Below are 141863 nucleotides of genomic sequence, written 5' to 3' on the forward strand. Positions count from 1 at the left end.
ACGTATTTACGTGACAGTTTGCGATTGGCTGAAGAGTGAAACTACCACCTGGACACATCATTATCCTTAAATAACATTAACTACCCATTGTACTTGTTTTCCAAGAAAGCAAACCCAAAAGAAACCAGAAACAAAAACAGCAAAGGCCTTGTCCTTTTTCCTGTCGATTTGTTGCTCTATTTGCCGCTGTTTTGAGATCTTATAATAGCAAGCACAACCTGTTGCCTGTTGGCCCACCCTCGCCAACCTCCGCCAAGCTGTTATTATTCCAGTACCACAGTTGAAATATTTCTTCGGGAAGATCTGGTCCCCCTTTCCCTCCTGTCTCTCTCTCTCTCTCTCTCCTCTTTCACTCTTTGTTCACAGAGGACGCGTGTTCATCATCAAGTCCTCTGGATGTTTTCTTCCTATCGGAAGAGAGAGTTCTTTAATCAGTCGAGATCCTGGAACTCCTTGCAGAGGTATTAGAATGTTTTGTACTGTTTCCGCGTTTGGTTATGGTATATAAATTTGTCTATTTTTGTACTCATTTACGTGGGTTCTGTGCGTGTATCTCTGTAAGTGGGCTCGTCTGAAAATGATCATAAATTGGATAATTTGATCGGGGTTTTGTTGTTTTCTGTGGAAATCTTTTGCCACTCTGGCTTTTGGATCTTGCACCATTTGTTGGGTTGGAGTATTTAATTGGCGGAAAGTTTACGTTTTTATTCGTTTGACTGGATGGTTCTTAATGTTAACTATTTTTTTTTTTTTTTTTACTTTTCCTCTCCCTCTCAATAATGGCTTTCCATTGGCGTTGGTCAGATCTGCGTCTTGTAGTTTTAACATCCTTTAAAGTCTTCACTTTCCTGAAGGCTTTATCTCCTAGGTTTTGGTTGTTTCTTTGTACAAGTTGATGAATCAATTTTCTTTGTTTTTATTTTTATTTTTTATGGAAGTATAAATTCATGTACGTGTCATATATTGGTTCGTTTGAATTGCAGTGGGTTTGAGAAACTTGGTTCATTTGAACTCCCGAGGGACTAAAACTTTATACTTTGCTTTGCTTTCCCTAAGGTGAATGAGCAGAGAGAATGGAGAAGAAAGGGAGCTGGTTTTATGCGGTGAAGGCAGCTCTCTGTTCTCATCCCAAAGACAAGAAAGAGAAGGTTTGAATGGTTTTTTATCCATGTTTATTGCGATTAGATTTGTTTTCAATTATTTTAACAAAGAGTAGATTGCAATTAAACTACTTTCTATCTGTTTTGCAGAAAACCCATAAACCAAAGAAAAGTTGTTTTGGGAAGCTCAAGAAACGGGCTCCAGTTTCTTCATCCGAAGAAACTGCATTGACTATTCCCGCTCCTCCTCTTGCCATTCCTACTTCTCCTCCCGTTGAAGATGTGAAGTTAACAGAAACTGAGCATGAACAGAATAAGCATGCATATTCGGTGGCGATTGCCACTGCTGTGGCTGCAGAGGCAGCTGTTGCAGCTGCTCAGGCTGCTGCAGAGGTTGTACGTCTCACTAGTGTTACCTGTTCCTCTGGAAGATTGGAGGAAGTTGCAGCTATCAAGATTCAGACTGCATTTCGTGGATACTTGGTATGGGTTCTTCTCACATAGACCACAAGGGTTGGTACATATCATTTCGCATTTTAGTAACGATGCTTATATTACTATTCATCTGAAATTAGAGGTTTTATTTCCCACATGTATGAGTGACTTCTTTATTAGTTTTGGCAAATGCGGAGCAATTGTGACCGCTTATGTGCATAATTTATGGTTACTTAAGTTGTTTTCCCCTGTCACTGTTCCATGGTCATTTATTTGGCACGAGTGCTTGGGAATACGTTAAGTGTTGTATGTTTCATTAATTTGAGCAGATTTTAACATATTGCATTTAATGGCAATGGCAATGGCAATGGCAATGGTCTTGGTACTGAATTGATTTCCTTTTCTGGGAAAAGATTTATAGTTTGTGGTGTCGACCCAACATTTGTGTCAATATTCTCATCAAATGTTCCTAGCATTTTGAAAAGGCATTCTTTTATGTTTTAGGGAGCTATAGTATGTAGTGATTTGCAACCATAAGCTCCAAAATATTGCATATGTAAAAAAAATCTGCATATATAAATTGGTTTTTACTACTGGGTCTCTCAGGCAAGGAGAGCATTGCAGGCTTTAAGGGGGTTGGTGAGACTGAAATCATTGATACAAGGGCAATCTGTCAAACACCAAGCAGCTACCACATTAAAATACATGCAGACACTTGCTCATGTACAGTTTCAGATTCGCACAAGGAGAACGAGAATATCAGAGGAGAACCAGGCTCTCCAACGGCAGCTACAACAGAAAAGTGAGAAAGAGCTTGAGAAGTTGAGAAACTCTGTAAGTGCTCCCACTCTTACCACTTTTTTTTTCTTTTTTTTTAATGGAACTGTAGTGCAGAATCATGGGTTTACTGAATACGTAACTCAACTGTTGTTTTCCCACATAGGCTTTGCCTTAAGGTTTGTGGTTTACTTGCCTTTTTATGAGCGAGTGTTGTTGTCCTTTCTTTTTTGGCTTGTGTTTGGATTGATCAAATGGCATGTGATTTTGGTCAAAATTTGGAGTACGATTATGCTTTTTACATTTTTTCACCTGACTTCCCAACTTCAAGGCTTTCGTCTTCTCAATCTTTGGCTGTTTTAGGTGTTTTTTCACTCTATCCAAGACACGATATTTATACAGTGGATTCTTTTCGTTAGGCAATATCTGTTAATTCATTTTTATACAATAGAAGCCTTTTCTTTTGATCTTTAAAGGAACCTCTCCATTCTTGCCTTTTATTGTGATTTTTATTGTACGGCTTGAAGTGTAACACTTCTGAAACAGATGGTAGAAGACTGGGATGATAGCACACAATCTAAGGAGCAAGTAGAAGCGAAACTACAGAGCAGGCAAGAAGCTGCTATACGAAGAGAAAGGTCGTTGGCTTATGCATTCTCACATCAGGTAGGGACTCTTCTTCTTATCATGTCAACTCTGGAAATCTAATTTCAACTTTGATGAATCAAATTCTTATTAACTGTGACCAGTAAAGACTTATAAAAAAAAAAAAAAACCTGTGACCAGTAAAGGGCACAGGTGATCTAAATGTATTTTAGGCTACCAATGACAGGTAAATTCCAAAGAATTTGTAATGTCTTGTACTTCCTGCCTTTATTGTTCTCTTTCTTATTCCTTTGCCTTCTACTTGTTAATCCTTTAAAAGATTTATACATATATAAAAATATATATATATATATATATATATGTAAAAACCCTCTAAAAGAAGTTGAGCTTACAAGTTATAGGTTTTGCAGTTGTTTTGGTTGTCCTTGATGGTTAAAATTGATTTAGGAAATAATGTCAGATTTCCAAGTCTCTCATGCTTGTGGCAAAAGTTTAATGATGAGTTGTTGGGTCCACACGTGCATGTATAAAGGGTTTTGTAAGTCCCATGTAACCTCAAGATGTATTGCTTTTTTGGCTTGGTAATTTGTGTCACCACCCAAGATGCATCAATTTATTCTTCTTAGGATCTACTTTTGTTGCTTCCTTAAAAATGGTTCCCTTGGGATCTTATCGTTCATCTTATTTCTATAGACTGACAAAGATTTTGATCATGATGATGATAACTCAATGTTAAACAAGTAATTTGTCTCTTACATATGGTTAATTAACTCGAGTGCTTCTCCCATGGGAGATTTAAATTCTTCTACCAACTCCAATGGTGAGTAAACTAAATGGGAAGTTGCCTTTTAAACTATAGACCTATTGTGCACTCTTTATAGAAATCTTATACAATTTTGTATCTGAGTTCAAAATGCAACACCAGCACGAGAGTGATGTTCGTTTTCTATTAACTTCCTGAAGGACTAGAACTGCAACTGTTGACGAGGTTCAAGTGTGCTGGTGATCTTGATATTACCAGGCTTTGTAGTAAAATAGAGCTTTTCACTGATCCATGGCCACAATGATTACATGTTTTCTGCAGTGTATTTTACCGGTGAATGTTGAAGTGTAAATGCTCTTGTTATCATCTTCTATCGAATACCATTTGGAAAAGTTAAAAAATCATTTCAAGTCAGTTGTTGTTGGAGCAACTGACTTTAGAATTGGGCGTGTTGTGGAGATGACTAAAATTGTGCCTCTCATTCCTCTCATTGTATGTTTTTAAAATAATAAACATAGATGCTTGTCTGAAGTGCTATATATACTTGCATTCCACACTCACAAAAGTATTAATTTTCCAATCTGATTTCAAACTATAATATGGGAGCTAAACTGCATGTTAATTTTTCCAAACAGCGAATCTTGGCGAATTCCTCTAAATCTGCAAACTCAACATTTATGGATCTGAACAATCCTCATTGGGGTTGGGGTTGGTTAGAGCGTTGGATGGCGGCCCGTCCGTGGGAGAGCCAAAGTACAATGGATCACAGTGACCTTGTATCTGTAAAAAGTGCTGCAAGCCGTGTCATTTCTGTTGGAGAAATCACCAAAGCTTATTCTCGTCGCTATCTTAGCCAAGATAATAAGCCTTCCCCTACTGGCCAAAAATCAAGCCGACCACACAGTCGACAATCCACTTCAACTCCCCCTTCTATGGCACCATCTTTGTCATCTGTAACTGGGAGGAGAAAGCTACAAAGCCCCAAGGGTAGTGGCTGGAGCGGGGACGATGATATGAGAAGTATGCTTAGTGTCCAATCAGATCGCTGCCGGAGGCACAGCATTGGAGGTTCATCATTGAGGGATGATGAGAGCCTTACGAGCTCACCTGCAGTTCCAAGTTACATGGCACCAACACAATCGGCGAAGGCCAGGTCCCGGCTGCCAAGTCCATTAGGATCAGAGAAAAATGGGACACCAGAGAAGGGATCAGCAAGTTCTGTAAAGAAGCGGCTCTCATTCTCAGCCTCCCCAGGTGGACCAAGAATGCATTCTAGTCCTCCTGGTAAGGTGCATTCTACTCCCGTTAAGGACATTGGAGCAGCTTCAGGAGATAACGTTAACAATGATGGGAGCAGGTAGTACGGGGGGACAATAAAATTGTGAGTTTAGGCCGAGTGCAAATGAAGAAGATTGAATAAAACACGAGTTGCAACTTTTGATCTTTCATCATCCCATTCTCCAGCGACTGCTTTCTGTTATTGGTGCGAAGGAAGAATGAATAAAAAAAGAGCGTTACTCTTCTTGTTCTCACTCAAAATATTTTTCTTCTGCTGAAAATTTGCTCTTGTTAGATGTCATGTATCATTATGGGATTGGTTTGGGAATGATTATAGTCTATGGCAACAAATTCTCGTATCTGTTGTCGTTGTCCTCTGAGAATTAATTTCTTTCATTTTCTTGCTTCTGTTTCATTCACATTACGTTTCTTGAGATTGTGACACAAAACTGTTTCACCATGTTCGTGTCATGGACATGCTTTATGGTTTCCAGCATCCCTACTAAAATGATGGAATAAAGCATAACTTGGACGATTTTTTATTTTTCTAATTGTTCGAGCATAAATATTTTACATATTTTAAGGAAGAAAGACAAGTTTTTTTTTTTTTTTTTTAAGGAAGAGTGTTACACCCACAAAGCCATTATACAAAAGTAATTTTATAAATTGACGTAATACTATGTGAGTCGTCACATCTGCATTACAATAAAAGTTTTATAATTTGATAAATTATAGCAAGATATATCAGTTTATGAAATTACTTTTATATCGGTCATCGGACGGAGCCAAATGGAAATTATTTCACCTGACAAAAAAGAATAGGCTTAGTTTATTTTTGTAGAAGAGATGAGATTAAAGTTAAAAATAAAATAAAATATTGTTAGAATATATTTTTTTAATATTATTTTTGTTTTGAAATTTGAAAAAGTTAAATTATTTATTTTATTTTGTATGAAAATTTGATAAAATTGTAATGATTAAATAAGATGAGATAAATTGATAGGAATTATGAAAATAAACGAAGCTACGAGTAGCGCATACGTCGCTCAGACAAAAATAAAAGAATAAAGCTGTTTTGCCGCCTAAGGGTTACGGCCATTCTTGACTGCTTGAGAAAAAAATTTATTTTTTATTTTTACTTAATGATTAAGGAAGTGATTTTAAATGTAGTGGTGTATTTTTTTTATTTTTTAAAAATATTTAAATATAATAAAAAAATGTGAATGAAAAAATGAAAAAAAAAATACAAATCACCTGTCGGTAACAATGAGCGGTGCTACTCAGGCGGTAGAGTAGCACCGCTCAAAATAAAAAGAAAAAGAAAAAAAATTAACGAAGCACGACGTTCAACTTTCCTTCCATAGACCCCCCTCCCCAAAAAAAAAATAATCCTGAAATGAGACGTTGGAACTCTGCTTCATATTCCGATATCACACAAAATGGTAAGCAACAGACTCTCATTTCTCGTTTCAATATTTTCACAATTTGTTCTGTAATGAACCCAATTAAGTTGGGCCGGGCTTGATGGGCCTCCAAATTAGTTTACTTTTTATTGTATTTGAGTTGCAATTTGTTTAGTGGCCCATGGGTTTAGTTGGTTATGGTCTATTAGAGGTGTGACTCGAGTATATGTAGTGGGGAGTCCTTGTGGGAGAATTATCTTGAATCTGGAATTTGTTGAGGAATATTTGTAAGGAGGTTTGAGAGCCATTGAAGTACTCCCGTAGCAATACAATTCTCTTAAGCAATTTATCAAACAGCTTGTGTGCCCTCTGTTTCATAACAATTCATCTCCTCCACATTCCTTATTACAACAACAAACATCATTCCATTACACAGCAACAGCTATCCCATTTCCTCATCTCCTTCCTTACAACAACATATATGAGGACTCTAACAAGTGGTATCTAGAGTCGACGATCCATGGAGGATGAATTATTTTCGAGCAGCAACAAGAGGCTTTACAGCGGCGGGTAGACGCTAATGAAAAGAGTCTTCAGGGGTTTAATAACAACTTTAACAACTTGATAGATATGATGCTTCATTGGGTGGTAAGACAGAACAATATTACTAATTGGTACAATGTTATGGAAAAATTAGTGAGATTAAAGGTTAGGAAACTGAGGTCAGTAGTTGTTGAATACCAGGTGGACGAAGAAGAATCTAAGTCTGTTGTTGAGTGTCCTGGAGGAAATGTCGTAGTTAGTGAAGACTTCGGCTCAAAAAAATTGGTGGAAGAGAAGGAAGTAGTTACGGCTTCAATCGACGATTCACAATCATTGTTTGTGCAGGAAGAAAATGGAATCGTAAAAAAAAAATGGTATAGATATGGCCGTAACTCCTGAGGGTGCCAATCCCATATTTGGAATATCTGATTCTAGTCATCTCAGTTGGATGGATGATGAAAATGGCGCGAAGGATGAAGAGCCCATCTTTGATTCGGGAGATTCTACGGATTTAATCAAAGAAATGCAAAAATCGGTAGTAAATGAAGAAAAAAATGTTGTCCGATTGAAGGGGGAGAATGTTCCGTTTCTCTTTGTTTTCAGTAGTTCTTTGAAGCCAAGAGAGGATTCCGCCGCTATCAACCTAGGCGAGAAATTGCAGAATCAGAACCAATTTCGGACTTCATGGGAGAGTCTTCAAGATCAACCCTCAAGAAACATCACCGACAAAATAGACCATTGTGGTCTTCCACATATCTGTCTTTGCAAAGGATCCCAGACTCAATTTAGAAGCGGGACCTGGGATGGTGTTTGTTTCGATGATGATGCTCTTCTCCAAGAAAAATTGGTCTTCAAACACACATTCGTTCAGTCGCAAGATCGAGCTAGTGAGAGGCAGAAGAGAGCGAGATATTGTGAGTGTTTGTTTTCTGGGTGCGCATTGGCATGCATGAGAGAGAGGGAGAAAATATTGAGTTCGTCTTCTAGAGAAAGGGCATTTTGGGATGCCATTCAAGCTACCTCGAGTTTCATGCAAGGAAACAACTGTTTGTACGCTTTCAAGATCAAATGCTTGCACATTTATGTTGGAAGTTCAAAGCAGACTTAAAGGAGCACCATCAACAAGAGACTCTTGATTTCCCTTTTAAATCCATTCACTCAAGCATTTCTCGTTATTTTTTCTACACTCTCGTGGATAAGGTATATTTGTGTGTACACTTTCAGGAATATGATGCAAGGTACACTTCTCTTGTAGAAATAGCTGAGTGTGGGAAGGTGGTTAGAGTAGAGAACCTGTTTGAAGAAATGCTTGAGAAAGGGGTAAGACCTGAGGCTGGTGAGAGGGAGCGCCGGAGACAGTGGCCGGAGAATGGGAAGGAAGGACCTCGGACCAGGGAGTAGATCGGCAGTGGACGTGTGAGGCTTCCTCACCGTTGATGTGATTGGGAAGCTTGGCATTATTAGGAGTGTAAATTTGAACCGGAAAACCGAACTGGACCGGACCAGATGTGTAATTACTAAGCTTGTAGTAGTTATATTTATAAGCTTGTAGTAGTTATATTTATGAGCTTTTTCCAGTTTTTGTACTAGTTATATTTATAAGCTTGTAGCATATTTTTTTAGTAAAACAGTTTTTTGGAAATCAGATTTTAATTAATCAGATTTTTTGCAGTAAAACAGATTTTTTTATTTAAGTAGTTTCTAGTAAAACAGGTTTTTTTAGTAAAAGTTAAAACAAATTTTTGTAATAAAAGTATAAAACATATTTTGTAAATCTGTTTTTTTTTTTTAAACAAACTTTTAATTACAAACTGTCAAACTTACATTTTAAAAAAACTGAAAAACCGGACCGGATTGGAAATTGATAAAACCGGAAGTACCGGTTTAGGAGGGTAACCGGTGCGTAATTGGTTTTGAAAAATGCAAAACCGGTATATACCGGTTCGGTCTTAGATTTTGTCCAAAACCGGACCGGTTACACCCCTAGGCATTATGTTTGATATATGATTCAGAATGATTTTGGTGCATGGATGAGGATTGGATTTTGATCTCAGAAGATTGCATAGAGCCTGCAATCTATACTCTTCTATACTATCCTATACCTTTCAATATTCTTATCATCTTTACCAATAAAAAAAAAAAAAAAATTATCTTAGAGTGTGGGTGACAATTACGCCATTTTTATTAACTTTGAGGATAAGGTTCCTTGGAGGGAGAGAAGACTCCATGGCAATGAAGACATAAGTAGCTGTTGGCAAGGGGTGGAGAAGAAGCAAGCTGAGTATGAAATGCTAAATTGGAACCAATACCATAAAGTTGCATCAATATTTCAATCTTGAACCTTGAGGACAAGATTCTTTAAAGGGGTGGATAATGTAATGAACCCAATTAAGTTGGGTTGGGTTTGATGGGTCTCCAAATTAGTTTTTTTATTGTATTTGAGTTGTTAATTTGTTTAGTGGCCCATGGGCTTAGTTGGTTATGGTCAATTAGAGGTGTGGCTCGTGTATATGTAGTGGGAAATCCTTTGGGAGAATTATCTTGAATCTTGAATTTGTTGAGGAATATTTGTAAGGAGGTTTGGGAGCCCTCAAGTACTCACGTAGCAGTACAATTCTCTTGAGCAATTTATCAAACAGCTTGTGTGCCCTCTGTTTCATTACTGCAATCGTAACAATTCATCTCCTCCACATTCCTTATTACAACAACAAACATCATTCCATTACACGGCAGCAGCCATCCCATTTCCTCATCTCCTTCCTTACAACAACATATATAAGAGGACTCTAACATGTTCTGACTTCGAGCTTTGTTTGTTGCTGTGCGCGCGCGTGTTTGTTTAGCTTTTCTGTGTCAGTTTGATGTATTACGGGTATGCAAGGGAAACGGATTTACACTCTGGCTCTGCCAATCAAACACTCCCTTGGACTGGGAATCTACATGTTTGATCCCAATCAGAAAATTGTTACCCCGAAATGGTGCTGTTTGAGGAGTTTTATCGAACTAGTAATAAACGGTATTGGGATGTTAAATTGAACTGTACAATTGTTTTCTATGTGTAATTGACCAGCCGTGGAGAATTGTGCTTTGGCTTATTATCTTGATTTGGGTATATTCGAGAAAAAAAAGGACACTGGTAGTGTTGTTTGATAAAGATTCGCATGTGCAAAGCTAGTTCTTTAATAAGATTCATACATTCGTAAGCTAAGAGTATTATCCATTCGGTTCACTACTCGAGAAATGAAAATCACAGAAAAATAATGAATGCTTTGAGTAGTGAGGCATGGGAAACCTTTGGTAATCGTTGGAAGGGATATTTTGTATGGTTCATATGGTGGTTCCGGGGTCTTTGGCTAGTGCAAATATAGTTTGAAGTTCCCGGTAATTACTCTGGTCAGAGCTTCCCTTATTTGTTAAGAGACCATTCTTTGCGTTTCACATATTGGGACATGATGGGGCTCCTAAAAAGCCTGTCTTTTTTCCATTCATACAGTGTATTATTTCTTTCAGTGAAATGGAAGAAACACTCCTTTGTCATGATCTGGAGCATGGCATTTGGATGAACTGGGGCGCTTCCAAGTTGGAAGGAGTTTGGACCTGAACTTGTTTAATTGTATTTGAGCTGCGTAAAACCTTTTCTATCAGTTGCAACTTAGGTCTTTGTATTGCTCAAGTTGAGAACTAATTTATTACTTGATGTCCTTGTATTGCTCAAGTTTAGAACTAATTTATTACTTGATCTTTATCAGGCTACACCGTTTCTAGCTGGGCTTGCAGTAGCTGCTGCTGCTCTTGCTGGTAGATATGGAATCCAGGCTTGGCAAACATTTAAGGCACGCCCACCAAAACCCAGAATGCGCAAATTCTATGAAGGTGGTTTCCAGCCAACAATGACGAAAAGGGAAGCAGCTCTTATTCTTGGTATTAGGTAATTATCACTTCTTTCTTGCAACTGGATATGTAAGGACAACCTTATTGCCCATCTATACTCAGAGCCATGTAACTACAACTGCCATGTTCTAGATCATTATGGCTGGTGTTTATTGCTGTTGTAATATTTAGGACTAAGCTGATCCATCAGCAGAAAAATGAAGAGAAAGTATTGATGTCATATTTTAAAACCAACATGCATGGCAGGATTTGTCTGAACAAAAATCCCTTAAGAGTTTTTTTAAGCCATGTTTTATGCTTTTTGTAGTCTGTGAAGAAATATTGTCGTTGTTAAGTCAAGGGGGAGCGTATTTCAGAGGTATTTCACTCGTGAAGTTTTTTCTTTTTATTTGTTGTTTTACTTATCATAGGTTTGCAAGAAGAATTATTCTGATGTCAATTTGTTTCTGTTAAAGGTAATACTTCTCTGCTCACTCCCCGCCCTGTTCCTTTGTAATTGTGTGTAAGCTAGCTTCAAAGATTGGCAACATATATACTTGAGACTTAGAGGAAAGAAAAAGGGTTGCATGAATCATGTTGAGTGCACTAAAGGGCGGATTCAAAAATCTTGTTAGTTTTTTTTATCAGTTAATAAGAATTTTATTAAAATAGGCAAAGCCAAGTATATGGGACATATACAAGAGCTACACCTATGCATGAGTGTCTAAAGATACAAAAAAATCATGTACGTTCATGCCATTAAAGTCTATTACAATCAATCAATGGAATAAAGTATGAAGAAATAAAGTTATAATCTTATCCATTGTCCATTCACGATTCTCAAAACTTCGCCATTCCTCTCCATCCATATGCACCACCATAGACAGATCAATATCATCTTCCACATAGCTACAATTTGAGTGTTACCTCAGATGCCTTGCTAGTTGGCCAAAAAATCCACAACCCTTCCTCTCCAAGAATTTTGTTAGTCGAGACAAATTTCTAAACTGTTACTTAACATGGATAAAGTAATTACTTGGATTAAGCGAATACATCAAAAGTGAGAACCTAGTTGTAGTAATCGGGTAAAGACGAACTTATGAAATTCATAATTTTGTAAACTTAACAAGGCTAGAATGTCATTTTTTTGGTTGCCTGTTAGAATGTTGTAGTTAGAAAAAGTCCTAAGATTTCTCAGAAGACTTGGAGAGCTAAGAACAAGTTTTGGCAGTATAAGGATCTGATTATATTAGTGGTTTTTATCTGTGGGCTATGGGTCATAAACATGCTGGAACTGACATGTTATGGGATTCAGTTCTGTAGTTCCATTTTATATTAAGGATTGTTCAAGATCCAAAAACGGGCTTCCCATTTTTTAATGTTACAAAAAGTTACTGTTGTGACTCAGTCAAACAATCTTAGTAACTAATGCTGCTGATCTCATGCTGTATATCGGTTTGTTTCACCTCTGGCACCTCCTTTTTTTATTGCCACTTCCTGTTTTGTTCACAGCCTAGTTTTATTTACCCATCCTATTACGAATTTGTTTTTCTACCTTTTGTATTGGATGAAAACCATTATTCTTTCATATGGTTTAACAGAGAGAATGCAACCCCGGATAAGGTCAAAGAAGCACATAGAAGAGTCATGGTCCTTATACTGATGCAGGTGGTAGCCATTACCTAGCTTCCAAAATTAATGAAGCTAAAGATGTGATGCTTGGAAAGACAAAGAGTAGTGGATCTGCGTTCTAATCCTATTGAAAGATTCTTTGATTTTGCAATCCAACGAACGAAAATTGTCCTTTCCTTTCATTCATAATCTTTAACTTTTAAAGGTCATGCTTGCCCATCAACCTTTGTGCCTATTTTGAGGTCCAGGAATGGAATTCCCAGACATTGCTTGTCGTCATTCTTCTGCCTTTTACGGAAGAGCTAGATTACTCCCTAATCTTTGTACCCTCATCGATTGTCAGCCATATATGCTTGTAAGATAATTCAGAGATTAATTTATCATGTTCCGCTGCATAATATGGAAGAAAACTAGACAATTCAAAATTTGGCGAGGATTGCATGTGTGCTGCCTTATAATTAGAGCTTAATTTTAATGGATGTCAACTATATTACCTATTTTTCATCGACGTCGTTTGTTTTCACAGATCAATTGAGATGAAATGAATTGAGATTAAAGTTAAAAGTTGAATAAAATATTATTAGAATATATATATTTTTATAATATTTTATTTTGAGATTTGAAAAAGTTGAATTTTTTATTTTATTTTGTATGAAAATTTAAAAAAATTGTAATGATTAGATGAGATGAGATGTGATGAATTAAGATGAATTGTGAAAAAACGAGGCAATGTCACACTTGTTCCTTTTATTTTTCTTTTTTTTTTTTGGGAAATGGAAAGCAATCTGAATTCTTTTGTGAGAAATGAGAATCTGGATTCTGATGTAAGATAATGCATTTTTTTTGTTCAGTTCTATTATAGCAATAAGCAAATAGTTCATAGCCATATCTTTTTTCTTTTATTATTTATGGAATGAAGCATCTTATTTTCCCAATCACAAAGCAAGCAACGACCATGTGAAAATGAAATAAGAATCTCAGGCAATGACTTGCATCCGACAAAATGCCTGTATATCGAATATAATAAATATTAAAATAGGCAAAAAAGAAAAAGAAAAAGGTATTTATATGTGTATGTATATACAAGATTGTGCTGTCACCTGAAAGAGAATAACTTATTCGTTTTAAAATAATTAAAAATAAAAAAACAGTGGGACTGAAAACAATGGGCACTCGTTTTTACTCGTGTAAGCAGCACAAGCCGCATGAATGCAACATGTCAGTCCATAATAGCCCCTCAAGGAGAACGAAAGGTAATCGATCGGATGCTATTATTTTTGAAAACATCAAGATAAGACCCAAATGAACTTACTTCTGCAAATAAATCCTGAAAACCGAATCATCTGTCCGTTACTACGACTGTCCGTATCACGAAAAATGTGTAATATCGTATAATTAAAGATAATAAAATTTAAAACGACATTATTATTTCAAATCCGTCCTTAAACCATTGGACTCCTTCCTAATGGCATGAGATTGAAGATTCCTTGCATTTCAGTTCTGTGACATTGCTAATGCCCTTTTGTAAACGGACGGGACGTTTATTTTTGAGCTCTCTTGGTTGTTTCCTTTCCTCATTCCGTTGACTAAAACACAAAAGAAAAATGTAGCATCGTGAATAGCATCCGCGCCACATTAATATAGTGTTTGGATAAACACTGCCATCTTTTTCCCTTTCTTTATTTATTTTTTATGAAAAAACAAAGGAAAGCAACTGGGAAGGAATTGCAGTATCCATAGACGAGAGTCGAAGGATCCGACAGTCCGAGTCCATTAGGCTTGCGGCGTCAGCTTTTATCCATTTAGGATTCAATATTCATTGTCCAAAGAAAATAATTTAATTTCTTATTCTTCTTATTGTCTGTTCAGACTGTTTGAAAAAATTAAAATTTTCAGGGAAAAAAAAAATGAATGGCCATTCAGTTGTGCAAGGCGCCGCTTCTTCTTCTTCCTCTTCTTCGTCAGCCAGTTGTCTGCCACCCGTAATCTCTAGGCCTGATACCGAAACAACCACGCGCGCGCACCCACTCACAGAGTCCAATTTAACACTCTCCAAAAGCTTCATCTAAATCCTAATCTATATAATCCTCTCTTTCTTCTTGTCTTTTCTTTCCAAACTCAGATTCCAAACTAAGCGAAACTTTCTACACGCTATTAAATAACTCTCTCCCTCTTTCTCTCTCACTTTCAAGCTCTTTTGGCACTCATAATTGAATGCTTTTTGCTCTTCAGCACGACGGATGTACAGTTTTCCTTCAATTCCCAGTCTACACGGCTAGGGCTTCGCGGTCCAAGATTCATTTTCATCTGATCTCACCCGCTCGCTAGCTCTTGAAAATGTTCTGGTTCAGTTCATTAATCGTGCTTACTCTTTGTCATTGAAAATTAATGTTTATTTTATTGATAATTCATGCTAAATTTTAAGCAAGAAATTGGCGATTTCTGTGTGGGGATGTTTTTCTTTTGAATTCGTAACCATTGTTTGCGTTATTTGATTATATAATATTATATTGGAGCGGAAAAGTGTTAAGGTTGATCAGGAATGGTGCCCGCCAATGACCCAATGGAATCCTTTTTCAATTCAGTTCAAGTTGTGAAAGAAGCGCTTTCACCCCTTGAATTGGGCATCCGGAAAGCGGCGAAAGATCTAGAACATTGCTGGGGTGGAGGCCTTAAGAACAAGGGAAACAGTGTTGAGTTGGTTAACCAAGTAAGTGTTGATGATAGGAATTGCAAGGTTCAGATCTCTGGTGTGAAAAAGAAGAATGGCCAATGTGTTGTTGGTGATGAGAAAAAGAAGGGCTTGTCGATTAAGGTTCCGATTAAGGCCTTCTTGGGAATATTTTCGCCAAATTTGGGAAACGGGCATCTGGTCGAGGTTCCCGATAGAGGGTTGAAAGGGAGGGATTTGGGTAAGGAGGATGCTGGTTCTTGTATGAATTGCTTACAATTTGCAGTCAACTGGTCTTTGTTGCTGAATAGTTTCGTACAGGCGTTTCCCAGCCCATTCAAAACGGGTAAGAAGCGGTTTAAAAAACCCGGGGATGATGAAAACTTGTGTGCGTGTATAAAACCTAAGGTTTCATGTGAACTGAAACAAAGGCACTCTAAGGGACCACGCTTTGGAGCATTTCAGAATCAAGAAAAACATGTATCGCCTGAGTGCTTTATTGGTTTTATTTTCGATCAGTTAATCCAGAACCTTCAGAAGTTTGATCAGGGTGCGCAAGAATATGATTATAAGAGTTGTGATACTTCCCTGTCTTCCTCTTCCTCCCATTCTGATCATTTCAGGGCACTCACTAGTATCTTGGAGGGCCGAAAAGAAGATGTAAATAGCTTTTTAGGAAACTTGAGGTTTGCTAGAGTGGGAGGTGTGCCGTCGAGTGTAGTCGGGGTGACTTCTTCGGTAAATGAAGAGGGTGATGATAGTGTTGCGGCAGGGAACGGTGAAGAAACCGGAGGCACCATACCGCAGAAGATGGCCAGTGGTATACTTAGTATTCCTCTATCAAATGTCGAGCGCTTGAGATCCACATTGTCCACTGTTTCATTGACAGAACTAATTGAGCTTGTACCTCAGTTGGGGCGTACTACTAAAGATTATCCCGATAAGAAGAAACTTTTCTCTGTCCAGGATTTCTTTAGATACACAGAAGCAGAAGGTATGGTATTTTGAGTATCCTAATAACAAAAAATGGAAGTTTCTTCAAATTTGGTTACACATTTGTTTCTGGGCGATATAAATTCATGACATAATTTTACTTACATGAAAAAAATTCATGACGTAAGTCTTTTCATCCTGGTAGATGGGTCATCTTGTCCTTGTTGTTGTAAAAACATAATGCTATATTGTTGAAGAGATTACATATAAAATGCTGACCGATACTGATGTGTCTAGCCATTCTCGTGGAAGGTGGCATCCTGAAAAAATAGAAAGGGCAGCAATTTTGGTTCTTTTTGGAATGATGAATAATTGTTATTTTAATAGCAAGAACATTTGCGTTTGGGTTGATTGAAATTAAGATCCTGTTGCGTAGAGTATTAAGTTCCTTGCATGTTTTATTTCTCACATCCCTTATGTATCTGCAGTGGGTCATTGATCACGACATTATGTTGTTAGATTTGTATTGATGAATATTGCAATTTTGAGGTTAACATACCTGCATTGTAATTTTGTCTAGCATACCATGGCGGTATAATCAGTGACATCATATCAATGCATTGTCAATTTTGGGCTATTCTGGTTAGAACTGGAAATGGGATCTAAAAGTTCTTTGAACTTCTTTCTATCAACACAATGTTAGAAACATCACATGATCATAAAATTTACACTTCTGAAATTTCAGCAAGCCATCACAGTCAATCTGTGGATCAGCTGACGTGATCCGATTTAATTGTCATTCTATTCAACATAGATAGATTTCTTATTACGTTTACGGTTTTCGCTACCTCCTTAGGTTCTTGTTCCCAAAATGGATCTCTGGCCTTGTTTAATTTATATAAAGGTGTGTGCATTGCTAAATTGTTGGTAATGTTGACTGGTGTTTTGTGGGGACAACGGTCGGTGAAATATAGGAGGTGCTTTATACAAAACCACATGGTATAAAGAATTATTTACAAAAACTTCTAAAAAGTTACTAATGGAAGTATAAATAGGATATACAAATTATCCATCACTGTGGGTGGAAGAAGAATCAACCATATTACTTTCTTAATACTATTTGAGAGTACAGTTTGCTTTTCTTTTCAGTGTTGGATGGGCATGTTGGTTATACACTCTTTTCGGCATTAGTTCATTTTTCTTAATACGATTTGAAGATACACCCCATTTATCTAAGTTTTTGGAGGATAAGATGCTTTGTGTAATGCAAGAAAGCAAATAAACCAAAATTGGTATGGTTTTTTCTTGGCAAATATTAAAGAATCATTCCTTCCTATTAAGAAGGGATATATTTTTTTTGTTTAGAAATTGATTAACATTTTTAGTCAAAGCGTATTGATTTTTATAAAGTTATTATTCTGCTAATGCAAGTCAGCCAGTAAGCAAGTCAGCAGAGAACTATGTTAAATTAAAGAATGTGATTGATGCAGTTCAATAGAAATAATAAGATATTGCGCTGGAAATAATCAAATAATCTGTATGGGAGAAATTAATATTACTACAGGCATTAAAAGTTGAACCAAAGCTACTTGTTTTTCCTTTATTATTTTTTTTATAGGTAATCAAGAAGTTTTATTCATAGAAGTAGGCAAAGAACTTCTCTCTGTTCTGCGCCATTCGAGAATAACCTAATTGGAGTTTACAATAGAAAGTAGAAAATCATGGACAATAGAAGTTTTTCCTTTATTATTATAGCACGAAATCAGAGATGACAATAATAGGGAAGACCCAGTGATGATATTGGATAATGTTGTTTTTTTGGTAGTTAAACATGTACTTCATGACTCGGAAAGTTCCTTTATTTTTTAGTCTAGTCCTATACCATAGGAAATCTTTTTTATTTTTTATTTTTTGTTAGGTGAATTTCCTAAATAGCACTTTTGAGTAGTGTCGGACAAATAAATGTTTGGCAGTAGTTTCTTAGTAGCACATTCTCTGGATTTGAGTGGTAGGACTATGATATCTGGTTTTGCATCTTGAGGACTTCCAGGAGGATTGATGTTATTTTCACCTAGGGGTGACTGTAAAGAGACTTTTGTTCTTGCATTGGTTAGCTGGCGAAGATTCATTTCCTTTGATAGCAGAACTAGCTGGTTTTAAATAGTAAGATGCTTGATGTCTGAGTCCTGTTAATATCTTAGAAAATAACTAACGCTTTTGAGTGAAGACAAAAAAAGGATGTTTCTATATAAATGAGTTAAACTACCTATTGAATAGAAAACTATTTATGCCCAAGTCACGACAATGAATAACTGTTGTTTCCTGCTACTTTAGTCAACATGACCCTTGATAGATGTGGTTTATTAGTAGCTTGTTTGTCCTGACCTTAAGGCTGTGTGTGGTTTTTAGGATTAGGCTCAGTAGGATTTACATCTTTTGGAAGGAGGCACACTTACTTCAAGGTTTGGCTACCCCAAGAAGACAGAAAATCAGGAGGGAGGGGGAGCAGGGGTTATTATCTTATAAGAAGATACAAAATCTGGAATAGATACAAGTGTTTTCTTTGGATATGAATCATTTCACTTAGGCTGTGCATTGGTTACTTTATCTGGGGGACTAAGTACGCATTGGGTTTAATTTTCAAAAATGTTCCCCGGTTGCATCTAGTCCTAAAATCAGATAAACCTCAAGTGAAAAATTGGATGCTTGGGAAAAAAGTAAAGACTTTATGCAAATTTGGTCTATTCACAGGGGTTGTTTCCAATAGTTCTTGAATGTAACATGGGTCAGGAACAGAAGTGGGCTGAGAGTTGTGAGCTGCTTATTGGATGCAGTACAATTAGGGTGTCTTCTTTACAATGCTTAACTAGATTGGGGGTTTTGTAAAGGTATTTTTTAATTGAATTGCTATGCATACTCTCTCGTTTTAAATTGTTAAGCTTCATATCCTGTATGATTTAGGTTGATATCGTGTTTTGAAAAAGGCCCAGAAAGGAATAGATACAGGGAAATCATTTAGGTGGCCAAAAGTGGTGACATGGAAGTTGACCGTACTCAAAGGATTCTGTGTTAAACGTATTTTGCCAAGCTCCTAATGAATTTTGGTAATACATGGATTTGATGATCCACCAAAACAGGCATTATATTAGTTATGAATTACTGTATTTAATAAGAGGCACTTTTATACCTATTTCCTTTCATAGCCCAACATGATTTACATCTCTAGTTCTGACTTTCGGGATTTCCTAACCTTATTTCCTTTCGACAGTTGTTGATTTTATGTATATTTCCTGCTGTATCATCCTCTTTAACCATTAATAATAATCTTATCTTATGCTTTTAAAAATATACACCTATCTTAAGCTGCACAATCTTACAGGAAGGAGGTTTTTTGAGGAGTTGGATAGGGATGGCGATGGCCAAGTAACTTTGGAAGACCTTGAAGTAGCATTTCGAAAGAGAAAATTGCCCCGAGGATATGCTCATGAGTTTATGCGCCGCACTAGAAGTCACTTATTTTCAAAGTCAGTTGGTTGGAAACAGTTTTTGTCCTTGATGGAACAGAAGGAACCAACCATTCTTCGTGCATACACTTCTCTCTGTCTGAGCAATTCTGGGACACTGCAAAAGAGTGAAATTTTGGCATCACTGAAAAATGCAGGCCTTCCGGCTAATGAAGACAATGCTGTTGCTATGATGCGATTTCTGAAAGCAGACACAGAAGGACCTATTTCTTATGGCCATTTCCGAAACTTTATGCTTCTTCTTCCTTCTGATCGGCTTCAAGATGATCCTCGGTAAGGTCAATTTGATTATCTCAAGAGAGTTTTCAGCACCTGAGTTAGTTTCAGCATGTGTTCATATGAATTTTTCTGTTGATTTGCCCTTGTTCAAGCAGAAGTATGAATTGGTTATCAAATCTATAGTTTGAACTCATAATAGTTGAATGACTGATGTTTTTTCATTTACACATAAAGTTTTGTTATATTTGCTCTTTTATATGTTTGGTGTCTTGAAACTGTTACAGTTTTATCATTTTCTTGCTATTCAATACATAGTTTATGGAGACTGAAACTATAGAATAAGATTAGAGAGGAGGCGGAAACAATTAAACATCCATAGGATATACAGTATAGCTATTTTATTCCTGATAGGACTACCATTTCAGATTTTTCTGAATAAGTAAAGGACTACTATGTCAGAAATATTTCAGAAATTACTAGGTTCTAACTGATTGTAATACGTACAGGAGTATCTGGTTTGAAGCTGCAACTGTTGTTGCTGTCGCACCCCCTGTAGAAATACCAGCTGGAAGTGTTTTAAGATCTGCATTGGCAGGAGGCCTTTCTTGCGCACTTTCTTGTGCTTTAATGCATCCTGTCGATACAATAAAGGCAAATTCTTTTGCTTAATGATTTGTGGAAGTTGGCACTTCTGGTCAAACTTCAGTCATGTACTGTATATTTAATTTTAAGGACTATTCCCGTGTACTTGCATTTATTAGTTTTCTACAACTGAGATGTTGTTGGTATAGGATCCTTTATTAAAATAATTGGACATTGGGGTTTTCAGACTCAGATACAAGCATCAACGCTGACGTTTCCTGAAATCATTTCAAAGCTTCCACAGATTGGAGCTCGGGGGCTATATAGGGGTTCAATCCCTGCAATCCTTGGACAATTTTCAAGGTTATCTTGACTTTTTCTTCTCCCTTTAAATTCTTGTTCTTTTGGCTGATGTGTTCACTTGACATTGCAGTCACGGTCTGCGAACTGGAATATTTGAAGCAAGTAAACTTGTTTTAATAAATGTTGCTCCAACAGTCCCAGACATTCAGGTAATGGTTATCTTTGTAACTTTGACTATTACAGAACTCTCTCTCTCTCTCTCTCTCTCTCTCCCCAATACAGTTTAAAAGAAAAAAGACTTCGAGAATTACTTTGTTGTTAATGCAAGGGACAAACAATATTAGTCCATTTTATAAATGATAGAGTGAGGTCTTCTTAAGCGTGATATGTCCATTCTGTCCCGTCATTCAGCTCCAAGTTAGTCATTTAAGAGTTACTGGAGGTTGACTTAACTCTTTTAGTGTACAATTGTCATCAATTTGTTGTTTCGTAGGTATTGAAACACCTTGAGATGGACTGTGATTTGACATAGTTCTACTTCTTACAGATCAAAAAGGTTGTTCTACTTCTTAATGGTCTTTAGAGTGTGTATTTGACTCAAAGAAAATGCGTAATTTGTGGTGTTCCCCATCTATGAGAGCATTCTTGTCCTAGTTTAAATCTCCTTCAGAAGATGATTGGTTTGACCCATAAAGCATATGTTCTAGAACTATCTTTATCCTATTAAACTGACTTTTGAAGCAATTGTATTGCTTGGGATTATTGATTATTCGAAGCACGTCTTTACACGCGTCTTCGACTTATGTGGATGTCATTTATGCCGTCAATATTATAGGCTTTTATAAAGTTTTTTTGATAGGTAATCTAGAAATTTTATTCATAGAAGTAGGCAAAACCCAAGTACACAAGGAGTATACATGAGATTATAGGCTTATATAAAGTTAAGGAGCTCTACTTTGAAGCATAATAATAAGATTGGATTAAAAATAAATCTTTTGTTGAACAAAGGTAGAAGAAGTAAAGTGCCACCATAAAAATTCCATCCAGTTAGTTTCCACGTCCTGAAAATGTTGATGCACGTTGTAAATGGTGACCATGCTGTCATCATGGTGCTTGAACTTCTATTTTGCAACTATTGGAAGCAGGCTCTCTTTCTGTGTGCATGCATGGCACTTAGAACATAATCAAGACTAGGATTACACATGCTATATTAGACTTTTCATGGCAAATATTCCTTCAGAGGAGGAATTCTGGCTTATGTGAGAGGTGATTGATGTACTTACAAAAAATTCTGCTGACTCGTTTATAATGATATTGTTTTAATTGATAAATAAAAAAATTACCATGTTCCCATGTTGTGTAGGTCCAATCTCTATCATCATTCTGTAGCACATTTTTGGGAACAGCAGTGAGGATCCCCTGCGAAGTATTAAAACAGCGGTTGCAGGCTGGCATTTTTGATAATGTGGGAGAGGCTCTTGTTGGGACTTGGCAACAAGATGGTCTTAAAGGTTTCTTTCGTGGGACTGGCGCCACTCTTTGTCGGGAGGTTCCATTCTATGTTGCTGGCATGGGGCTTTATGCTGAATCCAAAAAGGTGTGGAGTTTATCATAGCTGGTTTTTTTATTCACCTGCAAACTAATGCTCTGCAGGTGCAGAGATGCCAGGATTATCTTTTGTTTATAGGGTTTGTTCGTTGTAAACTTCTTACTATATCTGTGGCTGAAGGGATTCCACTGAACCCAGAAAATGACCAATTCTTATTTACATTGGTACTGTAGAATGATTGGAGGGTTATACAAGAAATGAAGCTACACGAAAACGTGACTGATGGAAACTCAAGAAGTAATATCCCCAAATGCGTTTATATAGATCCCAATTTATACTCCTCCAGGCTTTACCTTGACCTAAAAGTATGAAAATTAATTTGCTGTGGACACCAGATTTCAACCAAGATGATGAGAAGTCTCTAATGCTGTTCATAAATGGTTGTGCTGTTGATAATTGATGACGAAGCAGAAAAGCTCTAGAATGCTTTGAGATGATATTATGTCAAAGATATTTGGTGTGACCAGATTCTGTTTTATTTGTTGATTTGAATTTGGCATACTTCTGAGGGACCATACGAAAGTCAATTGGCTAGTTTAGGAATTTGTCAAATCCTGTTGGACGTATCCCATATATAACTGCTATCCTAAATCTAACCGCTATGCAGATGTTTTCATGTCGTGTGTTGTATCTCATTTTTGTAAAAGACAATTGCTGACTAGCATGCTTGAGTGAGATGTTGAATATTCAATGTATTGACTATTACGTTGGTCTTTGTATGCTGTTTTGAAGGTTGTGCAACAACTCCTGGGGCGAGATCTGGAACCCTGGGAAACAATTGCTGTTGGAGCTTTATCTGGTGGGCTAGCCGCTGTTGTCACTACACCCTTTGATGTGATGAAGACTAGAATGATGACTGCTCCACAAGGTCGATCTATATCAATGTCAATGGTAGCCTTCTCTATCCTCCGCCATGAGGGACCCCTGGGCTTATTTAAAGGAGCAGTACCCAGGTTCTTCTGGATTGCTCCTCTGGGGGCCATGAACTTTGCAGGTTACGAGCTTGCTAGGAAGGCTATGGACAAAAACGAGGAGCTAGCAGGCGAGCAGCTGTATCAGAAGAAGGTGGCGAGTTCTGAATAAAGTTTTGAAGCAAGAACAGTAGTATACAGCCTTTTCAATTTTTGCGTCATGGTAACAAGTTTCATGCTGCAGGGAAGTTTTGAGCTTTTTCCGAGCTTCCTGGTGGCATGTTCTTTTAAAATTATCATCTGCCGACATCTCTGCCCCCCTTTTGGGACTTTGTTTCTTTAGTTGTTTCAAACCTTTTGGCCTGCTTCTTGGTGGCGCAAACAGGATTTTATTCTATTCTGTATCTTGGTTACAGTTCCTGCAATTCTGTACATTTGTTGTGCAGTTAATCTATCCCTAACCCGTCTTTTTCAATTTCAGTTCTCTGTATAATTAAGTGTACATATCTATCATTTCTGGAGCTTTATGATATGACCATATATGTCACCATTAATGTACCTACCTGGCATTCGCGACGAACTAGAAATTTTTGGTGATGCATGGTGTTTGATCTTGAAAGCAGAGCAGGTTGACCACAAAACAGGACGAGTTTACAGACGAATATATGACTTCGATGAACCATCTTTTGAAGCCGTAATTAGTCCATTGATTAAATGCTACATGGCCGTACCACTCCATACTCGGCCATATACAAGTACTCCCAAGAGAGCCAACCGGGTTGGCCTCAAAATTGCTTTTTGGCATTTCTGATGGGTCAGATGAGATTGAAAGATGTGGATAATTTGCCCGGACTACATCTAAAACATTTTGTAATCACGGAGATGACTAGAAATCTTGATCCTTTAATCATCTTGCAGATTCAAATCCACCTTTTATACGAATAAAAACGAAGATCTCTGCACCGTACAAAGAAATATTTTTGACATGGTTTTGCCAAAGCTCAAATCCTCAAACCACAAGCAACCGGGTTACAGAGTATAAAAGATGGTTATGTTTATTACTCAACAAACATGAGATGAGAGAATTTTGAGAAATTGTGCAGAACTGAAACAAGTTGGTGGAAGAATCAATAACCCCAGTAATCATTACGGATTTCATCATCGAACTTTTTCTTCAGCTCAGGATGCTTCTCAAAGTATTCGTTTGCAGTCATGGTGCTAATCTTTTTCTGTCGACATAAATGGAAAGCAGTGAGAAATACATAAAATTTTGCGAGACTGAAGATGCTAAGAACAGTTCTTTTTCTATTACCTTCATCTCTTGTACTTCAACAACTTCCTTTTCCAAACGCTCAGACTCCTTCAAGGATTTCTGTTCCGCTTCTTTCAATTCCACCAACTGTACATAAAGTCAACATTCATACTTATAAGATGCTAATATTTGTAGAGAGGAAGAGGGTGTGAAGCAATTTGATCTTGTTTAAGTTCTCACCAGTGCATCGAATTTAGGCTTGTACTGAGGAGTTACTGTGTCTACATACTTGGGGATCTGTATGCCTGCAAATTTGAAACAGTTTTTGTCATGAGTAAATTTGAAACAATTGAAAATTGGAATATGGATTAATAAAAACTCAAGCAAAGTTAACCATTTTTATTAAAAGGTGATTTCAAATAGACATGAAGACAGTATCTAGTGGGACAAATCATTTGGTATCTGGTATTTGACACCAGAAAAAAAAAATAGATTTAGTTACAAATCAATTCCTGCTGCCTATATGTTCACAGCTAAACATACTCCAGATTCAGAAAATCTCTCAAGAAAGTCCTGTGTATTTAGGATTTGCCTATATCTCTCCTCAATAATATTCTTATTTATTGATCAAAAAGAAAATCTCTCAAGAAAAAACTTGCCTCATGGTAAACCTATAAGTCCCTTTGGAGTTTGATGCAGCTAATAGTTCACTCAACACAGTAAGTGCGGCAATCAACATTACTAATCAATCCCACTAATCAGAATTTTAATTGAGTTCAAGAAGGTTTCTCTGCTAATCTGGCAGTGATAGTCAGCATCGTAACAGACTTGCTTTGTGAATGAAAGAAAAAAGGGCCTCATACATATTCCCTAACATAGCCTATCGATTAATAAGCATAAGCTGTTTACAGCCAATTTGAGCTCCAGTTACAAGAATCCTCATTTACTTTCCTTCTTTTTTGCAGAGGCGTATGCAAATAGTTAAGCTAAAAGCAAAAATCAATATGCGGTACACCTTCATTGTATAAGAACTCTAAGGATGATGCAATTCTAATAACAGAAAGTAGCCCCATAAAACTGGCATACATGGTGGGTGCATTCACCGGTGAGTTAGAAAACATACTGTCATAAGCCTCTTTGTACATATCCACCAAGCGAGACCCAATTCCTTTTCTATAGTACTCCCAATCTATGGGTTCAGGTTCCTGCATGAACCGAGGATCAATAATTCATAATCAATAGTTTTTTTTTATAAGTAATAATTCAGAATCAATAGTTAGTAACATAAAAAATACAAGCCAATAAATTACCATTTCTCATTGACAATGATCAATCTGAATGAAGCCACTTTTTTATATATATATATAAATTTAAAGTCACACATAAAACACTCCTATGAGCTCCTACATGTCATACTTTTCAAGCATGCTCCTTCTTTGAAACATGGAACATTAGACGTAGCACTGCAGTCTACTATTATTTAATTGTAGCTCCCAGTCATTAGGCATTGTCAAGCCAGCATTTTGTTTTCTTTGACACCAAAAGTGGCAATATTTGCGTTCCATAAACTTTCCAACGTTTTATTTAACTACACTTCTAACCAATCAAACAGAACGCAACAAAAGTCACTAAGAATAAAAATAAATGAACCCACATTTTTCGTGAACCCACATTTTTCGTTCTATTTCCCAGAACCGTATTTCACCAAACCTTAACCAATCACAGATTATGCCGCTCTTACTTTCTAACATGAACCACCTGACCCGATGCAACAAAAATAATTAAAGGAACTGAACAGACCCTCAACGAATCAAATTTATCAACCCTAGGTACAGTAAATCCAAGTCTTCCGACAAAACACAACTCAGAGAAATCTCTGATGCATCATAAAGAAAATATACTTAACGATAAAATTAAAAAGGAATCAATCTAGAAATGACAAAGATCTAACGGAAATTACATAGATACCCAGAAGAGAGATAAATGGAGGTTGATGGTTGTGTTTGGACCTGACTGAATTTGGTCTGGAGGGTGGAGTTGACCTCGTCAAATGCGCGGCGGAGAGTGGCGAATTCTTTGCGAGCCTCATCGGTGACCAGAAGCTTCGCCATCCCGTCCCAGTCTATGGTCCTTGACGCCTTCAGTGCCACATCGGCGACTTTCTTACCCGCTCCGCTCATTTTCTTGCTCACTTTCTCGGAAAATCTCAGAGATTAACAGACAGTTTGTGCTGCCAGATACCTATCCCTGATAGTGATGCCCTTTTGTTGATGGTGGAGGAATGGCTGTGCTCTATTATGAATCGGGCTGCAAATATTAGTCTCCGTCCATTTTAGATTGGGTAGGATGGATGGTCTGGTTGAGTCCAGCCCAACAAATTGTGGGCTACTTATAACAGAAGGAAACCAAAATTATATTATCAACCTCCATAAGTATTTTGATAAAAACATGTCTATATTTTAACTTATGTTACGTACGAGTCAACATGTAAACACATCTCTTGCTGTGAGATCTATTATAATTATACAAATAAATTCTCTTTTGAGTAATATTATATACAGTCATGGAGTACGTAAGTATCGCATAGTTGATTTGAAAAAGAGTGGGTTTACTATTAAAAAATTAATTTTTACATGTGGATACTATATTTATTTATTTTTTTCAAAGTAATTGCACGACGTTGGCACACTCATAACTGCAACTATCATTTTTTTTCTGATTATGCTTTTGTAAATTAATTAGTTGAAATGTTAACATGTCAATATTATCATTTTTTAAATATAGTAATATCGAGGTGATAATTATTGAGTAAACAAAAATTGTAAATTCTATCATTGTAAAATTATAACCATTTCTTATGAAAAAATATTTATGATTTTAATATATATATTTTTTTTTTTGCATCCTAGACTATCGGATGGTAATTCTAAAACATAAAATATATTATTTGAACAAGCAATACAAAGTTAAACTAATTTCTTTTTTAGGTTTCGAGCAAAAATTTCATACTCAATTATGTGATTGGTAAGGTAACAACCTTAAACATGAACATGAACAGAATATTGGTTTTGGTTTGAATTAAACCTTGTGTTTGAGTAGAGAACAATGGTAACAGGTGTTTGAGTGGCTGGGCTTGGAATGTACAAGGATATTGGTTAATGGGCCTGCTGGACCGAATCTTAGATCCAACGTTAATTGAAATGTAAGGATCTTGTTCAGGCCTTAGACCCAAGAATTGTGGCCATGGCCGAGGTAGTAAGTCTCGATTTAGATTGGAAACTCATCTCATCTTATTATTATAATTTTTTCAAATTTTAATATAAAATATTATAAAAAATTCAATTTTTTTAAATCCTAAAATAATAATAATATTAAAAAATAATATTCTAATAATATTTTATTCAACTCATCTAAAACCATCTCAACTCATATCTAAATGGACTTCCATCCCAAGACTTATCCTAAAGATTTAATTCTATATACAATCGTGAAGTGTGTAAATATTGCATAATCTTTTTAAGAAAGAGTAGGGTCCACTATTAAAAAATTAATTTTTTATGTAGATCTTATGTTTTATTCACTTTTTTTAAAACGATTATGTAACGGTTGCACAATTCACAGTTGCACAAATATATTTTCTCTTTTTTATATAAGTAATGTTAGGTACAAGTTTTAAATAGAAAAATTTTGCATAAGTTTTTGTAAAAAACTAAGTCTCGTTAAACAAAAAAAAGTTTTTTTACACTTTTTTTAAGGTGAAGTCTTTTTTTTTTTTTTTTACAAAAGTTTGCGAGGAACTTATCTATTTATCACTTGTACAACCTAATTCCTCAATCATATATGCATATTTTCCGGTGCTTGCATTTTCTTTTGCATGAAACAGAAAAAATACATACAGAAGCGAGAATTATAAAATTTGCATGTCGAGAGAAGTTGAGAACTGCTATTTCTTATTTTAAAAATATTTGCTATGTGAGATATTTTAAGTGATTATTATTTAAATAACTACCATGCGAGCCACTTAAAATGTCTAATATTTAAGTGGTTTTATGCAACTTTTACCTTTTAATTTGAAATATTATATATAGAAGCCACTGTTTATTGAAGCCAATTTTGCACACATTAGGTGTCAAAATATATATCACATGTTTGAGAGGGAAAACGAGAGAGAGAGCAGAGATGAGAGAGAGAACGAGAGAGAGAGAGAGCGACAACATAGATGAGAGAGAGAGAGTGGAGATGAGAGAGAACGAGCGACAGATGAGAGAGAGAGTGAGATGAGAGAGAGAGAGAGAGAGAGAGCGAGAGCAGAGATGAGTGAGAGCGAGACGAGAGAGAGAGAGCAGAGATGAGAGAGAGAGAGTGAGAGCAGAGATGAGAGAGAGAGTGAGACGAGAGAGAGAGAGACCGAGAGCAGAGATGAGAGAGAGAGTGTGGAGATGAGAGAGAGAGCAAGACGAGAGAGAGAGAGAGCAGAGATGAGAGAGAGTGTGTGGAGATGAGAGAGAGAGCAAGACGAGAGAGAGAAAGCAGAGATGAGAGAGAGAGACGGGAGAGAGACGCTGCTAAGAGAGAGATGAGAGAGAGAAGCCAAAGGAAAAAAAAAAACAATTGGATGAGAGGCATCCACGTAGTGTGTGCATTGTGTGCACCACTAGAGTGGATGCCGTATAACACTTCTCTTTTAATTTTATCAATGATTTGTATACGGGCGGGTGAGCAGTGTAATGGACGGGCGGATCTACATTGATGCTTGGGGGCGATAATTTTTAAAAACTTATTTTAGTATATAGTTTTTAAAGATGTCCTAATATAAAGATAATTTACCTCCCAAAACATTTTAAAAAATCTTACTTAGTACTTAGTTAATGTCTATGTTTCTTTTAGTTTTTCAACAATTTTTCATACTCACGCCTATTTTTAGTCATTAATAAAATCTCACATTCTCATTTTTTTCGCATCTTATAAGAGGCAAGAAAATATCTTAATATATTTTTATAAACTATTTGGTAAATCTACAACCTCATTTTTCTTATTTATTTACACTTTTATTTTCAAGTTTCCACTAGCTAATTTATTAATTTGGATTAGTTTTGTTAGCAAATACATATATACTACCATCGAATTAACAATTAGAAGTGAATGCAAAGATAAAACCATATAGTTAATTTTTATCGTTTGTTTACTTATATTTTTATCATTTGTTTCAACAAGTCTTATATAACTATTTCTATATTAATTTTGATCATTCACTTAAGTCCGATGGAGCTCAAGTGAGAGGTTCAGATTGGCAGTTTGAATAATTTAGTTGTTCCTAAATCACTATCTTATATGGTTAATGTTAAATGTTAGTGGTAGATACATTTTGCTATCTTAAATATTGATTACAGTTCACCTCTACATACGATACATTTTGTTAATCACCCCCCACCCGCCAAATCCTACTTCCGCCCTTGGTAATGGATTCTTTTATTTTTAATAAGAGTGGGGATCATTGACATACATATATATATATATATATGTAAATGATCGATATTAGACATTTTACAGGTGAACACTCACGAATCGATACATGGACGTACGACCCTCTCAACCATATGACCATAAAAACAAGCTAGCACGTGTATGTGTGTCACAATCTTGACTTCAAGCATGCATCTATCGAGTATTAATCTCTTATTCGATCTCTCCAAAAGAATAAAATCGTTCACATGATCTCTAGCTAGCTAGAATATTTTGATCTTTCTTATGTGGTACTGATGATCACCACAAATGATCATGACTCTAATTAATATTCTTAAACCTAGCCGACAACGAAAAAAAAAAAAAAAAAAGAAAAATCTTAAAGCCGACAACCCAAAAGACACTCAGAATGCCCTTAATTAGTCAGTCAATATAAAATTAAAGGTAAGGAATTAGTCGTACTTCTTTGACGGTGGATGCGTAAATGACAACATATATATACATATTGTCGGTATTTAACGTCTAAGCCTAAAAGCTGGCCCACTAAAAGTCGTGTATATATTCACGTTTTCACAATATATAATATGAAACTTGATTTATAATGACCATAAAGCTGGTAGTACTGGAAGCTTCGTTTAACATGTTTTTCTTCGTTTAGATTGGTATTCATGAGAAAGCTGGAAATTAAAAAGCTACTCCCGCATTAAGATCAAAGTATTCACATGCATGCATACATGCAGCTAAAGACAAGATAAGGCAAATGTGCATTGTCTTTTGGAGAATCTACAACGGCAATGGCACGGTCGCCAGCAAACGTCAAAAACTAGATATTTGACCGCAACATGCTGCTAGTTGCATGGACCGGAAGCGCCGCTCGTGAGTACAACGGCAATGGCACGGTCGCCAGCAAACGTCAAAAACTAGATATTTGACCGCAACATGCTGCTAGTTGCATGGACCGGAAGCGCCGCTCGTGAGTACTCACGACGGCGACATTGAAACTAGGAAAATGGTAATTACAAGACAAAACTAATTCTTATTTGTCAAAGTACTACATGATGATTTTCGACCCTTAACATGCATATATGTGAACTGGTTATCAATCTTGTGGGCTTGTGTGCATCTCTGGTTTCGTTGTTTGCAAGTAATATTAATGCATGTTCTAAAGATAGCAACTAAAGTACAACCCGGCCCACATATTTTGGTCTTTGGTCTTCGTTGATTATTTATTTCTTTCTTTCCTTTTTTTTCCTCCTCCTCACAAAGTTGGTCCAAGTTACCCCAATGTAGGTATGTTCAGGAAAAGTTTTAAGTGTGGCCTAAACATGGCTTAGCAAAGAAAAAGGCCTCCGCCAACTGTCGGTCAAGTACGTAAATGTTACCGACAGCAACTGATCTCTTAAAGTATAGTTGTGAATCACACGCATACAAACTAACATGGGAGCCCCCCCTAGCTGCATGCCCTTAATACATAATTATAAATATGCGTGGATAACATTAACTCTTAATCATGTGACCGATCCAAGAGAGACACTACAACAAAAAACACGTTTTTAGGACAATTTTTGTTTAGGATGAAATGAAATCTTAAAATAAAGTGTAGAGACAAAATTTAAATTTCATTCCAAAAAAATGAATGAAGGTGTTTTCCGTTTAAACATGTTCGAACGGTACATGTAGAGACAAAAACTTTGGTCCCTAATAAAATAACCGTTCGAACATTAAAAAAAATGCTTGAACAAAATAAAATAAACATTCGAACGAATATTATATATGGTCGAATGACAATTTAGCACGTTAAGTGACAAGATTTAGTGAGACATTGACTTAGCGTTTGAACAACATACAAAAACATTCGAACGTCAATGTTAATCAATGTTTGAACAGATATTATATATGATCGAATGGAAAATTGGCTGGTTAAGTCACTAAACTTAGAGGGAAATTGAGTTACTGTTCGAACATATTACTGTATCGTTCGAACTAATAGGTTAATCAACGTTTGAATGTAGAATACAGAGTTCGAATGGTAATTTATTGTAGAAATATATATCGCGAAAATGGAGAAACGTTCGAATGGTATATATTTTGTTTGAACGACGACCTTAATTTTATAAAAAAGTTTCAATTAAATAATATATAATAGAAATCAACAATTAATTTAAAAAAAGATCATTCATAATTAAATTAATTTTACAAAACATAAAATATTCTCTATACAAAAAATAAATAAAATATATAGAAGGGCGTGTCTTTACTGACCAAACTCTCTAACGACATCCTCGACTACAGCTAGGCTTGTCTCTAGTTGTGTTAGCTGAGTATTGATCGTGACCTGAGTCACAAATTTGACATCAATCTATGTATGTAAGTCAGAGATATTAGCATTAATTTTTATACGCAAGTCAGAGATGACCCTATGGATCTTCCTATGCACTGCATCAATCACCTGTGATGTATGTGTGCGGATCACTACACGCACTATATTTGCAATCTCGTCACGAGTAGTAGTGCGTGAAGCCTCGGCTTGCGTGTATGTCTCATTAACTCCACGATCTGTTGTGTACATCTCCTTGAGTATCGACCAATCCATGCCAACCTCGATTTTGTGCTGTCAAGGATCAATGTGTTGGCAATGATTAAGTTCATGATCTTGAATAAACCAGATAAACCAGTCTGTTTGATGCTCTTCGTCCCATCATAAGAACGAGCATCTGGACTAACAACCAATTGCCTCACCTCATGATCAACGATGCTATCGAGTCCATCTCTATTAGAGTCCTCGTCCTTAGTTGTTTCCTCATCAATTGTAGACTCCCTAGGTACCACGTTTGGATATACAATGCATAAACGTGGGATACCAATGAACTCAGTAAGTATATCTGCTGAAAATATAAATAAAGCTCCCCGTACGGAGATTGTGTATGCCTCATTGTCATCTCGGCTAGAACCACCGAACTCTCTATAAAACTCAGAGACGATGTCGATATAGGAAATGAGGTCTCATGCTTTATCCTTCTGGTTGAGGCTTGGTGTCCAACCACACTTGATGAAGACGTATGTCAAAGAACAACCCTCTTAAAGAAGATCCTGAAAGTCAGAGATTTTCACCTGACGCTCTAATAAAATCATTCTCTCTTGATATGATTTGCTGGAAGGTTGCCCTGGTCTTAGGGGTGTAATTAATTTGGTTTTGTTTGGTTTTGACCATATTTTAGAACTGAATTGGTATACATTAATTTTGAGATTTGAAAAATCAATACCGCACCAGTCAAATCCCTAAACCGGTACTTTCAGTTTTACTGATTTTTTTGGTATATTATATATAATATGCTATATATTATAGTATATAATAATATAGTGATAATATATTGCAGTATATTATAATATATATTATAACTGTATTATAAACTATAGTGATATATTATAATATAGGCTATAGTGGTATAATATAATGATATAATGAAGTTCGCATTCCATCTACACTTGTTCTTAACTCTCCGTCTGACTCACTACTAGAGATTGACTCTATAGAACAAGGTAAAAATCAAATAGTCATTATGTTTCAATTAAGGTCATTTATACATATTACATCGTTCTAACTATCATTTATTTCATTTTTATAACGAATATTATATTTTATAGAGTTAACAATATAATTTCTTCAAGGTCAATGCACTAATAAGGGCGTGACATTGGAAAAATATTGTAAAGTGGGTAAAATTAAGGTTAACATTCTTGATAAACATACTGGAAGTGAATGACAACCAACAGCTTGGCTTACATCGCATGTGAGTACTCTTATACGAATTTATGCACATTTGGCTACGATTTCATTACAGAAAGTCCCCCAAGATGTAAAAAAACCTTATCAAGAAGTGTTGTTTGGTAATATTTAAATAATTAATTTATATTAATATTATTTAATATGTATGCAAAACTTAGAATATTATAGGTGATAATATCTTTGTGTATATATTATTTTAAGGATGACTTCAAATTAAATCTTGGTCAGAGAGAGGAGCGTAAGACTATCGATGAGTTTATGTGTAATGCATTCCGTAAATATAAGGCGATGTGTCATGAACATTATAATAAGTTCGAGAATGAGAAAGATGCACACCAATATCATTTTTAGGATGTCCGACCTTTCGATTGGGTAAAACTTTGTGATATGTTTGAGGATCCATCATATAAGATAAATTAAATAAATTTTTTTACGTGCCCTATTGATAATTTTTGCTTCCTAATATTTACAAATTCTATGTAGGAGCAAAGTTCTATAAACAAAAAAAATAGATCGAAGTTGAAAATTTATCATCATGCAAGCTCAAAATCTTTTCATCGTCTCTCTAAGAAATTGGTGATTTTTTTATTGTATATAGTTTGTTATTTGGAGGTATTCTAATGACTTTATATCTCAACAAATGTCTCTTGTAGCAAGAGTCAGATACCAATTATGACCTGACAAAATTATATGCTGCATCATATACTGATCGTAATGGAAAGTGAGCTCATTCTGATACCCGTAAAAATTATGCAAGTATTATAATCTGTTTTAATTAAACATATTTGAATATTTGTGATGATATTAATTCTTTCTCTTGTATATAGGATAAAATGGTTGCCCCATGTGCTGAATATGCATCAGATCAAAATTTCTCAACAAGTGATGTTGAAATCTTTACACAAGTTCTGGGTCAATGTTCAGGATATTTGAGGTATTTGGGTTGTTGTGTAAAGTTTTCTACCTCTCCCTCATCGTCCATGTATACCTCTAGCATCTTTATAGCGTTAGAAAAAGCTAATTTCAAGATTGAAGAATTGAATACAAGTCAGTATGAGTTAGAGGCTCAATTGGTGAAACAAGTAGATATGAAGATGCGCATGAAATAACAAGAAGAGTTTAGAAGAAAGGTGTACCTCCAAATGTAGATGTTTATGCAATAGTTCAGGCCTCCAAGCAACTGATTTACATTATACGTACAGATTTTGGGATCTATTTCTATATGAAAAACGCTAGTGTTAGTGTTTTATTTATTTAGTTTGCACTTATTAGACTATTTTTATGGATATTAAACAAATTGTAATGTATTTTTTTCTTAAATATTATGTATGTCTATATGATTTTTCATTATTATATAAAATAAAATAGTTATCGTTCGAACAACCAAAAACCGTTTGAACAAAATAGATAAAACCATTTGAATATTGATACAAAATATTCGAATATAAACGATATTAAACGTTCGAACAGTACTTGAAACTGTTTGAATGAAATCATTGAACATAAAAAAAAAAACCTTTGAACGTCATCTCATAACAAATCGTTCGATCATATCATGGTTCAATTGAACATTTTACTCAATACGTTCAATATTTTTTACTATTCGACCATCAAATTGTTGGTTTAAAGGTTTCTTCATGCCTATTTGATTGAATGGACTCGTATTGATCTATCATTCACGAAGGATGCGTTCGAACATATTTAGCGTTCGAACAATTTATTTATAATGTCAATTAATAATTAAGCAGCCCCTGGATCGACGTAAAATATATAAATGCATGTACAGGCTATTATAATAATTAATCGGGGGGAAACAAAACGGTTGGAGTGATTTGCAATTTAGAATTTGACCTTTGAGTTTTCACTTTTCAATGTCACTTTTTGGAAGGATGTGACAAAGGATACTCTTGATGGGCCAGACGTTTGTTAGAACAGCAGTTCCTTTAGCAGGGAATATAACTGATCTTTAGATTCGATCGCGTGGTCCATATATAAAATATTTCACATCTACCAGCAGATTAATTATGAAATATCGTTCAAGGATCGATGAAACTTCAACCAATAATTGATAGAAGGAGAGAGATTCCTCCATCAATTTTTATGAATTTTTAAGAAGGGAATTAAATTGATTGACACATCATGTCGGGTAGTACTTAATTGAATTCATGCTAAGATGCGATTTAGAAATTAATGACATTGATCTTCTCATAAGATTATAAATTTTATGTTTTGTTTAACCTCAAATATTTGTTAATTAAAGTGCATATGTTTATATATGATCTCAGGGTTCTTAAAAAAGGTTGGAAATTATAATAACAATATATATATATATATATATATATATCCCTATGATCACAATCCGACGATCATCATCTCATCATGACAGATATTAACTAAAATAACTAAGATTATTAGATCTCAGATGAATAAAGTGTAATATTTGTAATCACACAATCATATGCAGCTAACTTGCTCAAACGGTCAAAACCCATTCATACAATACATGAGTCGACTATTTGGTTTAGTAATATTGCCTAGCGCATGTTTGAGATTACGGTAGAAAATATTACTTATAACTTTAAGGTCTATATCTTATAATTTAAGTAATAAATTCTATTAAAAATTTATTTATTGTTTGGTAACTATATGTTTAAATCACATTCAAACATGTTAATTTGTTTGAAAACAAATAAAAAAAAATACTTTCTGAAGTAAAAATGATGATTATTTGATTTTTTTTAAAGATTATGATCATATTCTTGAAAATTTAAAAATTCTAATTATCTAAAAGTTGTATGGATATTTTTGCCCATTGATAGTCTTTTTAAAATTCGAATTACATATGTTCCGCATTATTCGGAAAATCACATTTGAGAAAAAGCATCACAAGCGTACTTTTTAGCTTATTTGAGATTAAAAATACTTTAATATGTAACACCCAAATAACATAATTTTTCTATTAAAATTTTTTTAAGGCTATTTAAGTACTTTTTAGAACTCCTAACGCAACCCCAAGCAGACATTTATAATGACTAATTATCAATGAATTGTAATGAATTTCCCTAGCTATATTTAGCTATTGATCGAGTTCAATCGGTAGTGGATTATCATTTTCTGATGTAGCATTAATTCCGTTTTAAATTAAGCTCCATGCATGACTTGCTCATGATCTTCACGTGATTTCCTCATCATGTATATAAATAAATTAATATATTAGTCCTAATGATTAATATAATTATGAGTATTATATAAAATTAAAAAGTTTGGTAGTGGGAAACAAAATAGCTGGAGTGGTTAACAACATATTTGACCTTGAGATATGAATATGCCAATCTTTTGGCAAATATGATAGAGAGGATCCGGAGACCCTAGCGGGGCCACATGCACGTACGTACGTCTGTTAAAACTTATATTAATTTAAAACACTAATTAATTATGAGGACATGTATTGATGAAAATTAATTACTGTAAAAATTAGTATATATCGGTCAAATTTCATTAGAAAAATCAATTAATTAATTACCAACTAATTATTGGGTCGACATGTTAAAATCCCATCTTCAATATTTCTTATACGTTCGTGGTTGATTTGATGGGTACGTTGTTCGGATCAGTCCATGATCATCAATCTTTATCGATAGAGATTTGTGATCTCTCAATGCTCGCTAGCTCGATCCAAAAATGTGATGAGGTGTCCTGATTAACACATTAGACCGGGGAAACTTCAAATGATAAAGATAGGTGGATCGAGCAAGCAGCAAAACGATAGGTCATCAGCTTAATTAAAACGCGTTTTATGATTGCAATCTATCATTCTGGGCATCCCTGCCCTTCCATTATGAGCCAAAACAAATGTGTTGCATGCTCTCAAAAGTCATAACAGATCATGAACAACACAATACGCATTAATTTCTATATATATATATATATATATATATTTTTTTTTTTTTTCACTTAAACTTCCGGACTATTTTAGTGATGCCAAGATACTTTCAACTTTTAAATTTATAATTTTTTTTTTTTTTTGGAAGTTCAATTTTAGCTGCGTGACTTTGAAATTTGCATATGATCTTTTTTAGTATCAATATCTGTGCAAATTTTTCTTCAATGTGTAGCTACCTTTAAACTACCAAATCTCATCCTTAAATGTCGGTATATACGTACATATATATACCAGTACTAATCAGTCTATTGCTCACAAAAGTGCAAGTCTCAAATTAATTAAAGAGAGGGACAGACTAAAAGAAGAAATTGGTCAAGAACTGGTTTGACAAGGAACTCTAGCTCTTAAATATCCATTTCAGAAGATAAAATTTGGTCTTAATTTGACTCGAGATCATTTAGCAGACCTATTAGCTAGGAGCTCGACATGTCGACATTGCAACGTGGCCCTTTTTTATTAATTGGTGCGACGTTTCTTTGTAAGATTATATATATATATATATATATATATATATATAAATAATAGTAGGTAAATGATTTGATCACATGTCAACATGAATTATGACTACAGAAACAACATCGATCATGCACCACTGATCATATAATATACCATATATATATAATAAATTAGTTTATTGCAAATTTTCTCGTATATTCCTCATCATGATCTTATCCCCATACTTGGTAGTCAAATAAAAGTCGATTAATTCTCTGGCCTGTTGTTCATGTCCAAAGAGGTTCCCAAGCCGAGCCCAAATTGTTGTCGTCCGATGAAAAACAGCTCGTGTCAGCGTAGGGTTGTAATTGCTGAACGCTCATGTACTCTTCCTGATGATCAGGTTGTGTCGACATTTCCATGCAAATTAAGGCAACCAAATTGGCTTGCTGGCATTGCATGTTGACGAGCTCAGCTTGCGCCTTGGCCAATTGTGCTTGCAGCTCGCTCACTTGGTTTTGAAGTTGACAAATCGCACCAGCACAACCGTAGACTGGGTCTCGAATCCTGGCATTTGCTTCGTAAACCATGCTGCTCACTGCATCTGCTCTTTGATATTCCGGAAGTTCCTGAGAAGTTTTTGCGAATTTAATTGTTTGTGAGTTGGAAGAATCTAACCATGGAAGTTAATAATATATATATACTTATATATTATATAAATATATAATATGAGTGTCTGAAGGAGCACAAAAACTCATTGCTTTGTTACCTAACTTTGACCCCTCTGATCTACAAGTTATATATATATATATATAAATATATATATATATATATTTATATATATATATATTGTATATTGTTGCCTCAACTTTTTAAAGCTTGTATATGAGTGGCCATTACCCAAGCGCCAAAATTAAAGCGATCACCCAATTCAACTCCATGATTGTTATGAGATAGAAGCGTGCTTTAGTTAATTTGCTTAATTTGGAGAAGCTGAAAAGATCCACTTAATGGAGATTCAAAGAGAACCAGCCATATATATTTTCAGATATAAAAGCTACTCAGCTTACCTTACTTTTTGTGGGGGAGGGGGGGACTCAGAGGGTACTATCTAGGCCGTTCCGACTCATTTTTCACAGACCAAATTAATCCATGAGGGTATAATGTAACGTTAAAACTAAAATAACTCAATTCGAATGAATTTTTAAATCTTTAAGATATGTAATTGTTTAAAAGGAAAATACAGATCAACATAACCAAAAACCTGCAAAAACTTGATGATGTTGCTTGCTCCAAAAACCCTGTGAGCAATGGTGAACTTGAGTGGATGAGTTGGAGGAAAGTACGGAGCTAAAACACATTTCTCCCCGCAGCGGCGGCGAAGGATCTTGCAGGCAGCACATGGGCTAAGAACAATATTGGGAAGAGGAGAGGGAGGAAGAGTAGGAGGAGAAGACTGAGAAGGGGAAGGAAAACTTGGAGAATGTTTAGAAGGTGAAGACAAACTTGGAGAGAATTGGGAAGGTGAAATACTAGAAGAGGATGGAGAGCTGGAGAATGGAGTGGGAACAGTGATCGGTGGTGTTATGGTTTTTTGGCCCTTGTATTCCATTTTTGCAGGAAACAGAGAGATAGATCAGACAGAGAAATGTGGTGAGAGAGCAAAGAAGAGGGAGAGTTTGCTTGAAATATATGGCAGAAAGCAAATAGATATATAGACGGAGGAAAAGCAAGGGAGGAAAAGCAGCGTCAGTCTACGGTCATTTGTGTCCAATGTGATGTCATCGTGATAGTGTGAATTCCTTGTACATATCTGCGGCGACGACTTCTTTAACTTCTTATTATTTTTTATTTGCGATTTTGTTAAAATATTTTCTCATTACTAAAAACAAAAAAATACGAAAGTCGTTTTAATTTTTTTAAATTTTTACATAAAATATAATAAATAATTTATTTTTTTAATTTTTAAAATAATAATAATATTAAAAAATAATATTTTAATTAATAATATTTTATTCAACTAAAAAAATATCTTATTCTTATTAATAATATTCTAATTAATAAGTAGTATATATATATATCCTAATATTTCCCATCTAAACAAATATTCCTGAAATAATCAGAGCAAGGTTTTTGCCCAGCCACTACTTATAAATAACGGTAAAAATGACAAACATATATGGAATGCTGCATTTCATCTGATCCACCCGTTTGAGCATAATACATATACATGATGAAATTCCTTTTTTCCCCTGAAGTCTGTATCAATTTTCAGAAGTAAATAATAGGAGGCTACAGATAGCTAGTCTATACTAGACGTACTGTGGTTCGGTTCACACCCCAAGTGAACTATACATAAAACGATTGATCGTTTTTAAAAGTAATTTGCATCACTGTATATTATATATATATATATAGGTATATGAATTTTCTGACCAAAAACAAAATCTATGAATTTTTCTGCGTATATTTTGTTTTGGGACACATGCACACGTACATGTTTAATTGATCTGTCTTGTAAAATGATAAACTTGAGCATCTGTCGATCGTTCTTCTTTCAAAACCCAAGGTGCATGCAGGCAAACATTGTGGTAGTTAGGAAGTACGTAAGAGATCGAATTAGTTTGGTTTGATCAGTAACAGGCTGTCGGTTCTAAAAATTTTATGAACATTAATTAATTTGCTCATAATATCGATTATAAGAAAAGTCTATTATGCTGCTCAAATCATACCGCTTAGTATTTTTTATTTTATTTTTACCGAATAATGAAGAAATTGATTTTAAATATATTGATATATTTTTTTATTTTTTAAAAATATTTAAATACATTAAAAAATTTGAATAGAAAAAAAAAATTAGTTTTACAACTAGCGGTAACACCGAACAGTACTACTTGGGCGGCAGAATAGCACCGCTATATATGTCGCAAAATGGACCCATCAACTTTCCGCGGACATCACAAAAGTATTAATTTCATCCCATCCCTTCATAATTCAATCTCAATTATTCATAATATACGTGATATGATGATATGATGAGTGTTTGTGTGTGTGTATATATATATTTCATATATGCCAAATTATAATTTATCCGTACTTACAAAGTTCAGATCATTATATAACTAGATAGTCTCATTGTTAACGCCAAAAAATGCACAGTTTGGAAGGGAAGAAAGATCCATTCTTGGAACGCGCTGAGTCGATGGGTTGAGTCTCGATCGGTATTATTTGGAGCCTTTGACAGTGGTCCAGTGTGCCTATACGGTGTCGGGTGCGTATCTATGGCGGTGAACAATATTTAAATACAGAGAAAATAAAAAAAGATGAATACACAGATTTACGTGGTTCGGCACTAGACTTACATCCACAGGAGTTTGAGATGAGAGATTCCACTATAATAAACTTGTTTATAGTTTCTCATAGTCTCTCATTTCTCATTGTACAATAGGAGCTGTATATGTATTTGCTGGATGAGAAGTTCTCTCTGAAGCTCTTAGGTTGAAGAATAAGTGCCAAAGTCCTTGAAACCGCAGGCATCTTGTCCCTTTTATCTGACCCTCTTCATACTTGCTTTTCGGTAGTGGTGATAGATGTCTGTTTTGCGTGTCTAACCTCCTCTATCTTTTCTACTTTTCTCCTTATACTTCCATGCCTCTTGACACCCTCTCCTCCTATCCCTTTTTGTCTCATTTTTCCTCTCTTTTTCTTTGTCTTTTTGTAATGACTCTTTGATGAGCTGGACTTTGACGATCATTTTAAGCCTGATATATTTTATTTCTCAAACTCACAGTACTTAATTATCAGGCGGCGCCCATTCAGAAGTTTCTGAATTAATGTTAGGTAATTTTCTATCATTGATAATCATTCAAACATAAGTAGGTATTTGTCTGCTCAGAAAATAAAATAATTATTTATTTGTCTCTACTTACTCAACTGTTCGATCTGATCTGCCATTGTCAAAACATATATACATCGATCCCGGGCGGCCATGAGACCTCTTGCGATCTGGTCATATAGATCATATATATAGCCCTTACGCAGTTACAGTGCTTAATTAATTTGGTTCCGTCCTCGAGTTGATCTCCAGCTCGTTTTTAACATGAATTCAGAATTTCGATGCGCGCCCCATGCATGCACCCTTTCCAGTCTCCGGATTAAATAATGACATAACATGGTAGCTTACTGCAAGATCCTGTGGGCTGCGGCCTTCCATCCTCTAATTATATATGCTGCTATTTTTTTATTCTAACAGTAATCACAGATAATTATTTGATAAAAAAAATGTGAAATTAATACATGCCACAATTTTAATGATCGGATCTCAACAGTAGTACTTTATACGTATATAGTCATTACAATTTTTTTTTTTAATTTTTTTTATTTTTATTTTTTTTTATAATCATGAGTACTTATAATGCAATCATGTGTACGTAATATTATTATTATATATTTAAGCTAAAAATGTATAATTCTCTAAAGAAAAATAAGGTATGATCATTAATTTCCACGTACGTATATGACCTGATAAATCTTATACAGATATCAATTATTGTTCCAAAAGAATGACAGGTGGCTAATTTCATTATCAGAAAATAACTAATGATCAGATGCAGACCCTTCTAGCAAACCGACTAGCTAGCTAGTACTAGTTATACGTAGGTACCAAGCTAGCTAGGAGCTAGAGTAACATTAATTATTGTAAGCTAGGAATGAATGCAACGCATTAATCATGCATGCCACCACATTGTTTCTTGTATATTAGATCATGATCAGTTGTACATGATGCATACATATATATATATATGCCACCTCAATTGAGACAGCAGGTATTGCAATCCACCAATATTTTTAACTGAACGACAGGACAGCGCTAGGGCCCAAGGGAGAAGAACGAGCGAGTACTTGGGGGCGGAGATCACTATTTATGATGAAAATTGAGTATTTATGATGAAAATCACTATTTTTATAATGAAAATGAATATATTTTTATCATAAATAAATTATCACAAACAAATATTTTTCTTTTACTTCGACACATGATTTTCAGTTAGGCAAGAATGCTAGCTGAGAGGTTTTCAATTGTAAAAAGTCATGAAGAATCATGTGACATTTAAAAGAGACTTTTATTGTACGTTATTTCTACGCTCGAAATGCCATTAATTCTATCCACGACTTGGAAAAAATGGGTCTTTTAACATGGGTTTGTGGTGGAATTAGTTGGACTTTTTCTATAATTTCTTGCATCCGGTCACTAATATATATAAAAGCAAATGCATCCCCTGGCCTCTTAAAGTGGTTAATTAACATGCATGCATCATGGAAAGATATATGCAGCAAGCTCGAGTCGTGTTAATACACGTATGTATGTATCATTTATACATGCATGCATGTACAGCTAGATTAAAATGAGTCATGTACAGTAGTATACTAATATTCATGCATGCATGCATTTTGGAGGTATGTATGTCATGAGTTAATTAAGCACACGCATGATCTACAGTTGAAATTATCTGTAAGTAATATTCGTACGTAAGCAACGCAACATCACAGTTTTCCTCAAAAACAAGGCTATGTCATGTAAGCATGATCTTAATCTCTAACACAACCCAACATATATAATTTGGTTGATCTTTCTTATCTTAGCAATATTCTGAGTACTATATTATATATTAATGCTAGCTAATTAATGTTCATCCATAGATAATATCCTGTCATTGCTTCAAGAAGTCATATATGCAAGCTAGCTAGTCTTTTGCGTGTGGACCTTAACTTGTTAAAAGACACTGAATTATCAAGCAAGAAAAACGCTGCTACAGACAATATTGGTGCTACTGCATGCATGGGCCCTCCTTTTTAGTACTGATCCTGAACAACATTAATAGTTATATTCACTAAAAAGCTGGATTAATGGACTAATCAGCTTATGACAACGTCTGACAAGTGACAGCATTTTACAACATCATTAATTAAAGATATACTAATCGAGGGCCGTCATTATCAATAAACCAACAAAAGTTTACTTAGGTTTGTTAAATATAAGCAGGAATGTTTATTCCCTAGCTGTCCAGCTAATTCTTGGATCAAAAGTCGAACAAATGGTAGAAGTCGTACTTAATAGTGGAATTAAGGAATATTCTATATTGTAAATAAAGAAAATGAACCCTAACCCTGATCGTGATCATCTAGTACTTTTTTGCGTAGGAATATTGCTTCAGTACATGAAGTAATTAATTAAGAACACCTTCATGGTTTTAACAAAGGCATATTAATTGGTGAAACTAGCTGTATTTGTTTTCCCAATTAACTTTACTGAATAAAAACAAAAAAATAAAAAATAATAATAATAATGATCAAGATCTAGCTAGCAAAACGCAATGACCCAGATCGAGAAAAATCAAATATAATTAGTACATGAGATTGACAATAAAAGTACATAAATCTCATGTATTTGATCAGGACAACTCGAAGATTCTAAACGTTCGTTCGTCAAGACTATTATGTATTAACTCATATTCTTTCTAATATAATAATGCCACCCACAGAATTTGAGACACGAAGGCCGCTAGAAGAGGATGAAACATTCTGCATCAATTGACTTCTTGTACTGCACGTACAACACACACAATTAAGACGACACATACATAAGTAATGCAGGGTGTAATTTGTATTTTTAACAAGGATTTATTAAAAAAAAAATCAGATTAACTTTATCACGAAATAGTTCTAATCTTTTGGAAATTAATAATTTCTTCTCAATTAATTTCGTATCATATCATGATTTGAAAAATATAACAGGAGTAATAATATTTAAGATTACAAAAAAAAAGAAAAAAAAATCTAGAATTCTTGATGAAAATAACTAAATGCAGGCATAAGATTTAATTAATGCAAATGATCATAAGATTTTCCAAAATTAATATTGATACATCCATGCATATTCCAAGAACTAGGTCATGTTCTAACATATATACTATTATGTATGTGCTTTATAAGAAATAGTACTACTGTCATCACTAATCAAATAAATTTAGAACATTGGTTCAAAAAAATAAATAAATTTACAATTAACGAGATGATTAATTAGCTTAACTTGTGGGATCTAAGTCAATTTTGAAAACTGGCCTCCATTTTAAGTATTAACATATATATATATATATATAAATCTAAGCAACGACGCGTGGACCAGTGTTTTATATAAAACACTGGTCACGCGTCGTTGCTTTGTTGGACTTGTTTGATAAGGTTTCCCACACGTACGTACTGTTTTCTTTTCAAACTTCTAATTGCATAAAAAGAGATGCAAATGGGAATTTAAGCAACAACTGGGTTATCTATGCATGCATGCATGGGATTTTTCCCACAAGTACTAATGGTAGCTAGTGGGAATAATATTGTGGGTTTGTGAAAAGATATATATATATATATAGTCATAAAGTTTGGCGTAAAGTTGAAACAAGTTATATATAAATCAAAGCAAAAGTACTATATATCCCGAATCAAATAAAGACACAAGTTTATTTTGCAGAATTTCTTATGTTCGATATATATATATATATATATATATATATATATATATATATAAGCTAATCTGGTAATTAATTTTTTGAAAAAAACAATCTGGTAATTAATTTGATTGGGCTTTGATCCCCTTGTCATAATCATGTAAGGGTAATTAATTAGTCACCTGTACCCTTAGTTAATTGTTAAGAAATTAAATTATGCCACCTGGCAAATTTTTCGTCCGTCTCAACATTCATATCTAATTAATTAATTGATTCTATTATAAATTGAAAATATAAATAAATTACGTTTCGAAATGAAAATTTTGAAAACATGCATAATATTAATTTGTGTGTGTGGAAGTTTGAAAAGCAAACCCATGGCTGCTTCCCAAAAGCAATTAATTAATTTAAGTGTTTAAGTAATAAAGTCGGGGCATGCAACATTTGCTTCTAATAAATCAGACAAGTTTTTTTTTTTTTTTTTTTCCTTTTTATAAAAAATTAAAACGTGAGGAATTTCTTTTTACCAAATCGACCCTTAAAGGTTAGCTATATAGGTTAATTTGTTGGAAGAGTACTACTCCTAGCTAGCTAGTGATTGGGAGGCAATATTTATGAATTCGATGTTTAATAATCCCTGCAATGATGCATATATCATATAAGAAGAACTACGGTGGCAGCTCATCACAGCTTTGACGCAATGATGAAACGATGAATTAATTTGAGGCAAAAATATTACAAAAAGCATAGGAATGAGTTTGACTGAACCTCTGTATTATATATATAGATCTACCAACAAATCGATTAGCTGGATGTATAAGCCAACTTATCAAGATATTGCACATAATTCAAATGAAGAAAATGATCATTTCTTGTAGGATTAATCTAGCTAGCTAGACGCACTACAAGAAAATTGTGTATTTACGATCAGTTATTTCAAACGAAATGACTATTTATAATAAAAATGAATATGTTTTCATCGCTACTTTTTCTTGTAGTGACGTTGCTCTCTTTCTTTCTTTCTTTTTTTTTTTTTTTTTTTTTTTTTTTTTTTTTTTTTTTTATTTCGAGCACAAGGGGTACTTCTAGATTCCACTAGTTAGGTACTATGCAGCTAGCATGTCAATCAAAGGTAAGGTTGGATACCACTTCTCCTACCCCAACTGAAGAAATCAAGATCCAACTTGTGAGGAATGACATGATCGATCCTCATGGGTTAATTTAATATTCGTACTGGATGCTAGAGATTTCGGTCTTGGTGGGCTTCAAGAAAGCATCTGATTCGAACACCCTTATTGTTTATATCAAACAAAAGCATTGCGTTCCCACTAAGCAAGACAATGGGGGAAAAAAGATTTAGAACCAAAGGGACATTTATAAGATTCGATGATCTTCATTAATGGACCTGAAATTGGTCATGAGAAGATGAAGAAGCGCATACCAAAGTTAAATTATAATAAATAGGGAAAGATCAAAAGGTAGATCAGATAATAATGATAGAGATCATAATGAAATATATACATATAATAACGGAAATGTTTATCGGAAAAAGCTTTTTAATTAGGTGGTGATATTGGCAACCAAAACGGAAAGGAGGTTGGTGTCCTGGCCTACTCCCTTGTCCCCCTAGTATACTACTATAGATAGTGCTGCTTCATTCCTGCATGACTATTTTGCAGGATCGATGCATGTATTGAATTATTTTCTTATTTTTATTTAGAGTTTAAAAAATAAGAAGAAGAAGTAATGTATTTCATCATGTACATATATACTATTGTCATCGAAAGGAATTAATGCATGATAGATATTAATGGCTGAGATCAAAGAGCATTGCATTCTAGTTCATTTAATTATTCATGGAAAATGACGTGAAACATTATCATGAAAGATTAATTAGCAAAATTAATTTGCATCATTAATGCAATATGATAAGCTAATTGATAATCAAGAAAAGAAAAGAATAATGTGGGCCCTAAGACAGCTATATATAGGGGAGAAGGGTGGGGAAGAGAATGGAATAATATAATATAATATATGAATTTATTATATTGCCCGAAACAAACGTTACCCTTCCATCAAGTCACAAGACTAACACCTGAAATTAATGGATCCCCACCCATCTTTTCATTTCCGCCAAAACAAGACAATAAAATTTTTCTTTACCGGACCAAAGTTTCTGTCCACTAAAAGTTGCTTAATTCCATGGAACATAACAGAGTCTTTGTTTGGTTATAAGTGCGAAATGTCCCAAAAGGAATATGACTGACTGCCACATGGGCCAAATTAAACTGAATATGATCAAACTAACTAATTCTGACGTAATGCACAAGGAAAAACAAAGCACAGATCACGAGGAATTTTGATTCTAAAAGGAAGTCAAAACTCAAGACCCATCAAATTACTTTTCGTCGTCACCAAAAAGTGCACACAGCATGTATAGGAATATTGCACAACCGAAGTAGTATCATGATCTTTATAAAATTATGACCTCCCCGTCCTCTTAAAATAAGAAGAGTAATTAATATCATCTTCACTACTCATAATGTATAGAAGTTTATTTAAAAAAGAAAAGAAAAAAAAAATGAAAGGAAAGGTCGAAAGTAGCATTGATTGGATTAAGTTATCGGTATGGCAAAGTAGCACTGAAGTCCAGCAATATGCGTCGGTACATTGTCTCGAGAAACTAAAAGATCAACATCTCTGCAAAGAGAAATAAAGGATGAGTTCCTTCTGATATGAGTCGTGCTACACTCGCCGTGGGTGTAGCTTGACAAAAATGTCCAGATAAGGCTGAGTAGTGCTAGACTACCGCTTATTAACCGCTGGGCGTGCCGCCTATTATAAATTTATATTTTTTATTTTTTTATTTTTTTCCTTTTCATATTTATTTTAACATATTTAAATATTTGTAAAAAATAAAAAAAAAAATACATCAATATATGAAAAGTCACTTTCTTAATTATTAAATAAAAAAAATTAAATATATAAACAGTCAAAATGAGAGAACAAACTCTATCGGTATAATAGCATTTCTCAAAGACTAAATGTCTTCTTCTTTTTTCTTTTTGATTTTTTTTTCCATACATTTTTTATATCATTAAATATTTCATAACGTCATTTAGATAAACACTTATTTACTTAATCACCAAGTTAAAAAAAGTCTCTGTGCTCGAGACCCAAAATCGAACCCCAAGCATTTCTCATAATATATACATATCGCGTTTAGAAGGCACATCAGCCAAATTCTGTCTTTTCCATTTTTCCCCTTTTCTGTACAGCTTGGGAATTCTACAAAAATGTCAAAATAAATTACATGCAAAATTAAACATAACTTCAACGAAAAGAAGATAAATTATGAGACCAATGTATAGAAAGCACCACCATGCATTGATCTTGATTGCAGTTTGGTGCTCCATTGTTTTATTGTAAGTCTCAAATGCACCCATTTGTGTTAAATCCGGTAACCTTCCACTATTCCTGAAACGAAGGGATGCCGTTTAAGCTCGAGCTTATTGACAACCACAATGCTCTAACAATTAACAAGAAGTCACTCTAGTAACTCATTTTCTGTCCTTTCTGGCCCAATCAATTTCAGTGGCACATTAGAGTTCTGCAGTTGAATCCTTCGAGTCTGGAAGAGATCAGTGGCACATATAGGTACCTAACAGGAAGACAAGCTGCATTATATCCAAGCAATCTCAAGATCTGTTCTTGCCAAACACGTTGCTCTTGTCAGGGTTAGGAGAAAGTCTGGAGAGCTGCCAAAACACCTCAAGGCAATAATCAACACAGAGGACAGTTGGTTTCACCTTCACAGAAAATAAGGAGAGCATCAGCAAAAGCACAAGGGAGGATATCTTTTCCTCGTTCCTGCAGAGGTGGCTTTTATCTTAAGTAGAACATCCTCCTCTGCCTTGTGCCAAGCCATAGTTGCCAGAACATTATGCAGAATTTTCTCCTGTGTCAACTTGTAGCAATCTGTAGGTTCCCATTTTAAAACTATCCCCATTCTTGGCTAGATAGCCTTTAATTAAATTGAGAAAACATCAGATCATCCATCAGCCCGTTTTCACCTTGAGCTATATCCTTTGTTGAGTGAGCCTGTAACATAGGTAATTCTTTTAATAAAGAATAAAAGAGGAAATAACTGACTCGGTATCATAAATTATCATCATATAACAGTAGCACCTCTTCTTACAGTTACATCACCTTCCAACATGAGTCAAATAGTATACAAATGATTTTTTAAACATCATCCTCTCTAGGTCATTAATAGCTCCACTCTTCATCAGAACCATTTAAGTAATTGAAGTAATAAGAATGAAAAAGTACTTTTAAAAAAAACCTGAATTTCTTACCATCTATGTGCAAAGCCATGCAGAAGCATGATGATGAGCAACACCATTGGATACCATCCATAAGAGATGTAGGAGTCACTACATTCGAGCAGCCTTTGATATACTCTTTCGCCTCTTGATCAGCCCATCCATCAAATTAAATAAGGTTGATTTATTGAGGGTGACACCTTTTTGAGTTGATTCTTCATAAAAGCGCATTGCGTCCTTGTATTTCCCTTGAGTACACAGCTCACTGATCTGTTCGGAATAAGCAATAGAACTTGAATCAGATTCCTCTAAGGATTCGTGAGTTACCACATCTTCCTCGGGCATTTGTGAGGGCTGATCATGTAGAGTTTCATTTTCAACCATTTTTGACATGAACTCCTCTGCTTCTTTAATCCTACCTGCATCTGTAAGCGCACCAAGGATGGCATTATATGTATACCGATCGGGCCCTAATTTCTTCTCTTCCATTTCTGCGAGAAGATCAAAAGCATCCTCAAATCTCCCTTCTTTACATAGGCTCGATATCAATGTGTTGTAAGTAACTGCATCAATAAATTTCCCCTTCGAAATCCACGTGTTGAAAAGCTTAAGAGCCTTTTCCAGCATTCCCTCTCTACAAAGTCCATGGAGAAGAATATTACATGTAATTACATCCGGCTTAAATGAATTATCAACCATTTTGTTGTGGAACTGAAATGCTTTCTCAATGTCACCCTCCCGGCAATAACCATGTATAATTGTGTTGTACGTAGTTTCATCAGGGACAAAACCACTCTCTAGAAGCTCATTCAACTTGTCTATTGCTTGATCAGTTTTTCCAAACCGGCATAGCCCTCCAATTATAGTGTTATACGTGATAATACTGGGAAGGATCCCTTTCTTTTTCAGTGAATCCCAGACCTCCAAGGCTTTGCTTGGCTTTTCATCCTTAAAGTATCCCATCATCAAAGTTCCATAACTTACCTCATCAAGAATATAACCACGCTTACTGGCACCAGTAAGCAACTTGTATGCTTGGTCAAGCTTCTTCTCCCCACAAAGAGTGTGTAGAATAGTATTAAGGGTAACAACATCCATCTTCAAGCCTTTCCTACCCATCTCATCCATCATTCTAAACGCTTTCTCCATGTTCCCTGCTTTACAATACCCATTTATCAAAGTATTGTAGGTAACACAATTGGGAGAAAACCCACTTTCTTCCATCTTCTTCACAGCATCACTTGCTTCATCCATTTTCCCTTCCTTATAAAACCACTTAACCATTATATTGTGAGTAACTGTATTCGGCTTCACTCCCCTCTCACCCATTTCCTCAATCAAGTTAAATGCATCCGAACTGCTCTGCCACTCAAAACACCCATCGATCAACGTGTTATAAGTGACCGCATCTGGCAACAACTTCAAATTCTCCATCTCGTCTCTTAGCCTTAAAGCTTCTTCAATCTTACCCTCTTTACACAACCCCCAGATCAGCATATTATAAGTCCAAACATCTGGCAACCATTTGTCCTGCGTCATCAACTCCATAATCTTTGCAGCGTCCTTCAACCACCCCAATTTACAATACCCACAGACCAATATGTTATACGTGTTCCTGTTTGGCAACAATCCTCTATTCTTCATATCCAGCAACAAGTCCCTCGCTTCCTTTAACCTCCCCTTTTTACAAAACGCGTCCAAAATCGTATTGTAAGTCACATTATCGGGTGAACAGCCAAAATCGCCCATCTTATTAACCAAGTCCAGAGCTTCTCCAAACTTGTTCTCCAAACAATAGCCATATATCAAAATATTAAAACTGTTTGTATTTGGCTTCACTCCCAACTTAACAGCATCGTTAAAGACTTCCTTGCACAGGGCTATGGAATAAGAAGATGGGTGTCTTACCAGGGCATTGAGGAGAGTATTGCAGGTGAGTAACTTGGGAGGGAGGCGAAGCCGCTTCATCTTCTTGAAAATCTGTGCGGCGAGGTGGGGTTGTTTCAACTGCACATAGGCACCAATGGAAGTGTCTAGAAGTGCTCTACAGGGCTTGGGGACCTCGGGACTAGGGTGGAGGATGAGGCGGTGCAGCTGGTGCTGGCGATCAGAGGCGATGAAGGAGACAAGGAGGGACTTGGCGTCGGAGAATTTGCTGTGGGAGAAGAGGGAGGGGAGGATAGAGAGGAGGCAATTAGGGGAGGCGGTGAGCGAGGGAGAGTGGGATTGGAGAAACCTGAAGAAGGAGAGGAGGGTGTAAGGACGGGAGGCTAGAGTTTTTGAGGAAAGCAGGGAAAGGAGGATGGGTTGGGTCAGGTGGGGAAGGTAAGGGGTCAGTGAATGGAGTGGGGCATTCGAGGAGGTCAGGATTTGGGCTATGGTTTGAAGGAGTTGCGGTTGGATTAATTGAGGCTTTGGAGGTGAGTGGGTATCCATGGCGTATCTAAAAGCGCGTTAGGGTTTTGGCATTTGAGCAATTGGGAGAGACAATGAGAGTGAGAGATAGTGTAGGGTTTCTTAGAGAAGAAGAAGAAGAAGAAGAAGAATGGAGCCAGCCAATCAAATAAAAAACAACAACGTTGATATGTTGTTGTGGAAAAGGTACGTCATATAGTATAGATGAGGTTGTAGTAAATAAATCCAGTGAAAACGGCCCCGTTGTTTAATGGATAAGTCCAAACTGATCCGTGGCTTACACCAATTGTTGCATTGCCGGTGATTTAATCTCACACCAAATAATAGTCCATTGTCAATTCCTGCAGCCAAGAATTCAAAAAGCTCATTAACTAGTTTTGCATATTATATTCAAATAGAATATTAAAAGAGAGTACAGAAAATGAGTATAAAAATTGATGGTTTTATGTATAAAGATTGCAGCACCTCAAAATGGTCTTGAAATTAATGACAATACATCAAAATAATGTCAAGAAATGCACCCAAAAAGTCCTAGCTAGCCAAAGGGCAGTCATAGAAAAGATGCATATCAGATTCATTATCACCCAAAATAGTCCATTGTATGCTTGCAAATGCATGTGCTAGTGTTTGGCAATAATGTTTTATAAGTACAATTGATTAGGTGCAGCAATAATGTTTGGCAAGAATCAAACATTTTATATGAGTTGAACTCAATAGTTTTCAATGAATAAAAGTATGTAACCAGATTTAAAAAATAAAAAAATTCAACTAACAAACGCATAATTCAAGCAAATGCATATACTCTAGTTTTTCTTCTTATATTTATTTAATTTTCAATTTAGAAGGCAATTAATTATGATTATCCACCATTGTTCTTCAATTATGGCCATGAGATCTGACACTGTTTTAAAAGCTTCAATTGGGTTAATTATGATTTTCCTTCTTGAAGGACAGAAAGTGCATTTGGATTCAAAGTGCTAGTTACTAGCATATAAGAGAAGAAATTAATACACATTGATTCAATAAGAATGATGTATTATTTAAAACTAATGTGGAATCTATGACTCAATTAATGCAACAGCTAGCGAGGCAACTTAGAACTTCTTGCCTATCTGTTCAGAATTGACCAAGCAAATGCATTTAATTCAAAGAGTATAAAACCTCCCGTTTTCTCAGCCATAATTTTCTTTCTTGTTTTAATTGATATCGTGTCCAATATATTGCAAGACAACAAACAAAAGCTTTATGAAAGATTAGCCTAGCTTAAAATGATGTCCAATATATATCTAAACCATCAGCAGAGCAACAATATGTCAGTAGTTTTGTTGTCTATCAAGTTACTGAAGTATCATTTTTTATAGGTAAGTTGATATTATAATTAGTTGAAACAATCTGCAAATGATTTAACATAACAGATTGAGCAGATATATAAGGAAAAGTTGGATTTCAAAGTTCATGTGAAGATTCACAGTAAAAATCAGCATATGTAAAATCCACAGAAACAAGTTAGGGGTGTAACCGGTCTGGTCCGGTTTTAGACAAAATTTAGGACCGAACTGGTATGTACCAGTTTTGCATTTTCAAAAACCGATTACGTACCGGTTACCCCCCTAAACCAATACTTCCGGTTTTACCAGTTCGATCCGGTTTTCCGGTTTTGATCATCTGCCATAAAAAAACTGCTCCCATGTAAAAAATCTGCTGCCATAAAAAATGTGCTATAAAAAAATCTGCTATAGCAAAAAAACTGCTATAGAAAAATCTGCTATAAAAATATAAAATCTGATATTAAAAAAAAAAAAAAACTGTAACAACAAAATAAACCCTAAACCAGAAGCTCATTCAAGTTTTTACAGTATGCAGTTATGCACATATTGATGCCAGTTCACAAAAAATACAACAACAAAAAAAAAAAAGAAGGATCAACCAAAACTGACTTTTTTTATAAAGGAATCTCAAGTATATGAATTGCAACATCAACCCAAAAGGGCAAAGTACCCTCCCTCTCGTTACATAGCACAAGAGAAAAAGCTTTTGGGTTCCTTATATCAATACACACAGAATAAAGATTAATAGAGAAAGAAAAATCATCAATGAAATAGCAGAAAAATCAAATAGAGAATACACACGGAGCAAGAAAGATCATAAAGAATACACACAAAAAGAATACACTTAGAATAAACACATAAAGAAATTCAAATAGAGAATACACACAATGCAGGAAAACATTGTAATGATTCAAGAAAACACAGAACAAACAAGAAACCAAACCAGTAGAATAACTGATTGACATCCATGCAACCCAAAAAAAAATTATCAGGTTCAAATCTACTAACAGATCTATATGAGCAAACAAACAAAATTACCCACAAAAACAAAAAGGAAAGAAATCAAGCTATTTTCAGCTGGATGGGGAACTATACATGTTCATCCTCGATGGGGAACTATACATGTTCATCCTCGATGGGGAGCTATACAACATATATAAACCCTAAATCCTAAAATATCAAATATCAAATTATACCTTCCACAATTATAAAATACAGATTCAGCTTGATGGGGAGCTATACAAAAAAAACTAAAAAATATAAACCCTAATCAGATTTCGAAATCTGTAAAAAACCCTAAATCTCAAATCTGTAAATTCGATAAAAACCCTAAATGAAATGAATCAATTAGCAATGAATTGAAACATTGTAATGATTCATGAAGTAAATGTAAGATTCTGAAAATTAAAAAGCATATATATGTTCACATACCGATTAGCTCGCCGAGAGAGGGGAAAACAATATCTGTGATTCTGTAACCTCGGGAACAACTGGAAGCGGAGGAGAACAGAACGGACCAACAGTGTCGACGGCGAGGGGCTGTTGACGGCGTGAGAGAAGGGCTGGGCGTGAGAGACGGCTGCGGGGACTCAGGGACTCGAGAGGCAGAGCAGAGATGGTCGAGCGGGGAGGGAGGGGCGGGCGGGGGGGGGGGGGGGGGGTGTGGGAGTTATGTTACCGTAATCGCCCATTAAACGACGCCATTTGGCCTTTGGGACTAAAATTTAGTCTATATGCATAATATATAAAATATATAGTATAGTTTATATATAGTATATATTATAATACTAACTATATATTATACTATTATAGTGATACTATCATAATAATACTATATACTGTACTAATACTAATATTATTTATAGTTATATATATTTTGTTATAGTGATTTAACCTATTAAAAAAAATTATGGTGATTTATATACTAGAGTATAGTATTAGTTATAGTGATTTAGTATAACTATATTAGTATAACTATAACTATAGTTTATATTAAACTATTAGTATTAGTACATATATTAGGATTAGTTATATAATATATTAAACTATATAATAGTATTAATATTAGACTATTGGTATAGCTATATATTAGTATTAGTTATAGTGATTTAGTATAACTATATTAGTATAACTATAACTATATTCTATATTAGATTATTAATATCAATTAGACTATATAATAGTATTAATATTATACTATTAGTATAGCTATATAATATAAATATAGTCTATATTAAACTATAAGTATAACTATAGCTATAATGAGTTTGTTAATTGTTATAGTGAATTTAATTTATTATAACTATATTATTGATAGTATTATAGTAATAGTATTAGTAGTAATTTATTATAGTGATAGTATTAATATAGTAATTCAGTATTAGTAATTAGTATTAACTAATTACTATATCATTATTTTATATGTGATTATTTAGTATAGTGATTATTTAGCTATATATAATATATCAGTATATTTAGTTATATATTAGTATAGCCAAAAATAAAGTGTTATTAATAATTTAACTATATATTTTATGTTTAAAGCATATGATAAATTAAATTTTCATATTTAAGATTAAACTTTTATTTTATAAATTATAATAACATTATCTTATATATAATTATATTAATAGCATGTGATCAAACAAATCAGAAATATTCATATTTAAAATTAACATTTTATGTTATAATTTATAAATTATAATATGAAATTATTTCATATATAATTATATATTATATATAAAACTTATATATATATATAATTTTTACTTTTTTTATTTTTTTTCCCAACCAGGCTGATCTGGTCTTGGAAACCATAGAACCGGGTCTGGCCGGTTTTACGGTTACAAGAACTGATCCCAGACCAGACTGGTTCAAAACTAGTCCGTCTGGTTCGGTCCGGTTTTCCAGTTCAAATTTACACCCCCTAAATATATATACTTGAGACTTAGAGGAAAGAAAAATGGTTGCATGGATCATGTTGAGTGCACTATAGAGCGGATTTAAAAATTTTGTTAGTCTTGTTTTATTAGTAAATAAGAATTTTATTAAAATGGGCAAGACCAAATATACGGGACATATACAAGAGCCACACCTATGCATGAGTGTCTAAAGATACAAGGAAATCATGTACATTCATGCCATTAAAATCTATTACAATCGATCAATAGAATAAAGTATGAAGAAATAAAGTTCTAATCTCGTCCATTGTCCATTCACGATTCTCAAAACTTCGTCATTCCTCTCCATCAATATGCACCACCATAGACAGATCAGTATCATCTTTCACATAGCTACAATTTGAGTGTTACCTCAGATGCCTTACTAGCTGGCCAAAAACTCCACAACCCTTCCTCTCCAAGAATTTTGTTAATTGAGACGAATTTCTAAACTGTTACTTAACATGGATAAAGTAATTACTTGGATTAAGTGAACACATAAAAAATGAGAACTCTAGTTGTAGTAATCGGGTAAAGACGAACTTAAGAAATTCATAATTTTGTAAACTTAACAAGGCTAGAATGTCATTTTTTTGGTTGCCTGTTAGAATGTTGTAGTTAGAAAAAGTCCTAGGATTTCTCAGAAGACTTGGAGAGCTAAGAACAAGTTTTGGCAGTATAAGGATCGGATTATATTAGTGGTTTTTATCTGTGGGCTATGGGTCATAAACATGCTGGAACTGACATGTTATGGGATTCAGTTCTGTAGTTCCATTTTATATTAAGGATTGTTCAAGATCCAAAAAGGGGCTTCCCATTTTTTAATGTTACAAAAAGTTACTGTTGTGACTCAGTCAAGCAATCTTAGTAACTAATGCTGCTGATCTCATGTTGTATATCGGTTTGTTTCACCTTTGGCACCTCCTTTTTTTATTGCCACTTCCTGTCTTGTTCACAGCCTAGTTTTATTTACCCATCCTATTACGAATTTGTTTTTCTACCTTTTGTATTGGATGAAAACCATTATTCTTTCATATGGTTTAACAGAGAGAATGCAACCCCGGTTAAGGTCAAAGAAGCACATAGAAGAGTCATGGTCGCCAACCATCCTGATGCAGGTGGTAGCCATTACCTAGCTTCCAAAATTAATGAAGCTAAAGATGTGATACTTGGAAAGACAGAGTAGTGGATCTGCGTTCTAATCCTATTGAAAGATTCTTTGATTTTGCAATCCAACGAACGAAAATTGTCCTTTCCTTTCATTCATAATCTTTAACTTTTAAAGGTCATGCTTGCCCATCAACCTTTGTGCCTATTTTGAGGTCCAGGAATGGAATTTCCAGACATTGCTTGTCGCCATTCTTCTGCCTTTTACTGAAGAGCTAGATTACTCCCTAATCTTTGTACCCTCATCGATTATCAGTCATTATGCCGTCCCACTGGTACCGTCCAAAGTAATTTTTTTTTTCTTTTTTCTTTTTTATATTTTTTAATACATTTCAATATTTTTAAAAAATAAAAAAAAATATACCAATACACTTAAAATCAATTCTTTAATTACTAAGTAAAAAAAAAATGTACCGCCCAGCCGCCGATCTACACGTCCACCAAATGCGGCATCAACCGGAGTGGAACATGGTCCGTACGCGCAGGATGAAAACTCCGGAGCTCGTCGGCGCGTGTCCCTCATGCGCCTCCAAGGAGTTCTTTGTCGTTGCAACGTGCGGCTGCTCCCGAGCCGGCGACTCTGGATCTTCCAAGATCGACTGTCAGTTTTCCCTTCTGCAGCTTTTTTGTGCACTGTTCTTCATTTTTTACAGTGTTTTCTCTATGTAGTTTATTTATGTCTTGTCTTTACTTTCAAAAAAACAAAATATCCAAAAATATTGTCCTTTCAGACTTAGGTCTGAAGGGTCTGAAGGGTGTTGTCCCCCATCCGCTTAGGCGGTGAGATTAGGATTGGTTTCTCCATACTCCGTCTAGTCGGATATAGAATTTTGTTATTTAGTTACTGCAAACTCTATCATGAATAGAATTGTGCTATCTCTTAGACTTCGGTCTTTAGAGATTAGCCATTTGGACTAAACTATATCAGTTACAAAAGTATATTAGGATACTACTAACGTTTATAATTGACTTATTATTTTAAATTAACTTTATATGTCTTTCTTCAATTAACGGAATGAGATCCGTTGCTATAAAAAAAAAAAAAGTGAAAATGAAATAAGAATCTCACGCTTGCATCCGACAAAATGCCTGTATATAGATTATAATAAATATTAAAATAGGCCAAAGAAGAGTATTTATATATGTATATACAAGATGTGCTGTCACATGAAAGAGAATAACTTATTCGTTTTAAAATAATTAAAAATAAAAAACAGTGGGACTGAAAACAATGGGCTCTCGTTTTTACTCGTGTAAGCAGCACACCCCTCGTGTATGCAATATGAATATTATTAAATATAGTCATGAATTATGGAAATATTGTGTATTTTTTAAAAATAATAAAAAATTAAAATTTAATTTTTAAAAAATTAATTTTTTCATATGAGTCTCATTTTTATTCACACTCTTTTGAGACAATATCATGATAAAACCCGAATGAACTTACTTCTGCAAATAAATCCTGAAAACCGAATCATCTGCTAAATCCTTACGAAGAAATTTTAATGCAAAATGAAACTTAAGATACTCAGATGGAATTTTTGGTTTTTTAATCTGAATTACATCCGTTAATTTGACTGTCCGTATCACGAAATATGTTTAAAACAACATTGTTATTTCAAATCCGTCCTTAAACCGTTGGACTCCTTCCTAATGGCATGAGATTCCTTGCTTTTCAGTTCTGTGACATTGAATGCCCTTTTGTAAACGGACGGACGTTTATTTTTGAGCTCTTTTGGTTGTTTCCTTTCCTCATTCCGTTGAGTCCTTGACTAAAAAAATACTGTTTGAGCATCGTCAAAGGCACCCACACCAGCATTGGCATTGACTGAATTTATTAAAATTCTAGTCAAATATATAATATAATGAATTTTAGTAAAATTCAGCTACATTGGTTTCATCAAATAGATGGATGAGAAGTTTTGAACTACAATAAATCTATAAGATTATTCAAATTTGAAGGATTACTATTCATTTAGCAAATTATTTTTTATTCTATTTTCCCTCCCCCTTTCTCTCATTTTCGCAGTGAACCTTTTCTCTCGTTTTCTCTCCCTTATTTTTGCAGTGCCCCATTTCTCTCTTTTTCTCGTTTTCACAGTGCCTCTCTTCGATTCTTCACGCATAAACAGAGCAGAGCACACCGTTTTCTCTCCTTTCAGGTTTGTGTGAGCTTCTTCTCCTTTCATGTACTGTATGTCTAGCTCCTTTCTTTTCTCATGCAACCCTAGTTTCAAGAATTAATGAAACTGGTCAACCTTGATAGGGGCTTTTGCTCAATAGGAATCATCTGGGAACTTCATCTATTAGACCCAGCATACATTTTATTGACCTTGGTTTTTTTTTTTTTTTTGGCTGATTTTCTCAGAAGCACTCAGTTTTGCAGATTGTCAACTACTCGGAAAAGGGTATTGTGTTTTTTCTTTCTGTAATGTATTGTTGGTATATTTCTAGATTTGCATCCCCAATGTGTAATAATTTATTTACAGATTGTAATGTATTGTTGGTATATTTCACGATTAAAAATCTCCTGTGTGTTGGTTTGTTGGTATATTATGTATTTCATCGAAAATCATTTCTATTAAAAAGAAAACATGATAACAACATTACTGGATTTGTTACTTTAATTAGTTTTCTTCATAACTAATGAGAGGAAACAATTTACTCACGGAGGAAAGCTCATTTTGATGCATAACATGATATCTGTAGCATGTTTTGGTACAAACGTTGCTAATTTTCCCTAAAGTAGAAGTTTTGCTTCTGTTTGATGGGAAATTAGCAATTTTCTAAGATTTAATGTACATGCTAGTTTATTGTAACAGATGAATTAATGGGAGGGTTATATATAGATATCCATAAGCTTCAAATATTTATATTCAACATAGAATAGAATAGTGGATACAATATATGTATCTAAGTGATTTAGTGCACTAATAGATGATACCAAACGTCTAAAAACTTGGAATAGAGATATTTTTTCCAGGTCCATAAGCCGAGTTACCTAGTTTCCAAGAATGGGAAACTAGCAATTTTCTAAAACTAGCATTTTACTAATTAGTTTTAAAGTTTCTATTTAGAAGTGATAAAACCAATCGAGTCTCATGCAGCTCTCCATAGTTATGTTCATGTTCATGTCCAAACAGTTTAATATAAATTGTGACTTTTTGTGGGCTGTCGTAATTTAAATTGTAACTCTGAATTGTGACTTTTTGTAGACTGTTTGTAATCTGAATTGTGACTTTTTGAGGGTTGTTGTGATCGAAACATATTCAAAGTATTATCTCATTGCCAAGAAGTTACTTTGGACATTTTTTTTTTTTTTGTTGCAGTATATTGCTCTATTCAATGCTGAGTTTGATAAAACTCTGTTTTTACAAAACAATGGCAATATAGTTAAAAGCGTGTTAGGGTTTTGGCATTTGGGCAATTGGGAGAGACAATGAGAGTGAGAGATAGTGTAGGGTTTCGAGGAGAAGAAGAAGAAAAGAAGAATAATGGAGCCAGCCAATCAAATAAAAAACGACAACGTTGATATGTTGTTGTGGAAAAGGTACGTCGTATAGTATAGATGAGGTTGTAGTAAATAAATCCTGTGAAAACGGCCGCGTCGTTTAATGGATAAGTCCAGACTGATCCGTGGCTTACACGAATCGTTGCGTTGCCAGTGCTGCATCAAATATAGGCTCGATCCTCGCTGTCTGTCTGTTTGTCTGTCTCTCACAAAGTGGGTGGGAAAATGGATGGCTCAGGTGACTCAAAGCCGGCGTCAGAGGTGATAGAACTGCAGCCAATCGAAGCCACTCCGGCGAGCTTCGAAGAGTACGGCCAAGTCATCGAGGCTTCCCCCGACGGCGACGAGTTCGGACCCCAAGATGCTCAACTAGACCTCAGTCGTGGCGTTCCCAGGTAAAATTACTAACAAACATGATAAGGCTCGCTCTTCTTTTTGCCTAAAATATGTTTAGAGGAATCTGTGATGGTGGAATGCTTATATTAACAGGTTTTACATTATGCAACTCAAAAACCGACGACTTAAGTTCTCTACAATCACGCATCACGCAAGTGTGACCCAATGCCTTGGTTCGGTTGGTGGTCATGTTTGGTATCTTGGAATTGCTAAGCCGTCCATTGTGGATGGCATTGAAAAAGACAAGGATGACACGGGCAGGAACATTCTGCAATCTCCTTGTGGTCATTTCTATGTGCCTCCTGCTGTCGAGGATGTCCGCGTTTTCAGAGTTGCGGGTACCAAATTTCTTAAGCTGAACCGAGGGACATGGCATGCTGGGCCGCTGTTTAAGGATCATACAATGGCCTTTTACAATTTAGAGTTGAGCAACACCAATGTGAGCTTTCTCTCTGAACTAATTCTTGGTTTTTACATGCCTTTAGGAGAATATGCAAAAGCTACGTAGGAATTTGATTGTGTATATCCATTTATTTGTTTTCAAGATTAGCTTTAGGACTCCCCTGATTAGAACATTTAAGTTTTACCCCGTCAGGAATTTGGGGATATTTATTTCCCTCCCCTGGTCAGTGAACATTCAATTGGAATTCCAGAAGTTGATTGAGGTCGGCATTATTGTAGATGTAATCAATCAAGCTGATGATATGCCTTTGTGAAGCCAATTCTGCGTATACCCAAACCTGTGTGTTCTCATTGATGTACATGTCACGTGTGTGTTTATGTTCTAGTACTCGTTTTCTTGTCTTTGCTTTGGATGAAGTTGCAAAAATGTATGTAATCATCTTAGTTTGTATATTTTGTTAATGATAGGTTGCTAACAACCTAGAGTGAATTACTGGCAAGTATTGAAGCCATGGTTGGTATGCTATATCTAATGGAGTTGGTCTTTATTAGCACATGTTCAGAAGAATTAGGATTCTATTGAAGAAAGGCAAAAACCTAGACCAGGAACTGATTATTATGGTTGGATTAGCTATAGTTTTGCGTCATTGCAATGCTATGAACTAATGGAACAGAAGATTCTGGCTGGCTTGACCCCATTTTCTATGTATCTTAATGTATAATCCGTCTGGTAACATTGTATGCCTCTCGGTATTACAGTTACTTTGCTCTATTTTGTGAGGTCAACCCAAGGCCTTTCAGCTGTACTCTGTTTCTAGACATGACATGCTATTACATACAAGTATGTTTAACTTACTTGAGGACATGTTGTAATTTCTATTTCCTGTGTAGGTGGTTGATCACACAACACACAGCTTCATCCGCGAAAACGGAGTGGTCTTTTCCATCAATGACTAGTTAACTTTCAACTGCTCTGTTTTCAGCATATGCTACTGCTATTCCAGATGGTATGTATTACGATATAATCACACAATAAAATGCCAAAGGAATAATCTAGATATCTCACACAAATGCACTCATCTTGCTTTCTCTTTAATGCGTAGTGTATACAATCGTGCTTTATTTTCCCTATGGGCTCTAGATGGATAGATACCCTTCTGAATTTTTCAACCTTAATGAAGTTCGTGCAATAACCTAAGACAGATAGCAAAATCCCACAATTATTCTATGGTTGGAATATATGATTTTTCTTCAACAAAACAAGACATGCCTGAAATTTAGTAAATCATGTAAAAAGTTTGTCAACTTGCATTAATAGTGAAGTTGGTATCTTTACAAAAAACTAGAAGTTCCTTATTATCTAACTTGGATAAGGTAGTATCTCTAAACGTCTATAGAAAAGCAATCAGCTCCTTGGTTTATCAAATGGATGCAAGCCCAAAGTGGTGAACATATGTCCTTTTTGGCAACAAAAATAGACTCCAAATATGATATGAATAACGATAACTATATAATTCTTTTACGGTCTATTTTTTTTAATCAACTAAAATTTTATATGACTAACTAGCATTCATTCAGATAAACTTGTAAAAGGACTTTGGTCTAGGAAACTTCCGATGAGATTTCTCACGGGGATTCGCAAGATACTCGTCTGTGAATTAGATGGTAACAGCATGTCCCAACCTCGCATAAATATATAATCTATATATTGTTTTAAGCTCAAACACGATCATGACTTTTTCTATTTTTCTAATAAAAAAAAGGATAATCGGAGGTAACTTTTTTTACTTGAACGCAATTATAATAGAAAAACTTTATGCTCCAGATGGTGTGTAAAGCACTTATAATAAAGTGTTTACATAAATACGGTATAATTTAATTTGAAAAATATGAATTTTATAAATTAAATATTACTATTTAAGTGACGTGAATGATCTATATGTATTACACATCAATTTTTAAATTTTTTATTAACACCGACTGTCCGAGAATAACACGTATCGATTCAAGAATAAGATAACTCGTTTTAATAACACCCAATCCGTTGAGAACATTATAGTATTAAAATAAAAAAATAATAATAATAAAATACTAGTTTGTCTCCGCCAAAGTGCTCCCACTTTGCCCATAGTGCAATTTTTTTAAGTAAATCTAGATACAAGTCTAAAATGTACAACCACTTTATAAAAATGTGTGATCAATCAATAAAAAATGAAATTTTCAAACTTTTTATGATAGGGTCTACGTTTTTATAAAGGACTTGCACTAAGCTTGTGCATTTGAAGCTTGTATATATTATTTTTCATTTTTTTTTTTTGTTTGGAAAATACTAATTTCCCCCGCCTCCAAAATGTTAATATGTGCAAGTTTCGCACATTCATTTTTTATTATTATAGATAAATTTAAAACTCACACAAAAATATTATTATTTTTTAATAATAAAATATACTTTTTATTATTAAAAAAAAAACCATTAGATGTAACCTAAAAGCATCCTCATTGGCTTGGTCAAAGTCCAATGATAGCTAAACTTTAGCCAATATATGTCAAAAAATACCACATTGGATTAGGTATTGCTATAAAATTTTAGACTTCAACTACAGTGATTCTTCAAATTTGTAGGTAAGCAGTAGGTTAGCACCTAGCCAAACATTAAAATATTCAATTCTCACTCCTCTCACAAAATATGTAGGTATTTTATAATTAAGAAATTTGGTTCGATTTATTATTATTAAATATAAAATGCGATAAAAATAAATAAATTAGTTAATATTAATTAGAATATTAATTATTAAGTTAATTTTAATGATAAGTTAATTATAATATAATTATTATTAGAGGCCGACTATACATCAGTCTGCACTCTCTACACACCTTATGTGGTATTTTTTTTTAACCCAAAACGTTAAGTGCGATGCGGCTGCAGTCAACAGTAGGCTGATGTAAATATTTTCTCTTATTATTAATATTAATTTAATATTTAATAAATGTGATAAATATTAATATTAATTTAATTAGAATATAATTATTATTAACATTTAATTGATAGAATTATAAAATGTGACAAAAATAAATTAAATAAAAAATTATTAAATTAATAATATTTTATTATTATATAGAGTAAATAAATAATCTAATATAAGGATTAAATTCAAATAAAATAGATAAATATAAATTTATGAGATATTACCTAAATTTTGAAGATACATTTCGCCTAACGAGATGCTCTAATAAATCTCGAACTCCAGTCGTTGGATGAACCGATGAACTCCGAAAGAACCGCTTTCTTTTTAAAAAGAAGAGGGACCGATCCGTAATAATTTACAAAGATTTATAACATTCCCGTCAATTGGAGTAACGTAAGCTTCCAAACAGATATTTATATCACGCACAACGAATTCCAGGATTAGGGTTTCACCAGCCGGCACTTCCTCTCTGCTTCCAGCTCCCAATCCCTTTGCTATAGTCGAGGAACCTGCTACTCAGCCACCATGGGGTGAGTATTTTACCTCCCTTTTACTATTTTTCCTGCCTAAATTTCTCGACAATCTTCACTAATTTCTTTTTCATATATTATTCCTTTGTTTTTTTAGTTATGGTTCTTTATTGTTGGGTTGAAGGTACTCAGTAAATTGAAATAACGCGTATAGCGCTTTAGCTTTGCGTTCTAAGCAACCAAAAATTTATTCAAATTGTATTTTTATCTCTTTTTTTTAATTTAACTTTGTATGTTTCGTTGCTTTGTATATGGAAGTTCTCGAGTAGTCATACCAGGTAGCGTACTAGGCTTGTTTTCTACGGTGCCATTAGTTGGTTCGGATGATTCATGATGGCGTTTGAAGTACTTTGGCTTTTTAGTTAATGCTTGAAAGTATAAATAAAACTGAGTATTAGTCTGATAGAAAATGTCTTATGTTAATGAGTCTAATCTAACTTAATGCAAGCCCCGTAGAATCATTCATGGTGCGCAAGTTGATGCCCACGGATATTCCTTTGTAAAAGGACGTGGAAAGATCTGAACTCTGAGGATACTTTGTTTTTCGTGGGTGATGCCTAGGAGGATGGTGGATCTTCTAGCTTATTATAATAGTCTAGATGGCAGTCCTTATGTGGCTGCTGTTTGGACGATGATTTCTTTATGTCGTATGTTTGGCTTGAAATGAATGAGAGGAGCTACGAAGCTCCCCGTGGCATTCTTTGGATGAGCTTAGAAATCTTTTATTACACACTTTATTTCTTTGGTTTTCTGCTATTGTACTCAACGTAACTACCGTTAATGACTTTCTTCTATCATTTTCTAGTGCCTAGATTATAATTAGGTGTTTTCTTGTGTATACTTCCTGTTTACGTGGGCACCCTTCGTTATCTTTCAGTAAAACTTTATTTTACCTAATAAAAAAAAGACTGTCGAAACTGCCAACCTCTATTTGGGATCACTTCACTGCTACTTTAAGTGCTAATCTTATATGCCTCTCGATCTTACTGGTAAATCATTATTTATTGATCTGTACCTTGGGTTTACGATTGTTAATTTGGTGCATTGTTTTGGCGATCAATAAATTAAAGAAAATGCTTGTGTTGTGAATATATTTAGGTGTTTTCTTTTGTATACTCCCTGTGTACATGGGCATCACCTATTTCATCCATGTTAATAAAGTTTTTTTTTTTTCTTTTTGCTTATCAAAATAAAAATGTTTGTGTTATGCAGGAAGACTCGTGGAATGGGAGCTGGTCGTAAGCTCAAATCCCATCGTAGAAGGCAGAGGTGGGCTGACAAGTCATATAAGAAGTCCCACCTGGGAAATGAGTGGAAAAAACCATTTGCTGGATCATCCCATGCAAAAGGCATTGTCCTAGAAAAGATGTGAGATTATTTTTACTGCCTCTCTTGTTTCATGAAATATTTTTTGCAGGTGGCATCAACTCACCGTGGGAAATAAATATTTAATATTGGTTGATGCAGTGGCATTGAGGCTAAGCAGCCAAACTCTGCTATCAGAAAATGTGCTCGTGTTCAGCTGATCAAGAATGGAAAAAAGATCGCAGCTTTTGTACCTAATGATGGTTGCTTGAACTACATTGAGGAGAATGTAAGTGAAGTGATGAAAAGCTGCAGGAATAACCCCCCCCCCCCCCCCCCCCCCCCCCCCCCCCCCCCCCCCCCCCCCCCCCCCCCCCCCCCAAAAAAAAAGAGTAAAAAACACAGAGGGAGAAGCTGAATTTTTGAATGTTTTTACTTCCCAAATCCTAACTCATTCCAATTTGATGTCAAATATTGCTCCAAGGTGTAAACTACTTTTGACCCTTGGAAAAAAGGCTGAATAGATGCTAGATAAGCTGAATGGTTGCTTTGACTTCCGTAGAGACGTGCATTGAGGGTTTTAGAACGTGTAATTTCCACTATTAATATTGGAATGTTCCCCTTCTCTGTTTGATACATCCCTGGTGTGTTTGGTGCAGGATGAGGTATTGATTGCTGGATTTGGGCGAAAGGGACATGCTGTGGGAGATATCCCTGGAGTTAGATTCAAGGTTGTGAAGGTATCTGGTGTGTCTCTGCTGGCTCTCTTCAAGGAGAAAAAGGAAAAGCCAAGGTCATAGGTTCATTGTGGGGAGGCCTTCCATCTTCGACCTCTTTTATTTTATCTCACTTCTCTTTTTGGTTGATGATGCTTGGTATTCAAAGGGTACTGCTTGCAGCAAGTATTCGGTAAGAAGTTTCTACGGGAATTGTTTACTACCTACTTTAGAACCTAGTTCTGTCCTTAAAAATTCAAAAAATTGAGTGCTGATTATTTTTAGGAAGACCTGGTCGGTAACTTCCTGGATTTTGTCCCAATTGAAATTCGTCCCTTGTACATTTTATTAAGAACAGCTCCTATGAAGCCTTTTCCTTAGAGACCAACTTAATGGATGGGCCCATCATTGGGCTGGCTGCAAATCACCTTGTTCTGAGGTGGGCTTCTGCACCCCAAAATGTTGTGTGGCTAACCGCCCATCCAGCCGGGTGGTCCCAGCCACACCTCTGCAATTGGGCGGATATTTCTCTCTCTTCAACTACAGTCGAATCTATTTTATTCATTAGTAATTAAAAAAACTGATACGCAAGGGTCTAGATGCCGATTGCATTAAGAAATGATATGTTGTGATTCCTAGTGAATTCCCAGCTTATTTTCCTTGTGTATCCTCCTCAAATTGAGAAACTGAATTCTTTTTTCTTTCTGCTTATATCTTCAACTAGAAGTGTAGATCTGTCTAGAGTATGGTGCCACAGAATTAGCATGATATAAATCGGACCAATGGATTGCAGTTTAAAAGCGAATAATTATACGATTGGGCTTCTTTGACCCAACAGAGCTCGGGGTTTTCAATTTACAAGATAAACTAGAAAGATCAACTATGTATTGTTTGCATTCGAGGCCAAGGTATTAACAGCAACATCAAATCATCAGAGACCAAAGATGATCAACCACAATGCGGCGGTTATGGTCTCGCGTCCCATCATCTAAACGCAATTTGTCCGGCTTCTGCCTTCTCTGCCACATTTCCCTCTACTCGCAAAATTTATGCCTCCTCGTCACTTTTCTTCTACTTTCTTTTACACGTTTAGTCTATTTGCTGCTCAAATAATCCCCTTGTATTGTCAAAGAAATCTTAGACGGCCAAGGAGAACTAGGAATCGGTTCAGCTTCAACATGATCGTCAGAATAGCGTTTTATTATTGTTATAAATAAAGGTCCCCCCACCCTGGATAAATTAGTGTTACCGATGCATGGATTGGAGAATTACTGAAGAGGATGAGCAGTAAGTGAGGATCCCCTCTTCTCTCTTAGCTCTATCACCATCTCACTGTTGAGATCAAAGGCTCCAATACGTCTGCCTAAACTATCGACCTGTTTTTTGACCCCACAAAAATTTTCCTTCTCTTCAACGACTGCATGCAACTTCGTTTCAGTAGATCGTACGCTGGAATCTTCACGCTTTCTTGAAGATCGCTGCTTGGCCTTTAGGGAGCCCTGATCCTCACACGCTGCACCCATTTTGCTCAAACTCTTAGGTTTCAAGCAATGTTTGCTGCCCATTCTGCCGGGTAATTTATTCTGAGCTCTGGAAGCTGTGGCAAAACTATCTTTCGTGGAGGCAGATGCTTGCAGGAGACCTTTTCCTGCTTCCCCGAACTGCAAAGGATGTGAAGGCCCTTTTAATTTTCTTGTAGGTTGAAGCTTGCCATATTCTGCTTTGTTGCCATCTCCATCAGGGTTGTTACCGGTTCCACTTTTAGATGAAGTGCTTAGTACACCCGAATGAAACTGTGGACCTCGATGTAATAATATCGGCGTTGTTGAATTTTCCTGGAAATTAATAACAAAATAAAAACAAGAAACGCCGTTTCTTAAACGCAACAAGTCGATGATAGATAACAACTATAACCAGGACAAAAATAAGCACTAACCGCATCAAAAAATCCAATCTTTGGTGATGGCCTTTTAAGACATGAAGGTTTGCTATTTCTTAAAACATCTAAAGGACCGGGGCTACTTTCTGCTAAAATTTTCTTGGAAACTTGAAACGGAGAACTTTGTTCCCGGCATTCGCAGCCAATGTGGTATTCATCATGCTGATGGGTCTCAATTGTAGTATCAGACCATGCTGTAGACTTATTTGATCCCTGGTTCGTGGAAGTTGAAGATGATTCGAACAAGCATCCATCAATGGAACTAACCGGTGATGTACAGGAGGTGGAAACCAAATTGGCACGCTCAGTACCAGTTCCTCTCAAATAGCTTAAAGGAGATTTGATATCAGTTGCAGAGCAATAGAACCTGCTGTGTGGGGAACTAGAAACTGCGGATTCAGTTATGGCAGTGGGAGAACTCAACAAAGATGACTGAAGAGAATTACGGATCCCGCTTGATGAGAGCCCCAGATAAGGTTTCTTTAAAACAGTCAAACAGGCCCCTGTAACAAGTATATGAACACATCAAATTCCAGATCAAAGCTAATTGAAGAGGCATTCCTGTTTTGAGCAATCAAAATCTGATACTGCTGTTAATTCATACCAGATGTGGCTTTCAGAGTTGGAGTTTCCAATTTGACATGGTTTGGACCCAAAGAAGCCCTTTTGGCAAGGGCTTTCAAAGTTTGCCCAGTCCGACCTGATATCTTTGGGGGCTTGAGGGATGATGAAAGATGCGGCTCTCCATTTTTCGCTGCATGCTTTGGATTGAATTCCCCAATCCCAGGGGCACATTTTGGATTGTGTACTCCAGTGCCAGCACCATGCTTTAATTAATAAAATAGTCAGTTAGATCATATTTCAAAAGACATGATCTCCTTCAATCAAAACTAAAGTTAGCTGGATCGTATTTTTGAAAAAATCACGCTCATTTATACCAGCTTTGTTCACCTAGGCATCACCCAAGGTAATGGATCGTCGCTTGCAGAACGACCCTTCAATGAGTGGCTGCAGCTAAAACTTACCATTAACTTGGGTTATGCCAACTTCAATAAAAGCGGTTCCCACAATGAGGCAAGTAATATGCAACGGCATGAAAATAAATAGCCAATTCAATCTACTCAATTAATACATGCCTGAGATTGAGCTGAAACAGAGGACTCATATGCGACCCTTCCTAGGCCACGTCTGGCGAAACTATTCCCTCTGGAAGTCGGCGTGTGTTTCATCTGAAATATCAAATACAATAACTCCATTAAAAACAGTGTTTACCATCATCGAAAGAATAATGGTACAACCTAAAAATCATACAAGAAATTACCCGAACTTGAGAGGAATGATCATCTTTCTTTGACGCTGTGAAGAATCAGTGGTACAAGCAAATGTTTACCATTAACAAATGGACAAAATTAAAAAAAAACACACACACACACACACACACAAAACAAAACAAAATATCTTCTAAACAGAGCACCAGTGAAAGTATGTGTCTCTCACATGAGGTACATATACAGAAAGAGGAGTGACTATTTAATGCGCACATGCTGTAGTTCAAGTACAGGTGGGCGGGCGGCATTGCTTCTTTTGAGACACTCGATGAAAACATACATGGAAACGGCAGTTTTTACTTACAGTGGACATTTTTCATGTGTCTTCCTCTATGCAAATTGGAACTAGGAGTTGTTGCATTGGATACTTGAGTTAATTTATGTGCAGCTGCTCTTATGTCTTCAAACAGATCCATCTCAAGGCTTGCTAAAGGGGAGCCATCACTGTCTACAGTAGAGTTTGATTCAGCAGACCTCCATAGCTCTTCTTCAATCCCAGGAAGTGGATGTGATTCGAAATTCTTGAATCCTTCATTTATTATAGACAATTCCTCGGGCTCCAGAACTCCTGAGCATATAGAAATAAGATTGTTGAGCAAATACAGGTAATAAACCAGACATATACAAACGCATGAAGACAATCATACAATGGTTTCTTAGCCACAAAATCTACCTGCACTAGTGAAAAAGGCTCTATCCCAAGCTAAACTTTTGCGAAGATTGGATTTGCAAATTCCATTTGTCCTTTCTGCTTCCAGTGACTCAAACGGCACAACCTTCTGTTCCTCGTTCCCAAGTAAGTCAACTGAATTTCCTGTATTCCCTAATTTAAGTGTCTGGAACAACTCTTCCGGGTCCAGAACTCCTGAGAAATGTACAGAACCAACTTCAAAACTACTGATTTGCCCAGAATCAAGGTACTGGGAAATTCTCATAATTATCAATAAAAATCCTTTTTTTTGGTTCTTCCAGCATAATAAGCATACCTGGACTCGTGAAAAAGGCACTATCCCAAGCCAAACTCTTGCGTATATTATACTTTGGCCTAGTTTGCAAACATTCACTGTCCATTTTCCCACCTATGTTTGGCCAGTTGTCGATAGTTTGAGGACTCCCGGCCTCAAACACAGAAAAACCATCAACCTTCTGTCTAGTATCCGGAACTGCAGCCAGTTTTGAGTTCAAGCACCATTAGCAATAAAGAAACAAGGGTCATGGAAAGAGGGTGAAAAAAATAATCACGGTCAAATTGACAACTATTTTTCCATCCAGCAAACCAATCACAATGATCCGAGACACTCGGAAATCAGAAAGAACGAGATAAAATATATAAAGGAAGAAACCGCTGATTATCAATATAAATTGATTTTCTTTCCTACAGAGTAAATTGAATTAGCTATAAGGTTAAGGCTTCGTTTGGTAAGTAAATTCATCTCAACTCATCATTATAACTTTTTCAAATCCCAACATAAAATATAATAAATAATTCAACTTTCAAATCTCAAAATAATAATAATATTAAAAAATAATATTCTAACAATATTTTATCATCTCAACTTAACTCAATTCAACGTCAAGCTAAAACAATTTACGGAAACAAAGAAAGATGCTGATAACATATATAATTAACTACTGAACCGTAGTTTTACACGGAATTTATTCTGCGAATCTTGGTGGTCTTCATTCGAAAGTCCAAAGCTGATTAGATAAATGTTTAAACCACATGATTATCCTTAAAATCATTGGTAGCGGAATAGGCCGCATATGAACCATGATTTTTCAATAAAGCGACCACAATTCTAACTAATGATCGGTTGCTTTCTGCTGTGAAAGACGTAGGGGAAGAAAACAAAAATAGAAGAAAAAGAAGAACTATACACACGGTAGTTCGTTTCATTGATCGGACCCAATAGATGACATATTCATCAAATTAATCGATGCAGGAAGTACCGCGTTCTTTAAAGAAAGAGTTAGACCTGAGAATTGAAGTTCTTGAAAATCGTTTTCGGACGCCATAGCAAATGATTGGAGCTCTTCTTGTACTTCGAGATTCTTCTATTCGTGATTGAGAGAGTGAGATAGAGGGAAATAGGTGTAGATTGGGAGGGAAAATTTTGAAATTTTAAGGAAAAGCGGAGTTGTAAAAATATTTTGTCATCAACTTTGATTTTAAAGAGTGATTAGGGGAGAGATATGAAAACGACCATTTGTCCTTCCTGAGGGAGCGGAAAATCGGAAGTGATTTCATCACCGTTGTGGGAAGATTTGTGGGACACGGGCAAATTAAAAGAGGGAATAAACGTAGAGAATGTGGTGAAACGATTCGTTTCACGGGCTTGTGAAACCGTGCGATTAATCAGATAAGTTAGGGTGAGCAATTAGAAGGGTGCACCCCGGGTGAAGAAATTGTTCCTACGTAAATGTAACGTCTAGCGCGGGAGCTGAAGTTATTTGAAAAAAAAAAATGACCAAATTTCAAACTCGAATAATTGGGGTTTCAATTCTCAATCATTATTTTCTGATTTTAAACCGAATAAGGGAAAAAAAAAAAAAAATCTCTTCGTTGAGTGATGACTAGGAAAGAAAAAAAAAAAAAAAAATTCTATTTGTAATCTCCATTTAAGGATTGTATGTGCAACGCTTTTATTAAATAAGAAAAATCATTAATTTAATCCTAATAGTTTTGTAATTTTAAAAAATTTTAAAGATAAAATTACTTAGATTTCATTTAGATTTACAATCCATCTCAACTCATCTCACTATTATTCAATATTATTCATTAACTTTAATTCACAAATCTTACTCCTATTCATAACTTATTTCATTAATATTTACAACTCATCTTAACTCATTTTCGAATCCAAACGAGATTCTAATACAATTTTCAAATAAGAACTGTATTTAGTATTGCTAAAAAAAAAAGCGCCTTAAATTTTGAAATCTTTCCAATTACAACCCCACAAAAAGTGTATTCCTATGGAAAAAACTCATGGCCGGACGGGTGCCATGAAGTTTGCCTATGAAGAGGGGGAAGGAGGGCGAGAAAGAAGAGAAGATGTTGTAAATTCTTTTTTTCTGCATGCAGGTGTAGAATGAAGTTTCATGCACCTCATACGTGGCAGCGCGCCATTGGCGGGTGTAAGAAGGGTATATGCACCCCACCGGCCTGTAGCTTTTCCCATTCCTAAATTGTTGGACATATATGGACTATCAATAATGTTTTAATGTATACTGGCAAACGGGCATTGGTGCAGGACCAAGATATTGGGCCTAACATCCCCAACCCACTTGTCAAAGCTTTGAAATCTAATTGCAATCCAAGCCGATAGGTCTTTTTTTTTTTTTTTTGGGGGGGGGGCTTGGGGACTATTTAGGACACACTTTTAATTATTAACAATATCTATGAACAACAAATTATTGATAATCTAAGTATTTTTTTTTTAAGATCAATTTTATATTTTAATAATCCGGTTTTTTGTGCAAAATAAATGGAAGTGGTGGCTGGTTGCTGCGACAGTTAAAAATAGATATAATCACGACAGCTATATTCCTAATGATATAATAAATAGTGAACCATAGCGACATTTTGCCGTATCCTCTGAAGTAATATGTGTCTGTCAGGGAAAAAGATCACTGGCTAGCTGTATTCTTATTTATTGTGTATGTATATGTACAAAACTGATATATAGAGTGTACTCTCCTAAATCAATGCAATATTTTATCATCCTAACTACATCACCGACACTTCCTAACTAAATGATCTCTGTCTGTAGAAGGAAGAGGGAGAGATAAGCAGCTTGCTACGTGCAATCGTGCTTGCACAATGAAATGATTCGGAGAACACCAAATACGAGCTTATTGATTGTACTTATTGTAATTTTTTTTTTTTTTTAATTTTTTCCTTGGACGTGCATGCAATTGTTGAGACGAGATTATTGGTTAAACTCTTTTAGTTATCACGACGACAAAGGATATATATATATATATATACATCGATGGCTCACCACAGCGATGCAGCCTTGACGCACTGCATTGCTAATTCCCACAAAACAAATGTGATACATATATACTTCCTTTCCTATTGGCAATAGGAAAAGCTGAAGTATGATAACCGCCGGGCTGTGCCAAAGCAGACAGTCAGAGAGAGAGAGAGAGAGAGAGAGAGAGAGCAATCTATAAATATTTGAAATGCAGGCTTTTTATGTAGCAAAGTAAACTGAAGCTCTGAAAAGCAACCCACAAGATCATATGGGGTGTACGTTACATGTACGCATGGACTTCAGTTGCATTTGTTTAGTGGTTTACAGCTCAAGATGAGATGTTAGATAGAGAATGAGAATGAAAGAATCTTATCAAGCACCTGAGAATTAAGAATTAAATTTAAAAAAAAAAAAAAAACTAAAAGTTGGAAAGAAAGAAGAGCCACAACAGATCAGATAATAATTTTGTTCTGAGCAGCCACCACCACCTCCTCCTTTGTTATTCCCAACCAAGTGCCAACCTTTTTAAAGCAGCTCTCACCTGCGCCAACTGTACCTATTCCACAGCCAAGCAAACTGTCTTTCTGATATCAGTTTACATCCATCTTCCATTAAAAATAAACAAATAAGAAAGAAAGACAAAGGATATATATTAATCAAGTAGTTTGGTCCTTTAGGCCACGTGGGTTTGATGAAGGGCCAGTTGGCAGTCGCTAAACTCAATCACAGATTCACGTGACACTATATGATACATCTGTTCTTCTCGAAAGACATTTGACTATCTTTGGGGGGGGGGGGAACATGTTACCATGTGAGGCAAATAAAACATATATATAAAATGAGTGTGTCTACCTGTGTTGGGAGCAATTGGTGGTGGTTTTGACATGATTGCCGGGACTGCGTTCATGGGTACTCTCGCTGCTGAAGGCGAGAAGAAATGAGCTGGCAGTCCCACTGTTTGTGATTGGTGGTAATTATGGTAATAGGGGTACATTGGCATCAACGTGTTTCCACCCACAATAGGTTGCCCCGCCGGATACACTTGGGAGTAATGCCCATTCATGTACGCCCCGCCGGTGTAGTTTAGCTTCTGCATTTATAAGCATGTAAATACGTATAAACAAAAAACGACCCCTGAAGCCTTTAATATTTATAAATTAAGTTTATTATCCGTTCATGTTTTCGATCAAGTTAAAGCATGTTGTATATATATGCCAAAACCAACGACTAAAACATTTGTGTAGATCTCCTGATCTGTTAGACTGTTAATTATCAATCCCCGAACACCAGATCTTGAACTAATTTCCTGCTTATAAAAACTAACCGAAAAGATCAGTTTGCTAAAGATTCAGATCACTTTATCATGCATGCATAGAGGAACTTGCTGGTCATGGTTTTCACGTTCGTTAATGTGAGATTAAAACATACACACACACACACATATACGTATATAGTGATTTAACAACTAATTAAGTCATATATATGATGAGATCAACTTACATGATTGTAACTGATATGATCTGTGGCAATGTAGGTGGGAGAGTACCTGATCAAAATAAGATAATTAAAAATTAGTTATGTACAGCATAAGAGCCGGTCTATATATATATATATATATATATATATATATATATATATATATATATATATATATATATATATTCCTAAAACGTGCATGTAGATTTACGTACCCATAGAAAGGAAGGGCTGGGGATGAAAGGGCGATGGGGGTGTCCCCGCCGGATAGTACCATTGCACTTGATTTGCAGGTGCACCTGTCGCGGGCCTTGCTCCACCGTTGGATCCTTCATTATGTACATCACACAACGTTAATACCCGGCCCCATGCATTTATAAAATTGCCCCAAAAATCAATTAGTACTCTCGTACTTAATACAACGCACAGATACCTTGTTGAGGAGGGGTGGTGGAAGCCGACCTTGGGCGCCGAGCTCCGAGCGAAGCCAGGTTGCAGTTGGCTCGGCGTCCATTGATGATGGGCGTAGCATCCTCGCAAGCCTTCTTAGCTGCTTCAGCCTCCTTGAACGTCACCTACAAACCACCACAACACTCACATTTTAGCTACACATAAAAGTTAACAAGATCCACCATATTGGATGAATGGTTACTTTCCAAGTTCCAACACTTACGAATCCGTAGCCCTTGGATCTGCCAGTGACCTTATCAGAGATGATCACGGCCTCCAATATCTCACCGTACTTCTCAAAGTGCTCTCTCATGGCCTCCTTCGGCGTCTCCCATGCCAGCCCTCCGACAAACACCTTGGTTAGTGTCGTGTCCCCGAACAGCCCCATATTATTGTTGCTCATGGTCATCGTCTAGACTTAGGTCCCTCTGAACACTACTCCAATATGGGTATAATCTATAAAACGTATACAACTCGACTCAAACTTAATCTTATGTATCTGTGCCCGCTATCTTTGGCAGTGTTGGGTCTAAATATCCGGGTGTATGTGAGGGAGAGAGAGAGAGAGAGAGAGAGAGAGAGAGAGAGAGTGGCGAGGGCGATTGTGAGAAGAGAAGAGGGGTGGCATATAAGGGGAAGGGGAGGGCAGATAACATCATAACACACGGTGTATGGCGTTAATAAAAATAAATGAAAATGAGAGAAAACATAGGGACAGAGGGGCAGACAGATGGACGTGGCTTAAGGACATGAGTATCACCAACGTGATATCACACGCAAACGCACACCCCTCTCGTCTCCTCTGTTTCAGCGATTTGTCTCAGTACTCGATCTTAACTATTCCACGCGCTTCCATTAATTTAAAACAGGCTATGCCTTCGATCGGCAGTATGCGACGAACCCTTTTTTTTTTTTGTTCAGTTACATGAAAATGACCTTATCTTTTGTTGCCATGTTCTCTGAATCAACTATATAATACTAGTTTTCCCTTCTTTACATATATAATAGCTAGGTGGAAAACGAGATTTTATTCGTTCACAGATTTTCTGTGAACTTATATTTTTCTTGGAGAAAATCATTGTGTTTAGTTCTGTTTGATTGGACAGTGTTAAAGGTAAAAGTTTAAATGTTATCGTCAATGCGCATGGTGAGATGCACCCGATGGATATTCATATTGTAAAATATTTACAAGTTAGAGTATTATTACAAATTAACAATGGTTCAAGTCACACGCCCCATGCTTGTAACTTTTCATAAGGTATGAAAGTATTTTTGATAAGGTGTTTGAATATTTTTTTTAAGATATAAAATGTGAGATAGTAAATAATAACTGATGAAAATAATTATTCTTACAAATTAACGTAAACCATTTGTCGATGTTGATCATATGGTATTATTTGATTAATAATAGAAATTTAAAATTACTTTTTTTTTTCGTATAAATCAAATCATAATCTATGAACAATACAAAAAATCTAATCGTCCACGTTAGTTTATAAGTAGAATTTATTTTCCAATTCCTTGCCGAAAGTAATAAACAAATTGCCATTTTTTTTCAGACTTAAAACCGTTTAAACATTGGTTAATTCAAAATGTAACGTTCCCAGCTATAATATATCTGAAATTTATGGATCATTAAGTTCAGAACCATCTACATACGCACGGTATACTATTTAAAACAAAATAATTAAGATATTGTTCGAACAGAAGAGTCGTAATTTAATTTCAGCATGTGCTTCTTCTTCTTCTTCTCCTTCTTCCACTTCAAAAATAAGTAAAATCTCTAACGCAACCTTTAATCGCCAGAGGAAAATAGAACGCATCTAAGATAAAGATACCCGGCCTTAATTCCATCCTTTCGTGGTCCATTCATCTGCCGATCAATCGAGCAAACTATTACTTTTCGAGCCTCTCTTTTTTTTCATTCGATCTTTTCTTCTTGGTCACGTTGAAGTATTTTTATTTGTTGTAATATATCATATTATAAAATTGTTTTTATTATAAAGTAAACCAAACGTTTATATTTTAAGCGTTCCTACTTTACTACCTGAATAGCACCGCTTTATTTCACCGTTACGTCAAATTAGTCTATTTATTTATTTTTAATTTATTTATTCATATTTATTTTATTATTTTAAAATAATTTTTTTTTAAATATCAATACACTAATAATTATTTTTTTAACTATTAAATAAATAAATAAATAAAAATACATAAGATATCAAAATGAGGAATATATTTTTCTTTAATGCTGAACGTTTTACTGACTTATAATTGGAAAAAAAAAAAACACTGTTTCCTTTATATTTTTGGTTAAAGCTTAAAGAGTAATATTAGTTAATATAATTAGGAACAAATCTCTCTTAAAAAACAAATTTATTTAGGGACACGATAGATAATGATATTTAAAGTGAAGTCCAGATATGGCGTGGCGAATGATGATGATTGGCAAAGATGGAGGTCAAAATTCAAATGCAAACCGTTGGCGAGTTGTGTGCAGTTACTTTCCATGTTCTGCAACATCATTGTAAGCAGCAGCGAAACGGTCAAAGTCAGAAACGTCCGGACATGCCACCTACCTCTCTACTCGATCATCTGGACCCCACAGGGGCTCTACTCTGGCCCATTTTGAACGCAATTCAGTTCTAAATTCTACTTTCCTTTAAATATTAATTTTTTTAGTAATTTAATTTTCATTAAAAATACGGAATGGCGCAATTTCTACACCGTTACAAGGATTTTCCACATATCATACAGATCAGTTTTATTTTATTTAATCCTATGGTGACGAAAAGTGAGTTTTGAGTGAAGATTACGGTGGAAGTACAGTGAAAGATAATTGATTTAGGTGAGAATCTATTCGGCATTATTGGACGCACGTCATTCTATATAGAATATTATAGGTGGGCTGTGTCTTTGTTCACTCACTGGCCACTCTTTTCTTCCACACTTACGTGATTATTGGGTGGTTTCAATTTTCATATACAAATTTAGGCGCAGTTCAAGGAGATCGGACAAAACTTTTTAGAAACATTTAGATTTTTCAAGAATTTTTATCTGGAAAACATAAAGTAAAAATGAATATTCTCTTAGATAAAATGGTACTGTTAGGATGCCGTTCAGCGGTGACCGTTGTGCGTCTCCCTAGGCTAAATTTTATATATTTTTTTAATTTTTTAATATTCACATTTTTTAATATTTAAAAAAATATAAATATATTAATAGTCACTTTCTTAAATATTAAGAAAAAAATTAAATAAAAAATTAAATACATAAACAGTTAAAATGAGAGAGTATACTTCCATTTTGACATCGTTTACTTTTACAAAATTTTTTATCTCATCTAATTATTATAACTTTTCAAAATTTTTACATAAAATAAAATAAATAATTTAATTTTTTTAAATTTTAAAATAAAAAAATATTATAATAATATTTTATTTAATTTTTAATTTTTATCTTAATTTATTTTATCTCATATATGAAAACAAACGAGGTGGATAAAATGATATGTTTTTGGTCTTTTCATATACATTCAATTTTTGTTTAAATGTATTGGGCTCTTGCTACCGCAAAAGACTGGTTACATTCTTAGGCAACCCAAAGTCACTGAGATAGTTGATCCAGAAAGCTTTGTCCAAGAACTATAGGCGATCTGATTCTTGAATTCTTTTTAAACAACAAGAAGGAAGAAAAAGAAGATAAATTTTCTTGTTTCCGTGGCAGGAAAATGAGAAGGTTGGGATTTATCCCGATCCGTTTATATCAGAGAGAAAACTAGAACTGCAATCATATGTAAGACCGTTGGAAACAATTGGGCATAATAATTACTAAAGACTAGAACTATAGAACTATAGGCTGGGGGAGTAAATGTACGAATGTTAAAATATCACGTAGGACATCTTTTTTATAAGCCAGTTTTGTAAGTTGAACTGGAGACTTTTAAAAACCATTCAGAATCGAGTCTCCATACGAACCATATCAAAATGTTAAATAAGTAATTACGTTTCTCATATCCATTTTGACAACGATTTTATAGTAAGCGCGCGTTGGCACAGTCAAAAGGGTGGGGATAGCGTGATTGGGGTCCTTTTTAGAAGCAATAAGAATAAAAAGAGGATGGAGCCGGTGCCTGATGCCTGATGCCTGATGCCTCATCGCAATGCACTTCCATTTCGGGTTCAACGAACATATGGATAACCCCACGTGAGCACTTGCCAGATAGTACTGAATCTCTCTCTCTCTGTCTGTCTCCCAACCCAACCCAAACATCTTCTCCTTTATCTGGGTTTCTAACGTGGCCAGCTGTATACCAACAGGGCCACTTTTGGGTATCAGAAGCCGTTGGTTTTCATAGAAACTGCAGTTTTGACCGAGATCAGAAGAGTGTGTGGGATTCTTGGGGGTTTTAAATGCGCTGAGAGGTCTGGTCTGGTCTGGTCTGCTCCGAATTAGAATATTTAATTAAAGTGTATATATTAATTATATATAAGTTGAGGCATCAGGAAGGGGTGGCTGGTGCTAGTGGTGTGAACTGGACCCCCTCATGGTGTGAGTTGGCCAAAGCAAAATACATGTTGCCAATTGCCCCTCCTAACGTGATCGATAATGCCCAAATGATTTGACATACGTGAATAAGCAGAATAGAATCACGTTCTTTATAGTTTTATCTGCTGGATATGCGGTATTTGTCTTAAAAAGTGGAGATTTTACTACGCAACCAAAATGTGTTGTGGATGGCAACTTTGTAGGGCCTGCGCACATTGGATATGGCAGCTTTGAGTTGCACCTGCTTCCAATAACACAATTGGACAATGACATAAGAAAATTACTATCCTCAAATTCGACACCTAATAATAATAATAATGATAAAACCTTACGACAATGCCTCATGAGATTGGACCACCAACGCTGTGGACCTGTGTTAGTTTTTAAGCGATCTTTCGTCTATTGACAGAAGCCTCCCGACTCATGCGCTCGTTGAAATCAGTTGACCGAAATTCGTACACCTGCATTAATTTCTGCAAAATTTACGTCCGCTTAAAACATTTCCATATGTCAGTAACACGGGTAAGTTTAGTTCCCAAATTCAGCTTTAATTCAATTAAGTTTATTCTAATTTTAAATTGAGTCTAACATCTAAATATCAAATTCTCAAATTATTAAATTCATACCAACTCAAAACCTTCTTACACGTGAACTAACAATTTTTTTCAATTTAAAATATTTTTATTTATGAGACTCACAATCTTTTTCAATTTGTTATAAAAAGTACTAAACTCATCTTAATATCCAAACACACTTTCAACTCAGTTTAGATGGGCTCTACATAACTTCTTCCACTACTCAACTCACTACTATTTATAAAGAACTCAACTGAATTGAACTGAGCTTAACATCCAAACGTAACCTAATAGGCAACGATAAGGTTGTGTAAATCGCAACATCTGTCCGTTAAGAGGAAAAGTTGTGCAGAATGAAAATGCCAGAGCTATAGATAAAGGATACAAGCTTTGAATTAGCCTCGTTAACCGGTTTGTCTGGGCACAATGGTGTTTTGGGCTGCACTGGCCGGCTAGAGCTAGGAGGCAAGAAATGATGGTCACGTCGTGGGTGGGTGGGAGGGAGACATTAGATAATCACCAAAATTCTTTCCAAATCTGAGGGGTAGAAAAGAGACCCTGCAATATGGGGATGTGACCATTCGTAGGGTTGTTCATCCGACCCGACCCGTCTTGTTTCCGATTAGCCGATTGCATTGTTATCAATGAGTTATAATTAGAGATTATAACTTTATTAATGTTCACATACAACATTATCATAATTTTTATTATCATCTTCTTGTGCTGCTAATGGTTCTATGTTGTGTTTGGAACAATGACATAATGTCTGCGATTGATGACGTAGGCAACCATTCTTTAGCTAGGGTAAGGATGTTTTTACTTCTCAGAATCAGATTGTAGAAAACAACTAGCATGATCCATTTCATTCAGAGAGATTTTACAAAAATGTAAAGCAAAACTTGGAAAAAAACTATCAATATACTGGAAAATATTCAGTATAGTTGATTCCTTCATAAAAAAATACTCAAACACCCATAAACCTACTACTAACAAACTCGCAAACTAATCTCATGCAAGGGAGCAAGATTATGTTTTCCAACCATCCAAACACCCATTAACCCACGAATAGCAATTCCACGAAAATGTAGCCTATTCAGCCACCAGAACACCCATGAACAACCAACCGACAAAGCAACATCCTAAATCATGCAAAGAAGAAAAACTCTGATTTCGAGTCCTAGATCTAAACCAAACGACAATATTTTGTTCTAATAACCAAATGACAAACCCACTAACCTTGATTCTGAGTTGCGTTGGAGAGAGTGAGAGCTGCGAGAGTCAGCTGCGATGGAGAGACTGAGGCTACCAGGAGGAGAGCGGCTGCTGTGAACCTACGACTGCGAGGGAAAGAGTGAATGTCGAGCCGAAGAAAGAAGAGGAGGGCTCAGAGTCTCAAACGTGATTTGGTAAAAGGAAAAGCGACTGCATTTTAAACTAAATTGGATAAACAGGTATTATTCGTTTAAAAAAAAATCGGATAACGAGTATAACATTTCCGTTTAAGAACACAAACGAGTCGGGTTTGCAACCTACCCCTAACCACTCCCTCACTTTAGGGTTGTACAACAAACCAGAGAACCGACCGGGACTGACTCAGACCGGCCGCCCGAGCTCAAAACCGATGGAGAACCAGTCGACATGCGGTAGAAAATTGAGAAAATCGATATCGGCCGAGTCGGTGTCGGTTCGAACCTGGTTCAAACAGTTGAAACTAGTTCAAATCGACGTCGTTTAATTCTATAGTTGTGTTTTAAACACAACTTTAAAACAAATAAGCAGAACGACGCCATTTGGATAAATGTTAGACCTTCACGTCGAGTTGCCTCTAGAGATGCCGCACATGCCCTAGTCATGGTGGAGACAAGCACCTTGGCTAGCCCACAAACATGCCTTGGCTCGTGGGGTGACACACACGGGACTCCCAGCATGCATGCATGCCTAGGCCCACCCGATGGCACACACGAGGCGCCCATCATGCGAGCCAACGAGGTTAGTGAGTGTGCCCATGCGTGCAGTCATGCGCCGCGCGCCCATGCGCGCAGGCATGTGTCACGCGCTCTTGCGTGCAGCCATTAGCGCAACACTGGGCCGCGCGCGCATCCACGCGACATTGCATGCAGCAGCACGCTGTGTGCGCATGTGAGTTCCAGTGCGCAGGTCCATGCGCACATTGATGGGCCGCGTGGCCCTTGCACGCGCCCATGTGTTTCAAGACCATGTGCAGCACATCCAACCACCCAGTGCGCGGGCGCGCGCACTCGCGCAGCCCTGCCGCACATCAGCGAGGTTAGTGGCATGCCAGCACACGACTCCAGCCCGTGCCTTGCAGAGCAGGCCAGTGGAATGCCCACCAGGCATGCCATCCAGCACATGGCTCCAGCCCATGCCTTGCAGCCTCAGCGCCTAAGCCACCAGCCTGGGGCATGCAGCGCACCACCATGGCTCACCATCAACAAGCCATGCCACACCACCTAGCCATGGACCAGCCCGAAGACTACCATGCACTAACCTAGCCTACCATGGGCCATGCATGCCACGGCTAGACTTGGTCCATGACCATTATCAAGTTATTTATTTTATTTCTTTAATTTGATTTATTTATTTATTTTCAAGGGACCTATTAGGGGTTTCCAAATTGTATTGCTTAGAAATAGAACTCCATTCACTTGCTTTAGAATCTTTTGACAAAACTCCTAGAGGGAAGACTATTGTTTGAGAGATCATAAACGGTGCCTTTACACTTAGGCTTTTTGGGTAAAATTCGTGAATCCCAAATAGAGGATTACACCTTGCAATTCATTGAATAGATGTAATTCATTTATCTTGTTTTCTTGCAACTCGGTGCAATCTGTGAATCCAAATTGTATTTATCAATATATGAGATTTATTCAATTTTTGTGCAATTCGTGAATCAAGTGTTGAATTATCATTATTGTTAATTGTTCATTCAAGTTCTTAAGTTTCATACTTTTGTTCTTGAGTGTTCTTGGTGATTATCCTAATTGTTGCTCTTCCAATCCAATTAACCCTAAAAGTCAACCAACCTTAGTGTTAGTCAACTTTCCATATTTGATTTGCCTCATCATCTTTGCCCTGACCGAACATCCAATCCATGGGAATTCAAATTCAAATTTCGGCACTTTCTTACCTTATTTGAATTGACCTAGCCGACCACTATACTTGCCATAACTAGTGTTCCTACATTTTAGGAACCCTAGTTGACCAATTCCCTTACCCTAGCCGGCCATACACTTCCCTAAATTGAGTTCCAAGATCACTCACCATCCAACTCGCCCAACCCTAGCCGTCCAAAACCAAACCCTAATTCCATCTTCCATCTTACAAACCCTAAACCTAAATCCTAAGTGATGCCAACCCTAGTTTTCCCAGTAACTGTGCGCCTCCTTCATCCATTGTAGCCCATACACTTCATCACTTACCCCATCATTCCACACACCAATCCAAGCTTAAACACCTAACCTCACCTCACCAAAGTTGTCAACTTTGTGACCCTTGTTCGAGAACCAAGTAAGAGAAGAACGAGCATTCGGTCATCTCAAGGAGATCCTAGGCGTGGAGATCATAGTGTTTAGGAACTTGACCGAAATCCCTAACAATAAACCAAACAGTGTCGTTTCGATACCAATCTGTCTTCTTCCTCGCGTCTCAGTTCTCATCCTCTCTCTCTCTCTCTCTCTCTCTCTCTCTCACTAGTCTATACTCTCTCAGACGAAGCTCGATCTGAGAACCGACTGTGAATTGCCACAAAAATTAAGCATCGGCCAGCATCGACATTTCTCCTCCCCATCGACTAGTTTCGGTCAGTTTCTCCCCCAAAACTTAAACGTCGGTCGGCGCTGATTTTGCCCAAAAACTGTGCCAAAAGGGTCGATTTTCACCCCTACCTCGCTTTACATTATCATAGGTCACGTGCCAGTAACGTGATGGTTTGTTTAATTAGTGACGATAGTCACGAAACAAAATGAATTTTACCTACTACCGCATGCCTGTGAACGACAAAGAAAGATTATTGTTGACCCAAATGTTATACTTGAGCCCACCCATTTGAAGATTGTCACAATTCACAAGTGCCTTCATCATCAAACGTTTGGGAGGGACCAATCTAATTGGCTCCAACCATATAAATATTTAAAAAAAAAAAAATTGTGATGATCTTCCAATTCACCATACTTGTATAAAACTTATTTATTTAATTCCTCTCAAACAAGCATTTATAAAAAGTCATTGCATATTTTCATGGTACGGGAGAGAGAGAGGGGTCCTCCAGATGCCGCGCTCTTTTTGGATAGATGCGACAGATTTCATTGATAATCTCATTAGGAAAATACTCTAGCCACAAATAGATTACACAGAGACAATTCCACAAATTTATAATTTGATGTGATTCGTCAAATTACAAAATTATTTTTATTGTAAAGTAGATCTAACGGATCAGATGATTCCACATCAATTTGTGAGATTGGTTTTTTTTATAATTCATTTATGGATGTAATAGTACTCAATCTATTATCCAAAGCCAAACATAAGGGCAGGTCCTCTTACCAACTCTCCCACATATTCCAGCATTTTTTTTACATTGTCAGGCAAACTAAATTAGATAGAGCCAAATTTACAGACCTTCTGAGACTCAAAATCTGTTCTGGTAATGAGACCAATCCTAAGAAAAAACCCTCCCCTTCCCTCCCATCCGCCCCTATGACCAAAAACAAAGGTTCTAGACTGTATATAGGGTATTTTGGATTAAAAAATAATGATAAATCCACATAAAAAAGCTATTGGTGCTGGAACTAGACAATTTTACCAGCCTTATAACCGACAAAGGCAGTTAACAGAAACGCTCCCTACTTGTCTCAAACAGAATGAATCACCACATGCCCATGCACCTGCAAGATCCAAAAAACTAGCATTATTAGAACCCAACCCCAACCATATACTAGACCCCATTGTCCTCCTTAACCTCATCCAAAAAAAAAAAAGGGATTATAGTAAGTTACCACTTATAAAAGAAGACATTGAGTCATGCATATATCTACTATGCTACAAATAGACATCATGATGTTACTAAACAAAACCAAAGGTAAAAATGGAATCTATCAGATACGGGATTAATTGCATGAAAATAAAGCCACAATAAGGGCTGGTTTGGTTACACAAAACCAAACTATCTCATCTGATCTCATATAATCATTACAACTTTTACAAACTCACATACAAAATATAATAAACAATTCAATTTTTTCAAATCTCAAAACAAAAATTATATTATAACAATATCTTATTCAACTTTCAACAAAACATTTCATCTCATCTCATCTCATCTGAACTGCGTAACCAAACGAGGCCTAAAAATGCTTACTTCAAGGAGATACTACAGAAGCAGTCAATGATATAAGGGTAGCTTTCTTATAGTCTTAGCATCATATCTCCCATCCTGAAGCAGCCTCTGCTACTCTACTACCAAACTTTTAAATGGCCACTGATAGTGATAGCCATGAAAGCACATTTCTAGTACAAGCTGATTTCGTTCTCGTTTGTTTTCACAACTCCTATCAACTCATCTCATCTAATCATTACAATTTTTTCAAATTCTCACACAAAATAAAATAAACAATTCAATTTTTTCAAATTCCAAAACAAAAATAATATTAAAAAATATATTCTAACAATATTTTATTCAACTTTTAACTTTAATCTCAACTCATCTCATCTGCAAAAAACAAACGAGGCCCAAGCAACATGATGCATGTTCAGATTCTAGCATAAATGCAACTAATAAGCAATCCAATAGTTTGTCCACAAAATCAGCTTAGATGACTAAATAATACAAGAAATTAGCCTCTCAAAGAACAAAATAGGAGACTACTATGTTCTCAAACCCTGCTTAGGCTGCCTTTGGATTTACAGCAGCAATCAACGGGAAGCCCTAGGTGATGATCTACCAATCTTCAAACAACTACAAAAGCATTGAAGAATCTCAATCCAATAATCAATATTGGTTGACAAGTGAAATATGGCATTGGTATGATATCGTTATCCACAACCAATCATAGATATGCTTAAAATTAGCCGGCCAAACACTTCCAGCATATATTACACTAAGAGAGTGATCGTATTATTTTATATTTGGTGTCAAGCTATGCAATTTGCAATTTGAACAAATAAGTTATAAATGCAGCTTTGTCAGTAACAATTTCTGCAATTCAACTAAAGCTGGCAATGGTCTTCTGACATATTAAGTGAAACGTGGTTAAATCTCAGAGACAGAATCCAAGATAAATAACTTATGATTCCTGATTCAAAATCAAAGAGTCCATTACCCATTATTGATCCTGCCAAAGCAGGATTCTGGCAGGGAAGATTTGGATTGTGGTCTTAACCTTCAGCATCAGCAAACTGAATACAAGAGAAACATTCAAGCTATTAATTACCAGCTATAAATTATGGTAACTTTTTCATAATTAAAAGATGAAGAAACGCTAAGAAAACTATGTACGGATGCAACTAGAGGCCCATATGCCAATTTAGCAGGTTGTTATGCAGAAAGCTATCAATTACCAATTCTAAGCTTAAATTATTTAATTGATGCAGCATCTAATGTTTCATATAACCTACAAAATCCCCGAAAGTCACTAAGGGAAATACACACTTGTTTTGTCCCATAAATGCCTGCACGCACCAATGCTAGACTTAGCAATGCCAGGCTTGGCAAATGATAAGAAAAGAACCTTTCACAAGAATCAAAACAAGAAAAAGAAAAAAGATGCCACACATTTGGAGAATAATAGGAAATAGAAATTATGTAACATAACATATCTGACATAGGAAGTTTTAGTACATCACACAAGATGTGCAGGTAATATTTGCAGACATGGACATGCACTTTTTTTCTTTTTTTATAGGCCGATACACAGCTTATCCTCTGCACATTACTTACAGAACAGAGCATACACCAATAAATCCAAGGACCATTGGTGAGGTTGTGCATTTTAGCCATTGAACAAAACTAATATAAATGTTCAGCAGAATTTACTTGATGCCTCCAGTCAAAGTGGACAACAAATGAAACATCTTCAAAGATAGAATGATGAGATACAAAAATAATTATTATTTAAATTACTAAAAAAAAAATTGAAATATTATAGGACTAAGAGGCCCACAGGTTCTCAGTAACTCAACAACAAAGGACTAGAATAATGAAAGGGAAGAAAGGGTGCAAATACACTAAAATGCACTGTTATATACTCATCTATATCCATTTAAGGATTCAATGAAAGTCTTCATCAGAAAAGAACAAGTTCTATGGATGGGAAATGATGAAAGGTCAAGATTTAGGCAAAGAGGGTCCCAAATTAGTGACCATGTTTCTAGGTGAACACGGCCACATTTGGAACAATCGAACAATGTGTGATGTAAACTGGTGCATCTTCTCTGGCCATGTTGCAAATGATAAGACAAATGAAGTTGATATGACTTTACAGGCGAGATTGTTTGTCATTAAAAGAAAGAGAAGTTGAGCAGGAAATATGTAATCACATATTCCAAAAAAAAAAAAAAAAAAAAAAAAAAGAAAAAGAAATGAAGCATTATCCAGAAATGCTATTCTCACTTTTTATTATCACATGTGTTTTTGCTGAAGCATTATTAAAAAATTAGGAAATGAAGCATTATCACATGTAAGTATTTATTCCCCCGGGGGGGGGGGGGGGGGGGAGAGAGAGAGAGAGAGAGAGAGAGAGAGTTACTTGGGAGTTTATGTAGCTCAATGACCCCTGATGAGCAAACTTCCATTTTTTATCATCAGCAATGCAGAAAGAAGAGAACACGGTAAGATAATGTTTTAGAATTCAAATTTACAAAAACAAATAACATATGCAAGCATTCAAAAAATTAGTTATACTACTGGTTTGTACCTGTGGATTTTGAGCGGCAAGACCACCAACCACATCCCTTTTAACAGATGCATCTCCACCCCTAGCAGATCCTTTGGAATCACCCTAATAAAATTCATAGTTCACCAACAATGTAATTCCTAATCTTACAAGAGATATGTACACTAAGGGAAAACTAAGGGTCCGTTTGGGTATGCTTTCAAGAACGAAAAATTGATTACTATTTTAAAGGACAAAAACAAAACTTACAAATATGATGTTTTCAATTGGTGCTTTTTCCAAAACTGGTAAAAGAAACAGTTTCGAACAACAGCCTCTTCATGCTCCCAAACGGCATGATTTATCACTGGTGTCTGTTTTTAGAGGCGATTTATCACTGCAGTCTGTTTTTGTGAATTTCAAAGAATCAAAACAGAAGACTGCTTCAAAAAATAGGAACCAAACGGGCCCTAGTTGACTCAAAGTGAACTAAATCGAGTGAATTTACATTAGGGAAAAAAGTGGATTCACTTACCTCTAACTGTGAAAGCAGGAACATCCCAATGTAATCAAGAAAAAAGAAAAGAAATTGTTAGAGCATATTAACAGGAATAGGACCTATACCAAGAGGTAATATGAAAAATGATTTATACTAATTACTCCATTTTTTCCCCTAAGCTACTAATATTCATACATGGAAACAACAGAGAACAAGATTTTAGACTACAGGTTTTCAATAATGTGGACACAGAACAGATAATGCCTCCAGCACATTGAGCCCAATGAAAATCAGTTGGCCTAATTTTTTTTTTTTTTTTTTTTTAGTAAGAAGAATTTATTAATCCAGATAATTAGGCAAGGCTAAAGAACACAGGAAGTATACAGGAGATGAACAGTTGGCCTAAATATTTCATGCGCCTGATTGGTTGTAAAATAAATGAACGTTAAAACCTAAATTTGAAAGTGGTATCCTATTCACATTTCCTTACCAAACGAGTATGTCGATAGTAACTAAAGAAAAATAATAATCAAATACGGAAAGCTAATTACCTCTCTGTACCTAGCTAGGTACACCTTAAGTGGCTCGATATAGTCCTCAAACCCTAACGTTGCCATTGCCCACAACAAATCATCGCCGTTAATGGTCTTCCTCTTCTCCTTCTGGCACTTATCGCTCGCCCTACACAAAAACCCCCCTCAAACATTAATTGCATCTCACAAGTCCAAAACCCTAACAAATACCAATCGAAATCAGTATCAGAAATTCATTTTCAACAAAACCGTTAAAGTGAATTTGGCACGATACGGACTCGCTGGTGATGAAGCTGATGAATTCGGAGACGCATTCCTGCATGGTGTCCTTGGCGTCCTTGGCGATCTTGCCGTTGGCTGGCAACGCTTTCTTCATGATTCTACTGATGTTCGCGATCGGTAAATAGCGGTCCTGCTCGCGCACCCCCGCCGAGCGTGGGCTCTGATCGCCACCGCTCTCGTGACTCCCACCCGCTGGACTTGTCGGAGCCTCCGCCATCCCCACCCCAAGAAAAAACCCTAGATCACTGCATTCACACGGTTACACAGACTTATATTTACCGATCTATAAAAACCATGTCACACACATGCACACAAATGCATTAATACATATATAGTCGGTGAGGAAAGAATGAATGGCCGAAATTGGAACCCTAGGTCCACCATGGAAGAAAATTCACAGAATGTGAGAGTAACCTGTGGACAGAGAGTGGAGGTTAAGAGGCTGTGGTTTTGTTAGTTTTGTATTTGCCGCGCGTTGAGGAGAGAGAGGGAGAAGGAGAAAGGGGATTGGTGGGATTGTTTTTGTAGAAGAGAGTGATCGAACGCTGGAGAAGAATGAGAGAGAGATGAGAGGAAAGAGAAGAGAGTTGGATCTGAGAGAGAGAGCTTTTTGGCCTGAAGCTTATCACCACCGTTGGTTGCGGTTTGCGTTTTTATTTTGGTTTATTTATAGTGCTTGTACCCGTTGTCTCTCTCTCATGCTCCTTCCCAATTTTCCAACTTTTTTTTTTTCTTTTTTTCCCAACCCCGCAGATCCGACTTATTTTACCTGAAACGAGGAACTGCTTTGCAATTTTCTCTTCATTTTTTTTTTTTTTTCATTTAGGATTTGCTTGATAGCACAAACTATCTCTATCTCAAGTTTTTTTTATAATTTTATTTATATATATTATTTAAATATAAATACTTTTCAATTTTAAGATTTTCACGAAACATCTTATATTATCTCATTTAATTATTACAGTCTTCTCAAATTCCCAAATAAAATATAAAAAATAATTTAATATTTTCAAATTTTAAAATAAAAATAATATTTTATTTAACTTTCAACTCTCATCTTATCTATGTAACCAAACAAGTGTAAATCTTTAATTTTTTTTTATTTAATCATTACAACTTTTCAAAACTTTCAAACAATACACAAAAGACAATACTATTTTTTTTAATACAATACTATTTACATTCCTTACAGTCTACAAAAGTTTTATTGATTAAGAAGATGTTAGCATGCATGAACGACAAATAATAAATGGCCAAGGAATGTAATATATGGTGAGGTTCCTGTATTGGGCAAGGAGACATAGACATACCTAATGCCTCCCAAACCTGCCAAGAAAAAAAATTCGACAGATTATAGTTTTCAAAAGAAAATGCTTGGTTGTACTCTAAATATATGCCTTTTAAGGGTGCGTTTGGTTACCAAACTCACTTCAACTCATCTCAATTCATCATTACAACTTTTTCAAATTCTAATATAAAATATAATAAACAATTCAACTTTTTTAAATTTCAAAATAATAATAATATTAAAAAATAATATTCTAACAATATTTTATCATCACAACTCAACTCAACTCAACTCACTTCAACATCTACACACACTTAAAAGTGCTACATGGAGCATTTTATTTTATTTTTTTAAAATGTTTTAAAAAGCTAACACCGGTGAATGTGAGTGCGTGTGTTTTTTAATATTAAAAAACAAAAAAATGCACTAAAAACACTTTTAAAAACACATTAGAAGACAATCTAGCCATCATCACCATTCTCAAAAAGGCATCAGAGCAGCGATGAGTATTAAGCTACTTAATATTTTTTATTTGAAAATATAACATAAATCTCCACATTAATTTACTTTATTTTTCCTCTAATTTTCGAGAAACTAACGTCCTCACCAAATCCAATTACTTGGCATTCGCTGCATCTCTTCCGTGACCCGGCACGACCACACCACCATTTTTTAGAAGAGCGAATGCACGAGACATGGTACTGTCAACCTTAATATACACGAATACTTGTATTTATGCAAATATGTTATATAATCCATTTTATAACTAACCAATAAGATCAACTTCATCTAATATATTACATTTCTTATTTAATCTCAAGTTTATGTAATTATTGACCTTCATTTAAAATAAATTATATAAAAGAATAAGAATAAGAATCAGTCATTTTTGTGTACCTCTTGCACATTTTATTAATTTGATTGATTGAATATTTTTTTTAAAATAAAATAATTATTTTAATTAATCACATAAATAAATTACACAAAAAATATGTAAAAATTACTGTATATAACAAAACAATCAGAGTATTTGTGATCCCTACTCAACGTAAACATCAAGAGGATCGCACGCCTTTCTTCATCCACGTCATCATGTCCGCTCGGATCTCTCCGAACTGCATATCTGACAAACCGTAAAAACCGAACAGGATCCTAGATCGAAAGATATTTGACCGTTGCCTTTGAATCTCAACACACGTGAAGTCCAGCGCACATACATATGTATATATATTCCTTCCATTTCGGCAACAATGGCACCCATTCGAAGTGGCGCTTCGTCTCCAACATTCACTTCCCAAAGGCCACCAATGGAACCTATTCATCCTTATAAAAGCAAATCCAATTCCGCCACAAAGGACAGAGCTATATTGTCAACCAGTCCAGTCGACGTTCAACAACAATGGCAGGTTCATCTTTACCTCCTTCCGGATCCTCTTCTTTGGTAAATACTTCAGTCTCGCAAGAGGAATTCAACGTGTTCCACGCCATCGACCGCAAACTCTTTAGCCGCTTGGTCTTTAACCTAGGCCGTGACCCCGCGGAGGCCACCCAAATCATGGCGCTCTGGCTCTGGCTCGATATGGTCGGCAAGGAAATCGACATGGTGTATTCCAAACTGTTGTCCTTGCCCAACACTTTACTCAACGAACTTGTCGAAGAGTCGGTCGTGGCCTTAGCTTGCATAGAGAGCAACACATTCCCTTTCGCTTCCGAGAGTGTTGATAGTATCCCTCTGATAAAGAACTTAACAAAAACAGGGGTCTCTCTCCGCTTCTTCCATGACAATCGCATTGGAATTATTCAAGAAGTCACCAAGATTACCAACGAAGTCTGCCTGAGAGCGTTCGAGGACATAGTCAAACTCGCACAGGGAATAAGTGAAAACAATACCTGGATTGGAGGCGAGTTGGGTCATTTTGGAAAGGGAGCACAGAACTTTAAGCCCTTTAACTTTTACGGTTCAACCATGTACCCTTTTTTGCCTGTTTCGAATTACAATTCTAGTTCTGGGATTCGTCCTCCTCACATGGGGGCTCTGCCATACTTGCCTCTTCATGTCAGTGGAGGAGTACCTTCGGAGACTTCACAGAACTATGATCCTTATGATCTTTCGGTGCAGAGGAAGTTTTTAAATAGCGAGATGATCAGTGAAGTTTTGAGCCAAATAAAGTTGAGCACTGATGAAGAAGAGAAAGAGAAAGAAGTCCCACCAGATGATAGGACTATTTTCTTGACATTCTCCAAAGGTTACCCCATTTCAGAAAACGAAATCAGAGAGTTCTTCACCAGGTACGTACTTTTTCTTTTATTATTTTTTTATTAGGCAGGATTGAGAACATGCAGTACTAATCTTGTAAATTGATTTTTGGTTTTATAATAATAATAAAAAAAAAAAAGGAAATTTGGAGATTTTATTGAAGCAATCCATATGCAAGAAGTCCTTCTTCCAGTGAAGCAACCGCTCTATGCCCGCCTTGTAGTTCGTTTAGCTTCCTCCATTGCAGAGGTCCTTGACGGCAAGAACAAAGCCAATTTCTCCATCAACGGAAAGCATGTGCGTGCACGTAAGTATTTGCGTAAAAACCCCAGGTCGACACAAAAATCATCTCCACCGTCGACGTCTCGACCTACTTCACCAGAAAACAAAGCTTAGCTTTTGAGTTGAAATGTTGTCATTTGATTGAGTGAATGGTTACGTACGATTTTTCCTAATTTCATGTTAATGCTCTGTTATGGGGATAAGTACTACATAATCGACTTTGTAATATTTGGGACTTATCTATTTGTTTACATGTAACACTTTGATTTGACATTTTTTATAAGGGAATTGCGCGATTAATAGACTTCTGATTTTTTTTTTTCCTAAAAATTTCGTACATATGAGTGGAAAAATGACAACCTTTGATTTGTAAATGCATATATTATTATCAAAGAGTGTCAGACATCATTTATTAAATAATAATCATATATAAAATAATAACCAACTTAAAAAATCATAATCGATTAATATTAAATACAATCATGAACTATATAAGCGTCGCACATTTATTTTAAAAACGAGTAAAATTTATTATTAAAAAATTAATTTTTTTAATGTACTTTTATTAAAATGAGTGCGTACAATAGTCTATCACTACAAATATAATTTCTAACCTTATTATTGAGGCAGCCCCGAAGTTCCATCGTCAAGGTCTTCACGATCTTCAACATTTTGGTACTTGAAAAACCTGGCACAAATTAAGAAGTAACCAAAATTGACAGTTGCTATAACCACCAACGTCCAGAACACACAATCCAATCGCCCGTCGTTAATATTATCCGGTAACCATCTCGTGGTTCTATCTATCAAGTCTGTAACTATCGTGCTTAGAAAGAGCCCAATTCCGATCAGTAACGATACCATAGCTGTGGACGTACTTTTTAGTGCCATTGGAAACTCTTGATAATACAATGCAACTGTTCCTGGGAAATGGAAACCCTCGCTAATGCCCAAGACGGCCAATGGCAGCACGAGCCATGAGGCTGACATGGGGACAATCGAGCCCTCGAGTACTTCATGGGTCTGGGCCACGTGGAGTCTTCTAGTTTCGATTAGGGCTGACCCCACCAATGCAATGATGTTGATGAAGTGGCCAATTCCAATACGTCGGAGAGGTGTGATAGGTCTGTGAGTTAGATTTTGCCACGTGGGGAGGATTAAACAATCTACGACGAAGATTGATATTGCTGTAGCTAAGAGGTTGAACACTAGGAATGATGCGGCTGGGATTTTGAAATTGGGCCCAAGGTGTCGGTCCATGGTTAGGGCCCGGAGGATTGTAAGGCTATTAAAAACACCTATCGAGGTACTTAGGAAAATGCCAGTAGACCAGACTGGGATGATGGTCATTAGGTTTTTGAGGTCTTCCACTTCTTCCATGGTGCATAGCCTCCATGATCTTGCATACGAGCCGTCTGATTGCCTGTCACTTTCAGTCTTTAGAGCTGCACGATTCAAGAATCTGCACGCATAATTTTATGGTACATAGCTTTTAAAATCCACAAACCATATATATGATATATAGTTAACCAAGAAATTAAAGAAAACTATATATATATATATATATAAATATTATATAATGTTTCTTGTTTTACATTCTAAACATATAATATTATATTATATGCGTCGTGCGTATTCGTTTGATCTTATTGAAGCAATGGTTGGTGAGCATGCAACTGCTACTATATTTATCTATACTTTTTGTTCTATTTTCTCCATGCTCTTGAAAAGTTGAATCTCTTCCAGATCATAATATCTAATCATGGAAGGACAAGTTTGTTTGCACCAATAATATATATATATATATATATATATATATGTATATGCTATATATTATTTCGTCTGACGTCCCAAATTCCAATATTATAATTTTCACATACATCGCAGTCATCCTTTGTTATTTGCACTTGATTTAGTATAGTAAGCATGAATATATAAGCACAAATGCAAAACATTAACATATAAATATTTGAGTAATGTTAGGTATAAATTTTAAATAAATAAGCCGCAAATTCTTTGTAAATATGTGAGTTCCACTAAAAAATAATAGAATTTTTTTTATATTTTTTTAAGCTGGAGTTCACTTTTTTATATAAGTACTCTGCATGAGGCTTGACTTGTCTATTTGAAACTTCTTTAAATATTTATATAGTTAAAGTAAATACTGATCATACCTGAATGATCTTTTAGTTGGTACCCTGTCTTCCAAATATTTTAACATGTAATTGCCGGTGGTTCCAAAATAATAATCTTCATGGCTTCCAAAAGTTGCAGATGTTTCCCTTTTCCTAATTGCTGCAACCACCACACGAGCTATGCTCTTGAAAGGGCTTCCTTTTGGCTTAACGCGGCGATAGAACTTCTTTCCCAATACAAGAGCAGCCAAACCAATGGCATTTGCAATGGCACATATACCAAACCCTAATCCCCAGCCAACGTTATCCTGAACATAGATAATGGCAGTGAAGCTGATTACATTTGCAACGTACAAGGTGAGATAATACCAGCTAAAGAAAGCGGCTTGATCTTTGGGCTTGTCAAACTGTTCGGCTCCCATGGTCGCAATTGTGAAGCGTGTGCCTCCAGACCCCATTGAAGCCAGCGTTAAGGTCATATACAGCACTGCATATTGAAGATTTGATGGGCTTTCACACGTAAATGAGCCGATTGCACATCGTGGGGGGGTGAAGGACTGTATTGTTGCGATTAGGGTGAACATGATCGTACCCTGCATTAATATTCTCAAAAAATATGGAAACAAATTAATGAATTGAGAGGGATTAATTACATTTAATTTATTTTTTTTGTACAATATATAGGCCAATAAATTTATTAGCTCTTTATTATTATCTATATCTAAGATCAAGTACTCATTGATAATATCATTGTACTAGTATAGTTGTCACTCGATTAATTATAAATCTTAAGTCTCGTTTGTTCTCACAGATAAGATGAGATAAAAAAAGATGAGTTGAAATTAAAGTAAAATGTTGAATAAAATATTGTTAGAATATATTTTTTTAATATTATTTTTATTTTTGGATATCACAAACAATAATTTTTTCAACATCTATAATTTTCTATTAATGATAAACTCACTTTTAAATAATGGTAAAAATGTAACAATAATGATAAAAACATAAATAACAGTAGAAATGTTAAATAATAAGAAAAGACAAAACAACTATGATCACATTTGTAGGGGAAAAAAAAAAACATTTAAGAGAAGTAGTAAAGAAGAAAATAAAAAATAAAAAATTCGAACACGTTTTCTTATCCAAATTTTGGCTAAAAAGTCTTTATAGCTGGTGGGGGTGGATGGTCTTAGGGGTAAAAAAGAAATTGTTGAAGATCAAAATCAAGAAATGAAGAATTGTACTGGCCAGAAAGAACAAACTCACATTACGTACAAAATTGACAAAGATAATATTAAAATGTTATTTGTAGTTAAGAAAAATTTATAAAAAAACTTATTTATTTAGTTATTGATATAATGAAAATTAAAAAATTTAAATTTAAAAATAAAATTGATAAAATGAATTTGATAAATAAAAGTATAAATAAAATTATAAATATATGGAGCACTACTCTATTAATAAATACCAGTAAGGAAACGAAGGCGAAGATGCTAACGACGGGGAAAGAGCCGAAGAAAGAATCGGCAATGATGGCGCCGGCAATGGGGAAGAGACCGCTGCAAGCGAGGACAACGTTGCTTATTTTTGTAGCGGATATGCTTTTCACATGAAACTCTGTTATTAGAAACACTATCAGATTCGACCCCCACCCACCGACAGCTATCGAGAGAGCCATCATACTTCCTGCAGCTCAAAATCAGTGCAATTTGCTAATTAATTAGATCCCCAGCCATGCAACTAAAGGGATCATAAGATCTATCGGCTTAACGAGCTTTAAATAACCCTAGCTAAGGAACACCTTAATTGGTTACAACTATTAATATATATATATATATATATGATGTTTAAACAAAATGAAAATAAAGCAAAGAAAACAAGAACCAAACAAAACAGATAGGAACGAGCTGCTCTAGTCAACGCAACATGACAGATTCAGATGATCAGAGATCAAAAGTGAGACCTATGATGAAGGGAAAGGTAGTCCACCCTCCTCGTTTGGATTCCTTATTATAAGATGCTCGTCCAGTACTACCTTCAAAGTGCTGCTGCATTTCCAAGGCTTCCATTCTAATTTCTGGCTCTCTATCTCTGAACTGGACTAGGTTTGAGCTCAGAGTCTGACCATCGGATGCTTTCAGATAGAATTCTAAAGGTCATGCACGTCCAAATAATTAGCTAGGTAGGATATATAGGCTCGGTGTCTAGCTAGCTATCTGCTAAGCGAAACAGGAAAAATCATTTTTAATTTAAGAAAATGAAAACATAAATGAGTCGGGCTACACCGTTCGGTTTGACCGCTTGTTGATTTATAATTTTGTTATTTATTTTTATATTTATATTTTTTTAATATATTTAAATATTTTAAAAAAAATAAAAAATATATCAATATATTTAAAATTACTTCTTTAATCATTAAGTAAAAAAAAATTATTTTTTTACCGAGCAATCAAGTAGATAAATAAGATTTGATGGACAAAGTAATTTTTTTAACATAAATTTATCCGTACAACAAAAATGTGCATAAACAAATCTTGCAATTAGTGCTCGAAGGAAATTGAAAAGGAAAATGATAGGGTTACTACCCTCCTATTACTCAATTACTATTCTTTTTGTATTTCATTTTTAATTTTACTTTATGTTAAATAAGTAAATATTAGTAAAATTATATATTTTTTTAATTTTTTTTAATGATTAAGGATGTTAAAAAAATATTTAAAATAAAATGATAAAAAAATAAATATATTATAAATAGTAAATGAATAGTAAATAAATAATAATCCAATCGCTATCCAATTAAAAATGCAAGAAAAGGTGGGATGACATTGGTGACAGTTGACAGATACTTAGCAAATGTCGATGTCTAATTAAATTTTAACTTATTAGCTTAAAAATAATTTGTATTAGAGTAGTCAAAAATTTAAATATCCACTTTTAAACTACAGTAAATTTATTTTTTTGTCTAAATTTGATCGGATACTATTAATCTCCAAAACGATATTTTATTCTAAAATATTCTCAATGATTACTATTAGATAATTAGGGTGATAAAAAAATAACTAGAAAATGATAATTTTAAGTAAAATTAAATTATTAATTAATATATAGAATATATTTACAAAATATACAAAAAATTTATTATTAAAATATCTAATATAATATTATTATTTGACTTTTAGATTAATAATCGATTAACCTCTCCAATAATTTTAGTTTTAACTACAATCTTAACTTTTAATCAAATTTTATTTTATTTTTTTATTTTTATTTGTTTATTTTTTTAAGCTTTTGGCAATGCTCTTACCCCTTCTATTGTAATTTGTACTATAATTTTGGCTATTTTAAGTTGCCCATCGGGAAAGAAAAGGCAAAAAATGTGAATGATTACGTAAAGAAAAGTGACAGCGACATCTATTAATTCCAAATTTGATGGTTTAATTAATATATATATATATATATATATATATATATTTATTATCGCTGTTGGAAGGAGAGTGAAATGAACTCTAATGTCTCGTTTAGATAAATAGATGAGATATTTTGATGAATTAAATATAATATTATTAAAATATTATTTTTTAATATTATTATTATTTTGATATTTGAAAAAGTTAAATTGTTTATTATATTTTGTGTAAAAATTTAAAAAAATTATAATGATGAGATGAAATGAAATGAGATGATTTCTTATCCAAACGGTCTCTAAGTGAATATTTAATATTATAACTATATTTTTATCAAGTTATTCAATCTGAAGAATTAATAGAAACGAATGTGAATATATATATATATATAGTGTATATAGTGTGTGTATATATATATATATATATATGTATCACGAAATATATAGTCGTCTATATATATATATGGTATTTGTCATCTTTGTACAGTAATCGGGTGGATTTGAAGGCGAGAATACATGGAGAGTCTTATAATTAAGGCGCCTAGTACTAGACCATTTGGGAAGTATGATTAGGTATTTGAGGTCCTCCACTACTTCAATTGAAGAACCCAGCCCGCATGAAAATTCATGTAGGACTAAGTATGCACCACGACCATTAACTAGGGATTATGCATGTCTAGTTTCACGTACGTTCATGAAGCAATCCCATAATAATAATAATAATAATAATAATAATGCAACCTAGCTAACTAATTTAAGCATGAAAAAATATATATATATACGTGTTTATAATAATATAAAGATGGGGTGCCTCTATAACCATCACTCCTAATTCTCGTTAGGAGCTACTGTCAGTTATATTATCATTTTTTTTCTTATATATATATTTTAATATTTTTTTAAAAAAGAAAAAATTACAATATTATTAAAAAAATAATTCTTTAATCACTAAGTAAAAAAATAAAAATAAAAAATCATAATAGTAACTCCAAATGATAAGAAAGAATAGTAAGAATAGCATTTTTCATAGAAAGCAAGGCAGCAAGCATTTTCAATATTGATTCGGTTGGGAATCGTATATATACCTAGACCTAGTCACGTCAAGAAGGTGATGAATTATGCAACTAGGAAAAGGTAGTTGAATGTTTTGCCGCACTAAAGTTGGCTAAACCATCTGCCAATCGATTGCTTTCTCTGATCAATCTATGTAAGTACTTACCACCTTGTTAAGCTGTTGAAGGCTGAAGCAAATCAAGAACTTCGTTCCAAGGTGATTTTATTATTTGTTTCAAAAGTTTAAGTTATTTAAAATATAGATTTAATTATTTATAATATATTTTTAATAGAATAGTTAGACTTTTTTTAATGAGTGAGTTTAACACGTAAAATATTTAATTTAATAGAGTAGAGTGTAGAGTCATAGTTTAAATTTAAGACTTCTATTTTGATACCATGTAAAATTAGTATCATTTGTCTCCAAAATTTTAAGTTAAATAAATAGATTTAATTGTTTGTATTAAATTATTTGATAGCCAATAGCCGAACTTTAAAAAAAAAAAGAAAAAAAAAAAGAAAAAAAAAAAAAAAGAATGATCAAAGTAAATAAATATATTATCAATTTCAAAACACATGTAGAGGATGCTATTCACCGACAAAGATCCATGATTTTGTTTAATTTTTGTTTGATTGGGAAATACACTTCGACCAAGGTTTGATAGCCAATAGCCGAACTGTAAAAAGTGAATACTTTAATCGAACGAAAGAAAAAGAGTGTGACCTACTGACCGAAAATGGAAAAAGAAGAAGAGGTGTGTATGCACCATCACATATACGTCGGCGTATATGTCATCGTCTGTACAGAATTGCGATGCACTAGAAATTAACAAATAAAGTGGAGTTTTCAGTTGAAGTTGAATCACAGTAGGACATCAAAAGTGGAGATCTCTGTTACGCGTGTTAAATAATAACGTTGGCATGTGGCATGTTGTTGCTCAGATTCGTAGCCCCTTGCGCACTACGTCTCTCTCTGCAACATGTGCATACGGATTCATGATTTGATACTTTGATTTTATTGCTTTCAAACAAAGATTTTTCAAACAGAGATTTCAAAAAACTGCTCAGCGAGTCCGACAAGTGGAAAATGTTAGGGCGAACGTGAAAAATTTGGGTAGAGTCGGACGTTGTTGGCTAGTGATTATTAGAAGTGGCCAAGTTCAGACCTAGGCCGCGTTTGAATTGAAAAATTATTTTAATTTATCTCATTATTATAATTTTTTTTTTAATTTTCACAAATAAAATAAATAATTTAATTTTTTTAAATCTCAATTTAATTTTTTTTAAAATTTTTAAATAATAATAATATAAAAAAAATAATATTTTAATAATATTTTATTCAACTTTTAATTTGTATCTACAATCATCTCATCTCGCTGTCAGGCTTAGAAGACACTGAAACCCAGAATAACCAGGAAAAACTAGGACAAGATGTCAAGTACATGGGAAACGGGACGCATTAGAGTGGAGGGTTTATATAACTCATTGGTAAAAACAAGGTGAAGAGGGCACAACTCGAAACTACTTACATATGATTCAATAGAATATTTTGAAACTAATTGAAATAGTTAATTACAAAAAATGGGCTGGTATGAAACGTTACAAAGTGACAACAAAACTTGAAGAGCAAGTATACGACGACAACACAGAACATCAAGAGCAATAAGACAGTACAATGTATGAGCTCTGACCTTATGCATAACTGGAAATTAGTGCTAAAGATTAATTGCTGACCGGTGGACTATGTCATAAACAGATAGAAGTATTTCAGCACCTATCAGTGCAATGATGAGCCATTCTAGAAAATCTGATTTTCTATTTTGGAGAATTTCTTGAAGGAAGCGGATATTGTGCTGCAAAAAGAAAACAAGCAATCAGTACAACGTGCACATAGCTTAAAACACCAGATTCATTAACGTGTTGTTAGCTCAATAAGTTAGGATGTGAGGAAAACTCCCACCTCCACAAACTTCAGCTTAAAATCAAGACTTGCAAATCTCTGAGTCAATTCGAATTCATCTCTAAGATATTCCCATATTTGAGCATATTTTGCATCCTTCCAGGCAATGTCAGATCTGTAAAAAAAAAAAGTCAAGTTTTCATTAGATGTATCAAACATACACAGTGAATAAGCTAAATTTTGAGAGATATATGATATGAGGTCAGCAAGCGAAGATGGATCGTTCATGATAGAAACTATCAATCCTGAAATAGGAACCCCACACAGTGAACAGAGCACTTAAAATTATCATCATGCTCAAACTATTCAATACGGCCAAGTGTTACTAACAGCAACATCCAGGGAAAAGAACAAACAGCAATAAAAGTGCTTGCCCACTCAATAGTCTGAGCAGCGACACAGGATGATGTTAGTCAAAGAAGATTATGAAAATTCAAAAAACTTCTAAAGAAAAATAGAATGACTTGATTCCTACTTACAAACCACTATGGACATTTTTAAATCTATATTGCTTTACTCAAAAAATAAATCTATAATGTTTTTTGTTACTTCCTTTTGGTTTAGTGATTAGTCTAATTCAAATTCATTTTGTTAATCTTAATTTACTCACTTACAAATCACATTTGCTTAAATCTTTATTATTTATCATACATCATTAATTAAAAATACATTAAAAACTCGACAAAACCTAACATTTATGCTAGGGCAAAAGCTTCCACACTACATGCAAACAGCAAAGAAAAGAAGAAAACTGTATGTCTTCAATTTCGTTAACTTTTCTTGTCACTCATTTAAAAGTCTCCCGTTTTCTTCAGACTCATAAAGTCAAATCAAGCAGCTTTGAGAAAAAGCTTTGAGAGTATAGTGTATTTATTAGGCTTGACATGTTTTCACCATCGTCAACCATTCAATTAATGCATGCCATTAAACTTTTACCTCTCAAAAAGCCCAAGCTTAAGAATGACATCAGCAAGATTAGAATTTGCCTTTCCAACTAACTGAAACAGTTTTTTCCTCTTCATTTTGAACTTTCCGGTAGTTTCCATCTCACGATTTATATCAGTAAATTCTGCAACCATTCCATCAACCTAAGAGCAGAAAAAAGATTTGTGAGCACGAATTGTAAAGAAATACCCTCAGCATAAAAACTTTCCATAATGATACAAAATTGACCTGGCGTCCGTAGTAATCAAGGGCAATGCTTTGACCAAGAACACTTCCGATCGTCCGGATCCCATCAATATTCAGGTACTGCAACATAATGTAATCTAATCCACCTTGCATCCATGTGTTCAAAGTTGGCTTCTCTCTCACCTCATACTCTACACTTACAAAACACATTCAAATCAAGACAAAGTTAGAACATCAAACATACAAGATCTTAAAAATTTCTCATCCATTGGAGTATAACATTTATTAAGCAAAGAATAGATAATAGCAAAAGAGTTAAAAAAGTTTTTACTTGAAAGTTTAACAATTTTAAGTTCCCTTAAAGAACAAATGAAAAGGTTTCACCAGGCTGTAAAATGATGCTTCAAGACATTTACTCACTGATAAAATTCATGCTATTTCTAAGGGAGACCCCATTGACATATCAATGACAAGACACAAGAACCTTAGTTATTCCGTAATTTATTTCCAATCAAATGAACACATTGTGCCAAATCTTCTTCTTTTTTTTTCTGTTTTTTTTTTAATTTTTTATAATGACACGGTTCCACCATGAAGGAGGGCACTTCAAACCCACCCTTGGGACGTAAATCTTGAATGCACAACCTGCTCTCCAAAATCACGTATCAAATAATGGAAGAAAAGTCAGGGTTAAATCAACCCAGGATGTCTGAGTCTACAGCACATCTCAAACCTGTTCTTTGACCACAATGCTACACCCTAATGGGCTTGTGCAAAAAATTAATAGAGACAAATACAAAGGTAAGTGTCTAAAGCAACAAATAGGATAAACTATACTTTCTATGGTATCAAGATGCTCAGTCATAATTTTAGCCCTGACCATTGCTACTACCCTTGCGTGCTAGATAAACATTTTTCCAAAAAAGTTGCATTACACAACGATTTAAAGATATTTACAAACATGAACCCAGTAACCTTATGCGCAATCAAAATATTCAGATTAAAAGCTTACCATCCTTTCTCATTTCAGGTAGCAATCCTGATGCATGTTTTTGTACAAGTTTCAAAAATCCATCTACATCCTCCTCACGGACATTAAACAAGACAATGGAGCCATACTGAAAAACTACCATGTAACAGCAGTTACTTCCACTCAAGGAAGCACCCAAACCCTGAAACAAAGAACTGTCCTGATTAACTGGGTCAACTTAATCACAAAACAAGAGCATATACAAAACTTTGCGGTTAAGATGCAGAAAACAAGCACATTCACGTCACATAGACCAAGAAGAAAAACTTACATTGATCTCAGAAAGATTGCCAAACTTAAGAACGATATAATTGGTCATTCGCGATGTTGGTGGGATAAAGTTAGGTTTGTTCTGCTCCACTACGCTTCGCAAATCCACACTACACCGGAACAAAAGAATCACCAGAAATTCAGTTACGCAAATGTGTGTGCGTATAGTGGGGGGAGGGTCGCTTCAGACTTAGGCAGAATCTCAACAAGCTGACTTGAATGTTCCAAAAAGCTATGGGTACGCAATAAGTTTACAATCAAAAGAGAATGTCAGGCATTTTGGTCTTATTGAATAGCGAACATGAAGGTAAAAAACAATATGGGAAAAAAATCGTTTCTTCCATATGTTACTGGAAAATAGTGTAAGTCATTTTGAATACAGTTTTAATATTTAACCAATAAATTTAAACGAATCTCAAAATATTTTTCCACTGTAGTCAATTTACCCAAACACGCCCATCTTTTCGATTGCACTTTCAAATTACCAAATGAATAAACTAATAGAGAACCCAAACAGCCATGAATTTATAAAAATTTTCTGAAAGTTGAAAACAGAAGTAAAAAAGAAGCAAACCTAGTAGAGAAGAAAAAGGCTCTGACGGGAATAGAGGGCTTAGTACCCTCCTCCACGCTGCCATTATTGCCGTCACCGACCTCGGAGCACGACACCGGCTCGTTCCACTCCAACGTGGGCGCTGAAGAGACCGAGGAAATGCACCGCACGACAATGAAGCCGAAATTGGAACCGAAACCGCGGGCGCCTAGGCCGGGGGTGATCGAGGAGATGGCGGGGCTGAAGATGGTACGAGAAATCAGGTCTTGGGGACGGAGAGAGCATGAGGCCTTGGGTTGACAGTGAGGATTGTACGGATGGGTTTGAGCAAGAAGGAGGGTTGTGTGGAGGAGGGGAAGAGACGCAAAGCTCTCAGGTGGACGTCTATGCTCCGCCACATTTTCTTGCGGCTCGAGACTTGGAGAGAGTGTACGCGCGTCTGTCTGTTCGGAGGGTTTATGTATTTGTATTGGTCTTTTTCTTCTTCGTTTTTTTTAAGCTTTCAAAGCCCGATTGAAGCGGGCCTGCTTTCAATTGGGCCTAACTGTATCAAAACCGCACATTAAGCTATTGAGCCCCATCCCAGCTTCTCTGGACCCATCATCTATCAATAAAGAACTTGCACTCATTTGATATCATCAGTCACACTCTCCTTTTGGCAGCCCATTTTTTTTCATATCAAAGAACAACTTTCCTTGACCAAATAGGCATGTATACGATTCTGCAAAACAATCGACTTGAGTACAAAGTGAAAGATATTCGATAGAGTTTTGGTATTTAAAACACTTAACGTGTAAGCCCCGTTTGGATACGATTCTGCAGCCCAGTTTAAATTTAGTGATGAGATGAGTCGAGATGATTTGTAAATAGTAATAAGACTTGTGAATTAAAATTTATTTTTATTTTTATATTATATTTTTATTTAAAAATAATTGCTATCATTTTGTAAAGTAAAATTATTGATTAAGATTTTATATCACATTTTCAATTAATAACTTACTTTAATCTTTATTAAGAAATTTTTGATTTAGAGAGAATTTTATCAAATCTAGTTTTACAAATACTTTAAACTCTTAAACACAATTATAATCATTGTTGTCAATAAAATTCTATAAAAAAAACTTACACATTTGAAAAAAAATGGTCCTTGCCTCTTCAAAAGATTATACAAAAACTTTTTATGAATACTAAAAAATTAAATTTTACTATTTATAATTTTCATATTATTATATATTAAACTAATAATGACAAAAAAAAAATGTATTCTTAAAATGAGAATAGGTAAAATAATTATTATATATAATATCTTTAAAAATTAATAATAATATAATATTTATTTGATCTTATTTATATTTTCAGTCTCATTGAGTTAATTAAGAAATCTTGTACCATATTTAGCAGTCCATTTCAGGATGAAGATTGGGTCGTCTGCCCAGCAATGCTTGTACTCTTTTAGCAGAACAGTAAGTACTGTTCTGAAGGTGGTGATTGCAATATTGATGATAGTAGGAGGTCACTGACAGGTAAAAGATTATAAATGCAGTCACTATAAAACCAGTCTTTTCCCAAGTCATCGTGGAAGCTGCAAACTAGGTGACTAAAGACGGGCCATATTAACCTCCATGATTGGAACAGAGCAGAAAATCCAACCACCATGATTAGATAGATTCAAGGTCTGTAATGAAAACTCTAGTGAGTCAGCATCTAACTCTATGTTGTTTTGTAGGGACAAAGTTTTACGCATTAATGTCGTAGAGATTCGAGAACTCGCCAGAAAGAGATGTCGTGTGTATGCTTGCAAATTGCCGTATGCTGAAGTTGACTTGAGCAAAATCAAGTGCAAGCCGGGACACAAGTTTTCAGACCTGGGGCCCCCATTGTTGTCTGAAAATCGTTGATTTTCGCATATGCAACGAACGTTGGGGAGGCACAAAAACGTTATCTTGGTATTCCCAGTAATCTTGCAACTTGGCGTAGGTTGACGTTGATGCATACGGCCACCTAGCATTTTTAGCCACAGGATTGGATCTGGGTAATGATTTTCTTTTTCTCTCTCTCTCTCTCTCTTTCGGTCTTGTAAGTGCACATGTTTTATTATAGTTGCCCCCATCTACTTCATCTATTGAAACGACAAAGAAACAACAACGAGGGCTATTAGGTGAAATATACATTCTCTGCACTCCAACAAACATATGTTAGACACTTTACACTTCGAGCTAGCTATTGAAATCGACAAATTACGCTTTTAAATTTTTAAAATTGTAATACATGTTAGGAACATGTTACTAACGATAAAGAGAAAAAATAAAACAAAAGTGAAACCAGTCACGCACAATACAAGGTTTACATGTTTACGAGTCATGTCATTAAACTGGACCGCCACAAATACAAAAATTTAGGGTGAGAGCTTTTTGGAAATGAAATGGCAGATTAATGTGTTATTTTTTTTGTAATTTAGGATCTAAAACGACTACAATTAGAGATGTGAAGTGTTTTTTTATTTTCCTTAAAATTTTCAAATAGAACTCCCTATAATGAAGTTAGGGTTGTTGTAAGTTGTCATCAATTTTGATACCAGAAAAGAATTCTTTGACTGTAGAAGTCGTGTGAGGAACAAAAGGAAAAAAGACAAGTTGAGGGAAAAAGAGAACAAATTACGTGTACATTTTTTGCTTGCGAATGAAATATGCTCAAATGGAGCTAAAGACGTGCGGCTTTCAGTTTACACTTTATATAAATACTGAACGTGATAGGCGATCGAGAGCACACATGATCTATCTATGTGTGCTCCAACCACACATTATTCACAGGCTCATATCTTCTGCAACTAATTACATAATCATTCACAAACTCAAGGGGCTGGTTTATTGATAAGGATCATAACAATCAAAGGATAAGCAACACAAAAGGCCTTTGTAAAGACAGATAGGGCATGCAAAAGGATAAAAAGTGTTTGGGGCAGAGTACCATAGCAACATATGCTTCTTGTTATAATAATATTATTAGTATATGATCATACACATCTCTGCACAATGCAAGACTGATATATATGATTGGCTAAGTTGTCTTGCTTACATAAAACCTTCTAAAGGCAAATCATTGCATCTTGGGTTTCAGCTCCTAGAGCCGATATATAGAGTTAGAAATGTTGGTAGTGGATGTAGTGGGTAGATGGAGTAGGCTGAGATTGTGGACAGAATTGTTCTGAGGGTTGAGTGGGAAGATTGCTGATGATGGAGCAATAGTACTAGTGGCAGAAGAGAATCCTGATGATGCTGCACTCGAGAATACTGGCGTTGGGCTAACAATTCCATTGCCCTGCATTTGCCATGCCCATTTCGCAAATCTTGCCGAAGAAACAGTTTCTACTGTCTTCCCTCCTACCCTTCCCTGCGAGTTAACAGAGTAATATAAGTTTAGTTTTACTTGTATAAATATCAAGTGTAAATTTCCTTAATTATAAATATAAAGATATTGAAAATCAGACTATATATTGATGCTGTTCAATTAAAAACATTTGAGGGCATATATGTGTGAGTGTGATTAGTGAAAGTATAAACCAGAATATTAATTCTTCTTATCAACATGGTACGAGTTACATGATCCTGTCAAATCTTTTTTCAACCTGGGTTTGGATTTTCTGCAACAACGCAAGGAAATGCAATCGTGAAGATCCACCAATTGTTTAATTTGTTAATATATAAAATAAATAATAAAATTTACATTTTTCTATCAGCTTAAGCTTTTGAGACAAATGGTGATTTTACAGTGTATCAGAGTTGGGTTAAGTAAGGGGGAGTGTTTAAGCTGACGAGAATAGGTAGATTTTATTATTTATTTAAATCTTAACATAACCAAGAGGCAGATAGTAACAGAAGAAGGTTTTTGATGGCCAATAATTTGGGGTTTTTGTAACTACTGCTAACCAGAATGGTCTTTGTCACTACTAAATTATTTGTGCCACCTACAAGTCAAGAAAGAAAGACTGCAACATATACTCCATACATGGATATCACACATACACACACAATGAGACGTAAAACAATCATGAAATGGCTGACAACACGTGCTATTGCAGATATCACTTGTCGTATTCATGCCACTTAATTTCTATATGCTTCCACGTGAGAGTAAATGGTCTGCTACCAGACAATATGGGAAGGTAATAGCTATGTGAAAGATTAGTTGGAGAAAATGTGTCTAAGCTAGCATTGTAAAAAGACTGAATATGTGAGTAAAGTACTACCATTAATCTCTCTCTGTTGCAATGGAAATGAGATTCAATCCCACTGTCCTTCCCCTTAGAACCGTTCGAAATCCCGAGGCTTAGATCAAGATTATGGCCTCCTCCTGAATTCATGGCAATAGAATTCATCTACATATTCATTAACTGGGAACTCATCTTTCACTTTTTAAAATGCAATAAAGAATTTGCCTCCGAAACAACATTAAATAAAAAGATTGAAATCTATTATGATATTACCTTCTTGACCAATGTCATCCACAATTATCTCCCCTTCATAGGTGCTTGGCCCAAAGTTGGGTTCAGCTTCCTTCCCATTACATTTGATGGCTGCCATATCATAGGGCCTGAATTCGAAAATGAAGATTTCTGTTAACACTAAGGTCTCGCTCACTTTCACAAAACTTTTCATCTCATCTCATTTAATCAAAACTTTTTCAAATTTCAAAACAAAAATAATATTAAAAAAATATATTCTAACAATATTTTATTTAACTTTTAACTTTTATCTCATCTCATTTGCAAAAACAAACGAAACCTAAATCCCAACTAATTCCCGATCATAATTACCTGCAAGCAAGCATCATAATTTCATAGATAAAAAAAAAAAAAAGTTGATTGACCAAGGACTTCTTCTTTAATTTGTATAACCATTTTGAACTTAGAGGAAGTCCAAAACGATAAGTTCTGAGAAATATCAGGCCGGTGCTTACAGCAATATATACCAAGTTTTGACAACAGCATCCAGTAACAAAATCATCACAAGTACAAATTCAGCTAAGGAAAATGTTTCTTACTTCTTCCCAAGAAATTGTCCCATACGAGCTTCCCAACGACCACATTTGTGCAGGGTCACACCTCTGTATTTCGAGTTCCCTCGTGTAAATCCAGTGCTTTGGCGTCGAAGAACTTGAACAAATTCTTCTTTGGTCAGATTCATCATCTGCACATCAATGAAATTATAATTAGGACGCAAGATTCATCATCGGCATCAATCAGATATCAAATAATGATTGAATGAACACATCCCACTCCCACCTGCTTCATCTCTTCCTCATAATCGTTTAAATCAAAATTGATATCTGCATCAATTCCCCGAAACTTGATCGCAGCCCGATCATATGCTCTGAAATCACGGATTCAAGAGGCCCATGATTAGGATAGTTTAACAAAGCATAAAGTAAATTTCCTTATTCAAGAAAATAAACTCACCTAGCAGCGGCATGGGCAGTGTCAAATCCACCTGATAAATCCCAACATCCGAATCATCAAGATATCCAAAAACCCTCTGAATTTTTCATTGAAACTTTTTTCCCCAATAATGAAGTTAAATTGCATAAAAGATCGTTCACTTACCTAAATATACTTGCTTCCCACAATCCCTGAAAATCAAAAAGAAAATGAGTTAAGACCATCAAAGAAAATATACTCTTAGGTGTATGTAAGGTAAAATCATTTACGTGAAGCTCATACAATTAGAGTCAAGATCAATAAAGAAAACCAAATCATTGAGACAAAAAACGTCTTATTATGATCAAACAAACATATATTCATTATACGTATAATCAATACCATATATGTGATTCCCATCGGCCGGTTCTCCGGTAGAATGTAACTCCCCGGTACTGCGAACTCCGAGACCTCGGCCCCCGCCTACTTTTCCTCACCTGCTGTTGCTTCTGCTGCAAAATTCTCAGCTCTGCCTGACCACTCGAGTCATGAGCAAACGACAAGTTCAACCATTGAGGCCTCGATGACAATCCCGACCCGAACTCTGACTCCCCGCCTCCCGTTTCTCCTGTTACGGGGAAAAGCGACCTCGTAACGAGTTCCGGTGCCGGGGTTTCGTCTTTGAACTCCTTGCCGGAACGGATACCATGATTTTCTTTTCTCAAGATGTCGAAGATGAACTCGGGGGAGTTGTTGGAAGAGTCTTCGTCTCGGACGTTATTGGGAGCTTCTTCAGCGTTGACGACGGAGGAGGTGGAGGTACCCGAGTCTTCCATGTGGTTTCCTGAGCCCTTTAGGAGCTTCTCCACCTCCATTAACGCGTCCTCCTTCTCATCACAAAGCGAATAACCGGAAAGAATATCAACATTGAGATCCAACATATCTTCTCTTTCTCTGATCTTCTGATCTTCCAATGTAAAATTGATTTTACACAACACAGCACGCTTGACATGAAAAACCCATGTTCACAGCAAAACTTTCTTCAGGAACTACTGAACAAAAGCAGCTAAGAAAGAAATATATATATATATATATATACACGAGAGATATAGAAGGTATAGCTTCCTCTCTGCAACGTTATTGGGTAGAGAGAGAGAGGCTTTCGTAAGTTATTGGGGGAAGAAAGCAGGCCGTCTCGAGGCTCTATGGCCACAAATGGATCGAAGAGAAAAGACTGCAAACTGCAAAGCAACAGCCCACAGGCAGAGAGAGAGACAAAGAGAGACAAAGAGAGGCAATAATAGAAGATGATCAGAGGCTTGTGAAGCACAAGAAACTGGAAGAGGAACTCTGGGGGCTTAAAAGAAATAGATGGGGACGTGTTAACTGTGAAGGTAGAAACAGAAGGGAGGGCTACCTAGCGTGGTTACGGTACTTAAAAAGTTGTACCCATTACTACTCTTCGTGCAATGTCTTCACCTACGTTATTTGACTTTCTCATATATATAAATATAAAACTTGACTCAATTACATGAAGTTAAGAGTGAACTCCATCAAAAAAAAAATAAATAAATAAAGTAAGAGTGAACCAACCAGTTAAATAAAAAAGATTAATTCGAAGATGCAAGAAAAAGACTTCCAAATAGACATTGGCATGGATTGAAGACGTGGAAATTGGCATCTCCTGTTTAGATATTGAGTTGAATTCTTTATGAATAGTAATAAATTGAGATGGTCGAGTGAATTTTATAGAGCTCATTTAGGATGAGATTATATATGTTTAAATATTAAGATAAATTTAGATATATTTATGAAAAATTAAAAAAGATTGTAGGTCTTACGTATAAATAAGTGTTGAGTTAAAAAAAATTGTGAATCCTATATATAAAAAAACTTTAAGTTAAGATAAATTTAAAATTTAAATATTTAAATATTAGAAACAATTTAAAATTATAATGAGTAGTTCCATCTAAATTCTAAAAGAGGCCTAAGCTGCTAAACTAATTCCAATACGACCAAATGGCAGAGAGTCAGAGTCATTAACTGCCAAACTAATTTCAATATATATATATATATACACACACATATGGGACTAATAAAAGAGCGCTATATAGTCTACATGATACTGAGATCTTTTTTAAAAAAAATCTAATAAATTGAGGTAACTAGATTGGTCACAAAAATAGTAGACTTTTAACAAAAAATAAGATTTTTTAACAGGATTAATAAATGGATGAGTTGATCTACGCCAAGTGGAAAAAGCAATGAGTAACGCTAATACAAGTAATATAAATATAAGGTAATTAAAAGGGATTTCTGACCTAAATCCAACACGTACTTGGGACTTAAATGGTCTACATTTTCGATCATTTTTATGCTAATAAACCGATTACAATTTACAACTAAACTGGTCCCAATTATAAGCTGTTTATATACTTTTAATTGCGTATATGTAGGTTGGTGTCTCCCCATGCAACATAGTAATTGTAAGAATCCAACACGTACTTGCAATTAAAATAGTCTAATAAGTACTTGTCAATATTTTTTATGCTAATAAATCGATGGTTAATTAATTAAAATTGATCCCAAAATCTGTTTTTGTTTTTGAGCGGTACTATTATTCCGTTTGGGCATGCCCACTTTGTATGCCATCTAGTGTAATTTGTAATTTTTTTTTAACATTTTATTTCAAAAATTTTAAAAAAATAAAAATAATATCAATACATTAATAGTCACTTCCTTAACTGTTAAAAAAAAATTAAATATATGAACTGTCAAAATGAGAGAACAAAATGAAGAGGCATATTAGCATTGTTTTTTTTTTTTTTTTTGGTACAAGTCTCGCCTAACTGTATAATTTTTCTATTTTTTAAGGATAATATTACAAATATTAATTCTGTCCTCGGAATTTTAAGCATATTATATATTATATTCTCAAATAATTATGGATATTAGTTTGGACCCCATCTCAACCTTCCATGATACAAAATTCCCTTTAAATTTGTAATAGCCGTTATCTTAAAAATAATACCATTACTTATGATCAAGTACTGTATATTAATATATATAGACGACGATCCATAAAAATCTATTCAACATGAAAGTTATTTATGGAAGTCTCGATTGCATTATATTAGTATCAATTTTGTGCCAATTTTGGTACGTAGGAATGGCGTTTCCCAAGTGCTAAAGTCGTAGCTAGGTTTAGCTACAAATAGGAATAGCGGCCGCATTTAACGACTTGGACGGTCGGTCACCAATATACGCGTGACTGACTGACTTTCCACACTCTGAAAAATTAAAAAAATAATAAAAATGAATAAAAAGACAGAGAATGAATACTTGTTGCACACATTTCTATGTAATTAATATATAATTTATTATTATATTCATCATCTCTATACTAGATATTATATATAATTTTTTTTATTAAATATATAGTATATAGATAATGAATAAAATAATTACTTTAATTTAACAAGAATAAAACAAAAAAATAATAATAAAAATTAAGTATAGTGTATGATATATAATATATGAATGATGAGTAAAAAAATTCTTATTATTTTTTATATTTTTATTTATTTTTAATAAATTATCTTTCTATTTAAAAATACATATATTTAAATATTTAAATAAAATGTTAAAAATAATAAATTATATATTAATTAGATAAATGCGTGTGATCTAACACTTTGTTGTATCATTTCTCAAGAAAGAAATCCCACACGTAAAATGAAGGAAAACTATCGACAAAATTCATGCATTTTGTGGTGATCTGCGTGGCGACTACTGATAGGCCAAAAACCTTCCATGGGTGAACGGAGATATATCACAGCTAGGCCTGGTGATCTAAACTAAAAGACCTTTCTGGACAACGTTGACTGTACCAAACATGTGGACCTCTTATAAAGGACCACCACCTTGGATTTATTCATTAGATTTTTATGTGCGATGGTCCCCGACTCCCTCTCCACAACGATTCAATAAATCCAACAGTTGGGCTGGAGCATCTCCCATCCAAAACTACCAGTCGTACTTGCCACAGTTTATATTTTCAATAATGTTTATAAAAAAATTAATATTCAGAAGTTTTTTAATTGTTATCTTTTTTTTTTTTTTTTTTTATGTAAGATCAAATGATTTATACTTTTTTTTACTTATTTAAATTCACATTAAAAATAATAAAAAATAACAAAATAGTATTATTGGTATATCACTATATCAGCTGTATGTGGAAAGGGCTTAGGATCTTGATCCTGTATTGCAGAAGGTTGCGCTTGAGAGCATGAGGTAATCCATCTTTTCTTGTCATATTTCCTTATTCTTTAGCTTAGAATTTGTGAAGTTTTTACTTGGTCAGGGTTTAAAATTATTTAATAATTTTTACCCCGTTTTTCAATTGTTTTTGCATTTTCTTTGTTTCTATGACTTGCTATATTTTGTCGGTTATCTTTGTTCTTCAAAAGGGGTTCATGTTTGGGCTTATATATTGATGTGGAAGTTGTGGGCGACGGAAATTTTGGGCAACGGAGATGGTGGGCAACGGATGGTGTAAAATTAATGATGGGCGAAGGATTGGTGGCGGTGGATCTGATGCACAACGAAATTGGTGTCGTGCGGCGATGCAAAGCGATAAAGATGGTGCAAATCAACAATCTGCAATTTTGAAAGGGGCTTTTCAGCCAACAGATCGAATGCTTCTCTTCAATTTATATTCTACTTCTGAGAGTTTACTGTACAGTGTGATGAGACCATTCTAATTTCTATGGAATTATTGACATGGCGTAATATTAGTGGAGGTTGTTAAACCCATACCTTCGGATGGACCACTTAAAAGCAGAACTCTTGTAGTTATATAATGTCTAAATGCCGCATAATTTTTTTAAATGAATAAATATGATATCTACATAAAAAAAAATTAATTTTTTAATGATAAATTTTATTTAAAAAAAATGATATTTGCATAATTTATGATTGTATTTAGTGTTATTTTTTTTTTCATTTATGACGCCGGAGTACTTTAAAATGGTTGGGAAACAAATTATAATTTCGGATTCTTAACCTAAGATTTAATTTGTTAAGTGAGGAAAAATATATTCTGTAACAAGCTGTTACACAGGGAATGGTTTTCCTACAAGCTGGCGTGCTGCTTGAAAAAGACGAAGAAACGGACGAGGAAAGATAATTCATACGGATTTGTCCTTTCCTTAAAAATGCGACTGACTTGTTCTTGGCGTTTACAAAAAGGGAGACCTCGTGTGTACATTGCTCAGACTAGAGTTTGCATTTGTCGGGGATTTAAAATTCTAAAATTAACACTCAAGATATCCATCCATGAGATCACTTCATATCCACCCAATCAGAATGACTACATTGACCAGGACCTACATTTTATGATTATAAAAATTTCTATACACGTGGATTCACTTTTACATATTTTTTTTACACTCTAGTAATTTGATTGATTGCTTCAGTTTTTTTAATATAAAATAATTATTTTAACTAATTACATCATTAAAGTATATAAAAAATACACAAAAATAACTATGTAATATAACTCTTTCGCGTGAGTTCTATGTATGCCCTACTTTTGTCAAGGAGATTATGCATAGCTTAAACATTTAAAAATTGTATAAATTATTTTCTTAAACTACGGTATTCCTAGTAATTAATTTGTTATTTTTGAATAACTGTAAATTCAGTAATAGATATATGAAATTATTTAAAAAATACTACTCAGTAATAAAATCTAAAATTAAAATTAAAAAAAAATTATTTAATGAAAGGGCTCTTATGTCATTGTCTTTTTTTTTAAGGGAAATTATTTAATCAAAGGGCTCTTATATCATTGTCATGAACTATGCAGTGAAAAAAAAGTCTATATCGTTATCTTTCATAAATGATCACATGCACAACTAAAACACTGCGAACCAATGATAGCCCAACTTTAAATTTTCTCGTTTATCATAATTGGGAGTTACATGCATATGTCCCATTCACAAGAGAAAATACAATGAGATATCGGAAGATGGAAGTTGGAGGATCGAAGAGAATCACGTGTTTGACGGGGGCAGAAAAGGTATGGAGGGCCCTCCACAAAAGTTTGTGTCGTCCGTGGGCCCACAATTCTACAACTGTCGAATGACGTGTTTGCTGCCTTCCACGTCGAAATTACATTTTGACCCGTTAGAATATATATTGTCAATTAAATTTTTGTATGCTTGATTAATTACACTACTTGGTTATTGGCATTTTTGCAAAAGTCATGAGAGTGCAACGTGACGTCCGAGGAAATATCAAAGAGCTGAACAATGTAGTGTTTTAAACATAGTGTGATTACGACTTGTCTTAGCCTGATTCACTTTAAATTAGATTCATTACTTTACAATTCATATTTTAAATATCGCTTAAATAACATATTCTAATAATAATAAATAGAAAATACTATTTGAACCGATAATTTTGACCGATAAAAGTAACGGATTCACTTTTTTATTTTTTATTTTTTCATTTAATAATTAAGAAAATGATTGTTAGTAAATTGATATTTTTAGTATTTTTTTAAAAATATTTAAATATATATAATATATTGAAATAAAAGAGAAAAAAATAAAAAAAAAATGCATTTGCACTTATGGGTAAGGTTTTATCGATCCTTCATCAGTTTCTCTAACAGCGTCCATAATAAATATTGCGAGATTCACTTTATGTATCTAATTATCTTCCACTTTAAGGGCTTATTTGGATAAAGAAACGATTTCATCTTATCTCGTTATTATAATTTTTTCAAATTCTCATACAAAATATAATAAACAATTTAACTTTTTCAAATCTTAAAACAATAATAATATTAAAAAATATTATTTTAACAATATTTTATTAAACCCATCTAAAATTATCTCATCTCATTTCACTATCTAAAATGAGTCCAAATTTCATATAATAATTTAAGATATCAAAATCACACGTTCAACCAAAATAGAAAAATAAAAATCACACGTTCAAATGTCTCATATTCGACGAGTCTAATTCGAATACAAATTTTATCAAAAGATATATTAGATGTGCAAATACCGTGTAATATGTCTAGCAAGCATCTCATTTTTCATGCATTATACACAATGTGAATATTGTATATATTATTAACATTGTATCAGTATTATATACCATACCCTTACAAATTAAGTTTGTGGACCAAGTAGTAAAAGAAATCATGTGATTTTATGTTGGACAATAAATTATATGGGAGCTGCATGTATCAAACTGTCCCATGGCACGATGGTAAAGAAATCATTGATCTTTTGAGGGAATAGAATAATGTTTGCGTTATTCTTGTCATGGTTGGATGCTGAACTTTGACTTTGACATTTAAGTTTTTTTAATTATATAGTTATATTTTTTTTTTCTATTTTTTTTTTTTTAAAGGACGTGTATGGTTATGAGTTTTATCTTGAGGCGCTATGTGGTACAGAATAAATCAAAATAGGGATATATAAATATTAAATATATATATTTTTTTAACAAAATTAACAAAGCATCCGTGATATATTTATATATAAATTATTTTTCTCGACTCTAACTTGTTATATATATATATATATATATTTTTTTTTTTTGTCTAATTATATAATCTAGTCAAAAGTTCGACTCATTGTTTAATAACCCAACAGCCAGAGCAATTATTTTAATTATAAAGTTAAGATCAATGTTATAGAAGTTCAAAGATAGAGAGCATCAAAACTTTAAAGCCTGTTTATAATTTGGATTAAACTGAGATCAACTTAATTCAGATTAATTTTAAGTTGAGTCTAACATTTAAATATACAATTATCAAATCAACTCAACAACTTTTTATACGCGAGACTTACAATCTTTTTCAATTTTTCATAAATACATCTAAACTCATATTAACATCTAAATACATATAAATTCATCTTAGGTAGATTTCACAAAACTCATTTTATTATCTCAACTCACTATTATTCATAAAAAGTTAAACACATTTAAACCCAACTCATCATCTAAACGGGACCTAAAATATTTAAGTTTCGTTTGCTTTATAAACTTATCTCAACTCATTATTATAACTTTTTTAAATTTCAATATAAAATATAATAAATAATTTAATTTTTTAAAATATTAAAATAATAATTATATTAAAAAATAATATTTTATTATTTTAGTTTAATTCAACTCAACTCAGCTCAGTTCAACGACAAACGTAATCTTATTTTTTTATTTTTTTAAAGTAAATTGATACTTATTTAAGAAAAAATAAAGAAGGAAAAGAAAGTAGTTTTAATAAATAAATGGTGAACAAGGACATTTCAGAAATGCAAGGACCGCCCAACCCAACACCATTGAGTGGAGATAAGACTCAAGAGAAGAGAGAGAAACCTTAATGGAGACAAGAGGTCCTATCACTTGTCAGTGACACAATCCAACCGCCCCAATCAATTCCACCCAAAAAAACAGTGCTAACAATGGAAGCCAAATCTGAACCGTCAAATTGTCTCAATTTGGAAAGAGAATAGGAAAGTATAAGCGTTTGATTGGTGGGAGATAAGATAACGAGGACAGGAGCATCTTTCATACGCTAGCTCCCACGTAGGAACCTTTCCTCTTATGGTAACCCTTCAACCTTAAAAATCTTTCTTCTTTTTTTCGAGGGTATTATATTCCTCCTCCTCTACTCGAAGTAAACAGCCGATCCGGTCCCCACTTGATTTGGCCGATCATGCCGGCATTACTTAAAAAGTCTAAATTCTCCCTCCTCTTAACATAATTTAATTCATTGGGGGGACCCTGGAAAGCAAGTGTAACAACGAGGGAAGCCTGTCAATTACTTGATCAGCTTATAATATATGTAAATCTATCCGTTTAATATTTAAATCAATATTATATATAATAAGCTAATCTTCAACTGTTCATGATGATAGACTCCGATCACACAAACCACTGAACCAGGATATCTTTGATCAAAACGTCTACGTTGGAGGTTGGGGGATGTGACCGTACGTTTCAGGCGTGGATCACACACGAGCGGCATTAAGTTACAGATGCGTCGTTGCTTAAATCATAGCAATCTCATGAATATATGATTTTTTTCAGAACTCTATTATTATATAAATTATATAGAATTTAAAAATAATTATTCCAAGGTGTTATTATTTCACGTTCTGACATTGGAAGCAACGAAATAATACATTTTTGTCCGCACGAAAGAATACTTTGCTTGTTTTTTTAATGATGCTATCAATTATTTATAGGGTATGATACTCTTATACCCATTTTACTAATTATTTATTATTTAACTTTTTTTTTTTATTTTGCCTTTTAAATATGGATTAAAAATCTTATAACATGATCTTCTTGTATAATTTAAAAGAAAATAAATTTAATCAACTAAGATAATCATGTAATTTAATTAAATATAAATTCAATTTTATAAAAATTGACATTCTTTCACTATTTGAGTCAATTTTTATAAAATCAAATTTATTTTGAATTAATTTACATGATTACGTTGGTTGAATAAATTTATTTTCTTATAAATTATGCAAGAAAGTGGTATTTTGATATTTTTAATTTAGACTCAAGTAGTAAAGAGAAATGTAAGGGTATCATTAGACCCTTATTTATCGTTGTTGATTAAACTTAATTAGCCAAAACAACAAAAATGGGCTTCAAACTAATGGGTTAGGTGCCAATTAATTGAATCACTTAAGACATAAAGGCAGTAAAACAAGAGATTGGATTTGGTGCTAATTATAATCTTAATTAAGAGAGTATTAAAACTTGATAAATTTCATTGTGTGACTCGTCACCCCTTCATTCGTCACAATTTTCAATTGCTATACTATATTCTTATTTTCCCTAACCAATGATTGAATAAAGTGAATGTGATAGTTCATTTCAGCTAGTTCAGACCAACATGTTGCAGTACACCCCTTTATACTGTGGTTTCTAACTGTAATTTTATAATATATTCATCATACTATTTAAAAACCGTCACTAAACGATCTTCTCTTGTGAGAATTAGATGAGAGTCAATCTTTTAGTTCTTATCACTATTTTTGTTTTTTTACTTTTATATTGTAATGTATGTTGATTTTAAAAAGATTATAAAAGACTCATATTCTACCAAATTTATATCTTGTATTCGTTAATTTATCTATAAATATTTTACTTTTAAAAAAAAAATTCTACACGTAATCTTTTGGGGTCGGTTGAGCATAGGATTCATGATAGACAGTTGGTACTTGTAAGTTTTATAATATTTTAGTGTAATTTAATACAAAGGGACAATAATTGGATTAGATGTCACAAAAGGTCGGCGTCTGCAAGTGGGAACATAAAAATATTGCAAATTGGGAAAGCAGATAAGATTTGTTTAATGTTTCTTATGTACTCGTCGGCAGAATAGTGAATACGAGGTTTTAAACTTCCTTGACTGACGTGGCCTCTTCCTCACCTTTCAAATTTCAGTATTGCCCTATCTCTCTTATGTTCCCCCTTCAGAATTACTAAAATGTCCTCTACTTTTCTTCTTGATCTGCACGTGCTATTGGAATCCCAGAAGCCCCCGGCCCCTTCCACACTGTTTATTTTGTGGCTCACTTTGAGGGTCCTATTATTATTATGTTTTCTCAGCAATGCTTTTTATCATCTTAATTTTGTTATAAGCTCTTATGTAATATATTTTAGATAATTTTTTATATTTATTATTTAAATAAATAATTATTTATAACGTGTCAAATTGAGATGATGAAACTTCAAAAAATAAAAAAAACGTCTCTTTTTTTTTTTTTTTTTTCTTCTTTTTGACCAGCATTTTCAAGCTCTCTCTTTTCTGAATTTTATACCAGAGAGGTACGTGTTACATGCAGGCTGCAGGACGCGTGTTCGGTAAATAATTAATCTAAAAACTCGAAAGTTCAAAGTGAAATCTGTGACTTTATTATTATTAATTTAAAATTTTTATAAGCAATATTGCTACAACGTACGTACCAAACATTACAACTTCAGTAGAAAGAAATGGAGCCAGAATTCTTCCTTAATTAGTACTTGTGCATGCATAAGCGACAAGTAGCACTGCAGGTCGTCCGCATGTTCAGGCTTTTATTATATATATATATATATATAATATTGATGGGATATTGGATGAAAAAGGATTATATTGTCTTCGTTTATATGAACACATGAATTAATTACCTTCTGATTATTGGAAAATAACACGTGACAAATTACTTCAAAACAGCTAGCGTGTGTCACACACAAGATCACAACGGTCAGTTAAAAAAGATTACTGGTTTCTAATTTTCTGGCATAAATGGAAATGACGGTCCCATGTGTTCCTTCTGTAGCACACAATCCTTAGCTGTAATTAGAATAATTTGCTGCAAATATAGGAATATTTAAATTTTTTATGGCCAACAAGACTCTGGAGAACCGAATTCCCAGCAATAAATTACATCATGTTTATTTGCCTTATCTTTTTGAAGGAAAAGTTTTTCCTCAGTAGCAAGTAGTAACACCTCCAACTTATAGCTAGGCCGGTCTTCATCATATCATCGACAACCAAAGATCAAAAGCCATCTGTCTGCCAGAAAAAAAGAAAAATCAAAGCCATATAATTAAGGTGGATATGGTCAAATATTTCAATCTTCTATAATCTATCGTTATCAAAGATTCAATCAAACAACATGATGTAAAAAAAGGCTATACTACATATATATATATATATATATATATATAATATATATAGCATTTCCAAGCTTTTATTTTGGGTCGGTTGTGAAGTTTGTATCATAGACCTACCTCCAAAATTAGATTTTAAACTTCTTTTTAGGATAAGGGCAAAACCATTACTGGGCTAATTAGAATTCTATCACTGGGTTAGCATTATATTATCCTCATATTTCATATTGAAATTACATATTTTTAAGTGATGTATAAGAATGTGAGACTTCTGTATAGTATGACTCTATTAAAAAGTTGAAAGTTGAGAAAGTTTTTTTTTGCATACGAGTGAACATACGAGAATTGATTTTACATTTAATATTTTTTGTAACAGAGAAAAAAGCAAGGCATGGAAGTTTTACAACAAAGTAAAGAATAATGGTGGAATCTGTAAATGATGGTCGAGGAGTGAATCCATCAACGATGAAAGAAAGGAATAAAAGTGGGGTCTATCCATTATTTCCTACTCTTTAATTGTAGGCTTTTCGGGTTGATATTCGAGCTAAAAGAAAAGTGATATATTATATGTTAACTTTACGTTTAACTTGAATTAATACCAGACAGGATCAGAAGATTCAGAATTGCACGATGAACCAAATCATTTAGCAAATTTGGCTAAGTCGCAGCCATATTTATGATTGAGTGGATGCGGATTAGACCCATCTCAAACTTCAGAAAAGCAAGGAAACAATGTTAAAGCAAAAACAAACGAACAAGCCTTTCAGCAAGAATTTTGCTCAAAACACGGCTGTAATGATTCTTAAATTGGCCATAACCGCTTAATTTCTTCAAATCGTTAAAAGCCTTCGAAAGGTAATTATGCAGGCCTGGCTAACAGGCAGTATGCGCTCCCTGATGTTCTACATTCTCAGTTTCAAGTATTTACGTTGTGCTCAGATGATTCAAAACTAAGCCATTAGGGATTAACACAGTTTGGCTTACCATATTTTATTCGTCCTGTGACTCATGCTGACCTGATCGTTGTTCACACTTCGGATCATCCATAGTCTCAAAAACAACAAAAGCAACTAGCGTGTGCATACATACATACATACATACATATAATATTAGTATTACTACTCTCAGAACAATAGCACAGCAAATTAGTCATCGAGTCCCTTACATATTCACAAATATACAAACGCGGAGTTTTGGTCAAAGATGCTTCAGATGTAATTACAGAACAGTTCCAAAGGTATTTTCAAATCGCTACACTTCACAAATCATACCTGCAACTTCATATCCCAGCTTTTTTTAAGTCAGGCATTTCTTTCTTCTTTTTTTCGTGTGCGTGTATATCTTCACTCCCCACAAGCACTACCTTCTGATAAGAAGTCTGATTTAATCCTTGCCATATATATCGAGAGAAAAGGCAGAGGCTAGCACAAATATGCATGGGATCTTCACCATTGCATAGGAGCATCGAATGATGTTTGTGATCGATGAACCACATTTGCAGAATTCTTGAAGCTCATGAAAAGAGTGCCAACTTTGTAGCACTGTGACACAAAATTCTCACTTTTTTCTGCTGTAATAGAGTCCACTGCCTGAGTAATTATGATGCCGATGACGTGATCCACTAGCCCTAGTACCAGTTCCATCCCAAGTGTTGCCACGGCTGGAACCTCTGTTGCCCGCACCATGTGACCAGTTCATTGTTTGGGTACCCAATCCATTAAGCTCTTCTTCTTCTCTGTCATTATACTCCAATACCAGCCTTTTGATGTCTTGTTTCTCTTCAAGCTCAGCTGCTTCTTTCTGTTTTGTGCTCTGCACGAGTGAACTATCCCGAGGGATGTACATCTGCTTTGTTTGTTGCTTGTTACCACGCTTCACAAGAACTTTCACCTGAACCTCCTTGCTTCCTCCGGCCTCCTCATCCAATACCTCATCACCACTCTCCCCGACAACACCCCCCTTTCCATGATGATCCTTTGTGGACCCCTCAAACACATTCATTGGTATCATCATATTCAATGCAGGTCGACCTCGCAACTCTTGACGTCGCTGTTCCATGCTCTCCTGCACCCAAGTTTAAGATAAGAGAGATAAAAATTAACCAATTAGAACCCTTCGCCCTTATGCCAATTTATAAGTGAAACTACTACCAATTTGAAAGATTTTGAAATGCCAGCATCAGCATAAGAAGCAGAATTTAGTGATTACAGCGGTCATAATTCCATTCCATGTGAATCAAGTGCTGAGGTCATTACTCACCCTCTGCCTTGTTTCAAACTATAGGTATGCCACACAGGTATGTGTGATCAGTGATAGAGCATCATCCAACTATTGTTTCAAAATATCATATTGAATTCTTCACAGAAAATTGGGTCTCCACCACAAAACAAATTTAAGAATATTGCCCATAAATCGTAGCATTCCAATTAAGTTCCAAACAATATCTTCCAAGAAATACTAAAGAATCTAATTCAAGTTGAGAAGTATAACTAAATATTGCATGGACGAGGCACCAGCAAATATGAATAAGAAAGGTTCTAAATCATACCTGCACTACAGCCTTAAGCTCCTGCATAAAATTGGCTTCTTCCTGTGGGTCCACCTCCGTGACTTTCTGCCTAACATGAACTTCATCTTCATCAGAAGCAGGTCCAACCCCGTCATCATCATCCTCATCTTCACTATCAGAGCCATCATCAGGATGCTCCTCATCCAGCTCTTCCTCTTCATGTCCTTCAGGATCTATACTGCCACTCCCTGAATCACTATCACTGTCCCCAATGTCTTCATGCACTCTACCATTTTCCTCGGTGCCATTCCCAATGCTCTTTCCATTCACTGAGTTGGCATTGGAAGTAGTCCTGCTTGAAGGATTTTCTGAGTCAGAGTACTTCTCGCTATTGGCCTTGTCAGCAGAAACACTATGTTCATGCTCCTCAAGTTCTATTACAGCTGCATTCGCTTCCTCAATGGAAGAGTATCTAGCCATGTTAGGCCTTAGTTCAGCAAATAAGTCCTGCAAATGCTACAATTTTAGGACCTTACCGTGATATAAATGGAGCTTGAAAAAATCTGATAAGCGTGTGCAAAGAACATATAACAGATCCTTTTATTTATTTATTTATTTTATTTTTTTATAAGTATCTTTATTAATAAGCGAATGATTGAAGATTTTATCAATACGCAAAGAGTGCAGCCTGAGTACAGACGAAGTATGCAAGAGGAACATCTAACTAGAAATATAAAAAGAGACAAGAAAATTATGAAGCTCCATCCATTAAAATCTATACAAGAAGCCCAAAAGAAGGGAGTATTGAAAAAGAAAGTTTTGAATTCTTCCATCGTCCGCTTGCAATCCTCAAAAACTCCAATCATTCTTTTTCCTCCAAATACATCACAATGGAGAAAAAGAAACCATCTTGCATTCTACTACAATTTATGGGTTGCCATATAACCCTCTACAACTGGCAAAGGGGTCTATTAACCTTCTAATTAAACCCAAACCAACCCAACTTGACTGAAAAAGTTGTTCTACAGGACACTCAGAATCTCACAATGGAGTGAAGGAGATCTAGAGATTTAAAGATGCAACATTCAAAGTTTCCCATTCTGTAATTTGATAGTTGCTCAACATAAACACTATGATCTCAACTTGACAACATTGGGGCAAGTCAAATCCCTCACACATACACAAAAGGCATAAACTTCCTCATCCCAGCCAAAACAGAGTGAAATTTCATTAACCTAAGGGGAAGTGGGCTTTCAACAAATCAGCACAAGAATTGCTTATACCTATGGAGACAAAGTTGGCAGATCCAGTCTTATCCCCACCACCATTCTTACTCTATCAATAAAAAGAAAAGGTTGGCAGATCCAATCTTGTTGCAGCAGCTCTTGGTAGGTTTCAATGATTCCTCAGCCTCAAGCAAGGCACAACTTTGTCCTACTCTATTCGTTGAGCCTCTAGAATCATATCCCAGAGGAACATCCCTTACCACCAACCCCCAAACAAACTTGACAGCAAATGGGCAGAGTTTGGCTGTGGTTTTCCTACTACATAAAAAAGTGTGGAACTTCGGACTTTTCATCCCTGTTCTGTGCTAACCATTGGTCATTTCCAATTTACATAAAATTTAAACCATTACCACCCCTTCCCAAGCCTTTTGCACACTCTTTCAAACTGACTGCTAGAAAGCTTACTGAATTAACAATAAATATAGATTCTGATTGGCTAATACCCCAAAATACTCAAGAACTATAGAAGTAGGGGAATAAATAAAAAGCTGTATGACTGACCTGTAAGTCAAATTCAATATCCAGAGGCAGTGCACCTTTGCTGAGAATATACCTCTGGAAATGTACTAAGAATCTATCAAGTTTCCTCTTGGAAGAGCCTCTGTCAAAGTAGTGCCCACAGGTTTCGAGAAGAGTAGTAACCATCCTGATGCGGAAACAATCTTCTGGTGGATCTAGTGAATCTTGCTAATAGCATTAAAAAAATCAATTAATATGTTATCCATGTCTGACAAAAGTAATCAGAAACATTAATATGCTATGTAAAATATACTGGCCTTTTATCCATGAGTTACATAGTCAAGGGCGTGCAAAGACATGATCAGGTTTAAGTTTAGTGAGCAGCTTCTCCGATGCAACTAATCCATAAGCAACTTTTTGGATGCATAAATGTTGATATATATATATATATTGATGAGTAAACATAAATGTTGATATAATTATGATTAGGTCACTCACCCACTGGAAAAGAATGTCAGACGATGGCACGTCTATTCAGACATACAAGGAACTGGCACCTCTAGTCACCTATGTCTGACTTGTGTTTGGAGAAATATAAAAGCATTTCACTTCATTCCATAACTTTGCAGCAAGCAAAGAAAAATAATTTGAGTGATATTAATTCAAAGAAGCATTCCCTTACTATGAGTGTGTTACAGGGGGCTGGGGTTTAGCCAGGTATACAAAATGTTGCGTTTACTTGATATCTGGAGTTCCTAGTAAAAAAAAATCAAAAGTACATATAAACCATGTTCTCGGGTTTAGGTTCTTGGGAGTTGCATGATCCAAGACTCATTTTCATGTCTACAGACAATGGCATTATGTACAATTGCTCATTCTTAAAGCATGCCATTCACCAAAGATTTCTCAAATCCATATAAGAAAGATACCCATTAGGCGTGGGTGGGGGATTTTATTAGCCATTCTAAATTGGTGTTGGGGAGGGGCCCCGAATTAAGTTTTGGAGGGACATATGGTGTGGGAATGAGGCTCTAAAGGATGCATTTCCAGCTGTTTTCCAAGTGGCCCGCAATCAGGAAGCGTCCATTGAGGACCTCATGTTTCTATCAGGAGACCAAGTGCAGTGGAACGTCACATTTGGTAGGCGGCGCAAGATTGGGAAGTGGACATCTTTGAGGCTTTTTTCAGCATAATAATTCTGTGAAGCCAAATAGACAGCAAGCTGATAAGGAGGTGGTGGACTCCCGCAGGTAAGGGCATCTTCTCAGTTCAATCCTTCTATAAGTCCATTTCCCAAGCTGCAAATATTCAGTTCCCATGGAGGAGAAAACGGTCTTCTTTACATGGACAGCAGCATTGGGGAAGATTCTGACAACTGGCAACCTGAGGAAGCGCCAGATAGTCATACTAGACTGGTGTTGCATGTGCAAGAGATCTGGCGAGACAGTAGAACACCTCTTGTTCCATTGCGAGACAACTAGAGCCTTATGGGTGAAAGTCTTTAGCCAAGTAGAGTTATTCTTTGTTATGCCTGCAACTGTGGTTGATCTATTGGCCAGCTGGACACTTCCGAAAGGAGTTCAACAAATCAAGGCGGTGTGGAAAATTATCTCGACTTGTATTATGTGGTGTATATGGCAAGAGCGCAATGATTGGACTTTCGAAAACAAAGAGCGGTCACCGGAGGAACTTAGAACTCTATTTTTTTGTACTTTATTTCTATGGGTCATTGTTTTAGATTTTAATGGCCTGAATTTTCATGACTTTCTAGCTTCCCTTACTTTGACCTAGATAGGTCTTATCTCTTGTATATCATCTTGTGTACTTGGACTTTGCCTATCTTTATTAATAATATTATCGATTACTTATAAAAAAAAAAAGAGAGAGAGAGAGAGAAAGATACCCATTTACAAAAACTAGTGCACCTAGTAACGGAACTGGAAGATGAGTCTTGTGCATGTCTATAAGTTGAATAAAAATGCGTGAACAACCACAAGTCTTGTGAATGCATGTTTGCATAAATATTGATGAAAGTAGTGTAAAGAAAGCCACACCTATTTTCAAAACCATTGTCACTAAAAAACTCACATATCTTACGGAAAAAAAGGAAGCTTTGGATAGATGTTCACAGAAATAAATAAAAAAATAACTCCATACCTCTGGAGTGCCATGGCCGAAGACAAGAATCAAATAAAGTGTGTCAAAAATAACAGATGAATCTACATGCTCATAATTGTATAGCTCCCCTAAGAATCGCATGTGGGCAATGCGTCTTTGTTGCATCCCATAGTCATTTAATTCTAGCCCCACCCTAATCTCCTCCAAAACCTGAATTAAAGTAATCATCATTGAATTATCAATAGAAAGTGAACTAAATACAGAGGAATGCCTGCAAAACACATACACGACATGCATGTAAGAGAATTTGTTTTTTTTTTTTTTTATAAGTACATGTAAGAGAATTTGTGCGAATCATTCTTTTGATTTTCCTTTTTTTCCGTCCTTTCTGGGGGCCCTGTGGGGAGGGGCTGTTAAGGAAGGCCGCTTTGATTTTGCAGTAATAGGCCTCGACTCAAATAGTTATCAAGGGAAACCTTCATTTGCCCAACAGAGAGCTCAATAGTAGACCACAAATCAGTCATTTTGAGAATTTTTTTTGAGTTTGAGTTTTGGGAAAGATGAGAGAAAATTTTGAATAAAACTTTATTTTGAAAACAAATTTTGTATTGGAGGCTGAAGCTTGTGAAAGTAGACAGGTAGAGTTGAAAAGTTGTCTTAATATAATTTTTTAAGAGTACTTTTATTTTGGAGTTTGTAAAAGTTGTATTTATTTTTATGTTTGGGAAATGATTGGATGAAAAGTTTAAAACTTGAAATAGAAAAGTTTTTCAAGATTTACAGATGTTTGGATTGATTTGGATTTTTTTGAGATTTTGAAAAAAAAAATCTGTGTAACCAAACATGGCCTTACATTTTAGTTCATCATCACAAGAATCAAATAGATCTTGAACGGGTAATAAAAAGCCTTTCTAAAATTGCCATGCCGAGTTTCCTAAATAACCAACAGCACTTTCCAGGTTTTATGCACAGGTCTCAGTACAGCAAGGATAAAAAGCAAAAGCTCCAGTTTTTTTTTTTTTTTTTTAAATGCTAGTCAACTAAAACTTCTAATTATTCTAACAGTTTTTGACCCTTGTATTTATGCTGACTTAAAATTGTACATACCAGTTGAGATTTATTGTTTCTTTTTTACTTCCAGAATATAAAGAGTGCATCCCAATGGGCTTAATCTTCCCTAGACAAGCATTTTCTACAACTAAAGCATTCTACATGATGTACGTTGAAAGAACAACCTTGTAAGCAAAACAGACATAAAATAAGAAATGCTTGTCAAGAGCAATCTGAGTTGACGAACCTCATCAACAACAGCCACAGCAAATTCATCATGATAGCGACTCAAACCAGCAGTGAGAGAAGCAATTAAGTGAATCTGACCATACTTCCCCTTGTAAACCTTCATAAAGCATTTTAAAAGGTATGGCTCACAATCACTCCATGGCAATTTGCGAAGTTGCCTCAGGACATGCTCAATGGTGGTCTTATCAAGATCTGAAAATAGTAATTTCCTAATATACTGGCAAAAATATCAACCAAAATATTGATTCAGCTTTTGAATATAAAACAAGATAAATAGAAGAGAGAGAGAGAGAGAGAGAGAGGTTGGGGGGCACCTGATGTAATGGAGGACGAACTTTTGCGACTCGTGCAGATCTTTCAGGTGGTTTGCAAAGGTAGTAAGCATTTTCTACAAGAGTGCTATGGCGAGGATCCAGATTTTTGACATTTTTCAAGCGCATCAATATTTCCAACATGTTAGCCATCCGTATTGTAGTTTCAGGTGACCGATAGAGAAAACGGCCACATGTCTCAAGAAGATTGCAAGCAACATCAATGTTGTGGTGAGTGAAATCATCTAGACAAGCCTGGTGAGAACAGAGGGCACAATGCAAGCAAATGTAATCTTTTGATGAGCAATCATATTATGGGCCAGGTAAGAAGAGAAAGCATCACTTGATAACCAGTCACATGAACCAAGGTCTCAACCTCAATAGAAGATATTTATCTCAAATCTTAACATATAATATAAACTACTAAATTCCTCTTTCAACTGCCCAGAAAGAGAAAATCCCCTTTCAATTAAATTTCGATCAACCAGTTCGATCAACCAGTAGAAGTTAAATGAAACGTGCAAAATATATCTCCATAGTTGACTGCATGGTAAAATATCTCCTTAGTTTCTTGTACCTTTTTGCACCAAAAGACATATAGGACCCACAAAATACATCAACCATCACAGGTAAAGCAATTTTTGAGTATAACAGACTTTCCCACACTAGTCTTAAATACCTTTTTTCCTCAATAACAATCAAAGTTGCTAACAAATACATAAATATTAACTAGCTACCACTCACATACCTTCAAACAGCTAAAAACAAGGCCAGCTGGTGCAATTTTAAACTTGCAGAGTTCTCCAATAAACCTAATATTCCTTATTTTTGTTTCGATGTTCATTTGATCCTGCAGGAAATTTAAAAATCATGAATAATTAATGAAATGAAAACAAATACATAAGCAACAAAACATAAGAGATAACTAGCCTCTTCTCTTTATTTATTTTTATAAGTAAGAATCTTTATTGAATCAAATGAAACTAGGCAATGCCCACGTACACAGGAAGTAATTACATTCTAGAGAGCTGGAAAGTTAAAAGGAAACACATATTGATATGAGAGATTTTACCTTTTTATTAATTAAAAAGTTAAATTCCTCCTCCAACATCTGTAAAAGCATGGAAGAGACATCCTTCATACAAGTTGACAGTGTGGCAACCATGCGTGAGTAGTACGGTAGAAGTTCCAGAGATGTCCGTGGGACATTAAACAACCCCCTTACAAGTTTTTTCCGATTTGACTTTGAATTTAAATAGCAAAATTCCACCTGAAAGTAAATAAACAACGAGATGTTCATTGCAAAGGCTCCAATACCAAAATATGAAACTTGGAACTAGTGCAAGAAAGCTTTAAGAAACAGAGATATGATTACAGTCAGTTGATCGATAAGATCACGGCTCACGCAACCTGGGAGCCTCTGTAATAAAGCCTCCAAATTTGTTCCTTCAAGACCTTTTAGTTTATCCTTTTCATTTTCTCCCTTTTTATCTGCATCCTTTTCTTTTCCTTTCTCTTTGTCCGAATCTTTAATCTTTTCCTTATCTTTTTCCTCCTTGTCCTTTCCTTTATCTATGTTTTTTCCCTCCTGCAAAGCACCAGAGTCTGAAGAAACTTCTGCTGCATCTTGGGTGGCTTGTTGATCTTGGTCTGATTCAGGTGTCGGTTCCTTATAAAAGAATCAAACTTTCATGTAAGATAGCATTTCCACAAAAAGATTCAACTGACCCCCTAAAGCTTAATTTTAAGAAATTATATATGATAATCAATAGCTTAAACAAATGTGGGTGGGGTGCGGCCTAGTGCTCAAAGGTCTGGGTTAAGATGAGTTGTAGATTCAAACATCCTAGGTTCGATTCTGCACAAGTAGTTCCTTTGGATTACCGGACACATGGTTCTAGCGGGCAGGGTCGTGTTTGGTGTTTACTGCCCCCCTGGGGAGAGGGGGGGGGTTTGGGGGGAATTTTATCATTTAAAAAAAAAAAAAAGAAGGTATAACAAAACAGCAGCTTTGAAAAAATCATGTCACAAACTGCTAAGAATTTCCCCAAATGTTCTCTGATCATTGGATAGAAGAAAGATTAATTTTGAGAATACTATAGCTAACTCAGAAAATAACTAGAGCCTTCAATAATAATTCAAAGCAATGGTTTCTTACAGTATGTTGCTCCTGCGTCTTCATGGATGGCTCATTTGCTTTGGGATCTGCTTCTCCCAATAATACTGCTGGTACAAATGCTCTGAAAGAGATTTCATGTCTTAGAAACTTTTCGAATTAGAAAATTTTGCTTTCAAGTAACTACCATCAAATTGATAAATAATACACGCACAGCACATACACATATATAATAATGATTAACACATTGAACCAAGTGGCAAAATTAATATAATAATTTAAAAGTGACTATTAATCCACATATATTATCAGACCAAGACAAACCTAAGATCAGGTAAGCATTCATAGAAAGCCCTGGTATCTTCATCATCCCATATAGCTTCTAGAACAGAAGAATCTTTCCCAGAAGCAGGAGGTGAAGCACCCTCCCCAGTAGTAACCCTAGTTGTGTGACCATCCTCTGGCATTGCTGGAGGCTGCATATCAAGTGCTTCTGCTAAACTGCAAAAGGAATAATTCAGACACTAACTGGAGAAAAAAGAAATAAGTTGTTAGGTTGACATGATGCAAGTGGAGAGACCACGCAACCAAGAACATTCAAGCAAGTATTTATGAAGGGATATAGCAAAATAGCAGATGTCCGTAGGCATGCTGCACAAGGCTTCGCTCTAGTGCTGCAGCATTGTTTTATCCATACTACCAAATTATTCAATAGCCACCTATTTTGAGCTCTATTCACCAGCTGCAGAAATTTTAGCTATCACACCATTGTCAGAAGCAGTAAGAATATAACATGATCCCAGGCAGCAAATATTCTAAACTCAAGAACCACTTAAACCTTCTTGACCAACATACTAGAGCTCAAATGAGTCTGTGACTTGTGATTTAAGTGAAGAATAAGGCAAAGAATTAAAGCAATAGTGCAAACTAGAAATTGCATCAGCAAGAGAATTACCATCAACTTGAATCGTTGCATCTTGTCCCATGTTTAAACAAGACATTCAGTCAATATCTACAGAATACACCTCCTCAACAGCTATTCATATTTTGTGCTCTACCTACAGCTCATTGGTTGTGTCCACAGAGCAAATGATCCTACTCTACAAGCAGGTATGAACAGAACAGTTTTACACCTCAACAGCCATTCATATTATTAGGTGTCGATAGATCAAGGGATTTCAAAACTTCCAGTCAAGGTACTGTTGATGCAAAATTACAAACAATGTCAAAAAAATGAAATTAGGTCCATAAGTGCATTTTTTCAACTAATAATTCTAAAACCATCCCACCACCACTGCACTAGCATCCATGTTATAAATGTCTTAAAATGTTGAGTGGCTGTTGATGGCATACACAAAACTAGAAACAAAAAAAAAAACAAAAAATTAAAGAAGAAAATGAATAACAACAAACATCTTTGATAGGTAAAGAACAACAGAATATTAAAAAACAAGAAAAATATGAAATCTTGAACCCAAATCCTTGTCACCAGCAGAATGGATGCAACAGAGACTACATGATCATAATTAACTTACGATGAGACATTGCGGTACAAAATATCATAAGATTTTCGTAGCTTTTCATATGTAGCGGCATTTTCATCATTGAGCTCTCCTCTAGCACTGAGGATCTTAGCGTTTTCATGCTCCATTTGATTGAGGGACTGTAAAAAATAAAGTAGGAAAATTTGTAAAAAATAAAATAAATTCTTTGCCCAAATAAGTGCCAACAGGATCTTTTTTTTTTTTTTTTTTAATACGTAAGAAGTAAATTATATTGATATGAATGAAATAGGCATAGCCCATGTACACAGAGTGCCACCAGGATCTAAAACAAGAAAAACAAGAAGTTCAAAACTCAGCACCCAACCCACAAAAGAATAGAAGTGACTTGAATAATATCGAGTCTTACAGCATGCTCAGACTGAAGTAGTTCAGCTGCAGCATCATAATATGTATGGAATGCCTTCCTGAAGAACTTCTTTTGATCGGCTGTGACGTTAAGGCCCTTGAAAAACTGCAGTGCAGTGTTAGTAGAGTAACTACAGAACAAAACAACACTAGAAAAGTATCCCTTAACACCAAAAGAAAATGCCAAAAAATGAACACAAATAAGACAGGCAAGTTAACAATTACACTGATAGAACCTCTGAGATAAGAACCAATTTAAATAATAATTATGAATAGAAAATATACCGTCACTTCTAATTTGACAGCAATAAATTACTAATATGAATGAAAAACCATAAACAACACTGGAATGGTGACACTGATAAGAGTGATAAGAAGCACCAAGTTATGTAAAAGGCCGGCGATAAGCATTACCTCTTCATGAATCTCTTGTCCAGAGAGTGGAAGTCCCAGGAAAATTCTTCCTTGTCGAGCAAAACTAGCAAGAAGGGTCAAATTAGTCTGAGTAGTATCCCTGTCCTTTAAATGTTCTAAGCTAGTGAGATCCTTAATGATATTCATGAAAATGCCACTGTCTTCTATAACTCCAACAAAGTAAAGTTCCAAAAGGAGTTTCAGTGTGCTGCGCTTTTTCATGGCCTTCAAGTTCCTGTCTGCATCCAAATCATCCCCAGACTTTCCAGGAAAAAATACCTTCAAGAGCCCTTGAATCAGGCTTGGTGAGAAATCTTTGTACCTTTGATGAAGCAAAGAACAGATCTTTGAAAAATAGACAAGGGTCAGATTGAGTGCAGAAGAACAGGTAAAACACATAATTTATTGCTAAGCATCCGTGCAATTAGATCATATATACAGCAAATAATTTTAATAAAGTTTTCACACATGGATATACACGGTCCATGCCATCTCAAACAAGAAACCCACTATAATATGTAGGAATATAAAATTAAAAAAGCCTCAAGATAATTAGTACAATAGTACCTGCACCGCTGCTTGTATGTCTGACGTTCTAAGCTTGGCATCACAAATAGCTGTAACTGCTTCGCTGACAAATTTGCTTAGGTTGACACTCCGCAACTCTTCCATCAGACCTTCACGCTGCTCTTCATTTATCTGCTTTAGCTTTTTTATAACTGCCGTATTACGTTTAATGCTGGAGTCCAATGTCCTAAGAAATCCTGAATCTAAAAGCATAATAATTTAAAAGCATTAGCGATGTCATGCATATCAGTAATTTAAAAGCATAATAATTTAGAAGCGCTATAGATTCTCTCCAGCAGTTCTTGACTAAAATCCAAAAACTCACTCCATCAAACAAAATCACCCAAGTTCTTGACTGTTTCAAAATGTCACTTATGAGCATAGTATTATCAGAAGTATTTATAGGCCACGTTTCTTCCATTCTTGCTGTGTTGTTATGCATAAATTACGTAAGATATTATCAAATGTTTTGCTTTTCCTCAAAGATTTAAATACTTCTATGCGAAAAGTCAATAAATAATTTGCATAGTGAACTTTGAAATTCTTGCAAAATCTACTAACCAGGCCTTTCAGGATTCAAATTGCTTTGACGAAGAGCCATTTTTGCCTCCATTGATTTCTTAATTTCCTCAAGATGGGCAACAGCTTCCTGCAACCAAAAGGAAAATATTAGCCTTGAGAATTCATTTTCAGAAATGCTTATCCAATGTGTACAAAGGAAATGAAAATAAGCATGCACCAACTTTTCGTGACTCTGACAGTAATCTGACATTGAGAGGACAGAAACTGACTCAGACAAACTAGAATGAATTTCATCATGCGGACCAGGTTTTTGTGACTCTGACGGGTGAATGCATGGTCTATGGAGACTTCGCTATTTCAAATTAATTCTGTGCCTAGATAGCCAAGCCAATGAATCGCTTTCAGTAACAGATACACCAATCTCACCTCATCATCTTGCTTGCTGTGATTTTCAGCTCCAGCACGGCATTCATCCTCATGGTGATCCATCTTCTTATTTGTATCAATGACTATAATCCTAAATAACAAGGAATCAAAGAATTAAGCAGCGTAGCTTCAGGACAACCATGAGAAAAAACCAAGTGCAACATATACTGTGCCACAAATTAAATAATAAAAAAAGTACCAACTGTGCATAGCAACCTCACATCAAAATCTCCTCTTTAAACAGTTCCGTCTACCAAACTATGACCACATAATAAACCAATAATCCATAAATAAAAAGAGTTTAACAACCGCATATTTGAACTTAATAATGCATACAAGACATTAGAATCAAGGAACAAAGAATAAAATCTAGAAACCATCGGAATACGTAGAATAACCATACGAGAAATTGAAGTCCTAAAAAAACACAAAAGAGAGAGTTTTCTCCCTTTAAGCGAAGGCTGGTTGAGGTCATTTTTCATTATTAAATCCCTTCAGGAAATAAGTTCTATAATTCAGAACATATTGCGTAGTATTGTTATTTCAACATGAATCGCATGATGCACGGTTAAATTAGAACCAATTCGACCAAACCACAAGATTATTCATCAAATTTGACTCATGGTTACGAAATTCCCGATACGGTAACCGAGCATGAACACGATTCTAATGGCATTAAATTAGTCAGAAACTACAAAATTACATCAATTTGACATGAAGGAAGAAGAAGAAGAAACCTATGTACGGGTATGACATTCACAACCGGATCTGGCCTGAATATAATGAGAATAGGCGTATATATGAGCGCCCGTGTCGTTCTGCGTGCCTATGCTCGCAGGTGGTGAAGTTAGGGTTTTAACTGATGCGGGATTTCAACGAAGTAGCGCACGAAGGGCAACGAAGGCACTACACAGTGAATAACACAGCAGGGAGAGAGAGAGAGAGAGAGAGAGAGATGACCGAGCCCAAGAGTTGAGATTGAGTTGGGGAGAAATAGAATTGTGGAACCCAAATCAAAGCTCGAGTCGCATAAGGGTTGGGCACCGGTGAATACGTTTTGGGGTTTCAATATAAGGCCTGAATTTTTAGCCCAGAAGAGGTACTAAGATTGGGCCCATAATGAAGATTGGGCTAGGTACATACTTCAGTATAAAAAAGGTTCGAGGGCTCGTATTTCTATCGGGATCCACCATATTTTTTATTTATTTTTTTCTTTTTACATAGGGAGGGGATTTGGTTCTTAATTTTCTTAGTAAGAAATTAAGGTGTTATCAATTAATCCAAATGATAGATCCCCCACAAATAGTGAAATGTCATGTAGAATATTAAAAGTTTGATCGAATTACAAAAGAAAAAAACTTCAAACTAGTGAGGTATAGAAAGGGAACATATAAGAAGTTCACTTTGTTTATCGTGGGTGTAACTTTAGACTAGTACTCCTATTTCGGTCGCATTCTTAAGGGCTTCCTTTGCTCGATTTTCTTCTTTTGGGTTTTCCTCTTCCTTTCAGTTTCTCTCTCATCTCTCTCTCTGCGATCTACATTGACAACCACACAGAGCGAGAGAGAAGGGTGAAAAAGAAGTTGAAACTTTTTTATTCACTTTCACACAAGAAATAAAACTCTGCTGCAACCCAAAAGTTTAGCACCAACCAAAGTTTAGAGGATTGATCTCTTAGTAAAAATGTAGTCTACTAGATCTAGATTCACTAAACTGAAAAACCTGTTGTTCTTAGAAAAAATAAAACCAAAGAAACCTGTGATTTTTATCTAAATGTGCTAGAAAAATCAATGTGAAAGTAAACAGTATCTAGGTCCTAATAAACAATATCAAAAAGTTATGACGATAGGTTTGATGTCAGCGATAGAGTACGGTGATGGATCTAGGTAGTTTGTGGTCCAACTTTGGTCTGAAGATGGGTGTGGCGATAACAAGATAGGTGGATACGATAGCGAGAGAGGTGGCTATGATGGCGAGAGAAACCTTTGGCTGAATACAATTGTGGGACGATGAAGAAGTTATCTAAGGATGGAGATTTCTAGAAATCATACTAGGGTATAGGACTTAACAAATGATAAACTTTACAATGTAATGCAGTGTGAAATTGTATTCATATTAAGGGGAGAGACAGAGAGAGAGAAAGGGGGCGAGATGGGAGAAAGCGAAGTTTGAATACCGTTTCGGTGACAATATCGGTTAAGGCACTGGAATAAAATATTTTTGTACCGGTATCATTTCGGGATAGTCTATATATAGATAAATTAATTATATATGTATAAATTTTGTTTCAAAATACCATCAATATGGGTCTTAAAAAATTAAAACAAATATTTATAAAACTCAATAATACTTCTAAATTCTCAATCCAACTATTAAAAAAAAAATAATCACTCATCTTCATCACGAAAATTGGAGTATGGATTTGATTTTCAGTTCTTGAGAAAATGAGATTATAAAAAGTTAAGAAAATAGTCATTAGATGTGAGAATTGGAGTGAAAATTATAAAAATACACTAAAAATACAAGAATACAAAATTTCGACAAGTACACTAAAAACCGGCCGATACACCAAAAACTGACCGAAATTGACCGAAACGTATTGAAATGATCGGTATTTGACCCTATATGAAACACATATCTCTTCCATGCTGGTTACTAGTCTAACACAGTAAATATAGACTATACCGGCTGGTACAGCACGGTATTTAAAACTTACGAAGAAAGTCCCTACCAAATCAATTATTCTCCTCCAACCAATTCTATTTCACATTGGGAGAAACTAAGTGTCATCTCATGATTATGGGTGTAAAATGTTTAAACACACCTAATCTTACTACAGACGCTCCCATTATAAAAAGGGTAATGATACCCTTTACATTCTTTATTATTGCTCTACTATCCAATTTTTTTTTTTCTTTTGCTCTTTGAGTTTGGATTAAAAATCTCAGAACATGACGTTATTGCATAATCAAGAAGAAAATAAATTCAATCAACTAATGTAATCATATAAATTAATTTAAAATAAATTCAATTTTATAAAACTTGACCTTCTTTTGCTATTTTAGTCAATTTTTATAAAATTGAGTTTATTTTAAATTAATTTACATGATTACGTTAGTTGATTGAATTTATTTTCTTCTAGATTATGTAAAAATGTCATATTCTGAAAATTTTAATCCAAATAACAAAAGGAAAAAAAAAACTGTGAAGTAAAGAGGTAGTAAAGTTACAAAAATATCTAATAAATTGAAATATTTTTATGTAGTATCTTAGATTATAAAACGATTTATATTGTAAATTAAATATCTATAATATAGTAAACCACATTATCTTATAACGTAGTTTTTTCAGCGCCGGCTCAAGGGTGTGGCTGCTTAAGCTATTGCCTAACGCCCCACCCTGTACAAGGTCCCCCCCAAAAAAAAGGCAATGTTTATTTTATTTTTTTAGAAAAAAAATAAAATTTATTGCATTAATTAAAAATTTAAATAAAATATCATCTTAAATATTTTCTCATATGTGCAAGACCCGTGATACTAAATTTTATATTCTATACAATGAATAATTCATATTTTTAAATAACCTTTTTTAAGATTTTGATAAGTTGAGGCATAGAATTTACAATGAGATATCATTTTAAATAATTGTATTAGATATAAAATTGAAACCATTTTATTTAAAACTTTTTAATAAAACCTCGTTTTATTGAAAATTTTAATAGGTATTTAATATAATGATGTGTATTGAATTTTATTATAAATAAAAGCCTCATTTTAAATTTTGCAATTTGTACTAGATCATCCCTGCATTTTTTTATAATTTTTTCTATAGAATTGATATCTCTAAAAAATCTATTCGATATTAAGTTAGTCTATTTTTCTTTCAATGAATTTGTAGTCAGATTATATTTATCTCCTTTTCATATTCTTTGATGTTAAATTTAATTTTGTGTTTCTAGATTTTATAGCTCTTATTGTTCTGCTATACAACCTCCCCTTCTCCCGCAATCTCCACACACTGCCTACGTGGAATTTATTTTCTATTTATTATTTATTTTCTTAATGAAACAAAACATAGGTCTCTTTTAGGGCTCGTTTGTTTTCAGAGATGAGATGAGATGAGATGAGATTAAAGTTAAAAAGTTGAATAAAATATTGTTAGAATATATTTTTTAATATTATTTTTGTTTTGGGATTTGAAAAAGTTGAATTGTTTATTTTATTTTGTGTGAGGATTTGGAAAAGTTGTAATGATGAAGTGAGATGAGATGAGATGAGATGAGATGTTTCCTGAAAACAAACGAGGCCTTAATTTTGGATTTCCCCCCATTATCCCCAACCTCGCGTCTCGCTTTCCCAACATCCCATCACCCCCATTGTTGTCATCCCCCCCCACCGTCACCCCCTAG

General features: G+C 34.9%; 16 protein-coding genes and 2 long non-coding RNA genes across 26 annotated transcripts; 6 read left to right on the plus strand and 12 right to left on the minus strand.

Annotated features, from left to right (window-relative positions):
• The first annotated feature begins 329 nt into the window (after positions 1-329).
• Positions 330-5316, plus strand: LOC121264526 (protein IQ-DOMAIN 1-like). 2 transcript variants are annotated; one of them, XM_041167760.1, is made up of 6 exons: positions 330-461; positions 984-1148; positions 1251-1583; positions 2142-2369; positions 2859-2978; positions 4317-5316. In XM_041167760.1, the coding sequence occupies exons 2-6, from the start codon at positions 1074-1076 to the stop codon at positions 5040-5042; spliced, it is 1482 nt and encodes a 493-aa protein (XP_041023694.1). In that variant the 5' UTR covers positions 330-461; positions 984-1073; the 3' UTR covers positions 5043-5316. The 2 variants fall into 2 exon arrangements, with proteins under 2 accessions (XP_041023694.1, XP_041023685.1); XM_041167751.1 differs by having other exon boundaries at positions 1057-1148.
• LOC121264573 lies at positions 2873-3337 on the minus strand. Its single transcript, XR_005940528.1, has 2 exons — positions 3089-3337; positions 2873-3051 (listed from the first exon to the last, which is right to left on the minus strand). It is a non-coding gene; the product is annotated as an uncharacterized LOC121264573 (long non-coding RNA).
• Positions 5317-6305: 989 nt separating the features above from the next.
• On the plus strand, positions 6306-12900 carry LOC121264565 (mitochondrial import inner membrane translocase subunit TIM14-1-like). Its single transcript, XM_041167808.1, is given in 4 exon segments — positions 6306-6401; positions 10655-10833; positions 12377-12426; positions 12429-12900. Coding segments are annotated over 4 exon segments (333 nt in total). The 5' UTR covers positions 6306-6398; the 3' UTR covers positions 12530-12900.
• Positions 12901-14311: 1411 nt separating this feature from the next.
• LOC121264503 (mitochondrial substrate carrier family protein C-like) lies at positions 14312-23717 on the plus strand. Its single transcript, XM_041167712.1, has 8 exons — positions 14312-16072; positions 19391-19808; positions 20261-20405; positions 20584-20699; positions 20770-20848; positions 22003-22236; positions 22981-23415; positions 23490-23717. Exons 1-7 carry the CDS (start codon positions 14950-14952, stop codon positions 23329-23331), a joined length of 2466 nt encoding a protein of 821 aa, XP_041023646.1. The 5' UTR covers positions 14312-14949; the 3' UTR covers positions 23332-23415; positions 23490-23717.
• Positions 23718-24076: 359 nt separating this feature from the next.
• Positions 24077-26772, minus strand: LOC121264554 (ATP synthase subunit d, mitochondrial). The gene is made up of 5 exons (XM_041167799.1): positions 26421-26772; positions 25535-25616; positions 24652-24716; positions 24472-24558; positions 24077-24388 (listed from the first exon to the last, which is right to left on the minus strand). Exons 1-5 carry the CDS (start codon positions 26589-26591, stop codon positions 24287-24289), a joined length of 507 nt encoding a protein of 168 aa, XP_041023733.1. The 5' UTR covers positions 26592-26772; the 3' UTR covers positions 24077-24286.
• An 11447-nt stretch (positions 26773-38219) lies between these two features.
• On the minus strand, positions 38220-39727 carry LOC121264537 (LOB domain-containing protein 1-like). The gene is made up of 2 exons (XM_041167773.1): positions 39304-39727; positions 38220-38668 (listed from the first exon to the last, which is right to left on the minus strand). The coding sequence occupies exons 1-2, from the start codon at positions 39649-39651 to the stop codon at positions 38327-38329; spliced, it is 690 nt and encodes a 229-aa protein (XP_041023707.1). The 5' UTR covers positions 39652-39727; the 3' UTR covers positions 38220-38326.
• A 9012-nt stretch (positions 39728-48739) lies between these two features.
• LOC121264571 lies at positions 48740-49491 on the minus strand. The gene is made up of 2 exons (XR_005940527.1): positions 49351-49491; positions 48740-49218 (listed from the first exon to the last, which is right to left on the minus strand). It is a non-coding gene; the product is annotated as an uncharacterized LOC121264571 (long non-coding RNA).
• Positions 49492-49572: 81 nt separating this feature from the next.
• On the minus strand, positions 49573-61387 carry LOC121264508 (pentatricopeptide repeat-containing protein At2g16880). Of its 3 annotated transcripts, none has more exons than XM_041167724.1 (3): positions 55041-55268; positions 49887-52622; positions 49573-49642 (listed from the first exon to the last, which is right to left on the minus strand). In XM_041167724.1, exon 2 carries the CDS (start codon positions 52300-52302, stop codon positions 49978-49980), a length of 2325 nt encoding a protein of 774 aa, XP_041023658.1. In that variant the 5' UTR covers positions 52303-52622; positions 55041-55268; the 3' UTR covers positions 49573-49642; positions 49887-49977. The 3 variants fall into 3 exon arrangements, with proteins under 3 accessions (XP_041023658.1, XP_041023674.1, XP_041023666.1); XM_041167740.1 differs by lacking the exon at positions 55041-55268 and adding an exon at positions 61208-61387 and having other exon boundaries at positions 49580-49642; positions 49887-52403; XM_041167732.1 differs by having other exon boundaries at positions 49580-49642; positions 49875-52622.
• Positions 61386-63089, plus strand: LOC121264543. Of its 2 annotated transcripts, XR_005940520.1 has the most exons (4): positions 61386-61621; positions 61716-62061; positions 62493-62805; positions 62916-63089. XR_005940520.1 is itself a non-coding variant. In XM_041167784.1 (3 exons), exons 1-3 carry the CDS (start codon positions 61452-61454, stop codon positions 62979-62981), a joined length of 582 nt encoding a protein of 193 aa, XP_041023718.1. In that variant the 5' UTR covers positions 61386-61451; the 3' UTR covers positions 62982-63089. The 2 variants fall into 2 exon arrangements, 1 of the variants encoding a protein (XP_041023718.1); XM_041167784.1 differs by lacking the exon at positions 62493-62805.
• Positions 63090-65352: 2263 nt separating this feature from the next.
• Positions 65353-67863, plus strand: LOC121264596 (40S ribosomal protein S23). Its single transcript, XM_041167859.1, has 4 exons — positions 65353-65520; positions 66733-66888; positions 66988-67114; positions 67485-67863. The coding sequence occupies exons 1-4, from the start codon at positions 65516-65518 to the stop codon at positions 67623-67625; spliced, it is 429 nt and encodes a 142-aa protein (XP_041023793.1). The 5' UTR covers positions 65353-65515; the 3' UTR covers positions 67626-67863.
• A 443-nt stretch (positions 67864-68306) lies between these two features.
• Positions 68307-72962, minus strand: LOC121264576. Of its 3 annotated transcripts, none has more exons than XM_041167838.1 (9): positions 72785-72962; positions 71795-71971; positions 71482-71673; positions 71113-71376; positions 70802-70836; positions 70617-70709; positions 70085-70307; positions 69478-69983; positions 68307-69376 (listed from the first exon to the last, which is right to left on the minus strand). In XM_041167838.1, exons 1-9 carry the CDS (start codon positions 72822-72824, stop codon positions 68810-68812), a joined length of 2097 nt encoding a protein of 698 aa, XP_041023772.1. In that variant the 5' UTR covers positions 72825-72962; the 3' UTR covers positions 68307-68809. The 3 variants fall into 3 exon arrangements, with proteins under 3 accessions (XP_041023772.1, XP_041023780.1, XP_041023786.1); XM_041167846.1 differs by having other exon boundaries at positions 72687-72951; XM_041167852.1 differs by having other exon boundaries at positions 72759-72950.
• Positions 72963-74988: 2026 nt separating this feature from the next.
• Positions 74989-77413, minus strand: LOC121264607 (probable RNA-binding protein ARP1). The gene is given in 7 exon segments (XM_041167871.1): positions 74989-75364; positions 75641-75878; positions 76289-76334; positions 76480-76495; positions 76498-76593; positions 76698-76839; positions 76938-77413. Coding segments are annotated over 7 exon segments (744 nt in total). The 5' UTR covers positions 77124-77413; the 3' UTR covers positions 74989-75344.
• Positions 77414-88230: 10817 nt separating this feature from the next.
• Positions 88231-91671, minus strand: LOC121248284 (nuclear transcription factor Y subunit B-1-like). Its single transcript, XM_041146703.1, has 5 exons — positions 91037-91671; positions 90777-90906; positions 90262-90267; positions 89769-89852; positions 88231-88251 (listed from the first exon to the last, which is right to left on the minus strand). Exons 1-5 carry the CDS (start codon positions 91255-91257, stop codon positions 88231-88233), a joined length of 462 nt encoding a protein of 153 aa, XP_041002637.1. The 5' UTR covers positions 91258-91671.
• Positions 91672-93727: 2056 nt separating this feature from the next.
• Positions 93728-94981, plus strand: LOC121248292. The gene is made up of 2 exons (XM_041146715.1): positions 93728-94617; positions 94726-94981. Exons 1-2 carry the CDS (start codon positions 93728-93730, stop codon positions 94979-94981), a joined length of 1146 nt encoding a protein of 381 aa, XP_041002649.1.
• On the minus strand, positions 94675-99156 carry LOC121242945 (protein NRT1/ PTR FAMILY 2.7-like). Of its 2 annotated transcripts, none has more exons than XM_041140981.1 (5): positions 98966-99156; positions 98471-98688; positions 97042-97595; positions 95482-96329; positions 94675-94955 (listed from the first exon to the last, which is right to left on the minus strand). In XM_041140981.1, exons 1-4 carry the CDS (start codon positions 99069-99071, stop codon positions 95486-95488), a joined length of 1722 nt encoding a protein of 573 aa, XP_040996915.1. In that variant the 5' UTR covers positions 99072-99156; the 3' UTR covers positions 94675-94955; positions 95482-95485. The 2 variants fall into 2 exon arrangements, with proteins under 2 accessions (XP_040996915.1, XP_040996924.1); XM_041140990.1 differs by having other exon boundaries at positions 94675-94958.
• Positions 99157-102971: 3815 nt separating this feature from the next.
• LOC121248300 (protein RETARDED ROOT GROWTH-LIKE) lies at positions 102972-106893 on the minus strand (the record flags this gene model as incomplete). The annotated part of the gene is made up of 7 exons (XM_041146727.1): positions 102972-103311; positions 103419-103533; positions 104355-104506; positions 104592-104740; positions 105562-105721; positions 105851-105959; positions 106424-106893. Coding segments are annotated over 7 exons (1293 nt in total), but the record flags the coding sequence as incomplete, so codon positions are not given.
• Positions 106894-109366: 2473 nt separating this feature from the next.
• Positions 109367-113146, minus strand: LOC121235412 (AP2-like ethylene-responsive transcription factor TOE3). The gene is made up of 9 exons (XM_041131757.1): positions 112921-113146; positions 112218-112884; positions 112002-112027; positions 111858-111888; positions 111684-111771; positions 111443-111588; positions 110886-110992; positions 110649-110749; positions 109367-109792 (listed from the first exon to the last, which is right to left on the minus strand). The coding sequence occupies exons 2-9, from the start codon at positions 112754-112756 to the stop codon at positions 109523-109525; spliced, it is 1308 nt and encodes a 435-aa protein (XP_040987691.1). The 5' UTR covers positions 112757-112884; positions 112921-113146; the 3' UTR covers positions 109367-109522.
• Positions 113147-124651: 11505 nt separating this feature from the next.
• LOC121251955 (regulator of nonsense transcripts UPF2) lies at positions 124652-138395 on the minus strand. 2 transcript variants are annotated; one of them, XM_041151416.1, is made up of 18 exons: positions 138201-138395; positions 137456-137546; positions 137069-137156; positions 136508-136710; positions 135941-136285; positions 135528-135632; positions 135152-135279; positions 133941-134117; positions 133659-133740; positions 132876-133169; positions 132573-132770; positions 132249-132350; positions 131504-131755; positions 131188-131406; positions 129930-130100; positions 127815-128000; positions 126067-126534; positions 124652-125582 (listed from the first exon to the last, which is right to left on the minus strand). In XM_041151416.1, exons 1-18 carry the CDS (start codon positions 138209-138211, stop codon positions 125076-125078), a joined length of 3627 nt encoding a protein of 1208 aa, XP_041007350.1. In that variant the 5' UTR covers positions 138212-138395; the 3' UTR covers positions 124652-125075. The 2 variants fall into 2 exon arrangements, with proteins under 2 accessions (XP_041007350.1, XP_041007418.1); XM_041151484.1 differs by having other exon boundaries at positions 138193-138395.
• Between the last annotated feature and the right edge of the window lie 3468 nt (positions 138396-141863).

This window comes from Juglans microcarpa x Juglans regia, chromosome 1D (assembly GCF_004785595.1).
Source record: "Juglans microcarpa x Juglans regia isolate MS1-56 chromosome 1D, Jm3101_v1.0, whole genome shotgun sequence".
Classification (NCBI taxonomy): Eukaryota; Viridiplantae; Streptophyta; class Magnoliopsida; order Fagales; family Juglandaceae; genus Juglans; species Juglans microcarpa x Juglans regia.

Bases quoted from the DNA above. Each gene is read 5' to 3' on its own strand.
- LOC121264526 (XM_041167760.1), top strand. From the start codon at position 1,074: ATGGAGAAGAAAGGGAGCTGGTTTTATGCGGTGAAGGCAGCTCTCTGT. The intron at 1,149-1,250 runs GTTTGAATGGTT...TCTGTTTTGCAG, and splicing joins CCAAAGACAAGAAAGAGAAG to AAAACCCATAAACCAAAGAA. The intron at 2,979-4,316 runs GTAGGGACTCTT...TTTTCCAAACAG, and splicing joins CTTATGCATTCTCACATCAG to CGAATCTTGGCGAATTCCTC.
- LOC121264503 (XM_041167712.1), top strand. From the start codon at position 14,950: ATGGTGCCCGCCAATGACCCAATGGAATCCTTTTTCAATTCAGTTCAA. The intron at 19,809-20,260 runs GTAAGGTCAATT...TAATACGTACAG, and splicing joins CGGCTTCAAGATGATCCTCG to GAGTATCTGGTTTGAAGCTG. The intron at 20,700-20,769 runs GTTATCTTGACT...TTGACATTGCAG, and splicing joins ATCCTTGGACAATTTTCAAG to TCACGGTCTGCGAACTGGAA.
- LOC121264554 (XM_041167799.1), bottom strand. From the start codon at position 26,591: ATGAGCGGAGCGGGTAAGAAAGTCGCCGATGTGGCACTGAAGGCGTCA. The intron at 24,559-24,651 runs GTGAGAACTTAA...CTTTATGTACAG, and splicing joins AGCCTAAATTCGATGCACTG to TTGGTGGAATTGAAAGAAGC. The intron at 24,389-24,471 runs GTAATAGAAAAA...TTATGTCGACAG, and splicing joins TTGAAGTACAAGAGATGAAG to AAAAAGATTAGCACCATGAC.
- LOC121264537 (XM_041167773.1), bottom strand. From the start codon at position 39,651: ATGGAATACAAGGGCCAAAAAACCATAACACCACCGATCACTGTTCCC. The intron at 38,669-39,303 runs GTTTTTGGTTAT...AAAACTTCTCAG, and splicing joins ACATCATCAAGTTTTTGCAG to GAACTTCCGGAATATCAAAG.
- LOC121264508 (XM_041167724.1), bottom strand. From the start codon at position 52,302: ATGGATACCCACTCACCTCCAAAGCCTCAATTAATCCAACCGCAACTC.
- LOC121264543 (XM_041167784.1), top strand. From the start codon at position 61,452: ATGGATGGCTCAGGTGACTCAAAGCCGGCGTCAGAGGTGATAGAACTG. The intron at 61,622-61,715 runs GTAAAATTACTA...TTATATTAACAG, and splicing joins CTCAGTCGTGGCGTTCCCAG to GTTTTACATTATGCAACTCA. The intron at 62,062-62,915 runs GTGAGCTTTCTC...TTTCCTGTGTAG, and splicing joins TAGAGTTGAGCAACACCAAT to GTGGTTGATCACACAACACA.
- LOC121264596 (XM_041167859.1), top strand. The intron at 66,889-66,987 runs GTGAGATTATTT...TGGTTGATGCAG, and splicing joins GGCATTGTCCTAGAAAAGAT to TGGCATTGAGGCTAAGCAGC. The intron at 67,115-67,484 runs GTAAGTGAAGTG...TGTTTGGTGCAG, and splicing joins TGAACTACATTGAGGAGAAT to GATGAGGTATTGATTGCTGG.
- LOC121264576 (XM_041167838.1), bottom strand. From the start codon at position 72,824: ATGGCGTCCGAAAACGATTTTCAAGAACTTCAATTCTCAG. The intron at 71,972-72,784 runs GTCTAACTCTTT...AACTGGCTGCAG, and splicing joins TCAAGAACTTCAATTCTCAG to TTCCGGATACTAGACAGAAG. The intron at 70,710-70,801 runs GTAATTTCTTGT...TTGATATTTCAG, and splicing joins ATCATTCCTCTCAAGTTCGG to ATGAAACACACGCCGACTTC.
- LOC121248284 (XM_041146703.1), bottom strand. From the start codon at position 91,257: ATGGCGGAGGCTCCGACAAGTCCAGCGGGTGGGAGTCACGAGAGCGGT. The intron at 90,907-91,036 runs GTCCGTATCGTG...GTTTTTGTGTAG, and splicing joins ATCAGCTTCATCACCAGCGA to GGCGAGCGATAAGTGCCAGA. The intron at 88,252-89,768 runs GTACAAACCAGT...TCTTGTATTCAG, and splicing joins TTGCCGCTCAAAATCCACAG to TTTGCTGATGCTGAAGGTTA.
- LOC121248292 (XM_041146715.1), top strand. From the start codon at position 93,728: ATGGCAGGTTCATCTTTACCTCCTTCCGGATCCTCTTCTTTGGTAAAT. The intron at 94,618-94,725 runs GTACGTACTTTT...AAAAAAAAAAAG, and splicing joins ATCAGAGAGTTCTTCACCAG to GAAATTTGGAGATTTTATTG.
- LOC121242945 (XM_041140981.1), bottom strand. From the start codon at position 99,071: ATGGAAGCCTTGGAAATGCAGCAGCACTTTGAAGGTAGTACTGGACGA. The intron at 98,689-98,965 runs GTCTCACTTTTG...TTTGAGCTGCAG, and splicing joins TACCTTTCCCTTCATCATAG to GAAGTATGATGGCTCTCTCG. The intron at 97,596-98,470 runs GTATTTATTAAT...ATATTAATGCAG, and splicing joins TCGCCTTCGTTTCCTTACTG to GGTACGATCATGTTCACCCT.
- LOC121235412 (XM_041131757.1), bottom strand. From the start codon at position 112,756: ATGTTGGATCTCAATGTTGATATTCTTTCCGGTTATTCGCTTTGTGAT. The intron at 111,889-112,001 runs GTAAGTGAACGA...GGGATTTATCAG, and splicing joins TGGGAAGCAAGTATATTTAG to GTGGATTTGACACTGCCCAT. The intron at 110,993-111,442 runs GTAAGAAACATT...TTTCGAATTCAG, and splicing joins GGACAATTTCTTGGGAAGAA to GCCCTATGATATGGCAGCCA.
- LOC121251955 (XM_041151416.1), bottom strand. The intron at 135,280-135,527 runs GTAAGACTCGAT...TATTTTTTACAG, and splicing joins TACTTCAGTCTGAGCATGCT to TCCCTCAATCAAATGGAGCA. The intron at 134,118-135,151 runs GTAAGTTAATTA...TTCCTTTTGCAG, and splicing joins TTGTACCGCAATGTCTCATC to TTTAGCAGAAGCACTTGATA.